This window comes from Chamaea fasciata, unplaced genomic scaffold (genome assembly GCF_029207755.1).
Source record: "Chamaea fasciata isolate MVZ Bird 193981 ecotype frontalis unplaced genomic scaffold, bChaFas1.0.hap1 SCAF_7, whole genome shotgun sequence".
Lineage (NCBI taxonomy): Eukaryota > Metazoa > Chordata > Aves > Passeriformes > Sylviidae > Chamaea > Chamaea fasciata.
The window spans coordinates 62,974,933-63,114,046 of NW_027094092.1; the positions used below are offsets into that span (position 1 = coordinate 62,974,933).

General features: G+C 56.7%; 2 protein-coding genes across 4 annotated transcripts; one reads left to right on the forward strand and one right to left on the reverse strand.

Moving 5' to 3' along the window:
• Nucleotides 1–19,842: 19,842 nt before the first annotated feature.
• Nucleotides 19,843–22,087, reverse strand: LOC136291909 (collagen alpha-1(I) chain-like). Its single transcript, XM_066186998.1, has 2 exons — nt 19,981–22,087; nt 19,843–19,865 (listed from the first exon to the last, which is right to left on the reverse strand). Exons 1-2 carry the CDS (start codon nt 22,085–22,087, stop codon nt 19,843–19,845), a joined length of 2,130 nt encoding a protein of 709 aa, XP_066043095.1.
• Nucleotides 20,741–66,328, forward strand: LRFN5 (leucine rich repeat and fibronectin type III domain containing 5). 3 transcript variants are annotated; one of them, XM_066189213.1, is made up of 4 exons: nt 20,741–20,839; nt 55,533–56,940; nt 57,947–58,647; nt 65,928–66,328. In XM_066189213.1, exons 2-4 carry the CDS (start codon nt 55,553–55,555, stop codon nt 66,035–66,037), a joined length of 2,199 nt encoding a protein of 732 aa, XP_066045310.1. In that variant the 5' UTR covers nt 20,741–20,839; nt 55,533–55,552; the 3' UTR covers nt 66,038–66,328. The 3 variants fall into 3 exon arrangements, with proteins under 3 accessions (XP_066045310.1, XP_066045308.1, XP_066045309.1); XM_066189211.1 differs by lacking the exon at nt 65,928–66,328 and having other exon boundaries at nt 57,947–59,455; XM_066189212.1 differs by lacking the exons at nt 20,741–20,839; nt 65,928–66,328 and adding an exon at nt 21,105–21,196 and having other exon boundaries at nt 57,947–59,455.
• The last annotated feature ends 72,786 nt before the right edge of the window (nt 66,329–139,114 follow it).

Here is a 139,114-nt window from a genome sequence, read left to right on the forward strand (position 1 = left end):
AGGCACAGCCTCACCTGGGGCACGGCCATCTCTCACCTGTCCCCAGGCACAGCCTCACCTGGGGCACGGCCATCTCTCACCTGTCCCCAGGCACAGCCTCACCTGGGGCACTGCCATCTCTCATTGTCCCCAGGCACAGCCTCACCTGGGGCACAGCCATCTCTCACCTGTCCCCAGGCACAGCCTCACCTGGGGCACGGCCATCTCTCATTGTCCCCAGGCACAGCCTCACCTGGGGCACAGCCATCTCTCACCTGTCCCCAGGCACAGCCTCACCTGGGGCACGGCCATCTCTCACCTGTCCCCAGGCACAGCCTCACCTGGGGCACGGCCATCTCTCACCTGTCCCCAGGCACAGCCTCACCTGGGGCACGGCCATCTCTCACCTGTCCCCAGGCACAGCCTCACCTGGGGCACTGCTGTTGCTCACCTGTCCCCAGGTACAACCCCAGGCTTTCTCCCGCCCTTTGGGAGCTCAGACCAGCCACAGCCCTGCAAGGTGTAGCTCAAACAGACACCTGCATTCCAGGCACCCGCAGATCTGGAGAGCTGGGAAGGAGGAGGTTTTCTCACAGTGATGAATCCGTGAATCCGTGTCCAGAGAGCTGTGGCACCACGTTCAGATGCAGGGGGAGACGCTGCCTCATTAGCATATCATTCTCTTTCTACTAATCAAGTCAGCATGAATAATTTGGATTATGATTGTGTTTGATTGTATTAGAGAATTATAGACTTGAAAAGCTCTTTTTTTTTCCGAGTCTGCAGAAGGCAGCAGCACCATCCCTGCACTATTTTTAGAGGATGTTGCAGAGAGCGTGCTCTGTGCCTGTCCTGTTTCACTGCCAGGATTGTACACCTGGAATTCCAAGGGAAAAAAGGAAACTGAGCAGCGTTAAAAGGAAGTTGTACACCCATCTATGTGCTGCCTGAGGAGGTGAAAGGCAGCTCCTGCCTCCATTCTGGACTGACTCTAGCGCTTCTAGGTGAACCCAGCAGTGCCACGATGGCTTTAAAGCTCATAGACAAAATGGCAATTTAAAAATCACTTAACTTGCCTGCACTTACCATACCCCAAAATGAAGGGGAGATGTTTTCTGCTCCAGTGATAAAGAGCAATTTACCTGTCATGCCTGAGGTTATAATTACAGGTGAAAGCTGGATCAAAGTGGGAAGTGAATTTCCCTGTAACATTAAACCCCAAGGATGGTCCTTTCAGGTCACAGAGCCTCTGAGGCCATCCCACAGCACAGCTCCAGCCCGCAGAAACATTTATGGGTGGCTGCTCTTTTCACGTGTGGTTTTCCAGAGGGGAGCTACCAGAGTAGTGAGAGCCCTACAAGCTGCTGGAGCAGCCACACCAAGCCCAAGCCCCGGCTGTGGGGCTGTGGACCCTCCCTGTGGGCTCAGCATCCCCACTGGGGCTCCCTGAGATCGGTGGCTGAGGAGCAAGTGTGTCAGGGAGCAGGCAGGAGCATGGGACAGGCGGTGGCACTGAGGAGTGCCCCAGGACCTGGCAGTGCTCTGTTCCATGCTGATGACCAAGCACTGCTCAAACCACACAGGGAAAAAGAGCTCTGGCTGCTCAGTGTTGTGATAAATCCCTTGGATGTGATATAAACCCACACCTGTGTGCTGCTGTGGGGATGCTGCAAAGGGAAGAGATCCTTCCCGCAGGGCTGTGCTCCACCCGCTGGTGCCCAGGGACAGACGGAGCCTCACCCCAGGCACTGCTGTGGCCCATGAAATGCAGCGGTGGATCCCCTGAGCACCATGAGCCCGTTTGCCCCCGCGGGGTTACTTGTGACCCTGCAAAGACCCTGCAGAATGCCCCTGGGTTACAGCAGGGGCAGCGGCTGCTCAGCTTTGTGGGTGAAAAAGAGACTGTGAACAAGTGAGACGTTACCTGGCGCTTCAGCTGAGTGCACATGCCTCTCCACACACACAGAAAAATCACATTTTTCTCCAGGGGATCCTAAGGAAGAGATTATAATAAGATTTTATGCATAGCCTGTTGTTCTGCGTGTTGACACCAACAATTCCAAGGCACACAGGGAAAGCAAAGGGAGATAAGATACAAAATGATTCTGTAACAGGCACTGAAGATTTTCTGGGGAAAGGATTTTTTTTTCCTTTGTTTGCTAAGCTTTCAAAAATAACACTGACATTAATACAAAAAGGAGCTTTTTATTTTCCCTGGAGGTTAACAGCCTGCGGTCTCCCATAGTGAGTTATCCTGTGGGCACTGCTCACACAGGCAGAGGAATTGCTTCTGGTCCAGCTATCAGCATCCAGCAAGGCAAAACCAGTATGGAGTTAATAACGGATTTAAGACCAAGCCATTATCAATATTCCATCACTCCATCAGGTCCATGGTGGGCAGCTCCCGGTGCTGGGCTGGGAGAGCCTGGGAGCCCTCCTGTGTGTGCCCAGGGCACTCTGGCTGGCCCCGGCCCCGCAGGATTAGCCACTCATGGGCTGCTCTTGGGCCCAGGGTTGGCAGACACACCCGGGCACCTGAACACAGGTGACAGGGCTGGTGGCAGTGGTGGCAGTGGTGGCATGACAAGAGCCCCTGAAGGGAGGAGGGGACAGAAGGCCCTGAGGGTGAGGGTTGGGATCCACTGCAGTAAAAGTGGCAGAGACAAGACCAGGATGTAAAAGCATCCATTGAGTCGTGATGCTGTCTTTGCCAGTCCATGTCCAGCTGGAACATCGTCTCTTACTCCAGTGACAGAGCAGTGAATGAGTAATTCCATTCCCTTGGCCCATCAAGGAGCTAACAGGACAAACTACCATCAAAATTGTACAATATATTAGAAATGTGTGCGAGCCTGCATTAACTGCGGCTGGAAAACCCCCCAAACCATTTCCGTGCAGTGTCCTGCAATGTGAAACGTGTGCCGGGTTGGGGCTGCCTCGAAGTGCCCCAGGGCTGGGGCCCACACCTGTATCTGATGGCATCACAGCCAAGGGAAAAACTCCAAGCTTTTCAGCTTTTGGCGAGGCTCCAGCTGATGGCTTTGTGCTGAATGAATAAATAAGTTTTACTCTCCTCTCCTACAGAAGGCAGATAAGAAGCCAAAAGACAAATAAGAAGCACAGCAGAACAGCAAACATATTTGCTTTAAGGAGGGGAAGGCACGGCTGAGTTTCTAGACCATGAAGCCACAGACTGCCTGAAATTAAATTAATTTAATGGCTTATACATCTCCTCTGTAGAGATGTGGGCACTGAAATGTGCACCCTCAGGCGAGGAGGGACGTCTGGCAGACACTCATGTCACCCCCTGGCACAGCAGAGATGCCATGAGTGTGTGTCAGGGACAGCTGGGAGAGGGATGGATGCTCCAGGCAGTGCCCTGGGTCTGCAGCCTCCAGCTCTGCCCTGCTGGCACCAGCCCCCCTGCCTGGGAGAGCCAGGGGAGCCACGGGGTGGGAGCCAAGGGGAGGGAGCCATGGGTGGGGGCCACACGTGGGGGCCAGGGTGTGGGGCCGAGGCTGCCCAGGCCTCCCGAGGGGCTCTGGGAGCAGCACAGCACCGACTGCCACAGCAGCAGCTCCCTCCTTCTCCCCACTCCAGCTCAGCCTCCAACCAAGGGCTCTGTGGTTTCATCACCAGGAAGGCTCTGCATTCCCTTTCTCCAAAATAGCCTTTTCTCATTTGGCCCAGCCGTAATTCATCTCCTGTCAGGTTTTTTTCCTCTTGCTGAAAGCAGGGCTCCTATTACCATTTCTCACATCCACTTCAGCCCAACGGTGTCTGTAAATAATGAATTTGCATAACGAGGAGGATTTGTGAAAACCAACCGCCCTCTGTGTCGGTGACCTTGTGACTTCAGGAATGCCAACGCGCAGGGATGCAGGGCAGTGCTGCAGGGGCAGCAGCGCTGGGAAGCTGCCCATTGGGTGTGTGAGCACCTCGCCCTGTGTGCCCTCCTGGCTTCTGGCTGCACTGTGAGACCCAAAATGTTCTCACAGAAGTGTGCTGGGCTCCCTCAGAAGTGATGGTGACAGTCACCTTGTCCAGTCACGGCAGCGCCAGTGGCACCACGCTGGGGACCCCATGGCAGCACCCAGCAAACCCACAGGGACAGAAGCAAACCCAGAACCAACCCGTCCTCTCCTTGCTGTTTGTTAATGATCCCCGTGCAGCTGCCTTCCAGGGCAAGGTTGGATTTTGGGGATGAGCCCAATGTCGGGCAGTAATGAACACCAATAGGGTACGAACACCGAGACCTCGTTGCTCTCTGTAACTCCCTGACAGGAGGCTGCAGCCGGGGGAGGTCTGGCTCTGCTCCCAGGGAACAAGACAAGAGGAAAAGGCCCCCAGCGCTGCCACCTCTCCCCGTGACACTGGTGTGGACGGAGGGACAGGTCTGGGCAGCACTGACACCACAGGAACAGCGGTGGGAACGTGAGAAACACCAGCAGGGACAGCTCTAGGAAGGAGGACAGCTGGCTCTGACAGCTTTGTTTCGTAACGTGAGAGTTTGAGTGTGACCACAAAAGTTAGAAGCCAGAAATAACAGCATGTAGTGATAGATGAAAGGCAGTAATAGAAAGTTTGCTGGCGTTTCCCTGTGAGGAAAATTCCCCTAATTCCTTGAACAATGATGGAATCCAACATGCTCACAGTTTAATTGGTATTTTTAAAGAATTAGGATTAAAAATTTGGATGAATGAGCAGAAAGGTAAAGAAAATTTTTCTGGTAAAAAACGTTCATCATTTCAAGCTCATTTTGGCTTGGAATAGGAGGAAGAAATTGCTTTTCACATCCTTTTCCAAAAGATCTAGCTTACTAAATTTCCGTATGAGTCCACCTCATCTTCGTTCTTAAATAATTCCAGAGGTGATGTGGAGAGCTGCAAACCCGATCTCATATAAAACCTCCTGAGATGATAAAACTTGGGCTGAAAACTCAAGTCAATGTGCGACTACAAGGTTTCTCTGAGCTTTGCTGAACATGTGGAGCTGCCAGCCAAAGACAGCCTTGTCCCTACAGGTTACACAGAACAGCCTACTCAGCTCACCAGTGGGAATCTCAAATATTTTGTAAAATAACAGGCTTTTTCAAACACCACTGCAAATTTCCCACTTAATTTTATAACATCAAACCTGCCCTCATTTTTCCCTCCTCAGTCTTCCATTTGCTCATGAGCTCATGGAGTCCCTGCTGATAGCAAGCTGTGATAAATTAAGTTTATCACTTAAGAAAAAATATATTTGAGTTATAACCGTTAACTCCAGCTGAAACAATTCTATGGATTCTCCTGAATGCAAAGGGATTCAGTCAGGACATCAGAGCTCTGTAACGACGTGATTTATATGTATAAACATTAAAGGCATCAGCTAATCAGAGAATTTAAACTGCCAGAAGCTCTGAGTGTGGCTCTGTGGCAGCACCCAGCACTCCCTGTCTGAGCCTGTCCGTGCTGGGAAGGTGGGACCTCCACCTTGGGATAAACCACCCCTGAGGTGCTGGGAGAAGAGCATGTGGGAGGTTTTCCCTGGGCCTGTCAGCCTTGCACTGCCTGAAGAAAGTTGCTTTGGGAAGTCCAAGGCCTTAGGGGAAGACTGGATTTCCAGACTGGGACAGTGGGGGCAGGACAACCTTTCCCTTCAGTGCAGGTGGTTCCAGGATGCTCTGGTGGCGTTACAGAAATACCTTGGATCTGTTGAGGGCAAATGGCCACGTACAAACAAGGTGTAGGATGGGTTGGACAAAGCTTGGAGCAACCAAGTGGAATGTGTCCCTGCCCATGGCAGGGGTGGGACAGGATGAGCCCCAAGGTCCTTTCCAGCACAAACCACTCCCGGTTCTGTGATCCATGACTTCATGTTCTCTTGGTGAAGGGCCCTGGTGCCAACACACCCCGTGGCACCCCTGGGGCAGCCCCTGCCAGGGCTCCGAGCGGGGCTGGGAACTTCTTTCACCTGGAGCAAACCACTGGCCCATGGGCCAGAGACTTCCTGAAGTGGGAAAACAAAATCCTTGAGTCAGAAAAACCTGGAGGCACCGGCCTGAGCTCAGTGTGGCTGCCAGAGGTTTGGGATGGCACATCCTTGGGGAGAGACACATCCTGGTTCTTGCGTGAACTCGAGAACCAGGTGCTGCTGTTGTTGATGCTAAAGGGTCACTGGAACCCAAAACTGGCTGAATAAATTTATCACCGAAAGAACAATCCTGGATTCTTATTTTAAGCAAAACCATTTCAGCCACTAATCACTGGAAACTGTTAGAATATTGTAGGATTGCAGGCTTTGATCTCTTTGCCAGTAAAGTGCTGTCAGCCAGCGTGCAGGTCTGTCATCTTTGCTTTTAGGTCTATCTCATTCCTGCACAACGTATTTTACATTAATTTTGTCACATTTTCTGCCAGACTGACGAATTTTCTGACTAGAGGATTTTATCTGCAAAGTCAGCCTGTGTTCTGCAGACCTGGTCTGTTGTTCCCAGCATGGGGCTCTAGTTCATGGCACAGTAACTGATTGCACAGAGTTTTAGGATCTGGGATTTGGAAGCACACTCTTTCCTGGCACAGACTGTGCTGGATAAATGGTTTTATAGACTTTTGGCTGGACCCAGTGGCTGTTTCTGTCTTCTGCTGTATCTCTCACGGTGGGAAACGAGATTATCTTTCATCTTGCAGCAATAATAGACTTCTAGTCCTGATAATCTCTATATCTAAGGTAAACCTGTAGATAGAGGTTATATTTTTAGTAGAACCACTGGCGTGGTAGGTGAGGTTTCAGATGTGCTCTTGTTTTTGATTTTGTCTGTTTTCCTCCAGCTGTATCAGGTGTTGAGGTGAAGGATCATATTCTCTGCCATAAATCTCCCTTGCTCATACCCTCAGCTCCTTGTGGTGCAGCAGCCACCCCACCCCGTGCGAGACGAGCAACATCACTTCTGCCCTTTGAGGGAAAACACGGCAGGCTTGGAGTCCCCACAAGCAGCAGCTTCAAAAGTAGTCTCACTAAGCTGCTTATGGAAAAGATAATTTGAAAAAAAATTCCCTATAAAATGAAAACGTCCCTTGGATTTCCATAGGAAAGGCTCAGGAGGGAGCTGCTCTCACACCTGGTGCTGCACTGAGCTGTGGGCGATGCAGGTAAGCCGGGCACACAGGAAGGATTGCGCTGGCTACCGACGTGCTTCGAGCTGCTTTTCACTGCCAACAAAATCATAAACCACCATAAATATAAAACATAAATATCAAATATTCAAGTATTTCTGTAAACATTTGCTCCTCCACCCGCCCCTCAGAGGAAGACTCCACTCCTGCCAGGAGATGTCAGAAGTCAGGGGAATGGGGAGAGCTGGGGTAGCCTTGGCTGCAATCCCGCTGGGAGGTTCAGGGGGTGTTCCAGCAGCCCAGCCTCAGCTCCTGCAGGAGCAGCACTGCCACAGCTGGCCGTGGGAGCTGGGAGCAGCGGCAGCTGGGGCCTGTGGGGTCTGCAGGGAGAGGGGAAAGCCTGGGGGGCTCAGGTGGGCGCCAGCACGGGTGTTCCTGGGCCAGGCCACGCCATCAGGGCCACGAGCATCACTGACAGAGAAAGGTGGCCATGGAAAATGGCTGGGGCAGTGCCTGTGGCACATCCCTGTGGCACATCCCTGTGGCACATCCCTGTGGCACAGCCCTGTTTCATATCCCTGTGGCACATCCCTGTGGCACATCCCTGGGGCACATCCCTGTGGCACAGCCCTGTGGCACAGCCCTGTTTCATATCCCTGTGGCACATCCCTGGGGCACATCCCTGGGGCACATCCCTGTGGCACAGCCCTGTTTCACATCCCTGTGGCACATCCCTGTGGCACAACCCTGGGGCACATCCCTGTGGCACAGCCCTGTGGCACAGCCCTGTGGCGTGTCCCCATGGCACATCCCCGTGTCCCATCCCTGCAGGATGTGTGACGTCCCTGCTGTGGCTGTGCAGAGGAACTGGCAGGAATTCCTGTGCCAGGAGGCTCAGGAGGGATCACTGCCCGTGGTGTCAGTGGGACCGGGGCCACCCTGAGCAGTGACAGGGCCATTCTGCTGGCCCTGCCCAGGTCCCAGGCTCTGCACGGGGGACCTCACGGACCCCTCACCTTTCAGAAACCATCACCTGTCCCATACAAACGCTGTTTAAGTTCCTGACTAATGAGTGACATAATTAATGACAGAGCGAACCTTTCTCCCACGCTACATCACACACACCTGGTAGGTTGTCACAGAAGCCATTCCTCACTGCAAACCTGCATTTTTGAGCCTCCCAGCCCAGTTTACAAGCCTCACTTCTGTGGGGTTTGGCTTGTTCAGGTGTCCCCTTCAGGTTTAATTTCTCTTTTTCCTGGTTTTTATGCATTTATTCATTCTGTACTAAATAGTGTTCATTATTTAGCACTGGGCCACCTGGCAGTGAGCTCTGCCTGGCTCTCTGGAGGTGCCTCATTTGTCTTGTGTTTGCCTTGAACACAAGTCATAAGCCACCAGGGTTGCTTGGAAATGCACCATTTTTCTGAAATAAAAATCACTCTGCGAACCAAAGACCCCAATAAAGTGTAAATTGTATGGGGTTTTCATGGCCAGGTTTCGGAAACGGGGAGAATTACAAGGGTGGCTCCCGTAGGAAGCTGCCAGAAACTTCCCCCTTTTCTGGTGGAGCCAACGCCAGTGGCTCCGAGAGGGATTCCCTGGTGGCTCCTGCAGCTGAGATCCACCCAGCTTCCTCACCCCATCCTGCTGCTCCCTCCCGTTCACCCCAATGGGTGTATTCCCAAACTCATCACTGAACAGGGTAACAGGCAACTTTTAGGGACGAAATTGCCATCTGGTGTGTGAAACAATGAGGGGAGAAGGCAAAGAGGAGAGAGCAGAGAGAGAAGTACAACCTCAGGGCTGGATCTCTTCTTTGTCAGCGCTAGGTTTTGGGAAAGGGGAATTGGAAAAAAAAAACACCCTTCATTTAAATTTTATTCAATGTCAACCTTCTCACCATCAAAGAACAGTAACAATACTGGCGGGTTGTTAAACAAACCACAAAATGCCCACAAACCTGCTCTGAGGAACTAATAGGGAATCTGGGGGTTCCAAGACATCACTTGAGAAAAATAAAAAGCCAGACTGTAACGGGATTTGGAGTGCCATTTTCTTCAGAAATGTTGTTTTATTTGCCACCACAAGATTCCCTTAGACATGTTTCCATCCTCATCATCTCAGCCATGGGAACTGAAATTTCCCCACTCATGAGAAGGGGCCAGTCACTGAGTTTGGCTTTGGGATTGAAATGCTGCCCCTGCTCAGACCCAAAGTCAGTCCCCGGCAGGCCAGTGCATGGATTGGTTTTGTAATGCAAACGAGAGCCTCCTAAGCCCTCCAAATGGAAGCCCTCCAGTCTTGTTACACAAGTCTTAAATTCATTATTAACAGTGTAGCCCTGCTAATTGTACGATTGTAATGTAGCGTTTGGTAATTGCTCACTATACAAACACTGTAAAGGCCCCAGAGAATGCATCTAATTACGGGCTTTTGACAGAAGGCGGGCGGAAAACCAGCCCACGCTGCTGAAGTGAGCGGCTCAGCTTCCTCAGCTTCCTCATCCTCACGGGGCATTGGCAGACGGAGCTACAGGGCGAGTGGATCCACTAGCCCGTGGCCACCAAAAGGGGAAACCTTCTCCACCCCCTTCTTCCACGTCCTGCTTCCCTTCTGGGTGTGCTGTCCAGCTTCTGCAGCAAAGGGCAGAAAGAGGTGCCAGGAGGCATCTCTTGTTCTCTGACCTTAGTGTGGGTGTAACTTCACAATTAATCCACGAATGGGCCTTGGCTTTTACTGATCCCATGGAAGCAGCGCTGAGCATTTTGGAGTGGTTGTACACGAATTAGCTGTGATGATTTAAGTTGATTTTCTTCCAGTAGCTGAACTGGGGTCGTGTTTGGGATCTGTGCTGGGTTGTGTTTGGGATCTGTGCTGGGTCGTGTTTGGGATCTGTGCTGGGTCGTGTTTGGGATCTGTGCTGGGTCGTGTTTGGGGTCTGTGCTGGGTCGTGTTTGGGATCTGTGCTGGGTCCCTGGGGATGTGTCAGTCCCTGCTGAGCAGCACCTGCACAGTGCCAGGGGCTGCCCTGCTCCTCACGCACCCCACAGCCAGGGGGGCACAGGAACTGGGGACACCCAGCTGGGCAGCTGGTCCTGATGGCCCAGGGATGTCCGTGAGCAGGAGGGACAGGGCTCACCACCCTCCTGGGGGTGCAGCAGGTGTGTGGCTCTTGGGGTCTGTGCCAGCTCACTGGCACCCCCGGAGCCCCTCACCTTCCCGGGCAGCTCCCACACAAAGGGAAAAACACCCGTTTCCCTCTGAGTTTCCGCATTTCTCAGCCTGTTCAGGTGACCAAACTCTTTTTGCAGCCGCAGTTTAGAAGCCCATGTGGTGTATTTCTCTGGGGAATGTTTTTTCCCCCAAGACCCCTAATGCCTGTAACCATTTGCTTTGACCTTTCCTTCCTTTCTTGACCTAACTGGCTGAGGGCCAGCCACCCCTTCCTGAGTGGGAGACTAGATAAAGACCCTGTGTTTCCTTGTTCTCTCTCTTGCCCTCGGAACCCTTTGAGAATAAACGCCTTGGAATAATCCTGGGGTAAGAGCCTCTTTTGGAACCTTTTGTCCTGTCCCTCTGAGATATCCCTCCAAAGCCTCTCAAGAAACTGAGCTAGTCCCAGGGGGGCTGCGGGGAGATATTTACAATTTACTGGCAGCACCAGTCCTCATCGCTCATGTCCTGTGTGAGCTGCCAGGACTGGCAGCCACGCGGCCTGGCAGGGCACAGCCTGAGGGTGGAAAGAGGGGAGTGTGGTCTGGGGGTGGCAGCAGATTCTCAGTAGCCCCTGATCCCCTCCTGTTAACCCACGGCCAATCCCAGCACGTCAGGGAATGTTACCCAGGGCCTGAGAAACAGGAAAAGCAGGAAAACATTCCTCTTTAGGAGCTGGACTTAAAACAAACAAACAAACCAACCCAATAACCCCCCCCAAAACCAAAAACAAACAAACAAACAAACCCCAAACAAACAAACAAAAAACCCCAAAACAAAACCCCCGCAGTGTTTGGAAGTTACAGTGGGAAACTGAAGATCAGAAGTAAAACACTTTTTTTTCGAGGACAGCAAGGCATTGGAGCAGCTTATCCAAGGGGCCAGTTGAGTGTTGCCTGCTGAAGTCGCTGCTCTTCAGCCCAGCCTGGGACCATCTCCTGAAGAACTCCAAGCAGCAGCAAACGCCAGGACGCTGCGGCTGTGGGTCTGTGCCCGTGGCACACCAGACTGGCAGCATCCCACCTCTCCTGAGGGAATGGAGCCCGCCCGCAGCACCGAGGATCGTGTCCTTGGGAGGGGACGGCGGCAGGAGCTGCGGAGAGCTCCCGTTAGCAGCAGGAGCGAGAGGGTAATTAGCAGTGACAGCTCCTGACCCGGGCGTCCCCGACCTCCCTGACTCCTGTAAAGGAAGTTATTAGTCAAATACTGCGCCTTGGTGGGAGACAATTACCGCTAATTACCGTGGAGTCACGGCATCCCGAGATTTTAAACACGGTGTGCACGGCTTGTGTGATTAGAGACCGCCAGGAGACCGTCTACGGGCTTTCCATGCGGCCCATTCCTGACAGGACGGCTCATGCCGAACAGGTGACTCCCCGTGGTGTTGAATCTGCACATAATGTTATTAAAATGAAGCAGGCTGGCAGACAGAGACACAGCAGACAGCCCAAGTCCTCCTCTTGCACCTCTCAAAAACCAGATTGGAAGGGGATACCTGGGACCTGGTGAGTGTCCCTGTGACTCCTGATCAAATTTTTGGCCGACGCAGCCCACAGCCCGCCAGCCTGGTGTGTGGTGGGAGCAGCATCACTGGGTCAGAGCAAGAGCCCCGCGGTGGCAGGAGGTGGCCAGCAGGAGCTAAAGGCCTGCAGTGCAGCCTCTCCTCCCCATCCCTGCAGCCAGCATCTCCACATGGCACCTGTCGGGAAGCTCAGTCCGAGTCTGCTGACTCCTGGGAATAGAACAGACCGTGCTGGGGGTGTAAAAGTCAGCTCACCCCAAAAGCCTTTGCAGTGGATCCCACAGCAGTGACTCTGCGGAGGTTTTCCGGCCTCCTCTTGTGCTGGAGGGGACGGTCCGTGACGGAGGAGGCGGAATGAACGCTCACCCCTGGACTGAGACCTTTGCTCACAGGTGTGTGATTCAGTTATGGCTTATGCAGTACGGAATCTCATATGGCTCGAGTGGTGAATTCACGCGAATCCCTCGGGCAAAGGGGATCAAACCCTTGGTTGTTGTGCTTGGTTGTTGTATCTCCTAATGAGCTCATTAAAAAGCCTAATTTACAGAGCATTTTATCCCGTACATTTGAGGGATCTGAACAACCACGACACCCCTCCTTTGGCTCTTCCTGCCAGCTGCCAGCTGTGAGGAAGTGTGACTGCAGCCAGGCAGGACAGCAGGAATGCCAGAGCAGGAGCTGCAGGGCAGCAGGGGCTACAGGGGAGCAAGGCTGCAGGGGAGCAGGGGCTGCAGGGGAGCAGGGCTGCAGGGGAGCAGGGGCTGCAGGGGAGCAGGGCTGCAGGGGAGCAGGGGCTGCAGGGGAGCAGGGCTGCAGGGGAGCAGGGGCTGCAGGGGAGCAGGGTTGCAGGGGAGCAGGGGCTGCAGGGCAGCAGGGGCTGCAGGGGCTGCAGGGGAGCAGGGGAGCAGGGGAGCAGGGCTGCAGGGGAGGAGAGCTGCAGGGCTGCAGGGGCTGCAGGGGAGCAGGGGAGCAGGGCTGCAGGGGAGCAGGGGAGCAGGGCTACAGGGGAGCAGGGCTGCAGGGGAGCAGGGGCTACAGGGGAGCAGGGCTGCAGGGGAGCAGGGCTGCAGGGGAGCAGGGGAGCAGGGCTACAGGGGAGCAGGGCTGCAGGGGAGCAGGGGCTACAGGGGAGCAGGGCTGCAGGGGAGCAGGGCTGCAGGGGAGCAGGGGAGCAGGGCTACAGGGGAGCAGGGCTGCAGGGGAGCAGGGGCTGCAGGGGAGCAGGGCTGCAGGGGAGGAGAGCTGCAGGGCTGCAGGGCAGCAGGGGCTGCAGGGCAGCAGGGGAGCAGGGGCTGCAGGGGAGCAGGGCTGCAGGGGAGCAGGGGCTGCAGGGGAGCAGGGGAGCAGGGGCTGCAGGGGAGCAGGGGCTGCAGGGGAGCAGGGCTGCAGGGGAGGAGAGCTGCAGGGCTGCAGGGGAGCAGGGGCTGCAGGGGAGCAGGGGCTGCAGGGGAGCAGGGGCTGCAGGGGAGCAGGGCTGCAGGGGAGGAGAGCTGCAGGGCTGCAGGGGAGCAGGGGCTGCAGGGGAGCAGGGGCTGCAGGGGAGCAGGGCTGCAGGGGAGGAGAGCTGCAGGGGAGGAGAGCTGCAGGGCTGCAGGGGAGCAGGGGCTGCAGGGGAGCAGGGGCTGCAGGAGAGCAGGGCTGCAGGGGAGGAGAGCTGCAGGGCTGCAGGGGAGCAGGGGCTGCAGGGCAGCAGGGGCTGTTGGCACAGCTGAGGTTTCCACCTGCTCGGAGAGGTGCAGCAGCAATGCCGAGCCTGCAGAATGAAAGGAGGGTGGGCACCAGGAGCAATGAGGGGATTTTTAGCATCTCTGTGTCTCTAGAAAGGGTTGAATCCAAGCCTGACTCAGGACCTCGAGCCTGGCGCGTGTTATGAGCACACACAAGGCCCTGGCAGCGAATGCCCAGGCCAGAGAGAAGAGCAGGTCCTGGGCTGGGAACTCTGTGTCGTGGTTAAACTGAGGAACCCAGCACTGGGAAATTGCAGAGTCTCTGCCTTATTAGATTATCTTGCTGCTCTTGCTTCCTCCTCTGTAGAGTTCTTTATTCAGAATTTGCTCAAATATTTTCCTTCAGAAGATTTAATATCTCAAAGTGCAAATATCCAAACCCTGTATCATTTTGCAATTTCATACTCTGTAGTTCTTTCATATGCATATCAATCATTTGCCATCCTTTTGAAGGATGCAGCTTGAGTAATGGTAGTGAAAGAAAACCCATTCAGTGTTGATTTTAATTGAACAAGCTCGGAAGCAGTGGGGATCCATGCCAGACGCCAGTTTGCTCTTTTTTCAAGAGTTATTACTAGAATTCTTTTGCCTCTGTGTCTTTTTTCTTTTTTTTCCCCCAATTAGCAGCTTCTCAAAAATATTAGTTATCTTATTATTTTCCCGGTTCTGCTTCTTTGGGATGCTTATGCATAATAACTGCTAAATTCACTTTCTCCTCCCGTTCCAATGGAATATTGTATTCCTTGTCTCTGCTGGAGCAACACTCCAGCCTGCATTCCAGAGTAATTTTTGCAGTGAAAATTAACTCATTTCGGGTGCAACCTTTTCGTTGTGGTTATGGCAGTGGTGAGCTCCTGTGTGCTCTAAACTGCAGCTGGAGAGACTGTAAAGATTATAAATAGAAGACTGCAAAGACTGTAAATAAAAGTTTATTCTTTCTCCTGTGTACAAATGAGGCGTAGGGCAGCTCTTCATTCTCCCACCATGTTGAGCTGAACATTAGGCCTCACATAATGCTGTTTGGGTATAAAAGAGCAGATGGAATATCCAGAAGAATAATAGTTTGAATTATGGGACACTCTTATCCATGCAAAATTTGGCTTAAGGAAAAGACTTAAATCAGCAACTGGTAGAACAACAAATTCCTGTCCATTATGGAAACGAGCCGTGGACATGGCTCTGACAGTGCTGAGGGAACTGGGGCAGGCTGGTGATGGACACTTGGCTGTTTTCTACTGAGAAGTCAGCTGAACAGAGAAGAAATAAATCGTGTAAGGAAGAAATGTGAATAAGGAAGAATTTTAAAAGACCAAGACCCAAAACTCCAACAAGAAGGGAGCACGTTATTAAAATTGCAGAAGCAAGGAGGAGGAGACAGGCAAAGGAGCCCCTCTTTGGGTTTAACCAGGCAGGGGAACGGGTGCTGAGCCCTCCTGGCACAGGATTAGGTGTCTGTGCTGAGTGTCAGATGATGCCCATCCCATCTGCACGACACCCAACACTTCTGGCTGCTGAAATCATGGAATCACAGCATCATCTAGATTGGAAAAACCCTCTGAGAGCATCGAGTCCAACCATTCTCCCAGGACTTTCAAGCTGTTTGACGACTGGAAGCTGCACTCAGGGAGGGCAATCATTGTTCTCCAATCCAGCAGGCTCAGTGTCACCTTCAGAAAGAAACGTGGAGCTGTTTTCCCCTAAACCAGCTCATCAGACCACTGCAGAGCAGCCCTGGGTCTTTCCCTGGCGTACAGGTTGGCTTTGCCTTCCGCGCCCCCTCAGAAACACAAGAATGTCTGTTTACAGAGACAGAAAGAGGGGGCTGCCCGTGGTGTCAGCAGCCCTCTCCTCCTGTGAGCTCTGCCCCAGCTCCATCCCACACTCAGCACTGCCTGCCAGCTGCACGGAGCCTCTGGCGGTCCCCAGCTGCTCCGGCCTCTGCCTGCCTTGGGAACACCAGCCCCAGCGCCTGGAGGTGACACTGACACCTGTCAGAAGGAAAAGGCCTTTTGCAGGTAACAGGTTTTTTTTGGACAGGCAGTTTCTCTAAATTATGGCTGGGCTTAGTCTCTATTTTTTATTCACAGCCCTGCAATACATCTGTTTTTTCCCATAATATTTCCTCCCTATTTCCAAATTAAACAATTAATTGAAGCTCCGGGCGAGCTCATGCCCCCGCCAGGGCACCATGGGGGTGAGAAAACTCGCTGTGTGGGGCACAAAGCTGGCTGAGGAGAGCCCTGAGCTCGTGTGCTGCCTCCAGGGCAGGAAGAGCCTGCCCACAAGGTTTCTTGTCAGCACAGCAAACTTTTCCCAGTTGTGCCTCCAGACTTTCCCAGACAAAACTGCGCCCGTGCAATGCGGAATTGTGGCAGGTGTGCTCATCCATGTTCATCCGCCAGCTTGTGTCTGACAATTAAAGCACTTTTTAAATAAGCCAGGTACCAACAGCTGGAAGCCTTCATATAATCATGCAAGAAATTAAATAAAAATATAATAAATCAGCACACTATTTTATTTCTTGAACAAATCTGTTAAAAGATTAAGCGAACAGATACTACAATTACTTTGCTCATGATTTTAAATCTAAGCTGTTTTTTGATTAAAAATGCACAAAAAAAGGGTGCACTCCAGCTATGAAGTATCTTGGTTTGGTTCCACCAGGTGTACTGAGTGTGTTTGAGGACGAGCCTGTCACCACCCCCGTGGTGGTTTGGGGTGTGAGGTGAGGCAGGGTCAGGCACTGTGGGGCTGGCACATGAGGGCCAGGGCACCAACACATGCTGGGGCTCCGCCACCCACCGACGCACCCCAGGGAGAAATGTCACACCAGTGCACCCCAAATAAAATCAGGAGTGCTGAGGGGCCCGTGTGCCCGGGCCAGGTCCAGCACGGCTTGTCCCGAGCCTCCCTGGCCAGTGAGGGTGACAGCTGGGGACACCAGCACAGCTGGGGAGCGTTGTCACCTCCGGCCTGGCAAAGGGGAGACCGAGGGCTCCGGCAGGAGCAGGATCGGGCCCTGCCGTGTTTTGTACAATGCAACAGCTCCCCCATCTTACAGACTAAAGAACTTAGACTGCAAAAACATCCCGGGAAATGAGGGCTGGGTTAACTCCACGTGCTCCCCTCGTTCTTCTGGAAGGAGAGGCTGGCGTGCGCTGGCACCTGAGGCGTTCTTGTCTCCGAGGTGCTCCAGGGAAGGGAAATCTACTTCACACAACGTGACATTTGACATTTCAGTGATTAGGGCAGTGAATTTTCTCCTCGGAAGGATGAATAAGCACTGCCGCTTCCAGAGGCTGTTTGATGAGTCCCCCGGTCTCTCTCAAGGAGTACCACGTCCCGCCTCTTGACGTGTTTGTCGCCGGGCTGTCGGGAGCCGCAGCGCCCGGGCGCCGCTCCCCTGCACTGCCGCCCGTCTCCTTTAGGGTGTACACGCCGCACGCGGTACAGCAGCCGCTGCCTGCCGGGGAAGGGCGCCCGTGCTGATGGAAACCTGCTCGGTGCAGTGACGTTATCCCGAGCAGCTCCTGCTCCCGTCCACGGCACAGCCAGCCGCACCGCGGGCACGGAGCCCCCTCCTCTGCCCCCGCGGTCCGGCGGCGGCTCCCGAGGATGCTGCGGGCCCCCGAGGATGCTGCGGGCCCTCGAGGATGCTCCGGATCCCCGAGGGTGCTCCGGGCTCCTGAGGGTGCTCCGGGCTCCTGAGCATGCTGCGAGCTCCTGAGGATGCTGCGGGCCCCCGAGGGTTCTGTGGACCCCTGAGGATGCTCCGGGCTCCCGAGGATGCTCCGGGCTCCTGAGGATGCTGCGGGCCCCCGAAGATGCTGCGGGCTCCCGAGGATGCTGTGGGCCGCCAAGGATGCTCCGGGCCCCTGAGGATGCTGCGAGCTCCTGAGGATGCTGCGGGCCCCCGGCTGGCTGAGCTGGCGCCCTGTCGTCAGCAGCTGCAGCACGGTGGCACCGTGCCTCGGCCCCAGTCCCTCCTTCCGGAGGTGGCTGAGGGTTAGAAAGTGCATAAAACAGCTCTCTGTGTTATTTAAACGAAGCACTTTCCTCAAGGTCTCATTATTTCGGCAAAAAAAGAGAAATGATGAAATGATTTTAAAATGGTACCTGTGAGGGGGAAAAGATTTCAAGTTAAGGAGTTCCCAGCTCTGTCAGGAAAAAAGCATTTTAACACGGTGAGAGCAAGGCTAAACCCCCAGCAAGGGCTTGTTCAGAAGGGTAATGGGGGAGGTGACTGAGCCCCAGCAGGGCTCAGCCCTGAGCCCCAGACGGTCCCCAAGGCCGGGTGAATCCTGGCCAGAGCGAGGTGGGAGCTCACCTGAGTGATCCTGAGCACCCCCAGTGCCAGGGCCATGCAGGACAGTGCCGTCCATGAGGTACTGCCAGGCACTGCGAACAACGATGGCAGGACACAGACCTGCCCCTCCCCAGGGCTTTGTCCCAAAACAGCCTGTCCCTGGCACTGGAGGGAGTGTTCAGGCACAGACACCCCCACGGAGTCACAGGGGGCAGCCAGGAACACCCCAGGAGAGGCCCCAGGGGAGGGGGGGACAAGAGGGAGGGAACAGTTTGAGGGCAAGAGCTGCACAGCACAGCAGCCACACAGCGTCACTTAGGCCTGTGTCCAGGATCAGACAAGCTTTCCACCCCAGCCATCAGCGAGGGAACCTCCCCAGCACACCCACGGCTCCCACACTCCTGGATGCCCCAGGAGTTTTCCCACTGGGTACATTAACTAGGCGGTGGTGTCATCTCAGTCCGGGAGGGATTTCAGGCTGACAAAGAAGATGCAGCAGCCCTTGCTCAAACACCCGAGGCCAGAGGGCACAGGACATTGCTTTAGCTGCAAGGCTGTGGAGCTCCTGGGCTGTGCTGTACTGGTACCAGTCCAGAGCGGTCCTGAACCAGCCCTCACAGGGTGTTTGTGCTGGATGGTGCAAACCAGTGCACCCCCCAGTACATACCAGGCTCCGAGCACAAGCTTCCACTGAGTTTCCACCGAGCTTCTCCATGTTCCTATGGCCGGGGAAGCCGTACCCCAAAGTTTGCCTCCGCTTCCAGTACCAGCCACACTGCTGGCATCACTGGCATGCCAGCCCCCCTGCTGCTGGGGCAGCAGAGAACTGACAGAGCAGCAAATGCTGAAGCCTGCAGCCCAAGACACCGGTGGATGCCAGCCAAGACCACGGATGTTTTCCCAGGGAGCATCTTATTGTCTCTCTCCTCTCTCCACAGGGGAGCACACTGTGAACGCCAGATCAGGGCTAAGCACGACACTGCCTCCAGCTCCAAAGGCAACCAGGGCTAGGACTGAGTGTGGGGCAGAGACTTCCCCGGCAAAACCAGCTAACATGAGTTTTCCTTTGCGGGAGAGAAGATTTAGACTCATTTCCTCCTGCCAGCCTCTCTCCCCCTGCAACAGCTCGAAGTAGCTCTGTGAAACAGCAGCTGGTACTTGGAGATAAACACTAACTCAGGCCCAGCCTGGCAGCCCAGCCCCGGACAGCTCCAGAGGCGGCCAGAAGGACGGAGGATGATGCAGCTCTGGCAGATGTGCTGCTTGTGAGACCAGGGTCACAGGCTGCTGTGGAGACCACTTCAAAGCTGTCAGGACAGCCCTGAGCTCAGGAATACTGATGTGTTCCCTCTTTGCACCCTTATCGAGGCGAAACGCTGCATCCCAAGGCACAAAAGACTTTGGCATGGCATCAGCAGAGAGGCGTGAGGACTGCCACTGCTTCTTCCCGTTCCTGGAATGGGGATCCTACCACGTGTGTCCCCAGCGAGAAGATGCCAGTGTGTCCCAGCAGCATCGCTCCCGCTGCCTCCAAGCGTGCCGAGCAGTCCATGGGTTTTCTCCTGCACCCTCAGCAGCAGTGGCCACGCGGGTGGTCCAGCTGCAGAGTCCCGGGGCAGCCCCGGAGGAGCCTGCAACTGCCGCCCATGGCGGGGAGGGTGTCGGGGGAGACGGGCCCACTGCCCAGTGCCGGTAGGGCACGTGCCTGCACATCCCTGCAGGTGCGGGGTCACAGGCCGCTGACGAGTTTGTTAATTAGCTCCTCTTCCAGGCTCTCCAGGCAGCGCTCCTCTTCTTCGGGTCCTGCAACATCCCCGGCGTATTCCCACAAAAGAGCACTAGAAAAGGGTGTCCGTGTTCCATAGCACGAAATGCACTCTCCTCCCTTTTAGAGATCCAGGAGACAGGTAACGATGCCGCAATCCCCAAAAACGCTCCAATTCACTGCCCCCACAGACGACCCAACCTTTCCTTCTCCTGCCAGGATCATCCCTGCTACAAGTCCAGTGTCGCAGTCCCTGTGCCCGGAGCGGCAGGGCGCCGGCAGGATGCGGGCAGCTGCGTGCCCGGAGGGTGGGCAGGAGCCCCGGCCGTGCCGGGCGGAGCGGAGCGGAGCCGCCGCCGCGCTCCCACCGCGCGTGGCCGCTCCGCGGGACGGTTCCGCCGGTGCATCCACCGGCTCGATCGTCAGCTCAAACTCCCGCGCACGGCCCGCAGCCGCGCCGCCCCCGCCCGCCGCCCGCTCCGGCCCCGGGGCCCCGGGCGGCGGCTGGGGAAGGGCCGTGGGGCGCCCCGAGGGCCGCGGCCGCTCTCGCCGCCCGTCGCCGCAGCCCGGCCCCGGCGCGGCGGGGCAGGCGGAGGCGTGTCCGTATCCGTGCCGGTGCCCGTGCCCGTGCCCGGTCCCGCCCGGCGGCGCGCAGCCCCGAGCCCGGCGCGGCGGGGGGCGGCCCGGGCGCACGTCTGCGCGGCGGCGGACGGGCGGCTGCGGCTCAGCCGTGCGTGCGGCGGGGCGGGGAGGGCCCGGCTGCTCCAGCCCGCCCCGGCGCGGCGCGGCGCGGGGGAGGCGGCGGCTGCTCCATGCGGCAGCGAGCGGCGCGGCTGCCCGCGGCCGGGGCCGGGGCCGGGGCCGGGCGGAGGCCGGCGGCGCGGAGGATGGGCGCAGCTGCCGCCGCCGCGGAGGGCCGAGCCGCGGGCGCCGCGCTCCCCGCTCTGCCCCGCCGCCGCCGCAGCGCCCGCCGCCGCGGCTGCTCCGCCTGAGCGCGCCCGGCGCGGAGCGGCGCGGAGCCGCATGGCCCTGCCGCCGGCCGCCCCGCGCTAGCGGCACCCGCACCCGGGAGGCGCCGGCCCGGCGGCGGGGCTGCCCGCGCCTCGGCCGCGTCCGTCTGTCCATCCGCCCGTCCGTCCGTCCGTCCGTCCGGTGCAGCGCCCGGCGCGCAGGATCCCGCAGCGGGGTGCGGAGCGGCAGCGCTTGGCGAGGATTAACCTGGCGCAGGTACGCGACAAGGTCAGCGGCGGCGGGAGCGGAACGGGGCGGGCCGCCCGGTGCGGGGCCATGCGGGCGGGCCGATGCGGGCGGGTTGTCCCGCGCCTCCCGCCCCCGCCGCGCGCGTGTGCATGTGCCGCCGCCCGCCCGAGCCGCCGCGTGGGGCCGTCCCCGGGCCGCCCTGCCCGCCCCGGCCGCGGGCAGCTCCGCCGCGGACCCGCGGTAGGATGCGGGTGGTGAGCGCCGGCTCGGGGCGGAGCGGCGGGCAGCCCGCCTGCCGCCAGCGCCCGCAGCCCGCCGGGGCCCGGCCGCGGCCGCACCCGCAGGGGACGCGCTCCGGCCGCCGCCCGTCCCCGGAGGCACCAGGTAACGCGAGGGGAGTCGCGCCCGGCACATCTGCATTGCACCGCGGTACCGGCCCAGGGGACGGGGAGGGGGGGGGGGGGGGCGGTGAGGGGCGGCCCGGCCGGTCCGGAACGTCCCGGTCAGGACGACCCCAGGGCGCGGCGGGGGGCGCCGGGACGACGCCCTTCCCGGGAGGGCGGCGGCCGCGGGGAGCGCGGAGCGGCGGGGCGGGTGCCCCGCGGACGGGCCGGGCCGGGCCGGGCCCGGCCGCGCTGCCGCCGCTGCCCGCGGGACGGCGCCGGCGACCGCCCGCGCCGGGCTGGGCTGGGCTGGCGGGGCCGGAGACGCCGCGGGGCCGGAGACGCTGCCAGGCTGCGATGCCGCGGCCGCCGCCCCCTCCGCGCCGCGGTGCCGCCGCCGCCGCCCGGTTACCCGGCACCGCTGGCGCTGCGGCGCTGCCCGGGCGGGCGGAGGCGCCGCCGTGCGCGGAGCCATCCCGGGGCGCTCCCCGGGCGGCTCGGGGGGTGCGGGGCTCTGCCAGAGGGCGCGGGAACCGCGCGGCTCCCCCCGCCCCACTCCTCCCGCCCCGTCCCACCGCCCCTGGTCGCCGCGCACACGCCGCTCTCCCCGCGGCTCTGTCCCTGGGGCCGCCGTGGTCCCCCGCGTCCCGGGATGCGGCTGCGCCCCGCTCTCCTCCGGCCCCTCCGCCCCCTCCGTGGCGAACACCGCTGTGTGCGGGAGAAGAAATGTAGGACAGGATGGACCTTCCCCGCCGGAAGGTTCCCGTTGGGGAGATGGCAGAGCCGCGGCGGAGAAGCCGGCGGAGCCTCGCAGCCATGTTGGTGTCGGAGCATCAGCCCTGGCGGCTCCGGGAGCCCGGCGGCGGCCGGCGGCGGGTGTGCGAACCGGCATGTCTGGGCCAGGTGTACCGGGGAAGCTTCTTCCCGGGCTGGTCCTTCCCAGCACAGACCGGGGAACACTGGCTCTGTGGTTCCTCTGCATCCTGGGACAGCAGCTCTTCCCCTCCTGCGCTTTCGCCTCCTCCCTCCCAGTCTGTTGCATCTCCGGGGCACTCATTATGTTGTGTGTGTGGAGCAGAGGGATGTGTTGGTCCCTGCTGCGGTCATGAACCCGGCCTCACCAGTCCTGGAGACCAGGGGTGGGACAGCGAGTGCCCCCAGCCAAGCCCAGCGCTGTGTGGCCGTGGGCTGAGTGCCGTGGGACTGGACAGGCTGGGAGCCCCTGCCCTTGGCCATCGCTGTCGTGCTGGTGATCCTCCCCACCCACACTTCCATTTCGCATGTTCCTGTGACACGTGGTGTCAGCTCGTTCCTTCTGAGCATCCTCGGGCGAGCGCTCGTGTCCAGGGCTGCCAGGCCAGCTCGGCCAGCACGCCGGCGAGGCCAAATCAATCCCTCCTGGAATTGAAGCCTGCTTGGTTGCAGCTGTGCTTCTGCAGATGGAGGGCTCTGGGCTGGCTCTGGCAGCAGCGATCCTGGCCATGGCTCTGTCCAGGAGCGTGGGGCAGCGCTGCCCAAATGGACTGCGTGTGCTGGGACCAGCCTGTCCTGGTGCGCAGGGCTGCATCCCAGCGTGCTGCCTGGAGCTGTGTGTGCTGCCACAAGGACTCCGAGCGGGCACCCTGGTCCTGTGCACAGGCCACACCTCGGAGCTGGCCCGGGGGCTCTGTGGCATTGCCAGTCGGTCCTGGCAGGTAGAGGTGTGCCAGGCCTGGCAGTTCCACTGCTGGTCTGGGAGTCAGGTTTGATTTTGCACAAGTCTCTTTGTACCAGAGACTGAGTGTTCTCAGTGCCCAACACCTTCCTAATCCACGTTGCTAAATATATACTGTACTCAAGGGATTATGCATTTGTTTAAATGCATAATAAATGTGTTTAAATGCGTAAGACTGGATCATAATGCACACCAGAGCTTGCCAGTTTGGCCTCCAGTTACGAGCCTCTCTAAGATATATCTCCTGGCATATTACCTCATCTTTCTGCTTTCAGAAAGAGCAGTTCCTGGTTTTATCATGGCAGGGCAGTCAGTGGAAGCAAATCCTGGATATCTCAGGTACCCAGTGCAAGTTAAAGCTGAACTAGTTTGCCTGTTCACCAAACACTTCCAGACACATGCAGCAGCTGAAGTGGGCTCCAGATTGTCCTGTGGCAGTGGGCTGAGTGCTCATGTCATCCTTACAGCCAAGAGAAGCTGTGCGCGACTGCAGCACTGCTCAGGACGGTGTCTCAGGGGCTTGGTTTGAGTTTTTCATGCAAGTCTGTTGTCTGGAGAGGCTCCCGTTGGCCATAGAAGGTGTGAGTGGGGCCAGAGGGAGGAGGATGAGAGGTGACTGCCCAGCCCGGGATCTGTGCTGGCTGGGAATGTGGGCAACCCAGAAGAGATGTGGCTGAGCAGCATGGCAAGAAAAAAAAACAGATCTTGCCCAATTTTTTGGGAGAGGTTAGAGGGGATGCAAAGGGAGGTGCATCAGGAAGGATGGCCTTGGCACACGGGGTAGGTGCAGCATCCCGAGGTGCCGGGGGGGGGGGCTTGTCCCTTTGCTGGGGCACGTGGAGACGGTTCCGAGGCTGCAGAGCTAATGGCTTTCCACTGCTGATCGATCCCGCCTGTGCTTTCAGATGTGGTGAGGGCTGGGTTTTAGAGAGCAATCTTTGCATATTCCCTGCACAAGCAGCTGGCCCAGCCCGCTCTAATGGCCCCGCTATTAGCGGGCTCAGAGCCGAGCCAGGCTGAAAAGGCTGTGTAAGTGCTGCTCAAGCGTTTTGGGCCAGGCCTATTCCATGCATTAGGGAAGATTTGTACTCCTTGGCCCAGACATCACTGAGTGTTGTCTATTTATACACATCTAAATATATCCTCTGCAGTCTTCAGACTTTTGTAGCTAGTAGTAAAATTATTTTTCAATATCATGCTATTAAAACATGCTTGCTGACACTATCCGATGAAGTTTGTGCTAGGAGAGGCTTATGTGTGTGTGTTTGTTTTAAATAAAAACTATCCTTCAGGTAGTTACCTAAAATGCTTTGGAAAAAAAAGCTTATTGTCTGTGTGGCCGGGTAGCAGGGAGAAATGTGGTTGAACAGAAGCAGCACTGGAGACATGCTCAAGCCTGGAAAACCAAATCCAAACCTTCTGCAAAGTATAAGGTTTTGTTGCTGAAGAGTGAACCATTCTTTCTAGAAATTTTTTATCAAATAATCATGCGCTTCACAGCAAAATGGAAACATTTGCTTCAAATTAGTCAGATTTACCTTCTGGTACTCTGGAGTTTGAAGATGTCATTCTGAAAACAGAATGACAAATGTTGAAGTAACGTAGGTAATGGAATTCCTCTGCAGTGCCCAGCTCCAGGCTCTGGAGGGTGTTCCCAGGGAGTCCTGCTGCAGGGTGGGTCTGTGTCCCTGTGTGCAGTGCTCTGGGATGGGGTTGGTCTTACTGGGGCTCCATCCCCGAGTCACCCATGGGCTGGGGGGCTGGCTGGTGGTGACAGTGACAGCTGGCTGAGTCCTGCAGCCTGCCATGGAATAGCGATGGCCATCGTTTTGGTCATGTGGCAGCCCTTCCTGTCGACTCCTGGAGAACTAAGAGGCTGCAGAGGAAGAGGGAGAAGGGAAAGGGGCTGGTGCTCACAGGGGAGCAGGTGAGATGAGGAGAGGAGAAGACAGGGCTCTGGGAGAAGGGAAAGGGGCTGGTGCTCACAGGGGAGCAGGTGAGATGAGGAGAGGAGAAGACAGGGCTCTGGGAGAAGGGAAAGGGGCTGGTGCTCACAGGGGAGCAGGTGAGATGAGGAGAGGAGAAGACAGGGCTCTGGGAGAAGGGAAAGGGGCTGGTGCTCACAGGGGAGCAGGTGAGATGAGGAGAGGAGAAGACAGGGCTCTGGGAGAAGGGAAAGGGGCTGGTGCTCACAGGGGAGCAGGTGAGATGAGGAGAGGAGAAGACAGGGCTCTGGGAGAAGGCCCTGCCCACAGCCCCTGGAGCCAAAGACAGTGCTGGTCCCCCGGGCCACCCCGGGTCCCTTGGCTGGGGCTCTGGGCTCCACAGTCCAGAGGTCTGTGCTGTGGTGACGTGGTGTGGTGACATGGTGTGGTGCCAGGGGCCGTGTCCTGCCCAGGATCGTGGGCACAGGTGCCTGGCCCTGCTTTATCTGCCTAAGGACACGTTACTCAGGTGCTGTGAGGGTGGCTGTGGTGTCCCAGGCTCCCTGCCCGTGTGCCCATCCCACCTGGCTCGCTGGCCACTAAGGCACAGGCTGGGCACACCGTGCCTGCTGCTGGGCTGGGCAGCAGCTTTTGTGTTTCTAGGGAATAAATGGCTCTACAAGTCATGCTGGTTTTGAGCAGGCTGGATAATGCAGAAGGTGCTTTGTCAAATGGCTGAGGCGGTGACGGGAGCCTTGGTTGGTGCCTCTAACTGTGTAGCACGTGGCCAGTGGGACCTGGCAGCGCTTGAGCCAGTTCCCAATGCTGCAGAGCTCCTGTCCGATGCTGTGGCATTGAGTTTGCTCTTGTAGATAAAGCTTCTCCCCAGGAACTGTCTCATGGCAAAACATTTCCATGAAAACATATGATTAGGTAGCTCTGCTTTAAAGTGGAATATCTTTTTTCCCTTGAAGTTTTTATTTAGGCTTCTCTGTCAAGATCACGTTGGAATTCTTCGGGATTGGAGACAGATAAAATTCTTCAGTTTTCGTTGCCTCAGCATTGTTTCATTGCCAGACAGCTGATATTCCCTGTGTATCTCTTTCCAATTATTTATACTTCCTGGTCTCTGTAGCTGGGGAATGGAGAAGCAGGAGCCCACCACAGTGAGCTATGACAGCTCTGCGACTCCTGCAGCAGGACTCCCCAGATGTAGGACAGCAAGTGTAGAGGGAAAACACAAACAAAGAGGAAAAGATGTGGTGGAGAAAGTCACACTGAGAGGAATCCCCAGGATGTGTTCTTAGTCCCCTGGTGCTGCTGGCCCTGGGATTGGGATGGGATTGGCTTGGCACCGGTGAGGAGTCATGCGGAGACGTTCTGCTGCACGTGGGTGACGTGCTGGTTCTTGGTGCTTAAGCCAGAGTTAAGAGTTTGCCTGGGATGTGAAGTGTCTGCCCTGGCACAGGAAAACAGCTGCTGTTGGCACAGGATGACAGGTTCCAGTGGCACAGGAAGGCAGGTGCCACTGTCACAGGATGCCAGGTGTCACTGGCACAGGAAGGCAGGTTCCAGTGGCACAGGAAGGCAGGTGTCATTGTCACAGGAAGGCAGGTGCCACTGTCACAGGAAGGCAGGTGCCACTGTCACAGGATGCCAGGTGTCACTGGCACAGGAAGGCAGGTTCCAGTGGCACAGGAAGGCAGGTGTCATTGTCACAGGAAGGCAGGTGCCACTGTCACAGGAAGGCAGGTGCCACTGTCACAGGAAGGCAGGTGCCACTGTCACAGGAAGGCAGGTGCCATCAGGCACAGGGAGGCAGGTGCCACTGTCACAGGAAGGCAGAGGAAGGCAGGTTCCACTGTCACAGGAAGGCACAGGAAGGCAGGTGCCACTGTCACATGATGGCAGGTAGCAGTGGCACAGGAAGGCAGGTGCCACTGTCACAGGAGGGCACAGGAAGGCAGGTGCCACTGTCACAGGAAGGCAGGTGCCATCAGGCACAGGCAGGCAGGTGCCACTGTCACAGGAAGGCAGAGGAAGGCAGGTTCCACTGTCACAGGAAGGCACAGGAAGGCAGGTGCCACTGTCACAGAAGGGCACAGGAAGGCAGGTGCCACTGTCACAGGAAGGCAGAGGAAGGCAGGTGCCACTGTCACAGGAAGGCAGGTGCCATCAGGCACAGGCAGGCAGGTGCCACTGTCACAGGAAGGCAGAGGAAGGCAGGTGCCACTGTCACAGGAGGGCAGAGGAAGGCAGGTGCCACTGTCACAGGAAGGCAGGTGCCACTGTCACAGGAAGGCAGGTGCCACTGTCACAGGAAGGCAGGTGCCATCGGCAGCAGTCCTGGGGCTCTGGGAGCTGCGTCGTTCCTGTTTTCTCCGACGCACTTTGAGAGCCTTGATGTAAAGCTCCCTGATGGGGCCCGTGGGAGCGGGTCTGAGTAAGGCGAGCGGGATTTGTCGCCTTGTCAGCCGTGAGTCAGTGGTGCTGCCGGCTGTGTGGCGTTTCACAGGAGCCCCTGCTGCCGCTGCCGTGGCGCGCGGGGCCGGTGTCGCTGCGCCGTGCGGGCCGTGGGCAGCTCTGGTGCCGCCATGGGCAGCTCTGGTGTCGCTGTGCCGTGGGCAGCTTTGCCGTGCTCGTGGCTGCTCCTGACACGTCAGCCTCGTGTCTCATCCCCGCCGGCGCCCAGCTGCAGTGACGCTGCTCTCAGGACCAGGCTCCAGCCTGCAGCTCCCCAGAAGTGACTGCTGCTCTCCTGCCTCCCAGCCTCAGCTTCGGCCGTGGCTGCCTTTGGGGATGGTCTGCTGTGTCACAGGTGTGCTGGGAGGGCTCTGCACACCAACGGGACCCTGCTGAGGAGAGGACCAAGGCCCTGAGTGCCACAGCTGAGCCTGGGCAGGCTGGCACAGGGAGCTGAGCATCTTCCAGCTGTAAATGTAAAGGCGTGAGGATAACAGCACTAGGTGTAAAGGAGCAGGATAACAGCGCAAGGCCCAGTCCAGGCTGCAGTGGTGTCTGCCAGTGCCCCGCAGTGGGGTGTCCCAGCAGGCACTGTGCAAGGGTCCTTGCCATGGCCCGTGGTGGGTTGGAGATGTGCTGCATGTGCCTCCAGGTGACGGCCTGACCTCATAATGTGGGTCTGGGAACATTCAGGCCCCAAATGCTGTGCTGAGGATCAGGGGTGGGGATGAAGGTGGGGGCAATCAGCCACCCTGGTGACATGTGGCTTCAGAGGCTCAGCCAGCAGAGCACCTGCGTGGGGTCTCCTTTGTGGGCCAGTTGTCACTTGCTGCCCTGGCGTGTTGGGCCACTTCAAACAGGTGTGTCCTTGTCCCCAGGTACATGGCAAGGATTGCATTGGTGACTGGAGGATGCAGCCTCCTCTCTAGTACTCCACGTTCCTTGCACAGAGCCCCCAGCTCACCTGCAGCTGGGTGCTGCAGGTGTCCCTCACACACCTCCCCTCTCTGCATTCCCACTGGGGCGAGCAGCGGGGGTCCCTCCATGGGGTCAGTGTTCTGATGTGTTTGGAATGAGAGGTCGCCTCCCCAAGGGCTGGCATTCCCGTTGTGTTCATTATCGCCCATTTCTGCTCTGAGCTGAACACACCTAACCTGTGTTATTTGGGAAGCGTTCTGCAAACATACAACTTCTGTGGATTGAAACAGTCCCCTGTCCTTCCCTGATCTAGGAGGAAAACATAATAACCACCATGGCAGAAGACATGGCGGGTCAGTGTCGCCCTGATTTGTTCAGCCTTCTGGTGTTTTACATTTCTGTACCGGAGTTCTCAGGCTTGTAATATAAACAAAGAATGATGTTTTGTAAATAATGCATTCTTTTCCAGGGAGAAGGACAAATTGATGGACTTCTAAGCTGACCAGTAGGATCAGAGGGGTGTTAACCTCGTCCCCCAATCCCTGATCAAACTCCAAAAACTATATAAGTCGAGATCCCGAAAATAAATTTTCTTCTTTCTGGTTCTCACAACTGATGAGTGAGTGTAGCTTTTTCGTATCTGTCTAGCAACAGGTCAGGATGGATGGTCGCAGCTGCTGTTGGTGCTGGATGAGGATTGTGTTGTTTTCTCAGGGAACAGATCAGGACAGTGGTTTTTAGATGAGCACTGTGCTGTGTGAGCGCCCTGTGCAGCTCTGCTGGGCACCATGGCCCCTCCTGGCTCTGCCAGGGCCTCCTGGTGTCACCAACAGGCACAAAGAGCTCAGCTGAATAAGCTTCGTTTCTTCTAAGGAGCGTTAAGGAAGCCAGTCAACGCACAGAGTGTGTGACTGCACTTGAATTCCATCTGGGAGGTTATAATAACAGTAACTAAAGAACAGTAGCGAGGGGTGAAATTGTGTGGCCAGTAGAATGCGCGACTTGGAACGCTGGGGAGAGGCTGGACTTGCTCCTTGCCCTCTGGGATTTGGGTGTAGGTGTGAATCAGGTATCCCCAGTGGCCAGTAATGCGTCCCTGGTTTGTGCTGGGGATGTGAGGAGGGGTGAGGGCTAAAGCAGGAGAGAGAAGGACAGCGGTGTTACAGCTGCCACGCACAGACCGGAGGAATCACTCCTACTCCAGGGGCACAGTGTGGTGTTCCTGTGAGGCCAGGCACAGAAAATCTGACCCAAGGATCTGGGAAGAGCACACACGTCTCTGGCTATGCGGGTGTCCCTGTGCAGCAGGGACAGCGCAGAGCGTGCGGGTCCCAGCCCCATGCTCTGTCCCCGCCTGCTGCTGGTGTGGCCAGCAGGGCTCTGTGCCCCCCAGTGTGGCCCGCATGTGTCTGTCCTTCTGTCCTTGCCCTCAGCACGGCCAGCAGTGCACGCTGGAGCAGCAGGGCCGGTGGTTGGGACGCTGGAGTGGATTTTGTGCAGCGGGGGCTGGGTCCTGAGCTGGCGCTGTGTGCAAGAGGCACACGGAGCAGGATCCCTGCCTCGGGCGCTGCACGGTTTGCTCCGCCGAGGCTTTTGAGGGGTGCCGAGTTTCCCTGGAGTGGTTTTGGTTCACACCTACAGCAGCAGGCTGTGTGAGGCGGCAGAAGGGCATTTCTAGGGTGAGGTGGGGGGTGAGGAGGAGCCGTGTCCTCTCCACGTGTGTCCGGGGGCTCGGTGGGGCCCTGGCTGCCGAATCAGGTGTGGATGGGGGCTGGAGGCACTGGTGGGGCCGCAGGGGCACTGGGTGGGGGTCACCCTGCACACCGGGGTGGGAGCAGCAGGAGGGAGGGGGCGGAAGGACGGGGTCTGGCTGCCAGCTCCTGCTGGTGGTGGCAGCTCCACAGCCCTCGGGAGCAGTGCTGGGAGCGCTGGTGGTGTGGAGCAGAGCAGAGCGTGGCTCAGCTCCCTTTGCAGCTCAGCCCAGAGCTGACTGCTGCCATATGACACTCCTTATCTCTCCGGCTCAGAAACGCAGCGCTCAGGGCATCCTGATGGATTTGTGACACTTCCCATGGGACTCTGTGCTCATAAACCAATTAAAGGATTACATCCTTGTAATGTGGAGAGTATTCTTTGTTTATTAAGTAATGCAGGTATAATTCAATTAGTGACAGGCTGACCTGCTGATGTCAGATGTGGATGCCAGTCAGGCTGGTCTCCAGCTCTGCCCCCCAGACTGGGGCAGCAGGAGCTGAGGGGAGCAGCTGCCCCTCCTATAGCCCCCCGTGCCTGACATGGAACTGAGAGAGGTTTTATGGCCTTTACCGACGTGTTTCCTTTACAGAGTCACAGAATCCCAGGACTGTTTGGGTCGGAAAGGACCTGACGGCTCATTCCACCTCTGCCCTGGCAGGGACACCTCCCACTGTCCCAGGCTGCTCCAAGCCCAATGCCCAGCCTGGCCCTGGGCACTGCCAGGGATCCAGGGGCAGCCACGGCTGCTCTGGACACTCTCACAGGGAAGAAGTTCTTCCATGGAAGTGAGATGGTTCATTATTATGGGATGGTTCCAGGCGGGGCTGGGTGTTCACTGTTTGCTGTGGCTCAGGAAGCCCCGTGTCACCAAACGGTGCCCAGAGCACGGCCCGCGCCCCCCGTGCTCCGTGTGGGTGGCTGTGGGTGGCTGCTGTCCCCTCCCTGTCCCCAGATCAGGCTCTGCTGTGGTCCTGGCTCCTGGAGCACCGTGCTCTGGTGTGGGCACCGCTGCAGGAGTGCCGTGGTGTGCAGGGCTGAAGAGTCTCTCCCTTTGGGGACGTCCTCAGCGCTTACTGTCCTGTCCACTGGGAAGTCCCTCTGCTCTGGGCTCTGTGGCAGCCAGGGAAGGCAGAGGGCTGCAAGTGTTTTTCCTTCTGGAAAAGGGAGTTCAGGGGCTCGTGGGTGACTCGTGGTGCCTTGGCATCAGAGCAGAGCACTGGCTGGGCACCTGTCTGCCGGGAAAGATGGGGAGAAGCAGAAGTGTAAAATACCCTGTACATCAGTAAGGCTGTGCAGGAATGACTCTGGAGCAGAACAGGACTGAATTCAGCAGATTTGGAGAAAAAATTAAAGTTCACATCTCAGTATGGGCTGGTTTGCTCCTAGGGGAGAGACAGTGCAATTCAGCCAACACACCAGCAGTGTGGCTGGGAAGAAGTGAGTGCAGAAGGTGTTTCCAGGCTGCCAGACCTTTCCAGAAAGACCTCTATGTTTCAGTCATGAGTAATAAATGCTGCTCAGAGGCCCACTCTGGTTTTCCGTGCCATCTCATGACAGAACTGCGCGTAGTTTGCAGCACAGATCAAGCAAAACTTTATGTGTTGAATGCAAATATAATGTGGAGAAGGAGGATCTGCACATGTGTGGGCTAAGAGAGGCACAAAGCAGCTCGTGTAGCCTGGCACTGCTGGAGGAACATGAGCACCTGACGGCAGCATTATCTCCGAGGGCCGCAGACTGACTTGTAAACTCTGGAATAAATTGCTCTTATTTTGTAGCATTTACTTGCTCAGCTGCACTTCACAGGGCTTTGCTTGTCTGGCAATTCCTGTTTGTCGGGGGAGAGCCTGGGCTGCCGGGGGCTGGCAGCCCGTGAGCTCTGAGCTGGGCAGAGGGTACAGCCCTGGCAGCGCCCCCTTCCCTGACAAAAAAGGAACAGGTAGAGGGGCCAGGAGCGTGGTCCTGGCAGTGGGCAGAGAGGCTGAGGGTGCTGCAGAGGGGAGCTGTCCTGGCCTCTCCCAGGGCAGGGCATTCCTGCCCTCGTGGGCAGGGCAGGGCAGGGCTGCCCAAAGCGCGGTGCCTGCTGCCCAGCCCGGTGCCCCTGGGGCTGCCTGGCCGACACGGGGACACCTCTCAGGTGCTGCTTCTGTCCGTGAACCTTGGGCAGCTCTGTGGCACCTTCCAAAGTGACGGGATTAGGATTGCTTTTCCTGGCAGACCAAGGTGGCAGCCCAGGATCTCCGTGCTCAGTCCCAGCCTGGCAGCTCTCCTGGCACGCTGCTGCTGACAGGGATCCTCTCTGCTGACGTGTGTCCTGTTCCTGCCCTGCTCCCCTGTGCCCTGCTGCTGCTCCCAGGCCATGGCACTGCAGCCTCAGCAGGCTTTGTGCCCTGGCACACCTGAGTCACGGCTGTGGGATGCAGTTGTGGTCCTTGGGAACATCAGCTCGTGTTGGTGCACCAACGCTGTTTCCCCTTGAGTTTAACTGCAGCTGTGGCGCTTGTGGGCACGCACAAACAGCCCTCACTGCCGTGCCCCCTGCTCCTGAGATAAGGATTGCAGGGTCTGAAGGAGTTCTTGGTCGTTGGAGGGGCTGGAGCTGGGAGGGTGCTGGTTACCAAGGAGTGAGGGGGAAGGAGACAATGGAGGGATGTCCACTCCCTGCACACGGAGACAGAAACAGCAACCTGCCACATCCCTGGTGAGCTAATGCTGAGGGCAAACGCTTGCAAGTGTTGGCTTCCTCTCTGCACAGTCTGTGGTGACCTGTGCTCCTGGAGGGCAGATCCCTGTGCTCCTGGAGGGCAGATCCCTGTGCTCCTGGGGGGCAGGATCCCTGTGCTCCTGGAGGGCAGGATCCCTGTGTTCCTGGGGGGCAGGATCCCTGTGCTCCTGGAGGGCAGATCCCTGTGCTCCTGGAGGGCAGATCCCTGTGCTCCTGGGGGGCAGGATCCCTGTGTTCCTGGAGGGCAGGATCCCTGTGCTCCTGGAGGGCAGATCCCTGTGCTCCTGGAGGGCAGATCCCTGTGCTCCTGGGGGGCAGATCCCTGTGCTCCTGGAGGGCAGATCCCTGTGCTCCTGGGGGGCAGATCCCTGTGTTCCTGGGGGGCAGATCCCTGTGCTCCTGGGGGGCTGTGGCGGCACAGGGCTGGGTGGCAGGTTCAGGATGGGCTGGTGCAGGTTCAGGGTGGGCTGGGGGCAGGTTCAGGGTGGGCTGGGCTGGGTGGCAGGTTCAGGATGGGCTGGGCTGGGTGGCAGGTTCAGGATGGGCTGGGCTGGGTGGCAGGTTCAGGATGGGCTGGGTGGCAGGTTCAGGATGGGCTGGGTGGCAGGTTCAGGATGGGCTGGGCTGGGTGGCAGGTTCAGGATGGGCTGGGCTGGGTGGCAGGTTCAGGATGGGCTGGGCTGGGTGGCAGGTTCAGGATGGGCTGGGTGGCAGGTTCAGGATGGGCTGGGTGGCAGGTTCAGGATGGGCTGGGTGGCAGGTTCAGGATGGGCTGGGCTGGGTGGCAGGTTCAGGATGGGCTGGGTGGCAGGTTCAGGATGGGTTGGGCTGGGTGGCAGGTTCAGGATGGGCTGGGTGGCAGGTTCAGGGTGGGCTGGGTGGCAGGTTCAGGATGGGCTGGGCTGGGTGGCAGGTTCAGGATGGGCTGGGTGGCAGGTTCAGGATGGGCTGGGTGGCAGGTTCAGGATGGGCTGGGTGGCAGGTTCAGGATGGGCTGGGTGGCAGGTTCAGGATGGGCTGGGCTGGGTGGCAGGTTCAGGATGGGCTGGGCTGGGTGGCAGGTTCAGGATGGGCTGGGCTGGGTGGCAGGTTCAGGATGGGCTGGGTGGCAGGTTCAGGATGGGCTGGGTGGCAGGTTCAGGATGGGCTGGGCTGGGTGGCAGGTTCAGGATGGGCTGGGCTGGGTGGCAGGTTCAGGATGGGCTGGGCTGGGTGGCAGGTTCAGGATGGGCTGGGTGGCAGGTTCAGGATGGGCTGGGTGGCAGGTTCAGGATGGGCTGGGTGGCAGGTTCAGGATGGGCTGGGCTGGGTGGCAGGTTCAGGATGGGCTGGGTGGCAGGTTCAGGATGGGTTGGGCTGGGTGGCAGGTTCAGGATGGGCTGGGTGGCAGGTTCAGGGTGGGCTGGGTGGCAGGTTCAGGATGGGCTGGGCTGGGTGGCAGGTTCAGGATGGGCTGGGTGGCAGGTTCAGGATGGGCTGGGTGGCAGGTTCAGGATGGGCTGGGTGGCAGGTTCAGGATGGGCTGGGTGGCAGGTTCAGGATGGGCTGGGCTGGGTGGCAGGTTCAGGATGGGCTGGGCTGGGTGGCAGGTTCAGGATGGGCTGGGCTGGGTGGCAGGTTCAGGATGGGCTGGGTGGCAGGTTCAGGATGGGCTGGGTGGCAGGTTCAGGATGGGCTGGGTGGCAGGTTCAGGATGGGCTGGGTGGCAGGTTCAGGATGGGCTGGGCTGGGTGGCAGGTTCAGGATGGGCTGGGTGGCAGGTTCAGGATGGGCTGGGTGGCAGGTTCAGGGTGGGCTGGGTGGCAGGTTCAGGATGGGCTGGGTGGCAGGTTCAGGATGGGCTGGGTGGTGCAGACTCCCAGCAGACGGGGAGGAAGGGGCATTTGTGGCCTGCACACACGTGCAGAGGTGCTGGGCCGCCTGCAGAGTGCGTGGGGCTGAGGGCAGGAGAAGGAGGGATGACTGCAGTGCTGTCAGACAGTGTGCCTCTGTGTCCCTGTCCTGCCCATGCCAGGCGTGGAATGAATCCTGCAGGAAACTCCCGATTGTTGCACTGATGCCAGGATCATTTTTTGCCTTTTCTTTCGTATACCTTTTATAAAACTTTTATGTATCCTTGGTATTCTTAACATGCGTTCTTGTAATTCCTTCAATCTGATTACTTAGCCCAGCCCTAGTATTCTGTTAGGCCAGGAGACCAAACATCCTAAAGGTCTGGCAGTAGGAGGCCAGAAAACCCTCCTGTGTCTTGGGGGAAACCAAGGTCCTCTCTAGAGCATATCCTGTAAACCAGAGGCTTGGCCCATCCGGGGGGAATTCCATGGGAGGGGGAATATCACCCATTCATCCAGGCCTCCCATTGGAGTGTCCTTGTTAGATGTGCTAATTTGTAAGGTCTGTAAATTGTCTGTGTGACCTATTGTGCGTGCATTGCAGCATGTTCCACCTTGGGAGACTGGTGCACCATAAGGATCCTTATTAAATACTGAGGTAAAAGCCCCTTGTGCCTTAACCGTATCTGGCTCTCAGGTTTTTATGACCAGGGAGAGGCGTCGGGACCAGGGTGTCTGATTGCCGCTGCAGAGGCGTCAGTGCCTGTGTCACACACAGCCCGTTTGTCACACTTCATCAGAGGGTTCCCAAGTGTGATGGCAGGGCACGGAGCTGGTGGCCGCCGCCGTCTGCTCTGGGTGTGGGCTGGTGTTTGTCAGCCTCCAGGCTCCCAAACAGGGTCACTTGGCTCTGCAAAAACTCTGTTTCGGTATAATTGCAGCTGCGCCCTGTGGGCGCACGTGCGCGGTGCCCAGGTGTGCTGAGGAAATGGAAAGGTGGCTCCTACACCCGGAGGGGGCCGTGGGGACAGCCGGATCCCATTCCAGTGGTGAGAAGGAAAGGCTGCAGGGGGTGGGGAGGTCCTGCTGCCGGAGACCCTGCTCTGGGGGATCTGGGGATTTGTTTGTTTTCTTCTGTGACAGTTTACTGACAGCACGTGGCACACTAGCGCGTTCCCTGATCCACGGGGGTGAAGCAGAGTGAGGCGTTGCCGTGTCCCTTCCCAGTGCTGTGGGCACTGTGTGCAGAACTGCTGGACAGAACCCGCTGTCCCCATGTCACCCCTCGGTGCCACAGCCAGCTGAGGAGCTGTCCTTGTGCCCCTGGACAGGCGGCTGGAGGTGCTGTCTCCCTTCCTGTCCCATTTCAGAGCGGGATCTTGTGTCTCTGGGGCCTCTCTCCTGAGACGAGAGCGTATCCCGGAGCATTGCTCCTCACAGCTCTGCTCTGCTGGCTCTGACACAACCTCTTGGTGCCCGTGTTCCTCCCAGCAGCTCCTGGGTGCTCTTGGTGGGGTTTTGGCCACCGTGGGCCTGCGGGTGTTGCTGCCGGGTGCCTCCTCTGGTCACGGCCATTCCGGGAGTGGCAGCGTCACGCCAGGGTGTTTTCCTTTGGCCCATTTACCCTTGCCTCAAGCAGCGTGGTCTAGTGGGAGGTGTCTGTGCCCGTGTCAGGGGACGGGACTGGGTGGTGCCCCCCAGCTCAGACCATTCTGGGGTTCCACGGTGTGAGAAAAGCCCCACAGGCCGTGTTCACTGGGGCTGCGTGAGGTCACTGTGCCCACAGAGGCCGTGGTGCTGGAGCTGCTGGCTGATGGAAGGACTTGGAAACAATTCAGTCCTGTGAGCAGGGTTGGAAGGGCTGCCCAGGGCATCATTCTGCTCTGCTCTGTTCCCTGGCCGGGACACTGAAGTAATTTAGTTTTCTCCAGCTCCCCCACCTCATTCCTAATTACAAAAGTGAGCAAGAGGACTGGACAGCAAAGGAGATGGGCAAGGGAGAGCTCGGATAGCAAAGCTGAGAGTGAAAAAAAAAGTTATGGATTCCTTAAAGTAAGATTTTTTTTTTCCACTGGAAGGCTTTTTTATTAAAAGAGATGCAATTGGCATCGGATCTTTGCAGCAGAAATTAAGTGCATGCAGAAGAACTGGTGTCTCTCAAGAACCTCCAGTACAGCAGGAAGGGCATGAAGCCTTTGCTTTTCTGTTGCTTTCTTTAATATAAGAAAACTTGAATTAAAGAAAGGGTGAAAATCTTTAAAATGCCAATCAGCAAGAACAGGACCGTTGAAATGCTGGCAAACGGCTGTGTGCTTGTCTGGCACTGCGGTCTGCTACAACGTCCCCTCACCCTGTGCCAGGGCCTGCCCCGTCCCCTCTGCTGCCCTGGAACCTGTCACCTGCCCTCCGTCCCTGGGGCCACTGCATCCAGATTTTAGCTGGGCTCAAGCCTCTGGGGGCTTCCCGAGCTGTAACCAATGAGCAGCTGCATCTGGGTCAGGAAATACGCAGGAAATTGTCAAGGTAATCTTCTCCACTAAAAAGTGCCGTTTTTTTGGGAATACAAAGTGCTCTTCTCAGAGCGTTTCCCATTTGATGACTTTTCCTTATGTTTGGGCCCAGTTTTGGCGTGGCCTGCCCGGGGTGGGGGGCTTGGTGTGTCCCTGGTGCTGGGCCACGCATGCTGAGCTGTGGGGACAGCTGCATGGTTCCCTTGTGCCACCAGCACTGAGGACACTGCTGCTGGTGCTCACCCCCGTCTGCTCGGGCTGTTTGGGCTCTCCAGAAATAAGTTTGAAGAAAAAAATGGAATCCTGATCCGTTCAGAGTGTGAAACAAAAGTTAACAAGCTCCCCGTGACGTCCCCTGCCGTCATCTCTGTGTTTGCCTCTCACTGTCTCTCATCTCCTTGTGCGAGTCCCAGGAATGGCTGAGCAGCAGGAGTGGCTGTGGGAGTGACTGGGAGCCGTGTTTGGGTCTTGCTCCCCGTGCTCGTGGCACCTGGGACCCTGTCCTGCCTTTTGGGGCTTGGCGCTCTCCCCTGTGTCCCCTTTCCTCCTGCTCAGTCCCTTCCTGCCAGGCCTGCTGGGGTCAGTGGGTGGGGTGTGACAGGGACACGTCACACAGACACGTTCCTGTGCCCTGGAGCTGAGATGAGGAGCAGTGGTGCTTTTTAAAAGAGGACACTGTGTGGGGGGCAAAGTTCCTCTCTGCTTTGATTTCTGGGCACTATTTGAAGGTAACTCAATCAGCTGCAGTAAAGTCACGCTGCTTTACTTGAGGTAAGAGTTTGAGGTTCCTTGTTTTCTTTCTGCAAACATCTCCCTACACAACGCTGCTCTGCCTCCTCTGGTGAGGGGAAAACTGTGAAATTTTCCTGATATTAATTAAGATAAGAGAGAATTATACCAAAATGTATTAAATGGGAAATAAATAAGTTGAAAACACGCCCGAACTCCAGATCACAGTCCCTGGCTGCTGGCACAGCGCTGGCAGCCCAGGCAGGGGCCTCTGTGGGGAGCAGGTGTGGGGGCACTTGGGATCCACCTGGACTGCCCTTGCCTTTGGAAGTCGTGGTGAGCAGGGAAGGCTCACACAGGGAGGGGATGCAGGAGGGTGGCTGTGCCGTGGCCACCACGAGCTGACGTGTGTCTGTGCTGGAGCTCCCGGAGTGCTGCTGTGCTGGCCCGGGGGCTGCAGGGCTCAGGAGCCTGCACAGCCATGCACAGCCCCTCTCTGCCCCTGCCCCCAGGTGTCCCTGTGAGTGACCAGCTCTGCCCGTGCACGTGCACCTGCCCAGGGCACAGAGCCCTGTGTGTGTCCAGGTGTGGCACCACGTGGGCTCCATCTCCTCGTGGCTGGGAGCTCTGGGTGTGAGGAGATGTCATGTGCTGTGTGCTGTGTGCTGGAAATGTGTGCCAGAGCTGTGTGCTGTGTGCCAGAGCTGTGTGCTGTGAGCAGGAAATGTGTGCCAGAGCTGTGTGCTGTGTGCTGTGTGCTGTGTGCTGGAGCTGTGTGCTGTGTGCTGAAAATGTGTGCCAGAGCTGTGTGCTGTGTGCTGGAGCTGTGTGCTGTGTGCTGAAAATGTGTGCCAGAGCTGCGTGCTGTAAGCTGGAGCTGTGTGCTCTGACCTGGTGCTGTGTACTGGAGCTGTGTGCTGTGTGCTGGAAATGTGTGCCAGAGCTGTGTGCTGTGTGCCAGAGCTGTGTGCTGGAGCTGTGTGCTGTGTACTGGAGCTGTGTGCTGTGTGCCAGAGCTGTGTGCTGTGTGCCAGAGCCATGTTCCAGTGCTCTGTGCCTGTGTTGTTCACCAGAGCTGTGTTCCAGAGCCATGTTCCAGTGCTCTGTGCCTGTGTTGTTCACCAGAGCTGTGTTCCAGAGCCGTGTTCCAGTGCTCTGTGCCTGTGTTGTTCACCAGAGCTGTGTTCCAGAGCCGTGTTCCAGTGCTCTGTGCCTGTGTTGTTCACCAGAGCTGTGTTCCAGAGCCGTGTTCCAGTGCTCTGTGCCTGTGTTGTTCACCAGAGCTGTGTTCCAGAGCCGTGTTCCAGTGCTCTGTGCCTGTGTTGTTCACCAGAGCTGTGTTCCAGAGCCGTGTTCCAGTGCTCTGTGCCTGTGTTGTTCACCAGAGCTGTGTTCCAGCGCTCTGTGCCAGAGCATTTCACCAGAGCTGTGTCCCAGGGCTGCCCCTGAGCTGCCCGGGGCTCCAGAGCCAGGCTCCCGTTCCTTGCCGTGGTGGTGCCGGGCAGGGAGGCGCAGGGGGTGACGGTACTGACCCTGCAGCTCCACTCCAGACCCGGCAGGGCTCGAGGAGCCGGTGTGTGTCGGAGCCGGCCGTGCCCAGGGATGAGCCCCACACGCTGAATTCCCTTTTGCTAAAGAGTGGAGGATTAGGTTGTTGTGAGTGGGTCCAGTGCAGCTTGCTGGGCAGTCCCAGCCAGTGCTGCTTACACCCGATGGGCCTCAGGAGCTGCCTCTGAAATTGGTTCAGAGCACAGCGCTGCTCCTGCCAGCCCTGCTGAGGTGGTCTGGTGTCCATGTGGGAAAAGGTTGCCAGGATCTCCCAAGGTCTCTGCCTTCTCCAGGCCGTGGCTGGAGTGCAGGACGAAGGCTCCCACAGCACGGTTGTGGGCATGTGGCACAATGGGCAGAGCCTGGCGTGGTCCTCAGCAGCTGCTGTGCAGCTCCTGCACAGCTGGCCCACAGCTGGGCTGCGGTGTGAGCAGAGGGGCTGCAGGTGTGCAGCCCTTGTGAGGCATTGCTCCAGCCTCGGGGCAGGCTCAGCCTCAGCTGTACAGCTGGATTTGGGGTGTGGGTGCCTGTCTCTTGGCATCCCTTTCTTGACTTCTGTGGAAATCTTGCCGAAGCAGCACGGTTGATCAAATTTTGAAGCAGCAATTAAAATCTAGATTTCTTTGCCAAAGCCTTAAGTATGTCTCTTATCTGAAACGCTCAGACACTTTGCTGAGTGAGGAACATTAGGAGCAAGAGACCCATTAAATTTTCTGGCACAGACGAAGGAGATAAATCCTGCAAACTGATGGGATCGCATGTGGCAGATCTGATGGTATCTGCTTCATGCCCTGAGATGTAGAGGAGGAAAATGACCTTTCAGAATGATTTCTCTGGGCTAGAAGTTTTGGAAGTGGCTGTCTTTTCTCTTTCCAGAAATCTGTGTAAAGTAGTTTTGATCTTGCCCAACTAAAGGGAAACCCGTTTTATTTGCTTATATTACTTTTTCTGTCCTACGAGATGTTTGCGCCGTCTTTTGGAAGCAGAGGAAAGGACACAGTGCCACCCTGTCAGTCCTTGCCAGAGCAGTTCACACCACCTCTGGTCATCGTGTTCACAACCTTTTCAGCAGTGTCATTCTGGTGTAGGTGAGGTCAGTGTCACGGTTCAGCTTCTCCTGGTGCCAGTGGTGCTGCCCTCCCCTAATCCATGGTCTGCAGGTTCAGGGGCTGTGGTTCATTGATGGGAACAGCCCCACTCAGCTCTGAGCTCTCTAGCCCAGGCTTCCATCCTAACGACCAGCAAACAGCACTGTCGGCACCGCCCTGGGGGCCCTGACAGCAGGGCTGGCTAATGTGAGGTGACAGGGGGTACAGAGGTGGCTAATTTACAGATGAAACAATGAGGCACTTGCTTGGTGGCAACAAATGCCTTCGCTTGTCTGAAGCTGTGGGTCAAAGCTGCTGCCGGGAGCCGGCGGTGCTGGGCTGAGGTGCTGGAGTTTCTGCCGAGTTTCTGCCCATCTCACCACCCTCACCACGCACGTTCCTGCCAGACCACTGAATTACAGAACCGTCAGGGCTGCAAGAGCTTTCCTAGAGCCTCAAGTCCCAGCTGTGCCCAGTCCCCACCCTGTCCCCAGCCCAGAGCACTGAGTGCCACGTCCAGCCATTCCTTGGACACCTCCAGGGATGGGCGCTGGGCTGCCCATTCCAGTGACTGACAACCCTTTCCAAGGAGAAATTCTTCCTATGTCCAAGGAGTTTAATTCTTTGCTCCACTGTCCAAACAGGTGTCTGCACACTGAGGGTCCTTTTTGTGCCTAAATGTCTGTCTTCTGAGATTGGTGGAAGTTTTCCCGTTAGAATGTTAAATATCCTTGAGTCAGGTACCAGTTGCAGGAGGAGGGCTACATTTGAGGTACAAACATGAGCCTGTTACAGGGCTGGACCTCACAAGGCAGAGTGGGAAATACATTGGGGTGATACGGAAGTTTTGTGTGATTGTTTCTGTTTGCCATTTGCAAAGGAGTAGCAAAATGCAAACTCATGGCAGCTGTTTTCTACTGCTACAGGAGCTAAGAGAAAGGTTAAAAAGGGACAGTTTTAGTAAGGCAGTTTAAAAGTGGCAGAGCTGGATAACTGGTACCCAGGAGTATTAAAATAATTGGCCAAGGAGCTCCCTAAGACAGTAATGGTTTATTTTTAACAAGTCCTGAAATGCTGAAGATGAACCAGAGGCATGGGAAAAGGCTAATGAAAATTGATAGAAGAATTAAATATGATTTGGTCTAGGGGGAATTGTGCCATCTGCTCCTCCCAGGCTGGATCCCTCTCCCACTGGCTCTGCTCTCCTCCTGCTCGCATCCCTCATTGTTTCCAGCACGGGCTCTTCCTGCAGGCCTGGTCATAGGAAGCAGTGAGCTCTCCTGTCCTTCCTGCTGCTGTTGGATGCGTTGCTGGGACAGCAGGGCCGTGCTCAGCCTCTCTCCCCCCGTCCTGGCACATTTGGTGGCTGGGCAGTGGTTCGGCTCATGCCATCGGGGGCTGGGTGACAGATGCTGACCCTGGACACGGGTTCCCTGGCACCCCCACAACCCACGGCCCGTGCCACCCGCCCCAGCCTCTGGTGTCCCCAGCCCGGGAGGTGGCAGCTGGACGCTGTGGGATGTGACCCAGCCCCTGACCAGTCCCAGCCCCTGAGCCCGGGGGCACCAGGGCCAGGTCAGGGTTCTGATTGTCACCCACCACCCTCATTCCAGAGCCAGGCTGTGCATTCCACAGACACTGGGGTTCTCCCGTCTCCATCCCGCCCAACACAGCTTTCCTTACGTGTTTCCTTGAACACAGAGGCCTCCTGTCATCTCCAGAGCAGGTCCTGGAGCCTTTGGCAGGATTGCTGTGTTTCCTCTCAGCGGTTTCGGAGAGAGCCGAGGTGAGCCGGCAGCACAGGCTCGTGTGGAATGTCCTGAGCGTGTGACAGAGATCAGCCAGGGGACTCTCTGCTGTGTGTTACCTTGTGCTAAATGTGCTCTTCCCTCTTTCTGAGAGGGCCAGCTCCCTGAGCGTGGGACCCAGCCGAGATGCAGTGAGTTGTGTTGTGCTGGGTGCCACTGAGGGGGCTGTGGGTCATCCCAGCCTGTGAGCCTGAGCTGGTGCTGTGCTGAGGGTCCCGACAGACCCCCCAAACACCCCTGCAGCTGACCATCTGTGCCCAAACATCCCTGCATCCCTGTGTCTGAGCACGCCCGTGTGTCTGAGCCCGTCCTGTCCCTGGCCACAGCCCCTGGGGCAGCGCCTGAGGTTCCCTGCCGCCTTCTCTTACCCCTGTCCTGCCCCGACTCCGCTGCTGATCCCAGTTTGCTGTCTGTCCTGCTGCCACAGCTCTGTAGCATTTCCTGCAGCTTATCATTACTTTCTTCTGTTCTCATTCCCTATATCAGGAAACCATAAATATGTATTTTAGAGCCGTCAGTTTTTTCGAGCGTGTGGAGTGCTGCCTCCTGAAAAATCCCAGCAGCAGATTTTGAGCCAAAGGGAAGATTGCAAAAATAGTTTCTCCCTTATGGCACATTGAAAGTTTCCCTTTTAGGCGAAATTGTCCAACCCTGACAGATGTATCTGAAGTTTTAAAAAATATGAGTCCCAGTATTTCACTTAAACTGTCATTCCTGGTAAAGGAAAATATTCCTTTTGGTATGGCCATTGATTTCCTTTGGATCTAAACACGGGCTGAGTGCGGGCTGTCGGGTTCCTGCTGCAGCTGTGTGGTCAGTGAGCTCCGTGTGTGTGCTGAGCAGCTGTTGCAGGCTGGCTCTGTGGTCAGACCCTGCCCTGAGCCCTGTCAGCTGGAGAGAGAGCCCAGAGCCCTGTCCCCTGGGCAGCCCCGGGCACCAGCTGCCTGTGCTGGGCCTGAGCCCCTTCAGCACGGACAGGGAGAACGGGCAGGGACAGAGGGAGGGAGGGAGGGAGGGAGGGGGGTTCTGCTCTGTGCTCCTCTTCTCTGGGGACTCTGTGACCCCCACTTGTTTCACAGCCTTCAGCTGAGAGGAGGCAGCTCCCTGTCCCTGCCTCCCTGTGTCCCCAGAGTCCCCGTGGTGCTCTGGCTAGGGGACACTGGGGGACACTGGGGGCACGTGGTGCTCTGGCTGTGACACTGCTGTGGGACACTGGGGACGCATGGTGCTCTGGCTGTGGCACTGCTGTGGGACACGGGGGGCACGTGGTGCTCTGGCTGTGGCACTGCTGTGGGACGCTGGGGACATGTGGTGCTCTGGCTGTGACACTGCTGTGGGACACTGGGGGCATGTGGTGCTCTGGCTGTGGCACTGCTGTGGGACGCTGGGGACATGTGGTGCTCTGGCTGTGACACTGCTGTGGGACGCTGGGGACACGTGGTGCTCTGGCTGTGACACTGCTGTGGGACGCTGGGGACACGTGGTGCTCTGGCTGTGGCACTGCTGTGGGACGCTGGGGACATGTGGTGCTCTGGCTGTGGGACACTGGGGCCGGAGCAGCAGCAGCAGCTTTGGGGTGCCCAGTGCCAGGGCAGTGGGTTCTGCTGGGGCTCCCTCTCTGGGGTGGTCTCGGGGTGGTCAATGTTTCACAGCACGCCAGGGGCCGTGCCAGGGGCCGTGCCAGGGGCTGTGCCATGGGCTGTGCCAGGGGCTGTGCCAGGGGCTGTGCCAGGGGCCGTGCCAGGGGCCGTGCCAGGGGCTGTGCCATGGGCTGTGCCAGGGGCTGTGCCATGGGCTGTGCCAGGGGCCGTGCCAGGGGCCGTGCCAGGGGCTGTGCCATGGGCTGTGCCAGGGGCTGTGCCATGGGCTGTGCCAGGGGCTGTGCCATGGGCTGTGCCATGGGCTGTGCCAGGGGCTGTGCCATGGGCTGTGCCATGGGCTGTGCCAGGGGCTGTGCCATGGGCCGTGCCAGGGGCCGTGCCATGGGCTGTGCCAGGGGCCGTGCCAGGGGCTGTGCCATGGGCTGTGCCAGGGGCTGTGCCAGGGGCCGTGCCAGGGGCTGTGCCATGGGCTGTGCCAGGGGCCGTGCCAGGGGCCGTGCCAGGGGCTGTGCCATGGGCCGTGCCATGGGCCGTGCCATGGGCTGTGCCAGGGGCTGTGCCATGGGCTGTGCCATGGGCCGTGCCATGGGCTGTGCCAGGGGCTGTGCCAAGGGCCGTGCCAGGGGCCGTGCCAGGGGCTGTGCCAGGGGCTGTGCCATGGGCTGTGCCAGGGGCCGTGCCAGGGGCTGTGCCAGGGGCTGTGCCATGGGCTGTGCCAGGGGCTGTGCCAGGGGCTGTGCCAGGGGCTGTGCCATGGGCTGTGCCAGGGGCTGTGCCAGGGGCTGTGCCATGGGCTGTGCCAGGGGCCGTGCCAGGGGCCGTGCCAGGGGCCGTGCCATGGGCTGTGCCAGGGGCTGTGCCAGGGGCTGTGCCATGGGCCGTGCCATGGGCTGTGCCAGGGGCTGTGCCATGGGCTGTGCCAGGGGCTGTGCCAAGGGCCGTGCCAGGGGCCGTGCCAGGGGCTGTGCCAAGGGCCGTGCCAGGGGCCGTGCCAGGGGCCGTGCAGTCAGTCAGTGCCTGTCCTGCCGGGCAGGATTGCCTGGGTTTCCAGACGAGATAACACGATGGATTAATGAGATAGTAAGTGCTAATAGCGATTGAAAAGAGATGTGCTTGCTCCCAAGTTTGGATTTATTACTACTACTTTCTGTATGGCCTATTAATTTTTGATGACTTTAGATAAATTGCATTCAGCTCGAAATAAATTAAAATAAGTGCATATAAATCATGTTCTATTCTTGGCTTCTGCAAAACAAATTTCCATTTCATCTCTTGTTGTCCTTCCTTTATTACATGTATCCTGCCGGCGCGTGTCACCCGTTATTGTGATGGAAATGTTTTATCTCCTTGAGATTTCCTGGGTTTGCCTTTGAAGTGTCAGGGCTGCTGTAGACACGGCACATCTTAGATCGTCTCAGTAGCTAATTTGGCCACATCTGTTTGATTTACCAGTTAACAAGACAGACCTAAATACTAAATAGGTGTTCCTCCATGAGAGTGATCTGTGGTTTGTACCTGGTACTCCTTGACATTAATTTAAACTTTGGAACTCAAAATCCAACTTGTTTTATGACTCACATCCTCAAGTGATGTTCAGGCGAGTGTAGAGACAACCCTAATAGATGCCTGGTTTTGGATTGTTTAATTTACTATACGTTTATGTAAGAGTACAGTGGCTGAGGAAAGAAGTGGCCTCCATTAATGCTGCGGTGGTTGCAGGATATTATTACGCAGATAATAAATGTCCATCTGGAGTAAATCACTGTTAGTTTACTTTTTGTGTAATTTGGTGGGCTGTGTGGCAGCAAGGCCGTGGAAGAAATAAGTTATTTTTACAGTGCTTGATAAAACCTGCAAACTGTTTGGAATAACGGTTATGGTTAGTCCCCTGTCCCGCTCCGGTGTGTGGTGCTGGCAGTGTCACCCTTCACAGCTCCCTCTGCTCCTGACCTCCCCCAGTTCAGCTGTGTGTGTTTGGTGGGCACGTCGGGTTTGGCCACAGTGCCTGGCCAGTGCTGGGTCCCCCTTCGCCCTCGTCCCTCTTCCAGTGCCCGCTGGGGAAGGAGAGTGTTGGTGCATTAGGAACGGTGGCATTTGTTGGCAAAGGAAACCTCAACAATGATTTTATTCACAGACTCACAGAATCCCAGAGTGGTTTGGTTGGGAGGAGGCCCTTAAAGTTCCTCTTGTTCCATGCCCCTGGCATGGGCAAGGACACTTTCCACTAGACCAGGTTGCTCCAAGTCCTGCCCAGTCTCACCTTGAACATTTCTGGGGACGAGGCATCAGTTACCTCATTTTTCCATTTTTCCATATCCATCCCAGCAGTAAGTTAGAAGTGGCCAGTGCTGGGTGTCCTGTACTGCTGCAGGTGATGTCAGGGATGGAGGGTTCCAGGGGGTTTGGGGTGTGTGGGAGCTTGTACATCCACCTGTGTGTCCTGTTCTGCTCACCATGTCTGGGCTCACTCTGCCGTGCCCTCCTTGCTGCCCTCAGCACCTCTGGCAGCCACACAGAGCTGTGTGCTGTGGTCAGCGCCGGCAGGGGAGGGAAGGCACCCCCAGGGACGTGAACAGGCTGCAGAGGCGGGAGTGGTGAAGCTCAGCAGGAGCACTGGTCACTGCCGTGTGAGCATGTAAGGTCCCGGCCCGGCTGTGCCCAGGGAATGGTTTGGCTGTGCCGCCCTCTGGGGCACCTGCTGCCCTTCCCACCCCCGGGGGTGCGTGGCAGGGGCAGCCCTGGCACTCACTAGGCACCAGTGGGCATCTCACACCACGGTGAAACTCCCAGATTTCCTCACTGCGTGACTGGGCAGCCTGTGGAGCGCTGCTGTGGGAGTGCTGGGGCAGGAGGAGCTGCAGGGAGGGCGTGCAGGTGAGAGGAGCCTGTGCCGGGACAGCAGGGGTGAGTGGCTGGCACAGCTGGCACAGCTGGCACAGCTGGTGTCCTGCAGCAGGTAGCCAGCAGTTTGGGTGTGCACCCTGAACCTGGGTGGACACCTGTGGGCCTGATATTTCTGGGCCTGAGAGATTTCTGCCTGCTAGCAGCTGCTGACTTTTTCCCAGGGAAAAAATTCTCAAGGAAGCTTATTCTCAAAACAATCTTGGCAAACAACTTTCCTTCCTCAAAACAATCCTGGCAAACAACTTTCCTTCCTCAAAACAATCCTGGCAAACAACTCTCCTTTCTCCAAACAATCTCTCTCCAGGTGGTGTTTTGCTGTTTCTCTGGTTTAACCCATGGGATCAGAGAGGTGTCGTTCCTATTCACCAGCCTTGTTCAGTCTGTATGGGAGCACCTTGTAAAAGGAAGTAAGAGTTAGACAACGCCTTTTTTCTGTGCTCTTTGCCTTCTGAAATATTTGGAGTCTTTCATCTTTCTCTTGTGTCCTACAGCGGCACACCGCTGCTGATGCTGGGGCATGGCTGTGCCCTGCCACCCCCGTGCCCTGGGTGTGCCTCTGCCTGGGCATGGGGGACTGCACCCGGGTCTGGGGACCCCGAGGAGCCTCTTCCCCAGCCCAGTGCTCGCCACGTGTCCCTCTGAGCCAGACCTGTGGCTGGAGGGTGTGGGGCAGGTCATGCAGGGCCACCGTGGCCACCTGACCTTCCTGTACCACCTGGGGATGTGTGGCTGTGGGATAGAGGGACAGGGGGGTGGCAGAGAAAATCCCTTCACATCCTTTCCTTGTGTTATGTTGGGATGTTGCAAAAACAGTTTTTAAAATGCCACAATACCCCAGTTCGATAAAAATGTTCTGGTAAGTTAAAAGCTGCCTTGTTTGAACGATTACTCACTTAGGCCTGCTCCTGTTGGGAAGCTGCACGGCTGATGCTGATGTTGGTGTCGGTGATTGGCATGTCTGTGTAATATCTGGTACAGGAACCCCTTAGGAGCAGGAAAGCTTTGTACGGAATCACAGAGTGGTTTGGGTTGGAGGGACCTGAAATGTCTTGGTGTTCTGACCCTAAAACACAGTGTGCGTGTCCCACTGTACCTGAGATGTTTTTGGTGACGTTCCCTGTGCAGAGCTCGGCCCTGGCTCCTGCACTGCACGGGGGCCGTGGGTGCAGGGCTGGTGGGGTCAGGGGGATGAGGTTGAAGCTGTCTGGGATGGCACTGGCAGCCCTAGGCTGGGCTTTGGGAGGGGGCCGCAGCTGGGCTGGGAGCTCTGGAGTGCAGGCTCTGGGGCTGTGCTGCTGTGTTCCCTGTGTTGCACGGCCCTGCAGGGCTGGAGGAAAGGAAAAGGATGGATTTCCAAACGCACATTTTACAGAGGGAAGTGGGGCAGCCTGTCCAGCTGTCTGTGCCCGTGGTGTCCCCAAGCCTGGCTGGCTGGCACGTGGACCAGCAGCCCTGGGTGGTCATCGGGGCACAGGGACAGCCATGGACGGCGGTGGGCAGTGCCAGCGTTGTGTGCTGCCCACACGGGGCTCAGAGGTGCCCTGGGAAGCTGCTGCTCACTGCTGCTGCACTGGGAGACGCGCTGCTGAGACCTTCTGCCCCGAGGAGCAGGGGGACACAATGGACAGAGCGCGGGGAGGCTCCTGGCTGTGCCTGCAGAGCCCCAGTGTCACACGGGCCGAGGTGGGAGTCAGGGCAGAGTCGTCCCTCAGACACCGGGGATGGTCTCTCCAGGGGTGTTTCTGTCCCGGGGTGTTTCTCAGGCGCTGCTCTGTTTTGGGCTTGGCTCAGTGCCCCTCTCCCCCGTCCTCGGGGGAGCAGCAGGAGGTGCCCCCAGCCCGGGGGCCGTGGCATCATCCGGCGTTTCCTCACGGCGCAGCTATTAATACCCACCCGAGCTGCAGTCGTGCTCCGCACTGCCGTTGACTCATCCCCCGGATCACTCTGGGCTCTTGTCTGTGCTACCAAAGCCTCCACGAGCTGCCTCCACCGAGCCCCACGCCGTGTGGGAGCCCCCCTGGCCCGGCTCAGCCCTTAATCCGGCCGCGGCAGGTGCGCTCAGGCCACGGGAGCAGGGCAGCCCTGTGCCGAGCCCCCACGTGCGGCTGCGGGGCTGTGCCAGCGGCGGGCGGGCACGGAGAGGGCTGGGGGTGTGCAGGAGGAACTTCGGGAGCGTGCAGGAGGAACTTTGGGAGCGTGCAGGAGGAACTTTGGGAGTGTGCAGGAGGAACTTTGGGAGTGTGCTGGGGGTGTGCAGGAGGAACGCTGGGAGTGTGCTGGGGGTGTGCAGGAGGAACTTCGGGAGCGTGCAGGAGGAACTTTGGGAGCGTGCAGGAGGAACTTTGGGAGTGTGCAGGAGGAACTTTGGGAGTGTGCTGGGGGTGTGCAGGAGGAACGCTGGGAGTGTGCTGGGAGTGTGCAGGAGGAACTTTTGGAGCGTGCAGGAGGAACTTTGGGAGTGTGCAGGAGGAACTTTGGTAGTGTGCTGGGGGTGTGCAGGAGGAACTTTGGGAGTGTGCAGGAGGAACTTTGGTAGTGTGCTGGGGGTGTGCAGGAGGAACTTTGGGAGTGTGCTGGGGGTGTGCAGGAGGAACTTTGGGAGTGTGCAGGAGGAACTTTGGGAGTGTGCTGGGAGTGTGCAGGAGGAACTTTGGGAGTGTGCAGGAGGAACTTTGGTAGTGTGCTGGGGGTGTGCAGGAGGAACTTTGGGAGTGTGCAGGAGGAACTTTGGGAGTGTGCTAGGAGTGTGCAGGAGGAACTTTGGGAGTGTGCTGAGGGTGTGCAGGAGGAACTTTGGGAGTGTGCTAGGAGTGTGCAGGAGGAACTTTGGGAGTGTGCTGGGAGTGTGCAGGAGGAACTTTGGGAGTGTGCTGAGGGTGTGCAGGAGGCACACTGGGGTGTGCTGGGGGTGTGCACGGGTCACACTGGGTTGTGCTGGGAGCGTGCAGCTGACACTGGACCCGAGTGCTCAGGGCAGCTCACTGGGACAGTGGGACTGGGTGTGTGGTGGATGGACACGGCGTGGGGCCTGGCCGGGAGCAGAACGGGAGGGAAAGCGATGCAGTCCCTGGGAATGCCGTGTCTCTGCTCCCCGGCTGTGCTGACCCCAGGGTCAGTGTCCCAGGGGAGCTGTCCTGAGCAGTGCTGGGGTGAGTGCTGGGCATTCCCCTGGGTGCAGCCATCCTCACCCTGCCCGTGCCTCCTGGGAAGGCTCTAGCATTCCCATGAACAGGCATGGCACAGGATGCTGTGTCAGCACAAGTGAAGGGACAATGCCTAGACTGTGCCCAGGCCTCTGCTGGAAACACTCCAGCTGTGACATGTGCACTGCTGCAGGAACCCCATGGGGTTTTAACCTTTCTGAGCACTTGGCATTGTTGAGTGTTGTCTGCTCCAGACAATGTGAAGCAATTCTAAAATAAAGTGCTTTTATAAAAGGATACTCTATTATTCTCCCTGATTTCTGAACTTTATGGGCATGTTTTTAAGCTGTGTATTGGAAGAGCAAGTGCTGAAGCTCTTTGTTGTGTAGAAGACAGGGGAGACCCAGCAAAAATCCAGAAACTGAGCTTTTGAGGAAGGAACATACATTATGTCAGGAGAGGCATCATCCCTGTGTGAGCTGGCAGCGCTGCCCCTGGCCTTCCCTTTAGGCCTGGGTCTCCCCTTGCTCCCGCTTCTAAGGGCTCTGAGGGGTTCGTGGCTCTTTGAAGCCCTTTGGCTAGGACCAGGATACAGGATGTACAGTCTTCTGGCTCCCTGTGGGGATTCGCCCGTCCAGTCCTACAGCAAGTGTCAGACATGGTGGCCTTGTGGTCCTGGCTGGTGCTCCTGGGTGGTGACCCTGGCCAGCTCAGCACAGCCCCCAAAACAAACTGCTGGATGAGTTCCTTCCATTCAAATGGGTTTTTTTCCTCAGGTACTTTGTTTCCAATTCAGTGAAACCATCTGACCTGTTTACAAACCAGTGACATTTGTGAAACTACAGTGCCTTGTTCTCCACTTGGCTGGTCCCAGCAGCTGGAATGCCACAGATCCCAGAGTCTCCTTTTCCATACCACATTCTGGCATGGCTGCAGGGTGCCTGTGGCGCCTGGTGCTGTGATTTCCCTGCCTCCATCCCCAGCAGATGAACATCATCGGCTTCCAGACGATTTTTTCCCCCATCACGAAACTGCATTTGCCAAGATGCTGAGAATCCTGACTTGTGTCTGGGTGGGAAGGGCAGTCAGGAGCTCTGCTGTGACCTCGGTGATGACAGATTGTGTCTGAGCCAGGCCCTGTGCTGGCTCCAGCACTCCTGGTGTGCACACTGGGCATCCCTGGCATGCTGAGCATGTGTAACACTGGCCCCCCAAACAGGAGCTGGGTGTGGTGGAAGTTTGCTGATTAATGGCTGTCTCACGGATTCTGCTGCTCCCATGTGCTGTGTGACCCACGATATGTGAACGGCCCTTTGGAGCACGGTGCACACTGGTGGGTGCTGCACTTCGTATCCCAAGAAGGAGGAGGCAAAACCCCCAGCATGCAGAGTGCTGGGCACAAGGGGCCATCACACACTGTAGCACTTCACTCCCGGATTCCTTGGGTCCATTCCAGGCAGGAATTTCAGATTCATTAGCATTCAGCTGACCCCTGTCTGTTGCTAGAAGAGGTGGGGAGTTACTCCCCATGCCTGCTGCTGCCCGGGTGCCAGGCTGTGCCTGCTGCTGCCCTGGCAGTGCTGGTGGGGCTCTGGCCATTGCCCAGCCCGTCACACCCTGCAGAGGCCTGTGGTGGAGTCTGCCCTTTGGAGGTGCTGGCCAGAGGGGCTCTTGGGGCTGTCACCCCCGACAGGAGCAGGTGGCTCCTCTGGGAGCAGTGGGAATCCTCCAGTGGGTCCCCCGGAGCCGTGTGTGGAGCTGGAGTGTGCCCAGCTGTCCCTACGCCCTGCCCGTGTGGGCTGGGTGCCACCTGAGCTCAGGGCCCTCCCCTGTGCAGGGCTGGCTGTCCCACAGCTGCCAGGGCTGGGGGGTCCCTGGCACCCACGCTGGGGGATGGATGGATGGAGATCTGTGCTCCATAGCTGTGCCAGAAGACCTGTGGGAAACACCTGGCAGGGGGAGGACCACGGGAGTGTCCCCGTTGTGTGGGAATGTCCCACTTGAGAGTGGCCAGGGGAGGGTGGGCAGGGGGCGACAGTGCTGGAGGGGTGCCAGTGAGCCCCAGCCCTGCCCCAGCACTGTCAGACCTGCCCCACACCTGAGAAATGGGGGCAGGAAAAGCCTTCCCTGCTCAGAGACAGGAGCAGCAGTGTGGGGACTCCAGCCAGTCCCCTGCAGCCCGTGGGGGAGCACTGGAGGGGCTCCCAGCCCTGGCAGGGTGCTGGGGCTCACAGTGACGCTGTTTTACACCACAATGACACAGACTCAGATTCAGGAGGCTGAAAATAACTCCTTTATTTTTGGGATGTGTCTCTTTTATACTATTTTACACCGACCAATTTGATTGGTGAAACAAAGTCAAAACCTCTTCATTACATTGGTTAAACCAGAGGGACCGCAAGGAGAAGTCCCTCCTAAAAAAAAAATAAATAACATAAGTACAGTTACAAAAACATTTTTCTTGTTTACAAAAAATTCCCTGAAAAAAGAATTTCAAAGGACCAAAACGCCTCAGGCATGGAGCCAGGGCCACACTCACAGCTTCCCTGCTCTTGGGGACACGGTTCCCACTCTGCGTGACCACAAGCCATGCAGCCCACAGCAACTCAAACTTAGGTTTTATAGACAGATGAGTAACTCGAAATGATCAAATGCAGCAACAGGATGGATGTAAAGAGTAGTGTATGTCAGAGGCTTTTTTTGTGAATCACAAATGTCACATGAAGAGCTTGACTGCCCTTGTCCTATTGCAGGCACCGAGCAGTAAATGAGCAGTGCTCACCTCCCCAGGAAGCTGGCGTTTGTTTTATGTATGAATGCAGTTTCCTTCCTGTTTTTTTATCCTTTAAACAAGTAATGAGGATGACATGTTGCTTTCATTAGTCAAAAAGGTGTTTTCTGTGACGAGCTCTAAGCCATGTCAGCGCTGCTCTCTGCAAATTATCTGTGTGGGGGATGAGGGATGCTGGGGAGGAGGGGACACATGTCCAGGCTGACTTGCAGCAGATGTGGTTTTTGATGGCTGTCCTCCTAAGCCACCAGGCCCTGCAGTTTGTCTGCTTGTCTAGAATGTCTCAGTGGTGGGGCACTGCCACGAGACTGCTGCACCCTGGGAGGAAATGCTCTGCTCTTTTCAGCAAGGAGGTGGAATGTTTGTGCTACCCCTGCAGCAAGGCATGATGCCCAGGCTGGGCAGGATGAGCTCTCCCTATCCCAGCACAGCCTGAGGCACCGGCTTCCTCATGCAGATCCAGGTGTGGCTTTGCTGTTTCCATCAGCTGAGGCATCCAGATGCCAAATCCTCACAGGTCTTTGCTCAGGGCTGGTGGGAGCTCAGCACTCTGACCCACCAGGACCTCTCCATGAGCACCCCGTGCTCCCCAGGGCCCAGTCCCTCCTAGCCCAGTGTCACTGGCAGAGGTGTGTGGGGCTGTCACTTCCCTGCCCATGTCACTGGGAGAGACACGGGGGAGGACTGTCCCTCAGCCCGAGTCACGGGACAGTGCTGGCCACTGCCTGGGCTTGGCCCATGTACTGCAGCCCTTGGAGCCCCGTGTTCACTGATGGTGTTGCTTCCAGCTCTGGCCATATGCTGGGCATTTGAAAACCCTTTTAGCATCCAAGAAAAACCCTGCTGGTAGGTGACTTTGTGGTAACCTTGTCATCCCAGCTGTTGTTTGAGTGGTAACATCTTGTAATGGTATTTCCAAACTTGTGAACTTGCTGATTCGGGTTCAAGCTCGTGTTAGTCTTGGGCAGCTCTGGCAGTGGGCTTGGCTGAATCCAGGCACGTGACTTTAGCCATGGCCGTGAATCTAAATTGGCAGCATTAAGTTAGCAAATTTAAAGGAGTGTGGTGTCCGCAGCCAAGGCTGTCCAGGACCCCCAGTGGCTGCAGACACCCTGAGCTGCTGAGCCCATTCCAATCTAATACTTACCAGATGTGCATTGAAGGAGCAAAGTCCCACCTGGAAAGGACAGGTGACAGTCCCTGGCCACGGAGTGCAGCTGCTGGGTTGGGAGGTGGCTGGTGGGTGACACCAGTGGGGTTTGGGGCTGCAGCAGGCAGTTTCCTCCAGTGCTTGGCATTGCTGTTCTCCTCCAGGTCCTTGTCACCTGCAGGGCCACCCTGATTTGCAGTGCTGTCGTGAAAGTGAGTCCACAGAACAAACCTGAGCGCTGCCATGGCCCTTTGCTGTCTGCCACGAGTCATGCCAGCAGGAATGGTGCTGGTTATACTGGTTATACTGGTTATACTGGTTATACTGGTTATACTGGGTCTGGGAGCAGCCCCCAGCACTGCCCACAGTAGCAGACTCTGCTTTGGACCGAAGCAGCAGGCTTTTATTTTTCCAGCGGGAACTCAAAAGTTGGAGTAGTCCTGAATACTTGCAGTCCCCAGAAGTGTCAGGAAGAAGTACGTGGATTGTGCTAAAAAGCAGAGTTTAGGGCTGGTATTTGCACTAATCTTTTTGTCGCCTCTGCTTGCATGGCACCACGGATTTGGTTTTGGTTATGGACAGACCGGACAACAGGAGCAGTAGTTGTTGTTCTAACATTAAATGTCTTTAAATATCAATGGTGATTCAACACTTCTGGTTCTGGCTAGCTGTGAAACTGTGTTTTAGCTGAGCTTCGTTAACGCATCTCTGGGATGGTAACGGGTCTGAGTAGTCTGATCCAAACGTGTATAACTGTGCAGTCCCAAAGGGAGCTGAGTGCTCAGTGGCAGCGTGGGGCCCCTCTGAGCACCACGGCTCCCAAAGGCACCAGTTCCCTCTCAGACACGTGGGCGCTTCTCCGTGGGACCCTGCTCCCACCTGTTCCACGGAGGAGCAGCCCCCAGCCCTCCCACCTGCCCGTGGAGCCTTGGGCACAGTCACTGATGGGTGATCCCACTGAGCTGGCGTGGGCACTGCTGCTGCCGGCCCCGTTCCCACTTGCCACGAGGAGCAGGGCCTGGCAGTGTGAGTGATAAAGCTGGCTGAACTGCTGGGCTTTCCAGGGGGAGCCGGGGAACTGTGATCAGCTAAAATTAGCCCAAGATCCGTTTTTATTTAGATCTCTGTTGTGGGGGCTTTCCTTGGGTTTTGTTCCTTTTTTTTGTTTTGTTTTGTTTTATTTGCATTTTTGGGGTTTGAATGACATAAAATTAGCTCCTTCTGAAGTTTATTCTGAAAACAGCATTAAGAGCTGAAATGTTCAGTGGAGATGGCTGTAAACCCATTGAGTTGCTGTGATCGCAAGGCCGCTGAGAATTTTGGCTTAGCGAGTGAAGCACAGGTGAACCACTCCTCATTCTCTGTACCTGGACATTTGTCACTGTGGCCAGCAGCCTGGGAGGCCAGGGGCTCTGCTGGGGTGTGACGGTGCGCTGGCAGCAGGATGGGCTCTGAGGGGCAGCAAGGGGCTTCCCAATGCCTTTGTCCTGGGTATGTGAGTGTTGGGGTGTGGATACCTGCACCGGCAAACACGCCTGGTTCTCAGCTGTGCTCCTGTACGGGCACTCCTCTGTCGGGATGGGGAATGAAGAAAATCCAGGTAACGGGGTGAGGGTGACTCGCTGCTGCCTCAACTTCAGTTCCGTGATTTAACCACGGACTGTCTGTCTTGGCTTTTTTATTTTGTCCGTCGTACCTCACAGAGACTAACTGCTGTTTGCTGTCCCTTGCAGGCTCTTGAATCAGTTCTACAATGGAAAAACTGCTTTTGTTTCTGCTGTTCATTGGCGTAGCGGTGCGAGCTCAGATCTGCCCCAAGCGCTGCGTCTGTCAGATCTTGTCTCCGAACCTCGCCACCCTCTGTGCCAAGAAAGGGCTCTTGTTTGTTCCTCCCAACATTGACAGGAGGACCGTGGAGCTGCGGCTGGCAGACAACTTTGTTACAAACATTAAACGGAAAGACTTTGCCAACATGACCAGCCTGGTGGACCTGACGCTGTCCCGGAATACAATCAGTTTTATCACACCTCACGCGTTTGCCGACCTGCGCAATTTGCGGGCTCTGCATTTGAACAGCAACCGATTGACTAAGATCACGAACGACATGTTCAGTGGGCTCTCCAATCTCCACCACTTGATACTGAACAATAACCAGCTGACTTTAATTTCTTCCACAGCTTTCGATGATGTTTTAGCTCTCGAGGAATTGGATTTGTCTTACAACAATCTGGAAACCATCCCTTGGGATGCCGTGGAGAAAATGGTCAGTTTGCACACTCTCAGTCTGGACCACAACATGATTGACCATATTCCTAAGGGGACCTTCTCCCACCTCCACAAGATGACCAGACTGGACGTCACCTCCAACAAACTGCAGAAGCTGCCGCCTGACCCGCTCTTCCAGCGCGCTCAGGTGCTGGCAACCTCAGGAATTATCAGCCCCTCGACGTTTGCGCTGAGCTTCGGTGGGAACCCCTTGCATTGCAACTGTGAGCTTTTGTGGCTGAGGCGCCTCTCCAGGGAGGACGACCTGGAGACCTGTGCCTCCCCGACGCTCCTGTCCGGCCGGTACTTCTGGTCCATCCCCGAGGAGGAGTTCCTGTGCGAGCCCCCGCTCATCACCCGGCACACCCACGAGCTGCGGGTGCTGGAGGGGCAGCGGGCAGCGCTGCGCTGCAAGGCCCGGGGGGACCCCGAGCCAGCCATCCATTGGATTTCACCCGAGGGCAAGCTGATCTCCAACGCCACCAGGTCCACGGTGTACGACAACGGGACGCTCGACATCCTCATCACCACGGTGAAGGACACGGGCTCCTTCACCTGCATCGCTTCCAACCCGGCAGGGGAGGCCACGCAGACGGTGGACCTGCACATCATCAAACTGCCCCACCTGCTCAACAGCACAAACCACATCCACGAGCCTGACCCGGGCTCCTCGGATATCTCCACGTCCACCAAGTCGGGCTCCAACGCGAGCAGTAGCAACGGGGATACTAAAGTCAGCCAGGATAAGAAGGTGGTTGTTGCGGAGGCGACCTCCTCCACGGCTCTGCTGAAATTCAATTTTCAGAGGAATATACCCGGGATACGTATGTTTCAAATCCAGTACAATGGTACTTACGATGACTCCCTTGTTTACAGGTAAGGCAGCCCCGGCCTGCCCGTGTGGGACCGTGCTGGGTGCTTGGTGCTGGTGTGGCCCCTGGCCTGGGCAGCCCCTCTGCTGGAGTTCCTGTGCCATGCCGTGCCGGCTGAATGGAGCCCAGCCCCGGCACCGCGTGCTGGGAGCCTCAGGAAGGACTCGTGCCATTCCTACTCACAAATGGGAAAATCACCTAGAACAGTATTATTTTTAGATAATCCAAATGGACCTCTAATCCTCTGAACTGATCTGAGAAAGGTTGCGAAGGTGGATGGATTAAATGGATCCTAATGTGCTCGGTTTTGTGGAAGCACAGGGAGGACGGTGTCTGTGACCATGTTCCTCACAGTGCTTTCTGCTGGTGCCTGTGCTGGGGAAGTGCAGAGGGGCTCTGTGCTGCCTGGTGTAGCTGTTGCACCCCTCAGCTCTGGCTTTGCTTGGTCATTGCCTGGTCATTTCTTCTGTGAATTTCTTTGTCCATTACTATGACAAGGGGTGCTGGCTGTAAGCTGAAAGAGGTTAGATGTAGATCAGGTAACTAAAAAAAATTCTTCCCCGTGAGGACAGTGAGACCCTGGCACAGATTCTTCAGAGAAGTCGTGGGTGCCCCATCCACTGAAGTGTCCGAGGCCAGGCTGGACAGGGCTCGGACCAACCTTGTGTAGTGGAAAGTGTTCCTGCCCTTTGCAGGAGAGTGAACTAGATGGTCTTTACATGTTGCTTCCAACCCAAGCCATTCTGTGATCCTGTGATTCCATGTTTTTGGTGTGGCTGTTGTGATGGGGGGCTCTGCCGTGCTGAGCCGTGCCAGGGGGCTGCAGTGAGTGCTGCTCCATCGCAGGGCAGGCAGGAGCTGCTGGGGGGATGGAGAGCAGCCCCACGGGGGTGTGGCAGAGGCAGGACGGACAGGCCGTGGTGGTGCCCGGCGTGGCCTGGGCTGCCCCACAGGGTGGGAAGGCGCCGGTGTGACCTCCAGGTTCATTCACTGGTTTCCTTCTCCCCCAGAATGATACCTCCCACGAGCAAAACCTTCCTGGTCAACAACCTGGCTGCGGGGACCATGTACGACCTGTGCGTCCTGGCCATCTACGACGACGGGATCACCTCGCTGACGGCCACCAGGGTGGTGGGCTGCACACAGTTCACCACCGAGCAGGACTACGTGCGCTGCCACTTCATGCAGTCCCAGTTCCTGGGCGGGACCATGATTATCATCATCGGCGGGATCATTGTGGCGTCCGTGCTCGTGTTCATCATCATCCTCATGATCCGCTACAAGGTGTGTAACAACAACGGGCAGCAGAAGGCCACCAAGGTCAGCAACGTGTACTCGCAGACCAACGGGGCTCAGCTGCAGGGCTGCGGCGGGGCGCTGTCGCAGTCCATGTCCAAGCAGGCTCTCGGGCACGAGGAGGGCGTCCAGTGCTGCAAGGCCGCCGCCGACGGCGCGACGCAGTCGCCGGACACCGGCTCCAGCCAGGACTCGGCCACCACTACCTCCGCTCTGCCTCCCACCTGGACTTCCAGCGCGTCCCTGTCGCAGAAGCAGAAGCGAAAGTCGGGGCCCAAGCCCGGCGGCGAGCCGCAGGCCGAGCCCGGGGGCGGCGCCGAGCCGCAGAACTCGAACAGAAATAACTCCACGGCCCTGCAGCCGGCCGAGGCGGGCCCCGGCGCCCACACGTACAAACGAGCACAAGCCAAGCCAAGTAAGTTCCTGACGCTGCCGGCAGACGCGTCCCGAGCCAAGCGGCGCCGGTCGCTGGGCGGGGAGCGGCTGGAGCCCCGCGGCGCCGGGCTGCGCTCCAAGCGGAGCATGTCCATGAACGGGATGCTGCTCCAGGCAGACTGCGCCGGGGCCCATAGCGGAAAAGCAACTTTCTCCAGTTCTGAGTGGATATTGGAAAGCACTGTGTGACCTGCTTTTTTTTTTCTTTTTTCTTTTTTTTTTTTTTTTTTTCTAATTTTGATTTCGACTTAAAGCACCAAACGTTGTGTGAAACTCCCTTTCCCAGGGAATTGGATTTGGATGTCCACTGCTGTCTCGCTGATTAATGGCTTGTTCCTGAGGGGTTCTGTATAAGCCACCCAGTGCACACGGGGGTTATTTAGTTTTCGTTTGGTTTTACTTAATATCAAAACCGAAGGCAACATTCAGAGATTAAAAAGAAAAAAAAAAAAAAAAAAAAGGAAAAAAAGATTAAGGGGCGAAAAAAAGCACGAAACAGCACCAGTGCCTTCCCTGCTCTAGGACTGGCTTCCTGGTTCTGCGGTAGCAGAAAACGAAAGAGAGAGTTTTCACAGAAAAAGCCTTTTATAAAGGAAATGCAATTTCCTCCAAGCTAACAAATAACCACTTCTGGATCAATCAGTAAAATGATATTTTTTAAACCGGTCAGACTGTACATTTCTTTTCCGTGACAATGGTGTTGCCTTTGTTTTCAGGCAAATGCTGTACAGGAGCAACAACGCTGTGTTGTTATGTTGTGTAAAATAAAATATTCACTCGGTACTCCAGCCGGCCTCGCGGTGACTGCCCCTCCGGAGCCGGGCTCGGGGCTCCACAGCTCCCACCCTGGGGCTGCCAGGAGCACGGGCAGGGCTGGCCGGGCACTGGGGGGCACCGGGGGCCCACGCTGCTGGGACGGTGCCTGAGCCACGGCCCCAGAGCACCCACGGGCCACGGAGCAGGACCTGTGCTGCAGCCTCTGGGGAGGGAGCGGGGCTGGGGCGCCTCGGGGGGCAGGGCAGGGCTGGGCAGGGTGGTCGGTGGGGCTGGCAGGGGGCTGGGGGGACAGGCAGGGGGCTGTGGGCAGACAGGGGGCTATCAGGGCAGGCAGGGGGCTGTGGGGGCAGGCAGGGGGCTGTGGGGGCAGGCAGGGGGCTGTGGGGGCAGTCAGGGGGCTGTGGGGGCAGTCAGGGGGCTGTGGGGGCAGGCAGGGGGCTGTGGGGGCAGGCAGGGGGCTGTGGGGGCAGTCAGGGGGCTGTGGGGGCAGACAGGGGGCTGTGGGGGCAGACAGGGGGCTGTGGGGGCAGGCAGGGGGCTCTCAGGGCAGTCAGGGGGCTATGGGGGCAGACAGGGGGCTGTGGGGGCAGGCAGGGGGCTGTGGGGGCAGTCAGGGGGCTGTGGGGGCAGGCAGGGGGCTGTGGGGGCAGTCAGGGGGCTGTGGGGGCAGGCAGGGGGCTGTGGGGGCAGTCAGGGGGCTGTCAGGGCAGGGAGGGGGCTATGGGGGCAGGCAGGGGGCTCTCAGGACAGTCAGGGGGCTGTGGGGGCAGGCAGGGGGCTATGGGGGCAGTCAGGGGGCTGTGGGGGCAGGCAGGGGGCTATGGGGGCAGGCAGGGGGCTGTGGGGGCAGACAGGGGGCTGTGGGGGCAGGCAGGGGGCTCTCAGGACAGTCAGGGGGCTGTGGGGGCAGGCAGGGGACTGTGGGGGCAGGCAGGGGGCTGTGGGGGCAGTCAGGGGGCTGTGGGGGCAGGCAGGGGGCTCTCAGGACAGTCAGGGGGCTGTGGGGGCAGGCAGGGGACTGTGGGGGCAGGCAGGGGGCTGTGGGGGCAGTCAGGGGGCTGTGGGGGCAGTCAGGGGGCTGTGGGGGCAGGCAGGGGGCTGTGGGGGCAGACAGGGGGCTGTGGGGGCAGGCAGGGGGCTGTGGGGGCAGTCAGGGGGCTGTGGGGGCAGGCAGGGGGCTCTCAGGACAGTCAGGGGGCTGTGGGGGCAGGCAGGGGACTGTGGGGGCAGGCAGGGGGCTGTGGGGGCAGTCAGGGGGCTGTGGGGGCAGTCAGGGGGCTGTGGGGGCAGGCAGGGGGCTGTGGGGGCAGTCAGGGGGCTGTGGGGGCAGTCAGGGGGCTGTGGGGGCAGGCAGGGGGCTGTGGGGGCAGTCAGGGGGCTGTGGGGGCAGTCAGGGGGCTATGGGGGCAGGCAGGGGGCTGTGGGGGCAGTCAGGGGGCTGTGGGGGCAGTCAGGGGGCTGTGGGGGCAGGCAGGGGGCTGTGGGGGCAGGCAGGGGGCTGTGGGGGCAGTCAGGGGGCTGTGGGGGCAGGCAGGGGGCTGGGGGGGCAGTCAGGGGGCTGTGGGGGCAGTCAGGGGGCTATGGGGGCAGGCAGGGGGCTCTCAGGGCAGGGAGGGGGCTGCAGCCACAGGGACGTGGCCATTGGGCACCTCAGTGGGGCTGGGCCGGCGGTGATGGTCCTCTCCTGCTGTCCTTGACTTTTGGGGCACATTTCCTCTGAACTGTACGGTTTGATCGAGTTGTTTTCAGTCCCTGCGTGCATTGAGGGGCCTGGAGGATGATGGTCTCACCCCTAAGCTGCTCTTAATTGCGGTGCCTGTGGGATGGAGTGGTTTTGGGCCGCTCTGTAGGGACAGAGCCCCGCAGCAGCAGGGGACAGCAGGTGCCAATTTCGTTGTGTGGATGGCAGCTGCTCTGCTCACTGTAAAGGGAAGCCTGCAGTTAATATTAATTAAACTCATATGGTCATCATATTCCAATTAGAGACAGCTTAACTCTGAATATCTGAGCGTTGTGCGTTCTCAGATGCCAAATAATAGGCTCCGGATGGGCTTTGTGGCCATGAAAGTGAGGGAACAGTCCAATTCTACACCCTGCGTGCTTCTTCTTGGGGGCGCCATAACTGAGGCAGGTGCCTGAGGCCAGCCTGGCCCCAGCCAGGGCAGCAGCCCCCGGGCAGCCGTGGGGGAACATCTGGGCGTGGGCCACAGCCCCTGGCACCCCGTCCCTGTCACCAGGGCTCTGGGGCTGGTGCTCTGGGGGATTTTATTGCCTGCCATGGGAGAGCAAAGCCAGTGAGGGTGGTGTGAAGGGCCTAAAGGGAAGAGGCTGCTTCTTTCTTAGAAACCCTTTCTGCTTCCCTCAGGAAATGCAGAGACCCAGCAGCAAAGCCTCAAAATGAGAAAACCCGCTTCCTGCTGGAAAAGTTTTTTAAAAAATACCACAGATCCCTCCTCAGATTGCTCTGGCAGCCCATAAGCAGTGCATGAGCAGAAGGGAGCTGTGAAATAAAGTGCTGTGAGGGACAGGGGTGGCCTGCCCGGGCTCTGGCAGTGTGTGACAAGGGCTTTGCTCAGCGTGGGTCAAACGTGGGCGTCTGAGCCCCGGCGAGGGGCTGTGCCGGCAGAGACGCCCTCTCCCCCGCGCTGGGGCACAGGGAGAGGTTCGCTGTGGGGTGGCTGGGTTTAATCCTGCACTTTAAAAACGTCAAATGAAAATGCTTTTCTGTGTTGTCTAGAACTGGACCTAAATCTCTGCGGTGTTCTGTGAAAGTGCTAAAATACTAACGGTGTCTTGTGGTTTGAGGAGGTTTATTTTTATATTTGTAATTTTTCACTCAAAGGAATAATTTTCTAAGCGCTGCAGCTGATGTTCTGTCCGTGGTGCCTCTGTGTCAAGCAGCTCCAGGGACCACCTGGCCCCGTGTTTGGTTTGGTTCTCTGCTGAGAGTGCAGGAAAGGGGATCTGGGCAGCCAGGGATTGCTCTGGTGCCGCTTTCTCCCCCTGGCTGAGAGGATCGTCCCTTGGGAATGCCCTGGGCATGGAATCACCTGTTCCCACTGCACTAACTCTGCCGTGGGACATTTTGTTTGATTCAGGCTTGATTCAAAGTGTGGGATGCCTCACGGAGGAGGAAGTTCTCTGTCCTTTGTGTTCTGCAGAAACCAGAGGTTGCCAACTGCGTGAGACAGAAAAGGTGCTGAGATGCTGCTGGATCAGAATAACTTCAGGTTATTTCCCCAGGCCGGAATAACTCCTCGCTGCAGGAGGTGCTGAACGGGGGCTGTGAGGAGCTGCGGCCCCAGCATCACCCCGGCTGTGGAGGGGTCTGCAGGGACACGGGCCCAGGGTGTCCCTCAGGCAACTGGGCTCTGTGTGCTCCTGCTCAGCTGGAGATGATCGGAGATCTTGGCCCTGAGAGGGTCTTTATTCACCGGTGCTGGCGGAGGAGAACCTCCTCCAGGAAGTTCGTGGCTCTTTCTGCAGTGGCTGGAGCACGAGTGTGTGCCCAGGCGCTCCCTGGGGACGGGACTCTGCTGGGGCTGGCTGTGCCCGCTGGAGGAGCTGGCTGTCATGTGGTGTCCCTGGGGCCTGAGCTGCCCTCCTGCTGTGTCCAGGCACGTCCTCACCGTGAATACATGGGAGTGCTTTGCTCTGCTGCCAACATGCCGTTGTGCCTGCAGCGTGTCCCTGTGTCCCCAGGTGTCCCCACGTGTCCCCAGCCCTCCCCGTGTGCCCACGTGGCTCCGCGGCCGTGCACAGGGGGCTGCAAAGCACAGCCAGGTGTCCTGTGTCCCACAGGGGACACGGCTCCTGGGCACACTGCCCCGCGGGGCGGGGCGCAGCTGCCTGCCCCAGAGCTCCAGCCCGGGCACCAGCTGCCCCCGTCCCTGCTGCGGGCACAGGGATGCCGCTGCCTCCTGGGGACCGTGGCAGCCCTGCTGGGCATTGCCCTGGGGGCGTCCCAGACCCGTGGGGTGACACGGGGCTGTGTGTGCCCTCTGGAACGTGCAGTAGGGCCCTTAGTGTGCCGTGGCAAGACTGCCTGAGGCCGTGGTGGGCACCCAGCACAGAGAGGGCACGCTGCTCCCTTGGGAAAGGCTTCACACCGGGGGAAATGGCTGCGGCTGCCACCGGGATCACTGCTCTTCCCACCGAGCAGGGCGGAGCAGAGCTGCAGCGGCGCTGCAGCCTGAGCAGTCCCACCGCAGAGTGGTCACAGCTGTCAGCGCTGTGAGCGCTCAGGGACGTGCACCTCGCTGTTCCACGGTGCTGCTGCCCGCCCAGGCTGCATCGTCGCTGCGCAGAGGCTGCACCAACAGCAGCCACCCGGCTGCTCGGTGCCTTCTCCTGGCAGTAATTTTAGTCTTGGTCGGAGTTCTGCTTTAAAAGCAGCAAACTGTGCCCAGCCTGCAGGGTCCTGCTTACGAGTAACAGGGTTCTCCCGTTTCCCCTCTGCAGATGTGTCCCTGTGTGCCTGGCTGTGTGTTGGGGTGTGTTGGGGTGTTTTGGGGTGTGCTGGGGTATGTTGGAGTGTGCTGGGGTGTGCTGGGGTGTGTTGGGGTGTGTGTTGGTGTGTTTTGGGGTGTTCTAGGGTGTGTTGGGGTGTGTTGGGGCGCTGGCCTGGGGCACAGCCTGTGCTGCCAGCTCACACCGTGCCGGGGTCATTGCCCACCACGGCCCCTGAGCCTCCCTGCAGGCCAGGCACCAGGTCTCGGCCCCTGTTCTGCGCTGCTGCACCCCCTGGGACTGTGGAGCTGTCCCTGGGGACATCAGGCACGGCCGAGGGGTCTGGCTGGTGCCAACCCAGCAGCAGCGTGTCCACCTTTGACTGCTGGCCGTGGGCAGGCAGCCAGGCAAGGCAGCTCTGCAAACAGCAGCCCCTGTGCCCTGTCCCTGAGTGCCCAGGCCTGGGGAGAGGCTGAGGTCCGGCGCAGGGACAGGTCTGTGGCGCCCAGGACAGCACCCACACCCCGCACCAGTGACACCTGCCCAGCGACAGGTGATCCTGCTGGGTTTGCTGACTGTGGGCTTCCAGTGCAATAGATTCATTCACGAGAGCCAATGAGAAGGTTCTGCTGGAGGGAAAGGGAAGCTTGGCTTGGAAGGAAGGAAACTTGAAAGGGAAAGAGCAGATGTGGCACGTGGCTGGCTGCAGACCCCACAACAGGGACTGCGTGTGTGTTAAAATGAACGGAATGAGCTGCAGGTTTTGTGGTGCTGTGTCACCTCAGGTCGTTTCAAGAACTGCACTTTAGAGGCATCTGGGTCAGGAAGCTGCAAGGTGAGCCCAGGCTGGTGCGCCTGGCCTGGTGTGAGCTGGTTTTCCTCCCGCACTGCCAGGCTGCTGCTCTGGAGGCACCCGCAGTGCTGTGTGTGAGCTGTGCCATCTCCTCTGCAGGGAAATTCCCACTGGGACGGGGAATGAGGAGAAGCAGTCAGGGGTGGAGCCCAGCCCCCTCGGTGGGCACACAGGGACCTCCACCTGGCTCAGCCTGGGCTCCCCGTGGCCAGTCTGGGCTGGGGCTGTGACCCACAGCAGCCCAAGGATGAGTTCAGTGGTGCCTGGTTGGTGTTTGCACGTGGCAGTGGCAGCCCTGCACTCCCCCAGGTGACGGGGCTGTGCTGGTGGGGCCAGTGCAGAGGGACCAGGTGGGGCTGCCCCATGGGCTGTGCCTGTGCCCGGGGTTGGTGTGGGGCAGGACAGTGACATGGCACGTCCTCATGGCAGTGCCTGCAGACCTGCTGTGTCTGCCCACTGCTGCTGTGCCCTGGTGTCCCCAGCTCTGCGTGCTCCCCTGGCACTGTGCAGAGCTGGAGGCCCTGCCGTGGGCAGAGGCTTGGCCTGTGCAAGGGCAGAAGCAAATCTAGAAAATGGAGAAGTCTCTGGCTCTGGAACTGTGGCCTTTGCTGGTTCTCTTGGGGGTTCTGGAGGTTGTTTTGTTAGCTGGATTTTCCCTGAAGCAGCAGCAGCAGCAGCAGCAGAAGTGCTGTGCCGGCACTCCTGATGGTGACAAGACTTGTGGCAGAGTGTGGCTGGGGACACTGGGTGCTGTTGTCCGAGTCTCCTGTCAGCTGCCATGCCCTGGTGCCCCAGCCCCTGCAGTGCTCATGGCACCAGGACAGGGGTGGCCGGGCCGAGGGCAGGGTCTGCTGCTGCCTCCTGCCCGGGCTGGCTCTGTGGCAGCCTCTGGGACCCTTGTGCAGTGCCCAGCTGGCCGTGCAGCAACTGTGGGGCCATCAGTGGGTGCTGTGTCCAGGCTGTGGGACCATCAGTGGGTGCTGTGCAGCAGCTGTGGGGCCATCAGTGGGTGCTGTGTCCAGGCTGTGGGACAATCAGTGGGTGCTGTGTCCAGGCTGGCCCCACGGCAGCTCCCGGGGCTCTCGCTGTGCTCCCTCCCACGTCAGCCCGGCGTTGGCCATGGGGAAAGGCTGGTGCTGCTGCTGCTCCCCTCACTGTGTCTGTTCTGTCTCTTTGTGCAGAAGCCGGGGCCTCCCTGCAGGACACCAGCCCTTCTGCACTCCCCGAAAACGTTTCCAGCGACGTTGTTCCTCGGCAGAAAACAATTCGGTTCCAACTCTGCGAGGACTGACTGTCGCACCGCTCGCCCTCCGAGTCCTTTACTTGAAGCTGCAGCCATCGAGGCCAGCTGCCTCCATAAACTGTCTTCCCCCCTCACAGGTGTCCCAGCTCCCAGCTGCCACTCCGAGCCCGAAATACCTGTTTTTTCTGGTGTCCAAGGTTTTTATAACTAAAGAATTACGGTGAAGAATCTGGTGGCAACAGCTGCGGTCCCAGGTCATGTTCCATGTCGCCAGTGGTGAGGTCACGAGCTGTAAACATGGTAGCTTCAATCACCTGAACAAATAAATGTTTTACTACAACGGCATGGGCATGTTGGTTGATCCAGGGGGTTGTGCCTGGCAGGTCGGTTGGCCCAGAGAATCCCTGTGCTGCCCAGGTCTGTGCCATGGAGGGACCCCTTGCTGCCCAGGTCTGTGCCATGGAGGGGCCCCTTGCTGCCCAGGTCTGTGCCATGGAGGGACCCCTTGCTGCCCAGGGTCTGTGCCATGGAGGGACCCCTTGCTGCCCAGGTCTGTGCCATGGAGGGACCCCTTGCTGCCCAGGGTCTGTGCCATGGAGGGGCCCCTTGCTGCCCAGGTCTGTGCCATGGAGGGGCCCCTTGCTGCCCGGGGTCCAGGTGCTCAGCCAGGCTGTCTGAGGGGGGGCTGGGCACTGCAGGGGGTGATGGTGGGCGATTGCTGTGCTCTGGGTGAGCAGTGAGCTGTGCCTGGCTGCAGCCCCAGCTCACAGCCACTGGTGCCACTGGCCCGGAGTGAACAGGCAGCCATGCCACCAGGGAGCTGCCGGCTTTGCCCCTTGGTGCTGGGCAGCGACACAGGCTGTGGGCAGAGGGAAAGCTCTGGGACACCGGGGTGCTGCCCCACAGAGCCCCGCTTCCCTGTGCCAGGAGGGCAGCCTGGGCTGTGCTGGGTGACAGCACCGTGTGGGTGACAGGCTGCTCCAGCACCGTGTGCCAGGAGTGCCATGGGGCAGGCACACACTGAGCACAGTGTGCCAGGAGTGCCATGGGGCCGGCAAACACTGAGCACAGTGTGCCAGGAGTGCCATGGGGCAGGCACACACTGAGCACAGTGTGCCAGGAGTGCCATGGGGCCGGCAAACACTGAGCACAGTGTGCCAGGAATGCCGTGGGGCAGGCAAACACTGAGCACAGTGTGCCAGGAGTGCCATGGGGCCGGCACACACTGAGCACAGTGTGCCAGGAGTGCCATGGGGTGGGCAAACACTGAGCACAGTGTGCCAGGAGTGCCATGGGGCAGGCACACACTGAGCACAGTGTGCCAGGAGTGCCATGGGGCAGGCACACACTGAGCACAGTGTGCCAGGAGTGCCATGGGGCCGGCAAACACTGAGCACAGTGTGCCAGGAGTGCCATGGGGCAGGCACACACTGAGCACAGTGTGCCAGGAGTGCCATGGGGCCGGCAAACACTGAGCACAGTGTGCCAGGAGTGCCATGGGGCAGGCACACACTGAGCACAGTGTGCCAGGAGTGCCATGGGGCAGCCACACACTGAGCACAGCGTGCCAGGAGTGCCATGGGGCAGGCAAACACTGAGCACAGTGTGCCAGGAGTGCCATGGAGCAGTGTCAGCCCTTACAGGATGCCCTAGAGTCGGGGGACATCTGGGGACTGGCCTGGGAGTCTCTGATGCTGCCGCAGCCCCTCGGTCCACATGGCCTCACCTTGCTCCTCTAACAAGACCAAAGCGTTTTTTTGGATTTTCTTTTTTTCTTTTCTCCCTTGTCAGCATTCCATCTGGCTCACAGATATAATTAGAGCTTCCTCAGAACCACAGTGAATCAGCCAGCCGTCACGTAACTTCAGGAGAACAGATGACAGCTGTGGCGTGTCTTGTCCCCAGGACTGGGGCTCTCCTGGGCCCGCTGCTGGCCCCCATCCTGCTGGGCTGGAGGTGGAGCTCAGCTGGGCTGAGTGACCTGCCCGTGGCTTGTCTGTACCAGCAGAGACACCAACACCTCCCCAGGACACAACAGCCCATGGAGGAGAGGCTGAGCTGAGCCAGGAATCCGTCAGGTCCCCTCCTATTCCTCCTGTGATGCTGCAGAGACAGGCTTCACCCCATGGCGCTGGCAAGGAGACCCCAGGCTTGGCACCCAGGGCTTGTGCCTGTGTGAAAACCTCTGATGTGGCCCCACAGAGCCTGGGCAGATGCTCCATGATGGATCCAGGGCACGGAATGCTGAGTGGGGCTGCAAGGGAGCAGCCAAGGCTTGGATCGGGAGGTGGATCGTGGCTCTGCTCCTCACCAAGCCTGAGCAGTAGTGCTCCTGGGGCTGCACACCGCCTGCATTTCATGTGCATTGAGCAGGTACTGCTCTTCCCTTCCCCTGCTGTGCAGGGCAAACGGGGCTTAAACCCTGGAAGAGACTGAGCCCCAGACAAACTGCTCCTCAGTGAAGTGTTCAGTGGGTGCTGAGCCCACAGGCCCTGCCCCTCTCTCTCTGCAGACTGGAGTGACTCCCCAGGGAAGTCCAGGACGACTTGGAGCAAGCAGGTGACACTGAAGTCTGCAAAGCACCTGGGCAGAGCAAATCCCTGGCCCAGGTGTGTGAGGGACAGGAATAGCAGGGGCTGCTGCTTCCTTCTGGCCTCCTGCATTCCACTCTGCAGCTGCCAGGACCTTTGTTACACCGGCGTGCTCCAAGTTCCAGCTGCACATCCACGCTTAGAATTTCTTTCCACATTACCATCACGTTATTCCCCCATTCAGCGGCTCCAATTTCAGGCTTCCATGCACATAGCAGAGCTGCTTTCCCCTTGCTGATTCCTTCCTGTATCCTTTTAATTAATTGTCCAGATAAGCTCCACGTGTCCATTTGATGTTAACTGGAAATTCGGCGTTCGTGGGGCAGGATCCACTGCAGCCGTGAGTCAGACTGGGGAAAAAACAACCCTTGGAAGACTCTGGAGCAGAGTGCTTTTGCTGCATGGTGCCGTGAGTGATCCTCTTGTTGGGCTGCCCTGCCCAGGATGGCATTTCACCCACCAAGGGTTTAGAGGAACATCAACAAGCAAAAGTGACCTCTTACGAGATCCAGAACTTGGAAACTTTCTGAAGGGTCATGCAAACCATCTCAGCTGCAAAAGCTGAAGGGAGCTCCGGCCCAGGAGCAGCACTTGTCCCCCGGTGGTCGGAGCAGTGTCCCATGGCGGCGGGGGCCAGGGTGAGCTCCCGGCCGGGTGGGCTCTGTGGTGCCTCAGGGGCTTCCCAGGGCCTGACCCTGTCGGCACTCACTGACTCACCGCTGGTGCTCATCACAGGCACTGGGGGGATTATTATGGGATCTGCTTCTCCTACTGAGTCACCAAAGGCCAGGAAATGTGTCCGTAGCTCTGAGGACGGTGCCCAAGGCCCAGGAGAGGCCATGGGATGCAGAGCACCCTGTCCCTGCAGCCTCCTGGGAGCTCAGCCGGCCTGCCACCCTGCTCTGGGCTCTGTGGGGTGACCAGGGGATGGTGGGGTGAGGAGTTATTCCCGTGCTGTTCAGGGCATCCTCAGTCAGAGCAGCCTGGACGTTGCAGCCCACCAGCGCTGTCACTGCAGCACTGCATGGCTCTTGCATCCTGCAAGGCACCAGAGGCAGCTGATGGCACTTTTCAGATTAAACCTTGTTTTCACAGAAATACACAGGATTATCATGGTCTAGTTCTGGTTTTGTTGGTTCTCTTTACTTCTTTTTTTAAGTAGGGGAAAATTAATTGAAGAAAAACTTTCTGTTTGGAGACAAGTGACACCCCAGAGCAGATTGAGGAGCGTCAGTCTGGAAGCAGGAACTCCAGATGGGGCTGGATTTGCAGTGGGGGTGTGAATCTCCTTTTCCTTACCTGATGCAAACAACACTCAAAATTAGCAGATGCTGCTGACAACTTCCTTGGTCTATTTCATTTGGGGTTTTGGTTGGCTGGGGTTTTTTGTTTGCTTATAATCTCATGGAAATGTTACAAAGCCCTGGACGCTCTTCCAGGCAGCACATCCCAGTTGTTCAGGTCCTGGGGCAGGGCAGAGGCAGCTCCTCCGGGCAGGGGCTGTGGTCCTGTGGGAGCTGTTTTCCAGGTCTTGCAGAGGCATTTTCATGGAAATGACAAACAGAGGTGGCAGCCAAGGGCAAGTGCAGTGCAGGGCACTGAAGGGGGACTCAGGGCTGGGAAAGATGCTCAGCTGGGCACATCCTGCTCAGTGGGCAGCAGCACACTCTGGGAGAAGTGGCCCCGAGCCCCTGTTGGCACAAGGAAGCTGGAGACACCCTGGAGGAGCCTCCCTTGGAGTGTCACTGTCACAGCCCCCGGGCCGGCCAGGGACAGGCACAGACAGGGGCAGGTGAGTCACCCCAGGTGTCCCCCGGCACAGGCACGTGAGGGGTCCTGAGGAGGGTGGTGCTGGGTCACCCTTTAAGGGATCGTGGTTTCCTGTATGTTTTTTCCATAAATTCTCTCGTGTGCACAGGGCTGGAGCAGGGCTGGTTTGGCCTTGGCACACGCCACAGGATGACATTGTCATCTCCTAAAGGGACTTTCCATCCTCTTTTCTGGGTGAAGCCGCTCCAGGAGTGGCAGCAGGGCGAACCCACACCGCTGAGAGGTGTTTGCTGGCTGAAAGGGGAGGCTGGGAGAGGGAAAGTTGCCGTGCCAGAGCCTGACTAGGGTGGCCTGACTTTGGGTGGGTGTGCAGCAGTTTTGGCTGTGTCGGGGGGGATGGCAGCTGGTGTTGGGGGTGGCTCTGCCATGTGCAGGGGCCCGCACAGGGAGGTGGGGATGTGTGTGTGTGTGTGAGCAGCCTCCAAGGGAACATCTTCCCTGAAACCAGAGAAAATTTAAAGTCAAGTATCTTTGCCTAGTGTTTTCGTAGAGTTGAAACCCCTTATAGGAGGTGAGGAGGGGGAAGGCAAAGCTTTAGAGAACGTTTATTTTGTAGTTACAATAAAGGCCATTCTTGAAAGCAGAAAGAGTCAGTTGTAGCTTTCCCAGAAGGATTCTTCCTGTAACCCACCAAAGCTGGGCTCAGGCTGACCTGAGGCTCAGCGGGTCACCAAACAGTGTCACGGGAGCAGAGGAGGGTGGGCAGCTGGGGACAGTGTGGCTCTGGGGGTGGTGACAGTCCTGGCTGGGTGCCCCACAGGGCTGGCCAGCAGTGTGCTGGGGGTTGGACTCGTTACACAGTGACTGAGGCTGACACGGGGCTGTGGAAGCACAGTGGGGAACAGAGCTGTGTGAACACGTGGTTACCTGTGCTGGACACACCTGTCTGGAGCTCTGTGGAGGCTCAGTACTGCTCCTTAAGCAGGGCTGAGGTCTGTTTGTGTGTTTTTGCTGATGCAGTAGATAAATGTGGTGCACAAGTGTCCTTTCTGTCCCCATTACCCCCTCACATGAACTGAACAAATAACAGGGTGAGCTTGGCTGAGAGGCTGCCGGTTGTGCTTTGGAGTGATGCAGCAGGGTACAAATTGCAAAGAGCGTCTTGACAGGTTGCAATAAGCTGAGCTTAAAAAAATTCCTTCAATATAGGAGAGCTGGGATTCTGTTTCTCATTTGGACACAGAGGAGGGTTATTAATCGTGCACTGACACTGCCAGAGGCACACGGCGTGCCCGGCTTGTGCCGCTGGAAGTACCTGCTCTGTGTCCAAATTCCCGGCGGCCTTGGGACTTGTTCCCCTCTCCCCAAGGCAAAGGCTGTCCTGGATAGTGCAGCGAGGAGGGTGCTGGGGTTTACAGGGGACTCCTGGGTCATCACTGATTGCAGCTGATGGCAAAGGTTGTGTTCACAGAATCACAGGAGGGTTTGGGTTGGAAGGGACCATCCCATTCCCACCCCTGCCATGGCAGGGACACCTCCCACTGTCCCAGGGACACCTCCCACTGTCCCAGGCTGCTCCAAATCCAATGTCCAACCTGGCCTTGGGCACTGCCAGGGATCCAGGGGTAGCCACAGCTGCTCTGGGCACCCTGTGCCAGGCCTCCATCGCCACCTTCACTGTAAAAAACTTACTTTTCTCTAATTCCTGTTGCTGTAGTTAACAGTGGATCATATGTTTCTTTCCAGCCTTTACTAACCAGAGAATTAAGATGCTCAAGTAAGATCCAGGACATGATGCCAGTGGAGAGATAAGGTTCTGTTTCTGCTGTCACGGTTCTGCTTCTGCTGCTGCTTTTGGGTTGCTGTGCTGGAAGCAGGAGCCTCGGGCAGGGTGCAGGGTGGGCTCAGGGTGACTGCAGGGTGGGTGCAGGGTGGGTGCAGGGTGAGTGCAGGGTGAGTGCAGGGTGGGTGCAGGGTGAGTGCAGGGTGAGTGCAGGGTGAGTGCAGGGTGGGTGCAGGGTGGGTGCAGGGTGGGTGCAGGGTGACTGCAGGGTGGGTGCAGGGTGGGTGCAGGGTGAGTGCAGGGTGAGTGCAGGGTGGGTGCAGGGTGGGTGCAGGGTGGGTGCAGGGTGAGTGCAGGGTGAGTGCAGGGTGAGTGCAGGGTGGGTGCAGGGTGGGTGCAGGGTGGGTGCAGGGTGAGTGCAGGGTGAGTGCAGGGTGAGTGCAGGGTGGGTGCAGGGTGAGTGCAGGGTGAGTGCAGGGTAGGTGCAGGGTGGGTGCAGGGTGAGTGCAGGGTGAGTGCAGGGTGAGTGCAGGGTGGGTGCAGGGTGAGTGCAGGGTGGGTGCAGGGTGGGCTCAGGGTGAGTGCAGGGTGGGTGCAGGGTGGGTGCAGGGTGAGTGCAGGGTGAGTGCAGGGTGGGCTCAGGGTGGGCTCAGGGTGAGTGCAGGGTGGGTGCAGGGTGGGTGCAGGGTGGGCTCAGGGTGAGTGCAGGGTGGGTGCAGGGTGAGTGCAGGGTGGGTGCAGGGTGGTCTCAGGGTGAGTGCAGGGTGGGTGCAGGGTGGGCTCAGGGTGAGTGCAGGGTGGGTGCAGGGTGGGCTCAGGGTGAGTGCAGGGTGGGTGCAGGGTGGGTGCAGGGTGAGTGCAGGGTGAGTGCAGGGTGGGTGCAGGGTGGGCTCAGGGTGGGCTCAGGGTGAGTGCAGGGTGGGCTCAGGGTGGGCTTAGGGTGAGTGCAGGGTGAGTGCAGGGTGGGTGCAGGAGCCCCGGGCAGGGTGGGCTCAGGAAGGGCTCAGGGTGGTTGCAGGGTGGGCTCAGGGTGAGTGCAGGGTGACTGCAGGGTGAGTGCAGGGTGGGTGCAGGGTGGGTGCAGGGTGAGTGCAGGGTGAGTGCAGGGTGAGTGCAGGGTGGGCTCAGGGTGAGTGCAGGGTGGGCTCAGGGTGAGTGCAGGGTGAGTGCAGGGTGGGTGCAGGGTGGGTGCAGGGTGGGTGCAGGGTGGGTGCAGGGTGAGTGCAGGGTGAGTGCAGGGTGAGTGCAGGGTGGGTGCAGGGTGGGTGCAGGGTGGGTGCAGGGTGGGTGCAGGGTGGTTGCAGGGTGGGTGCAGGGTGGGCTCAGGGTGAGTGCAGGGTGGGTGCAGGGTGGGTGCAGGGTGGGCTCAGGGTGAGTGCAGGGTGAGTGCAGGGTGGGTGCAGGAGCCCCGGGCAGGGTGGGCTCAGGGAGGGCTCAGGGTGGGTGCAGGAGCCCCGGGCAGGGTGCAGGAGCCCCGGGCAGGGTGCAGGGCGGGCGCAGGAGTGCTCCGTTCCCCGTCCCGCAGCGCTGGCTCCCCCCTCGGCCCCTGCCGTGCCTTTCCCGTCAGGCGGAACCCAGACCCGGGCAGAGGCAGCGGGAGCGGGCCGGGTCCGTGCCCGCGGTGTGCGGGAGGAGCGATGGTGCGGCTCGGCCCCCGCACGGGTGTTTATTTCGGTGCCGCAGGAACGCGTGGGCTGCTGGAGAGCGGCCAGCGCGGCTGGCAGAGCGCAGCCGGCTCGGGGACACGGCTCCGGCTGCGGATTGTGCCGGCCGGGAGCGGCCGAGCCCGCGGGATGCTCGCCTGCAGCCCCGCTCCGTGTCCCGCCGCTGCGGCCGGGGCGGGCGGGCAGCCGCGGGCAGGGCTGGGGAGAGACATTTCTGCTCCTGCCCCGAAACGTGACCCACAGCAGGGCCGAGCTGCTGTGGGCACAAGGCCCCGCCTGTGAGCCGCATCGGCTCCGGCGTGGAGAAGCACGGGCTGGCGGCTGGAGCCGTGCGCTGTGCCGGCCGCTGTGTCTGAGGGACAGGGCCCCGGGAAGGATTTAATATTTGCATTAGTATAAACCTAAATAAGATTTCAGGAGGGAGAGCTGTCCGATATGCTGATAGCCTTCAGATGGGTTTTGAAGGAAAAGGGAGTGCATGGGGTGTGACTGAAGAGGAAAGGAACCACCTCCCTGGTGTCTGGGAGGGAGGGAGGGAGGGAGGGAGGGAGGGAGGGAGGGAGGGAGGGAGAGGTGGATGGATGGAGAGATGGAGAGGTGGATGGATGGATGGATGGATGGATGGATGGATGGATGGATGGAGGGATGGATGGAGGGATGGATGGATGGAGGGATGGAGGGATGGATGGATGGATAGATAGACAGGGACACACATTCAGGGTTTGCAGAGCAAGTGGGCTGAAGGAGAGCCTGGGAACTGCCGAGGTGGGCAGCAGGGGCAGCTCACTCTGGGGCTCTGCTGTATGCTGAGGAAAGTTCTCTCAGGGCAGACTGCTGGGAATGGCACAGAACTTCTTCCGTTGAGGGGCTCCGAGGACATTCCTGTGATTCTGTGGTAAGAGAAAGTGCTTCCCTCTGAATTGAAGTCTTATAATTTTGGAAGGAAACCAAATGAACTGGGGGGGCTCTCACATACTCATAGCCTGTTGTACTTGCCTTTGCTCCCGAGCAGTTGTTTTGCCCAGCACACAGAAGGAGGAAGAAGTTGGTGGATGAAGCCTCTTGTCCCACTGTACCCCCTGCAAAGCTTCCTTGAGGAGGATCCTGGGGAAAAGAGCCCGAAATCACACTAGCAAGCCCTTTGGTGGAATTGTGTGGCAGAGGGAAGTTCAGCTGCCCGAGGAACGGGAGTTTTCTCTGTGTAACACAGATGAGCACAGAGAGACACACTTAGGGAGCGGTAACACAGGACCCCCCTGCCCGGGCATTCTCAGAGGTCTCCATCCCAAACCACTCCAAGGTTCTGTGTACCAGGGACACTCTGCCCTCTTCCCTTCACGTTTCATTCTTCCAGTTGCGAGATGTCACCTTGGGCTGGTTTAGAAGATGCTGACAGTGACTACAAGCACAAGGAAATCATCCCAGGAAACCCTTCAAGGGCTGGTTGTGGATCCTGGAGCCCCTTTGGCAACAGAATTAAACCTCAGTTACAATCGTGTGACATTACAAGCCTGTGACATTCTGCTGCTGGATTGTTGTCACCACACTGCTGGCCCCAGCTGCTGGGCTCCTGCAGCCTGGTGGCTCCTGGGCTCTGGGCTTTGTCCCTCTGAATGGAGATGGGTTTTTCCGGAGTGAATGAGCTGCCCTGGACTGTGCTGTTGTGGTGGCTCCACACAGACCGTGCCCAGGGAGCCACCTCTGCCCGCTGTGCTGGCTGTCCCTGTGCCAGGCTGGGATGTGCCCGCCGTGCTGGCTGTCCCCGTGCCAGGCTGGGATGTGCCCGCTGTGCTGGCTGTCCCTGTGCCAGGCTGGGATGTGCCCACGCCGCTGGGGAGGGACTTCCCTGCCTCAGTCCCTCTTGGTTCTGATGCCAATAACAACTGCAGAGCCAATCGACTCCTTCACAGGGTCTTGTGGGAACCTGCTCAAAAGGCATTTGCGATTCTTCAGGCACTTTCCTTCTGCTTCACTTCACCTTCCTACGTGCGTCCGTAGCGTGGAGCCAGGGCCGGAGACTGGGGATAAAATCCCTGTTTCCGTCCACGGCAGCCCCGGCCGTGGTGAGCGGATCCATGGGAGTGGTGGGTGCTGAGGGGGTGCTCAGCACGAGGGTTTGCTCCACTCAGCACATTTCACCGTGGGGCTGCCCAGGATTTCTCCCTCCTCCTCTCCCCTTGGCCAGTGCCTTAGGAAGGATCTTGGGCTTGTGGCATCTCCAGCCTGTGGGAAGAGCAGCCCAGCTCTGCCAGGACCTTGTGCTGGCAGGGTGGCCCCACGCCAGGACCGAGCCTCCTTCTGCCCTTCCTCCCCTCAGCTGGCTGCGATGGAGGGCGCCTTTGGAAAACCCCACAACGCCTTAAACAAAATCAAAAGCCACCACGTAATTTAAGAAAGGAGTGGAACAGAGCTGAGCAGAGGTTCCTGTGTTGGTAAATTATTTTATTTAGAGGAACAAGGGATGCAGTAAGAAATGGTTTTGGGTGTTTGCTTGGTTGCCTTTTTTATTTTTTTTTTTCCTGTTGATTTTCACCTTTGCATGGTGAAATAATAAAACCCATCCCCGCTCTGATCCAGGCAAACCTTTCCAGTTCCTAAGCATGCACTGATGCTTTGAAGAAGGAAAAAAAAAAAAAAAAAAAAAGGGAAGTGGGAAGGGAATCCGCAACACATTTCACACGGTTTTGCATTAAATCTTCATTATCTTTATCCCACCGGGTGCGTGTGATAGCACTTCATTTGCCAGCTGTGCACAGCTGGATGCTCCGGAGCACGGCAACGTCCCGAGGAACAGGGGTGGGCCGGCAGTGTCGGGGGGAGGCCGGCAGGGGTGCGGGGGTCTCGGTCACTCCCGGTGCCCTGCCGGGGTCCGGCCCCAGCCGTGAGGGGTGTACGGGGGTGGCCGGGGATGTCCAGGTGGGGGCCCGGCCCCGCCGCGCTGGATCCTGCCCTGGAGCATCCCTGGGGTCCCGCGGCTTCCCTCTGCCCGGGGAGAGGGGCGGCGGTGGGGACAGCGCCCACCCGCCCTGGGCACTGAGCTGCGGCTGCCCAGGTGTGCCCAGCTGTGCCCAGCTGTGCCCGGCCGTGCGCAGGTGTGCCCAGCTGTGCCCAGGTGTGCCCGGCCGTGCGCAGGTGTGCGCAGGTGTGCCCAGCTGTGCCCGGCCGTGCGCAGGTGTGCGCAGGTGTGCCCGGCCGTGCGCAGGTGTGCGCAGGTGTGCGCAGGTGTGCCCAGCTGTGCCCGGCTGTGCGCAGGTGTGCCCGGCTGTGCCCGGCTGTGCCCAGGTGTGCCCGGCTGTGCAGCCCCGGGGCAGGAGCGGCCTCTCCCGGGTACTGCTCATCAGCAGCTGGAGCCCCTCACACGGAACCCCCTTCCCTTCTCCCCGGCTGTCAGTCCGTGTCCGGAGCAATACAAACACCTGGGAGTTAACCCAGTGAGAGGGAGGAGCTGGTGTTTCCATCCGCTGCCCCAAATTATCTTCTGCGTAGCGTACGGGAGCGTAACTGACGTGGACACAGAAATCGTCATTAACAGCTCCTTTTCGTCTCATCTATTTGCTGTTGGTTTCTCCTCCCCTCCAAAACACAAAGTTTGTTTACTTTTCTCTATTATCTCCGTCTTCGCTTTAAATGTAGTGTCCTTTGTCTTTACCCCATTCAGAGTCAATGAAAACGGAAGGTTTGCATGCGAAAGAATGTGTATTTTAGCAGCGCGCTTAGAGCGCTGCTGTGTTTTGGTTGGTTTGGTTTCTTGGGGGGTGTTTTGATTCTCCTTTGCTTTGGGTTTTTGTTGTTTTTGTCGTGCGGGCTTTTTGTTTGTTTTGGTTTTGTTTTTTTTTTTTTTTAAGAATTTGCTTTTTCTCCTGACCCTTTTCTGTCTGGAACTTCTTGGATTCTCATACAATCCCCGCTGTTGTTCTTGCCAATACCAAACTAATGTCAAACGTATTTTTTTCCCATCTAAAGGTGTTAAGAAAACAAATCACCTCTGAAATGCTTTTTTCGTGTGTGGTTTTCCTTTGGTAGTTCCAGTAAGTGGTGTGAGGTGTTCCCCAGCACCTTTCCTGCTGAGAGGAGACTCAAACCTGGAAAAAAAAAAGGTGATGGACGGGAGAGACCGAGCCCTCTGGGTGCTGCATTTGTCACCTGCCCTGTGAGTGTCACTCTGGGCTCGGTGGGTCCCGGGGTGAGTGCGGGTGCCTGGACATCCCTGAGCAGCGAGACCCGGGCAGGGAATCCGACCCAACCCGCCTGGGGACAGCTGACTTGAGTTGCTGCTCCTTATTCCTGAGGAAGTCACCGGTTTATTTAAGTGTTCTAACGCAGGGACAAAGCGAGGCCATGACTGCTGGGCCTGCTATTCTGCGCGGCTTCAGCCTTTCCTGCTGCATTTGAGCCCAAGAACTGAATCTCAGGTTTCACCCGGCCCCAGTGTCGGGGCAGGTGGTGCAGAGGGAGCACCTGGGGCACCCTTGGCTGCGATGCTGCGGGAAAAGCAGCGCCTGGCTGAGCTGTGGCCGTGTCTGGGTTATCGACTGCTCTGCAGCCTCACGAGGGCTGGGATCAAATGTTCTGAGCTGCAAACAGCTTGTGATGGATTGCTTCAGTATTTTACTTTCAGTTCTGCTCAGACACTCTGCGCGGTCCTGCTGCTTGTTATGGATATTCTGCTGTAAAACACTGTGTTTTGCTGAAAATCCTGCATTCTTGGTTGTTTGCCCATAAACTTAGGCTGAAGAAGTTTCCTGACCTTGGAAGGGTGAAAAAAGAGGCAGGCAAATGCATCCATGTGATATTTGAGAAAGTCACAAATCCAAGCTGGAATGGGAAGTAATTTAGTCATCCCTTTGGAGTTGTTTTCTATAAGAAAATATGTACTGAGTGTCGAATTTGCATCCAGTTGCTTTGATATCAATGGTAGGAGACAGTATGAATTTCTTAAAAGACGGAATTTGAATTTACCCCGTGTTTGTGGGTAGCCCAGAGCCAGGCTGGCAGCCGGAGCTGGGATCGGAGCAGGTTCCTCTGGGCGGCTCTGAAGGCTCTGCCGGGGATGTGACAACTTGTTTTGCGCAGAGCGTGTCCTTTGAAAAGCTGCTGCCGAGACAGTTGGGCCAAAACCGTGAACACGTCGCATTTTGAAGGTTCTAAACCTGAGGGAACTCTTAATTATTCCGAGGCTGAGCTCAGGTGCGAGACACAAACAACCCTGCAGCAGCGAGTGCCCGGGGGAGGCAGGGTGAGCTCCTGCTCCATTCCGCCAGGCTGGGCTGGTTGTTCCATTGTTCTGCGCCACCGAGGGTGGGTAGATCCCAGCGGGCAGGACCCGCTGCCGGCCCGGGGCCATCCCTGCTGGGCTGTGCTGTCCCTGCCTGGTCCTGTGTCCCGGGATGTGCGGGGACGGGCACAGCCGTGCTCTGTCCCTGCCTGGTCCTGTGTCCCGGGATGTGCGGGGACGGGCACAGCCGTGCTCTGTCCCAGCCCGGCTCTGTGTGTGTTGGGATGTGGGGTGAGCAGCGGGGCCGTGCTCTGTCCCAGCCCGGCTCTGTGTGTTTGGGATGTGGGGTGAGCAGTGGGGCCGTGCTCTGTCCCTGCCCGGCTCTGTGTGTTTTGGATGTGGGGTGAGCAGCGGGGCCGTGCTCTGTCCCAACCCGGCTCTGTGTGTTTGGGATGTGGGGTGAGCAGTGGGGCCGTGCTCTGTCCCAGCCCGGCTCTGTGTGTTTGGGATGTGGGGTGAGCAGCGGGGCTGTGCTCTGTCCCAGCCCGGCTCTGTGTGTTTGGGATGTGGGGTGAGCAGCGGGGCCGTGCTCTGTCCCAGCCCGGCTCTGTGTGTTGGGATGTGGGGTGAGCAGCGGGGCTGTGCTCTGTCCCAGCCCGGCTCTGTGTGTGTTGGGATGTGGGGTGAGCAGCGGGGCCGTGCTCTGTCCCAGCCCGGCTCTGTGTGTGTTGGGATGTGGGGTGAGCAGCGGGGCCGTGCTCTGTCCCAGCCCGGCTCTGTGTGTTTTGGATGTGGGGTGAGCAGTGGGGCCGTGCTCTGTCCCAACCCGGCTCTGTGTGTTTGGGATGTGGGGTGAGCAGTGGGGCCGTGCTCTGTCCCAGCCCGGCTCTGTGTGTTTGGGATGTGGGGTGAGCAGTGGGGCCGTGCTCTGTCCCAGCCCGGCTCTGTGTGTGTTGGGATGTGGGGTGAGCAGCGGGGCTGTGCTCTGTCCCAGCCCGGCTCTGTGTGTGTTGGGATGTGGGGTGAGCAGCGGGGCCGTGCTCTGTCCCAGCCCAGCTCTGTGTGTGTTGGGATGTGGGGTGAGCAGCGGGGCCGTGCTCTGTCCCAGCCCAGCTCTGTGTGTGTTGGGATGTGGGGTGAGCAGCGGGGCCGTGCTCTGTCCCAGCCCGGCTCTGTGTGTTTGGGATGTGGGGTGAGCAGCAGGGCCGTGCTCTGTCCCTGCCCAGCTCTGTGTGTTTGGGATGTGGGGTGAGCAGCGGGGCCGTGCTCTGTCCCTGCCCGGCTCTGTGTGTTTGGGATGTGGGGTGAGCAGCGGGGCCGTGCTCTGTCCCAGCCCGGCTCTGTGTGTTTGGGATGTGGGGTGAGCAGCGGGGCCGTGCTCTGTCCCAGCCCGGCTCTGTGTGTGTTTGGGATGTGGGGTGAGCAGCGGGGCCGTGCTCTGTCCCTGCCCGGCTCTGTGTGTTGGGATGTGGGGTGAGCAGCGGGGCCGTGCTCTGTCCCAGCCCGGCTCTGTGTGTTGGGATGTGGGGTGAGCAGCGGGGCCGTGCTCTGTCCCTGCCCAGCTCTGTGTGTTTGGGATGTGGGGTGAGCAGCGGGGCCGTGCTCTGTCCCAGCCCAGCTGTGTGTGTGTTGGGATGTGGGGTGAGCAGCGGGGCCGTGCTCTGTCCCAGCCTGCACCCACTGCCAGGAGCAGACCCGGGGGAGCTCAAGGCTTCTGCCCTCACACCAGCAGCTCTCTGTGTGTCCTGTGGGAGCCGTGCCGTGTGGGGCCACTCCTGAGTCCAGCAAAGCCAGGGTGGGATGGTGGGCACGGCTCTGGGCCAGCTGCTGCCCTTGGCCTTTGCTCCCTAGGTGCCTCCTGCTCCCTGAGCACCTTCCCCAGTGTTTTTTCATGGCTCAGCTGGTTTTGACGTTTTCCTCACCAAACGAACTATGCAATGTCTCATTAGTTTTAATTTTGCTGTTGCTAAGAGAGCACTGTGGGCTCAGGAGGTCTCACCCCTGTGCCAGCTTTGAGCTGGGGGCACTGGGGCACAGCGCCTGCCACCGCCGTGCGTGGGCAGAACAAACTCCTGCTGCCAGGGTTTGCTTTGGCTCTAGTTAGCTTCCTTTAATGAGAGACTTGCTCATGCTAATGAGGAGCTGTGCTGAGGGGTGGGAGCCCTCTGTGACCCCCAGCTCACACAGTGTGACGTGCAGGAGGTGCCAGCACCCCCCGGCCCCGTGGGCCCCAGCTCCAGGAGCTCCTCCTTCCAGAAGCCCTGGGGAATTCACCTGGGGAGGCTTCAGCTGTGCTTTTAATGGCTTTTTAAATAATGGTTAGCTAGTTTGGAGTGTAAATGTTAGTGCTGCTGTAACTGGACTAATAATAACTGCTGCTCCTGTTTCAATGAGGCTGGTAAAACATTAATGGGAGCAGCAGCAAACCCGGCCCTGGCACTGGCTGCCTCTGCCCGCGACACCGCTCGGGGTGTAACAAATTAAGTGGATAGATTTTTATGGCAAGCCATAACACTTCCTCTGAGGTGTCTTGGGTTTCACTGGATGATTCCAGCTAATTGTCCTTGAGTTCATTATTGAGGAAACTCTGCTGTTATTTGAACTGATGAGGATTTTTAGGCAGGGAAAGTGACTGTTCAGTGGTGATACCCTGCCGGACACACTTATTGTAGATCCAGGCTTGCTGTATGGCACTCCCCCGTTGTTTCTGCTGCTGGGGGTGACAGTTGCCATTGCTGTCACCTGCTGGGGTGGGGCTGGTCTTTAACTGCTCTTGGATGATAAGTAACTCCACATGGCCCTGCGGGGGCCAGGAGAGCTCAGCAGGGACTATCCTGGCCCCAGCAATCTTTGGAAGGACAATTCAGCCCACAGCAGCTTTGGTTTGTAATCCACGCACCACCGTTCTCTGGAAGTATTTTGCAAACATGTGAAAGTAAGTTTATACTCATTGGAATAAACAAACAAAAACTGAAATTCGTTTCAGAGGCTGAGACAGCTGTACCGGGGGCACAGCTCTTTGAGATGGCACTTTTTTTTTTTTTTCCCCCTTCTTGTTGGCGTTTCGGTGAAGAAAGGATTTAAAATACAGCACATTTTAAGGGTATGAATAATCATGTTCGCTATCTGATTTACATCGGCTTAAGTAGAGACTAAGAGCTTAGAAAAGTCATTTGTCATTTGAGGGTGTTTTTGTGGAAGGTTTTTTGATTTGAAAACAAATGCAAAGCAGAGAACATGTAAGAAGCAGGCACAGCCACTGAGCTAATGTTTTGCAAATCCTTTAAAACTTTCCACCGCCACTGATGTAAAACCCGCGATCAGATTGCAGCAAGCTGACACGGATCAGTGCCCTCCTTGTCTGCCCAGAGCACAGGAGATGGCACAGGCAGCAGCAGAGCTCTGGTCCCAGGAGAAGGGAGGATAAATGAATTTATGGGGTGTCCTGTGGGAACCCGTGTTCCCGCTGCTGTGCTCTGGGACTGCCCGTGGGGCTGCTCACAGGGAGTGACTGATGAGGGATCAGGATGGGGAATGGGATAAAATAAAAGGGGCAGAAAGTGCAGCTCCCTGCCTGTGCCAAGGCCCTGCTTAAGCCTCAGTGTGGGGATTTTTCTGGTGCTGCTGGCGCCTTGCAGCTCTCGCCTCTGAGCCAACAAGGACTTTACTTGAGCCTCGAGTCCCTTTGTCCACCTTGGCTCACTGACAGAGCAGAGCACTGGCCCATCCTGGGTAAATTGACATCTCAGGGTGGGCAAAATCCTGTTTTGTTTTGGTTTTTTTTTTTGAAACGCCTCTGACTGCAGATCTGACACTTGTCACCAGGTTTACTCTGTGCTCAGCACAGAGGTGAGCCCTGGCCTCTGTCCTCCCAGAGCTCCCTGCTCATCTCTAGAAGGGCCCTTTGCTCTGACATGCAGGACTCCTGTTTCGCAGAAAATGAAGATGATCTCAGTTAATCAGAAGTTTTGCAGTTTGTTTTGAAGAGCAATAACTGGGCTCCATTTGATTTGGATGCCTGGCATTGCTGGTACCTCCTGTGCCAGTGTCTCGTTGCTGTATGAGGAAAAAAGCGTTTTCCTCTGTCTCTTGGAAAAGCTCTGGATTAATCTGTTGGCATAATGGCACAGGGGAGCAGCTGTCCTGCACAGACACACAAACAGGAGCATTTCTGGAAAATCCCCTGATTTATTGGGACCTTGGCACAGGGGAGTGCACGGGCTGGGTGGGAAATCCCTGCTGAGCCCCTGTGAGCCTGCCCCAGGCAGCCTTTGCCATGGAACAAAGGGCTCTGGCCCGGCTCAGGGGGTCTCTGTCAGGGTCTGGTGGGCCATGGGAGGGCGGCTGTGACCCACAGCAATGTCACTGTGCTGCTGTCCCGCGGAGTTCAGCTCTGCTCTGGGGCCCCTCTTGCTGCCCTGGCCCTGCAGCAGCTCCTGGAGGGAGGATGGTGAGGAGAAGGCTGGCACAGAACGTGGCTCTGCGGGTTGTTCCCACAGGGTTTGAGTTCCTGTGCGAGGCACATCAGGAGACAGCAGTGAGCCAGCCTGGCATACTCCAAGGGATGCCCTGTGCTTGTGTGGGAGTTTCTGCAGCCCTGCTCACTCCCTCATCGTCTGGAAGGCAACTGCTGAGGCTGGAGAGGGCCTGACCCCGGGCAGGGACCAAGGGCATTCCTGAAACAAACACTGCTGAGCGACCAGGCTGCAAACTCAGCAGACATGAAAGGAAATCAATAAACAGGCTGAGCTCTGCAGGGCAGAGCCGTTTCTGCCCGTGCAGATGGGCTGGGAGGCAGGAATGCTCTGTGTACCTACTGCCGGCCTCCTGAGCAGATGGTGTCCACCAAAACCTGCCTCTAGGTCAGGCAGAGCACTCCCTTCTGCACAGGCACAGCAGTTTCTCCCTTTGTCCCAGGCAGGGAAGGGAGGAGCAGTGCCTGGGCTGGGTGACACCAGCAGTGCCCGGGGCCAGGTGACACCAGCAGTGCCCGGGCCAGGTGACACCAGCAGTGCCTGGGATGGGTGACACCAGCAGTGCCCGGGGCCAGGTGACACCAGCAGTGCCTGGGCCGGGTGACACCAGCAGTGCCTGGGCTGGGTGACACCAGCAGTGCCAGGGATGGGTGACACCAGCAGTGCCCGGGGCCAGGTGACACCAGCAGTGCCTGGGGCCAGGTGACACCGGCAGTGCCTGGGATGGGTGACACCAGCAGTGCCCGGGCTGGGTGACACCAGCAGTGCCCGGGCCAGGTGACACCAGCAGTGCCCGGGATGGGTGACACCTGCAGTGCCTGGGCTGGGTGACACCAGCAGTGCCTGGGATGGGTGACACCAGCAGTGCCCGGGGCCAGGTGACACCAGCAGTGCCCGGGGCCAGGTGACACCGGCAGTGCCCGGGGCCAGGTGACACCGGCAGTGCCTGGGATGGGTGACACCAGCAGTGCCTGGGATGGGTGACACCAGCAGTGCCCGGGGCCAGGTGACACCAGCAGTGCCCGGGGCCAGGTGACACCAGCAGTGCCTGGGATGGGTGACACCAGCAGTGCCCGGGCCAGGTGACACCAGCAGTGCCCGGGCCGGGTGACACCAGCAGTGCCTGGGATGGGTGACACCAGCAGTGCCCGGGCTGGGTGACACCAGCAGTGCCCGGGCCAGGTGACACCAGCAGTGCCTGGGATGGGTGACACCAGCAGTGCCCGGGCCAGGTGACACCAGCAGTGCCTGGGATGGGTGACACCAGCAGTGCCCGGGCCAGGTGACACCAGCAGTGCCTGGGATGGGTGACACCAGCAGTGCCTGGGGCCAGGTGACACCAGCAGTGCCCGGGCCAGGTGACACCAGCAGTGCCTGGGATGGGTGACACCAGCAGTGCCCGGGGCCAGGTGACACCAGCAGTGCCCGGGCCAGGTGACACCTGCAGTGCCTGGGCCGGGTGACACCAGCAGTGCCCGGGATGGGTGACACCTGTAGTGCCCGGGCCAGGTGACACCAGCAGTGCCCGGGATGGGTGACACCTGCAGTGCCTGGGCCGGGTGACACCAGCAGTGCCCGGGATGGGTGACACCAGCAGTGCCCGGGGCCAGATGACACCAGCAGTGCCCGGGGCCAGGTGACACCTGTAGTGCCCGGGCCGGGTGACACCAGCAGTGCCCGGGATGGGTGACACCTGCAGTGCCTGGGCCGGGTGACACCAGCAGTGCCTGGGCCGGGTGACACCAGCAGTGCCAGGGCCGGGTGACACCAGCAGCGCCCGGGGCCAGGTGACACCAGCAGTGCCAGGGCTGGGTGGCACCAGCCACTCCTCACCACAGCCAGCAGCCGAGTTTGGGACCCCAAAGCACAGGGGCCCTTTGTTGGGTGGTTTGGCACGGGGGGCTGGAGATTCCTGCCCCGGGGATGACGCTCTCCTGCTCCCACAGCAGCACAAAGGGCCCCAAAGCTGCTGCTGAGCTGGATCACCTCCTCCCCAGCTGCAAGGGAAAAACCTCTGCTCAAGGCACCGAGCGCTGATCAAATGATACCAACCCACTTCAGAGGATTTGTTTGATCCTTTTCTAAGTGGCTTAGTCTCCTTTACACTGAATATACAAAATCTTTTCTTATATCCAATTAAGGTTTCTTCTAGGTCCAGGTGACACCTCAGTCCCTGTTCAAAGGCTCCTCTCCCTGCTGCAGGAGAGCTCAAGCTGGCGCTTGAAGGTGTGGGGAGGGGGGAATTTCCTTGCTTGTTTTTCTGGTCAATTGGTCAATGAAATAGCATTTCACAACAGCCACAGCCACAAAATAATTGGCTACACTGCACTTTCCTGGGTAAGTACCTGGGAACCAGTGTGGGAAAGATGCCTCCCGTGCTGGGGTGATGCTGCTTGTGCCTTGTGAGCCCCAGTGGGGGCACGCTGGCACTTGTGGGCTTTGTCTGCCAGTTGCCAGGGCCAAACTGGGTGTGGGAAGTTTGGGAATTGCCCTGGCAGGGCCTTCCATGGGATCCTGTCCCCTTGTTTCTATAGAGGGGTGATGCTGCTGCACCATCCTCGTGCAACCCTCACGTTCAGGCGCTATCCCACATCCCTGTGGGCTGTGGATCACCACGTGACCAGGGAATTGCATGTAAAACCCTCTTCAGAGGGATTTATTCCCTGTGAGGGGTGTCCCGATGTCTGAGTGACACAAAACCCGTCTGAGCTTCTCTTTCCTGCTGCGGCCCCGACACTGAGGAGCATGAGCTGAGCTGTCTCCTGCATCTCCAGTGGCTTCTGCTCATGTGGCCAGTCAATTATATTTCAGCAATGCCCACAAAGGCACTTTGTTTGCACAGGTGTCACTGAAGATTAAGTTTAGCATATGAAGTCTATTATTCAGAGCTCCTGCTTCCCCTGTTCCCAGGAAGAGACTTGGCTCAGTTGTCAGAGCCTTGGAGAGGTTTGCAGAGCTGGCAGCCAGAAATACAAACAGCTTCTAACAGCTCTTCTAATCCAGCAGAAATAAAGTCTAGAAAAGCCAGTCAGTGAGAGCTAAAACCTGACAAACTCAGGCAGGGCAGCACACACGACGGATGGATGGCTGGGATGTTATTTCTGTGGGGTTCAGAGCCGTTGGGACTCAGGTTTGAGGATGTGGTTTGGTGGTGAATGTGGTGGTGGTGGTGCTGTGTTGATGGCTGGACTTGGTGACCTTGGAGGCTTTTTTCCAAAATTAATGATTCTATTAGTGACCTTACGAAATGTCAGTAGAGGAATCTGAACTTCACTCTTCACTGTTCCCCTCTTTCCTTGGGCTTAGTGATCAACAACATCAGTATTGACAATTTCTCTGAATGATGGCCGAAATGTGCATCAGGAAAAACTGTTCAGTCACCACCCATCCATGACTGGTGAAATTCCTTGTGTGATAAATTATGTGGGAAATCTTCCCAATATCCCATCTAAATCTCTCTTTCGGCTTCAGAGCTATTTCCCCCTGTCCTGTCACTTGCTTGCCCTTGCAAAATGTCCCTCTCCACAGTTCCTGGAGAGGTTTTCCTTTTACAGCTTTTGGGCCAATCCTGCAGCCCCAGTGGTGCTGATGGGACTGTTCCGGTTTTGAGTGACATTTTGTGGAGCTGAATTCACGTTTTTCAGGGCTGCTGGTGGTGCAGCTGCTCTCAGGCATTACCTTCTCAGCTGTGCAGAGGTTAAGTGTACATTAACAACCACTTTCCTTGGGCACTCTCTCCACACTCACCTCTGAAGGAGCTTTTAAAAGAACTGGCTTTTCTGCAATGTGACCTTTTCAGCTGTGAAATTACCAAAGCAGCAGAGCCCTCATCACGCTTGCCTCTAAGACTTATTCGTTTTGCCCGTAAAATAACCCAAGCAACTCCTCACTTTCTGTCTTAAATCACTGCAGGGAGGTCCCTGGTTCCCTGGGGTTGTGGCTGCCAGCCCGATGGATCTGCGTGTGCGGTGTCTGTCCCCGGGGCTGCCCTTGGCTGGCAGCCCTGGCTGTGGGTGTGGCAGCGCAGTGGGCAGAGCTCACGCTCACTGCCCGTGGGTTATTTCTGGCAACTCACGGGGCAGTTCCGTTTCATTGGGTTTTTATTTTTCCCTACAGGAAATCCATAGTGAAACAGCAAAATCCCACTGCTGTGGAACTGAAATCTGCTTTACCTTGGGCTCGCTTCTGGGCTGTTCATTTTGTACCTCTGAGAAGTTTCCACCTGACACGACGTCAGCACTGCCCAGAGAGAGGCAGGCAGGATGCTCTCAATGTCCTTTAGCTTGTCATTCTAAATTTTTTGGTCAGGATTGTTTTTTTTTTTTTTTCTTTATTCCATGAAATGAGGGACTGATCCACAAGACTTTTGGGTGACCTGATCTTGTGGAATATCCACCCTCAGTGGCCACAGAATCAGGAGGGAATCTCAGCTCACCTACATCCTCTTTTTCTCTGCCCAGGTACCATCAGCTTCCTCCCACTCCTCCATGTTCCCGTGCAGCCCGGGCCCTGCTGACATCTCTAGGGAGCAAGTTTCCCTGGCTGCCAGGGATTTTCTGTCACCCCTACCCTGACTGCGGCTCTTGGCCTGAGCCCAGGCAGCTGCCATCCCAGATGTGTTACCCCAGAGGCCTGCGGCGCAGCCCTGCTCCTCCCCAGCTGAGCCTGCTGTCCCCCCTCCCAGGGGCTCTGAGCGCAGCCCTGTGCCCTGTGCGGATTTCACCTGGGCACTTCACCACCCACAGAGCCTCAGGAGCCCCGCGGGAGCCTGTGTGACCTGTGGGTGTGCAAGAAATATCTTTGTTGGGCAATAAGACAGAGAGAGAGCTGCGGCTGTGACAGCCAGGGCGGGGGCATGGCAGGACAGGGATGGGTGGTGCTGTGGGTCCTGTCCCTGCAGGTGACCGCGGCTGGGAGCTGAGCAGATGTGCAGGGCTCTGCTCCCCCAGCCTGGGGTGCGTTGTGTCGAGTCGTGGTTTGGTTTGGAAGTGGCCTTGCACACCCTCCTGTTCCACCCCCTTCCACTGCTCCAACCCCAGTGTCCAGCCTGGCCTCGGGCACTGCCAGGGATCCGGGGCAGCCACAGCTGCTCTGGGAACTCCAGCCCAGCCAGGAGTTCCCAACATCCCATCCCTCCCTGCCCTCTGTGCCCCTCGCCAAGGTATCCTTTGCTCCTTCTCCCTTCGGTGCGGGGCTGGGATCTGTTCTTCCCCATTCTCCTTTTGCTGCAGCTCTGGAGGTAATTAACACTTCTTTGGAGCACAGAGGCTGCTTGAAGTGTTCACCATCTGCTCTCACTTACCACATTAATCACAGTCCAAGGAACAAACTAGTTCTGAGTTGAGGTTTCCCGAGTAACTGAATTTCTCTGTTTTAGATGCTATTATTGATAAGTCTGAAGTTTTGCGAGATACCTTATGTTCCTGTCATTTCTTCAATGGAAGGAAGCAAATAAAGATAGTTCAAAACCCCCGAATCTGAAAACAAAACTTGGACTCTTCTGATTTTGCAGCAAAGCTCGGGAACGCAGGATGCTGCATTTCTGACAGTATTACAATTTAAACTTTCATGACCCAAACTGAAAACATACCTCTGGCAATATTTTAATATTGATAGGCAAAATTGTGATTCATCAACATCAAACTGTTTAATTCATTAGCCAACAACTTCTAGGCAGTGTGGGAATACATTTAAAAGAGAATGAGATGAGACCACACATTAATTATGCAGTCACTGCACAAATTGATAATTACATGTCACAAAGAGCTCCCTATGTATTAACACTTTAGAACCTGCTTCCTGACCTGATTGGTGAGATCTTTTGAGGTGCATGGATAGCATGTATTTTTAAATCAACTTTTCTCAAAAATGGTGGGCAGAACCAGAGATGAAAGACTGACGTAACTAACCCATGATTCTGGTGGAGGTGAAGTTCTGGAATCCTCTGATCCCCATATGTGTGTGATTCTCCTGCAGAGCTGTTGATAAGAATTGTCATAAACGGTTTTGAGCCATGAAATGATTTTATTGCCCTGTATAATGTTGGCCTTGACCACACGGACATGTGAATCCTTGTGTCCGTCCTTGGGACAGCGCTGCCTTCTGACAGTCAGGAGGAGGAACAGCAGCAGCTGTGGGATGTGCAGAAAGTGTGGGGGGCAATGTGTGGAGAGGGCTGGGACCCCTGGCTGGGAAATGCACCACGGTGCCAAGGTCTGGGCTCTCATCCAGGTGCTGCTGCAGCTCTTCCCCTTCGAACTGGACCCCTTGGAGTGAACACCCCGGGCTCTTCCAGGGCCTGTGCAGGAGCTGTGTGCTGCCACAGGGCTGGGCCAGGCTCTGCTGCTCCCAGCAGCGTGTGGGCTGGGGCTGGGGCTTGTCCGGGGCTGGGGTTTATCCAGTGCTGGGGCTTGTCCAGGGCTGGGGTTTGGGGTTTGTGCAGGGCTGGGGTTTGGGGTTTGTGCAGGGCTGGGGTTTGGGGTTTGTGCAGGGCTGGGGTTTGTGCAGTGCTGGGGTTTGGGGTTTGTGCAGGGCTGGGGTTTGTGCAGTGCTGGGGTTTGGGGTTTGTGCAGTGCTGGGGTTTGGGGTTTGTGCAGGGCTGGGGTTTGTGCAGTCCTGGGGCTCATCCAGTGCTTCTCTGCTGGTTGCCCAAGGGAAGCCCTCAGCAGTCACGAGAGCAGAGAGGATCCTGCAGAGCCTGCCACAGCCAGGTCCTCCACAGAGTGATGGAATGGTTGGCTTGGAAAGGACCTTAAAGCTCTTCTCGTTCTACCCATGGGCAGGGACACCTTCCACCAGAGCAGGTTTCTCCAGCCTGGCCTTGGGCACTTCCAGGGATCCAGGGGCAGCCACGGCTGCTCTGGGCACCTGTGCCAGGGCCTCCCTGCCCTCTCAGGGAAGGATTTATCCCCAGTACCCCACCTGACCCTGCCCTCCTGTCAGGCTGGTCCTCCTGGAGCCCTGTCCCTGCCCGGGGGTGGGCGCTGGCTGAGAACAGCCACGCTGGGCTCCCCTTGCTCTGGGCACAGCAGAGCAGCCCCCTGGGCACACAGGCCACGGCAGGGAATGGGAAACTCCTCCTGGTTTCCATCAGGCCCAGACCCCAGTGCTCAGAAGAGGGGAATATCCAGCAGCCTGGGTGTGCTGATGGGATTATCCAGAGAAAAACCCACAGACCTGCTCGCTGTGACCCTGAAGCAGAGACCTGTTTTCCTGGGAAGGAGCCACGGATGGCAAAACATCCTGGAATGGTGGGGAAATGCTGGCTGTCCCCAAGGCAGAAGCTGTAGATTTGCCTTTGCCATATTGCTGATGTTTAATGTTTAATTGCTCTGCAATGTGGCAAAGCATGAAAAAAAAATCTAAATTTGTCCCGGAGCTACGAAAGCTGCTGGAAGCTCTCAGAGCTGGAGCTTGAGCTGGAAGGCAGAATGAGCCACGTGAGAGCCTCAGCTGAGGCAGCCGCTGCTCGGGGGGCAGGACACAGGACTGGGCTGCAGGACCCCAGCAGGGCGGGAGCTTTGGGGAGCAGAACCCTTCGTGGGCTGGAGGGGAGAGAACCCAGCCCTGGATGGCCCACGGGCCCCTCACCTCCACCATCATCCCCTCGGAGCCACCAAGGGCGCCTGCCAGCCCGAGAGAAACCCCAGCTCAGTGGCTTTAAGACCAAAGATCCTCAGTTCCACCCTGCCTTGCCTGTGACATATTGGTTTAGGTGAGATTTCAGTCGGAGCCAAATGTTATACACATTTGGCTGGAGCAATTTTTTCAAGAATGTTTTCCTAAATTAGGGTTGATGGTGATAATGCTCCTACTTCTTGGCTCTTGCCTACTACTGGCTGAGATTTCATCTGCTAAGAACCATGTTTCTAAAAACTCGCAATCTGCTTTTGCAGCTACTTCACATGGAATGTGAAAACACTTTTTAACAACACTGCAGTCAGAAGCTTTTCTATTTCTATGGTGTAATTGACTTTGCATGTTAAATAATGGCGTTTCTTCTCTTCGGAAAAGAGAAGGTGCAATTTTATGAAACAGGTTCTTTTTTTTCCTCATATAATCCTTTCAGTCACTTGTATGGTTTTGAATCCATAGTACAAGGACTAGAAGAGATCTTTGCCCCCCAGATAGCCAAAGGGACGGGCAGGGATGACACGAGGGTGCCTCTAGCTCCCGGAATACTTTGCTTCCATTTGTGTTTTGCAGGTTGCTGTGTGGTTTCTACAAATTCTTTTTGTAAACTCATTCCTCAAGTGTTTCCAGCAAAGTGGTGAAAACATTTGCAAATGCCAGAAAATCTAGTATTTCTCTTTTAAATTAATGAAGACTCGTAATTTCTTTCACCAGGAAGGAAATTAGGGAATTTTTTCTTCATGCAAAGGGTTTCCAGGCGTTTGAAAGGGCTGCCCAGGGAGGTTTGGAGTTCCTGTGCCTGGAGGTGTCCAAGGAAGGGCTGGAGGGGACACTCAGAGCTCTGGGCTGGGGACAAGGTGGGCATCGAGCACAGCTGGGGCTTGATGGTCTGAAAGGGCTTTTCCACCCTGAATGATTCCATGACCAAGGATGTTGATTTGGATGTTTTAACCACACAAGTAACCCAGTGCAGGTATGGTGGTAAAACCCAGCTGGCCCTGACAGGAATCTGTGTGTGACTGTGGAGTGGCCAGAGTCACAGTCTGCAGATTTTCTGTTCCTTTTCCTATTCCAAGACACACAGACTGGTTTGTGACAGGAATCAGAGCTGCCAGTGCCTGTCTCACTAGGGACTGATGCTGGGTGGGTTTTGGTCTGCTATGCAAAGCACACCCCGAGCACCTTTCCAGGGGTTAATTCTCCGTCACCCCCTGGGCTCTGCTAATCACCGTGGTGTTCCTCAGGCGTGGTCCGTGCTGCGGGTGGTGTAAGAAGGAGAGATCCGGGGCTCCAGGCAGCTCTTTAAGGTGCTGTTTAGTTCACAGACTGAAGTCACAGCAGTCCTGGGTCGTGGGTGACAGGGCCAAGCCTAAAGCTGTCAGCATCAGCTTATAGGTGACACCCGGAGCCACTTTAGCTCTGGTCACAATGCATTTATAGTTTTCTTTACTGAGCAACTCAATACATCCAAACCAACCAGCGTCACACACAGCACCTTTACCATCCCCTCCAGCCTATCACAACCACTGCCATTACCAGATTGTGGTACAGTTTAAGCTGAAAGTTGTTTTTCTGTTTTCTTGCAGTGGAAAACTCTTGGACCTTTTTTCTACTTGGTAAAAAACATGTGTTTTGTTTGCTTATGGTGTCTTCTGCTTTTCTTGAGAGCTCTTTTGGCCTACTAAAATCATCTTTGTTTGTGGTCAACACATCCTTTGCTCCAGTCATAAAACCTCCTTCCAACTCAACTTTTCCCTTCTTAGTTGTCCATTAACAACTGGCTCAGCAAGCCTTAATTTAGACATCTTTTATTCTTCTGTATCAAAACTTGCTTCCATCTCTATTCCACTCTCAGGTTCCACATTCAGAGAGCCTTCTGCTAAGCATTCAGATCTGTGAAACTTTCCTGTTACACTTTCATCATTCCCAACAGGTGGGACTGACAGAGCCAGCCCTGTGTGCTCAGTCACAGCTGTAGGGTCAGGTTTGGGGGGTGGGACTGACAGAGCCAGCCCTGTGTGCTCAGTCACAGCTGTAGGGTCAGGTTTAGGATGGGACTGACAGAGCCAGCCCTGTGTGCTCAGTCACAGCTGTAGGGTCAGGTTTGGGGGGTGGGACTGACAGAGCCAGCCCTGTGTGCTCAGTCACAGCTGTAGGGTCAGGTTTGGGGTGGGACTGACAGAGCCAGCCCTGTGTGCTCAGTCACAGCTGTAGGGTCAGGTTTGGGGTGGGATTGACAGAGCCAGCCCTGTGTGCTCAGTCACAGCTGTAGGGTCAGGTTTGGGGTGGGACTGACAGAGCCAGCCCTGTGTGCTCAGTCACAGCTGTAGGGTCAGGTTTGGGTCTGTGGGACTCTTTGGGCCTGAGCACAGCCCCGAGGTGTCCCGTGCTGCTGGAGCCCTGGGCAGGGGGCGGGCAGGGGTCTCCAAGGAAGGGCAGGGGCTGACTTTGCCACCTCTGTGCCCTGAGGGAGAGCTGCTGGAGGTGAGGGAGGTATGTCCTGTCCCTGTGGTCCCTGTGCTGCCACCCACACCAGGGTGGCATCATCGGCCCGATCGGGGTGCCAGGATCTTTGGGGGCTGTGCTTTGTGGGGTCCCTGCCAGGGACAGGTGCTGCCCTGCACGTCTCAGCAGAGCAGGGGAGAGCAGAGCTTGGGCTCAGGGCTGCACTGGCTCCTGAAGAGAATCACACAGAATTTCACATAGAATCACTGGGTTGGAAGAGACCACCAAGATCATCGAGTCCAACCCAGCCCCGACACCTCAACTAAACCCTGGCACCCAGTGCCACACCCAGTCTTTTCTTAAACACACCCAGGGATGGTGACTCCACCACCTCCCCGGGCAGACCATTCCAATACTTTACCACCTTTCTGTAAAAAATTTCTCCCTGATATCCAGCCTGTATCTCCCCTGGCTCAGCTTGAGGCTGTGTCCTCTGGTTCTGTCAGTGCTGCCTGGAGAAAGAGACCAACCCCAGCTGAGCACAGCCACCTCTCAGGGAGTTGTAGGGAGTGACAAGGTCACCTCTGAGTCTCCTTTTCTCCAGGATAAACAACCCCAGCTCCCTCAGCCGTTCTCACAGGGCTTGAGCTGCTGGAGAGAGGAGTCGCTGCCAGCTCTGGATGAGAAGGGGAGCCAGGTGCCCACGAGGGGATGAAGGACAAAGGCTGAAGGTGTGTCTGCCCTGGGAGACGTGTGAACTCTGACACCACCAGCTCCTCACTGGGGGCGTGCCTGGGGCCTCTGCAGAGCCAGGATGGGCGCTGATGCCCTGGGGGTCACTCTCCGTGGGGAGGGAAGGGCTGGGACTGCCCAGCATCCCCTCCTGTCCTGCTGGGGCCTCGGGGCTTGGAGCACTTGTCAGGGCCATGGGACACCGGCCCCGTGCCAGGAGGTGACATCCCTGTTCAGCAGCACAGAATTAGGGCACTTACCCTCCTTATCCGAGTTCGTGGGAAGGGATTGACACTTTCGGCTAACCAGAGCATGTGCCAGGAAGTGTTCTTCTGTTTCATTATTGTGGAATTTCATTATGACCCCAACCTGAAATTCCTTGGCAAAGGGGCTCAGCACTGCCCAGGGAACAGCTGGGAATGCCAAGATGAGAAATCTGCATTTCTGGTCAGCTGTGAGGGTGCTCTTTACTGGTGATGGCAGCTCATGGGCTCACCAGGTCAGGGAACAGAGTCTGTCTGCATCAGACCCCAGGAACACACATTCCAAAAGGCACCTGGATGCTCAGAAAGGACATTTTTATCACACCAGGCGATTACGAGGGTGGCCCAAAGAGACAGAGTGAATGCAGAGGAAGAGCCCTGAGACAGACACCTCTGTCTCCTGCCCCCAGACTGCTGGTCACGGCCTGGAGAGGCTTTGGCTGTGACAGCCCAGGCAGAGCAATCATAATATATTTTGCTTGGAAAGGATAAAAGCGAATCAGCTCATCTGCAGTTTGCTGGCAGCGGGGAGGAAACTGCCTGGTACTCAGCTTGTGATTCTCCAGACTCTATGTAGATGTTTTGTGTAATTTTAGACATCCTAGCAATTGGCAGTGATTCATCCCAGCTCTGCTGCTGCCTTCCTCCCCACCACAACAGCTCCCCTGCAGCCATCATTCCTACCCTGACATCCCATCAGCACACCCTCATCACCAGCTCCTGGGACCCGGCTCTGTCCAGGGGCTAAACTCAGTGAGACCTTCCCGCTGGGGCTGGAGAAAGACCCAAATCTGGGGAGGAGGGCTCCACGTGCCCCTGCACGCCTGCAAGGCCACGAGCAGACAGGTCTTCATCCACTCACATCCTCTGCAGGAGGACAGAGGGAAAAATGGATGGGGCTGGCAAAGGTTTGGTGAGCTGGGAGGAGAGGCTGGGCTGGCTCCAGGCTGGCCACAGCTCAGGAGCTGAGGAACGAGACACAAAAGGGTGGGCAGAGCTCATTAATGGAGGAAAATGTCTGGTGTTCTGACACGGGGCACGAGAGGGGCCAAGGTCACAGCTCTGTGTTAATGGGTGCAATTGAGCACCCAGACTTCGGGTCACAGCTGGGCTGGCTTCTCCCGTGCACGCTTTGTGGGATTTGTTACTGACGTTTTTCCTCTCCTTTGGCTGGTCTTTCACAGCTCTTTGTGGGGGCAGAGGTGGGCAGAGGGCAGCCCTGGGGCAGCGAGGGTGTCCCCAGCACCCCAACTCTGCTGGGGGGGGACAGGAGGCCACCAGGGCCTGGCCTGGATGTCCCTCAGTGTCTGTGGTGGCTGCAGGGACTGGGGGGAGCAGGGACGGCGGGGTGTTCGTGTGTGAGGATCCTCGTGTTCTGTGTTCCTGCCTGGCCAGGGCTGTGCTCATGCCCTGAGATCTGGGTGATCTCCGGGAAATCACCTCACTGCCAGGTCTGGGGGATCCCTGGGAAATCACCTCACTGCCAGGTCTGGGGGATCCCTGGGAAATCACCTCACTGCCAGGTCTGGGGGATCCCTGGGGAAATGACCTTGCTGCAAGGTCTGGGTGATTCCCTGGGAATCACGGCATGGCAGGAATGTCCAGCTGGCTCAGGGCATGGCAGGAGTGTCCAGCTGGTTCAGGGCATGGCAGGAATGTCCAGCTGCCCCAGTGGGATCTGCAGCCGTTGCTGGTGTGGTGGCCGAGTCTGCTTCTCCCAGTTCACGACACACAAACTGTTCAGGTAAAGCAACATCTCAGTTCAGAATCCTTTGGTATAAAATCATAAAACCTGAAGCAATCAATTGTTTAACTCCTACAACTGCGCCCAAAAGCACGAATGCAGCATGTGGGGTGCTGGGGGGAGGCAGACCCTGCTTTGGCTGGGTGAGAGCAGAGGACACCTGCTGTAAAGGCCATGAAATTGTGCAACCCTTGGGGTAAGGGCCAGCTTTGCAGGGGTGCCCTGACTGGGGGATGCAGGATCCTCTCAATCCATTTCCTCTCCTTTGGGAGATCTAAAGTTCTATGTTTAAACCATGCCTTATTCCAGCTGTCATTTGCATAAAACCTAACCACCAGCCTCTATTTTTAGTGACGTTGGGATGCTCATCTTGGAAGGGAGGTGGAAGCAGTCTGACAGCTCCGGCTGAGCAGGGATCCCATCGCAGATGAGGTGTTTGGGTTTCCCACACACAGCCAAACCCTCACCTCCCTCCAGAGAAAATGCTTCTCCACTCACCCTCTGCAGGGAGAAGGGATTGAGCTTGCTCAGAGTTGTGTGAGGCTTCGTTCCACATCTTGGGGTGACAACGCTGGATTGCTCTTGACTTTACAACTGTCCGCCCAGGTTTACAGCGCAGGAGTGACGTGTGCTGTCTGTTCCAAAGGAAGACAGGTTGCGCAGGGTGAGGCAGCAGCAGAATTTACCTGCAGGTGGTCGAAGGCAGTTTTGACAGGAGGCGTTTGGGTTTAGGGTGAGATGATTTTGGTGTCCAGGTGCTTTTCCATGGGTGTATTCTGCTGATGTTCTGCCTGGATGAGCGAGAGGCAGGACATGAAGAACCAACCAGGGGCTGCCACGTCCCCCCAAACTGTGTGAGTGAGGACACCCCGGGTGCCAGGGGGACACGGTGGGACGTGGAGGTTAAACACCCCAAACCAAGCCTTCACTTATTTTGCTTCGGTTTTGGAAAGAGACAAGTAAGTCCCAGGGACACACTGAAAACCTGCTCTGAGCCAAGAAAATGTTTACAAATCCCAGTGCAACAACCAAATCGATAAATCCATACGCCCTGCTCTGGCTTATCACAGTCAGAAGGGCCACAAAGAGTTGGTGGTTGGTGGAGGTGTTTGTGGAGAAGATGGGATTTTTTTTGTTTATTTGTTTTCTTTTTTTACCTCTCAGGATTTCTCTCTGCATGGGGAAGCTATTTGTTTAAGAAGAAACGAAAACCCCACAAAATGCATTTTGGCAAGAGGAGGTTGCTACAGGGTTGCTTTTGTGAGCACTGTGGTGTCGGTACAGCCTGGAAAACAAAGCCCAGGAGTTGTGGATGACAGGGCAGGTGGGACTGCATTGCAGGTGTGGCAGAGAGGTCTGCAGGACTCCTGGGGACGTTGCTGCCCTGCCCTGTGCTAAAGGGCAGCCTGGACGTGTCTGGGGGGCTGCAGAGCTCGAGGCCTTGGGAGAGGAGTGAGTGTAGGAAAGCATCTCCCACCCCCACGTGAGGGTCTCTGCATAAGGAGAGAGCTCCAGTTTACCTCTGGACATTTTAGGAAGTTTACCCAGAACTTTCCACACCCTTCTGACAGGGATTGGCTCAGGGCCAAGCAATAAGTAACTGTTGAACCTTCTCGCTGTTCTTCAAATCCTGCACCTCTCCCTGTTGGCAGCAGGGCAGGTTTAGTACTTAGGAAGTATTTAGGAAGTTTACTACAACATTCAGTATTTAGGATGGAGCCCAAAGGAAGTAAAGGGATTTTGGGAGTGTTTCTAGCAGGGTGTCAGAGGTTTCTCAGACACCTGTGTGGGGCTTCTCTTTTGTTTTCTGTAACGTTTGTTATTTTCTTATTTTTCATTTATTAAACCCTTTACTTTAGAAAACACCTCTGAAGAGCAGTCTGGCTGAAATTAATTTAAATCCAATCTGCAAGGGCTGGACCCTCATGGACTGATACATTTACAGGAGGCTCAGAACACTCTGGGCAGGTGTTAACCTGTGTCAGCTGAGGCTGCAGAGGGGAGCAGGTCTGACCAGGTCACTCCCAGGTGTCCCCCCTGCCCTCTGCAGACACTCGGTGCCAGCGGGGATTCAGAGCTCCCTGTGACTCTTTCTTCCCTGGCCAGGTGCTCCCGCCCAGGCTGACCCCCAGATCCTCCCAGTCTGATCTCCTGTTTGCTAGGCTGACTTTTGGCCCGGCTTGGGTTGGTGTGTCAGGGGAGGCAGGAGCTGCAGGAGCAGAAATCATAAATGGTAACAGCTGGATGACGAAGTTGTCGCTCGAGGACAGCCAGTGAGCCAGCACCAGTGTGATGCTGGGAAGGTAAATGATGAAAAACTGGGCACTCCAGTTTGGATAAGTGACTAATTATAATTTCTAGATTTAATTATCAACAGTAAACTCTTAAATACTCACCGCAGACAAGTGAACCTCTGTGCCTTCCCTGTGTTTGATGTGCTAAGCATAAATATTCAGCTCAGTCTCTCAAGAAAACATGAGGTTTTACACAAGAACAACTCTCCCAGATGAGCAGGATTTATAGCTCCAAAATGGTCTGGTTTCATCATTTGTGAAAGCTTTAACCTTTCAAGCATTTCCAAACCTATTTTAGCATGCAGGGAGTAGTGATGCAGAGACATTAACATTAAAACTTTGTGTGTCTCCAGTGAATATTCTTACAACAAGAGGCATAACATATCTTTTTGCCTATTTCCTTTTCTAATATTTCAATGCTGTTTGCTTCCATAAAGAAAAAAAAAAAAAAATCTTATAAAATCAACAAATATTGCAAAGCTTTAGATCCCAATTAAGATGAGTAATTTAATGTGTAGATATTGGTGCGTGACAACTCTGTGCCTTGCCTGCCTGCTCACCAGCTCGAGCTGGAAACTTGAGGCAGAGTTGCTGGAGCATTTCACACTGCCTTGAAGGGCTTTTAAATGGATTTTCAGATTTGCTTTCAGTCTTCAGATGGTCCTGTTAATGCCTGGGAAAGCCAACCAACCGACCGACCAACCAACCAGCAGGAAGCAAGAGCAGATGGGATAAACCACGGCATCCTTGGTAACTCGATGTCACCTCCTCCATCACAAATCAGGTGTTCATCCCGGTTTCCATCCCCACAAGCTGCAGACACCCCAAATACTGAGCTCCCCCCCTCAAGTGCTCCCTGTCTGAGAGTCCTGGGGCTGTGGAGCATCTGCTGCCAGCCCCACCAGGGGAGCAGGGCCCAGGATCTCCTCCTGAGCTGTCTCTGCACTCCTGCAGGGGATGCTCAGAGCCTGCTCCCAGCCTGACCTGCACGTCCCAGGGCAGCCAGCCTGGGCTCAGTGCCTGGAAGGGTCACCTGCTGCTGTGGGCCTTCCCCTGGCACCGTGTGGGAAGGTGGCGGGGCAGGAGGAGACACACTAGAGCCCAGGTGATCCCAGGTCTGGGAAAGAAGGGGACTAAAGTGGATGGAAGGCTGACTTTTCCCTGAAGGTCCTTTGGTTTGCACAGCTGGGCTCTGCGGTTTGCTCCCCGTGCAGCAGGCTGGGGATCCACACACACATCACCTCTCTGACAGGTGGGACCTCGGCCAGTGGCTCTGGCTCCTGCCTTTAGCTGGTGTGCTCTTTGTGCAGGATTTCTGCGTGTGGAACCTTGAGAACAAATCTGGAGAAATCTCTCTCTGAAGATGTAAGTGACTGTAATGCCTGCCCTCAATAAAGAGGCGCCTCCCAAAGTCCTGGCCCTGGTGCTGCCATCTCAGCATAGCCTTTGGGCTGCCAGAGGCTCTGGGGGCTCACAGTGAGCACGGGGTTATTCATGCCTGCAATAGGCTGGGCAGCTCAAACTGCATTGCTCGCTTTTAAACCAACCTCTGCCCGGATTTGGGAAGGGAGGCCTGGTACAAAAACTGCTCAACCTCAGACATCTGCTGCACTGGGGAATTATCTGTGTGTGTCACTGTCCCCCTGATGGGGCCAGTGGCACCAGCACATACTGGCAGCCACGGGCAGGACAGATCCAGCACTGTGCAGGTTTGTCCCCTGCTGTCAACTAAACCCTCCCAGCTCCTCAGCAGTGTGGTGCTCCCGGGTCCCCTGGATGGCTGAGGTGCCTTTGCAGAGATGAAGGGCAGGCCTTGCTCATGAGTTTCAGTCTCAGATGGGTCAGCAGGAGTGAGCTCAGCAGGCACCTGCCCTGGGGAGGCAGGTGAGTTTGGGCCCGAGGACAGCCTGGCTTTTCCCACTGGAGTATCTGAAAATGCCTCCTAGCTTCCCTTTGCCCAGATCCGACACCCCTGGGCATGTCTCATCAGTGCTGGGGAGCAGCTGGGCTGGCTGGCTGGATCTCCTTTCCAGGCTGAGCCATCCCTGGTTCTGGGGCTGGCTCACCCTGTGCGGCGGGAGCAGAGTGGAGCAGAGCAGCAGTCTGAGCTTTGCACCCCGCAGTGCCCAAATTCCTCCTGGCCCTGGGAGCTGGGTGCCAAATGCCCCTTTGGGCTCCTGATCCCCACTGGAAAGTGTTTGTAAACCACTTTGGGGCGGTCTGAGACAGCAGCTCCCCTTCAGAGTGATTGCTGTGAGACCACAGACACAGTGTCATTGCTCTCAGCGTACTCTAGCTCTGTGGCAGTGCCCAGATTCCTCCTGGCCCTGGGAGCTGGGTGTCAAATGCCCCTTTGGGCTCCTGATCCCCACTGGAAAGTGTTTGTAAACCACTTTGGGGTGGTCTGAGACAGCAGCTTCCCTTCAGAGTGATTGCTGGACCAGTGTCGGGGGCTGAGACCAGGGACACAGTGTTACTGCTCTCAGTGCGTTCCAGCCCCGTGGCCAAAGCAGAGAGCAGTTTATTCCTGCTGGCACAGGGAGGAGGTTGCTCAGGCACTGACAGTCATTGTCACGCTCCAGAACCGTGGCAAGCGTGGGGGATGTAGCAGCTGCTCGATGGTTTTGGTGACGATTCTGACCTGGGGTCTGCCTCAAATATCAGCACAAAGAGAACAGTGGTGGGGTGTCCACCACAGCTCGGCACAGAGTGTCAGCCAGGACTGCGCTCTGAAAACGCAGCGAGGGAAATCTGCAGGAGAAAGTCACAGCAGGACACCTTACATTACCCCGGCTGCTGCTGAAGGTCAGCTGGGGACAGTCACGGGAGCGAGCCCGAGGAGATGTCAGCAGGGCCTCTGGAAGGAGGCTTGGCAGCCCCTGCCCTGCCCACGGAGCTGGCATGTGCCAGGGAGCTGCCAGCACCGCGGGTCCCGGTGCTGGGGCTGGGCTGTGATCCGGCGTCTCCATCAGCTGCTTCGAGACATCTTCATGTCCTTGCAGCAAAAATCAGCAGGACACCAGGGTCCTGGAGTGATATCAAATATTCAGCGCTGAAATAACTATTGCACTGACTCACTTAACTGGTGCAGGCGAGTGTCAGAGCTGCCCTCCATCAGCAGCAGAGTGCTTACAGTGATCTTTAAGGACAGCTGAAATAAACTGAATGGATAATAAACTCCTCACTGGCATGAGACACTGTGCAGAAGCAGCGTGAAACCTCTGCTGCAGTGGAATTCGGGAGGAAGGAGGCAGCTCTAGCAGGCATCCATTGGAGCTGCTCAGGATTCTGCAGCAGGAGAAATCAATGCTGCACGGCAGGGAAGGCTCCGGGGAAATGGGGCGTAGTGAGCACAGGAAGCAACACCTGTGGCACCTGTACCTGCTAATCACTGCACAAATTGGGCTGATTCCTCACCTTCCCTGCCTTCTGCTGACTGAAATCTTAATCCTTGCGCGCTGAATTGAGTAAAAATCCTGTCACTCTGTAACCCTTGCAGAATGGAAGGTTTTTCTTTGGACAGCTGCACCCTGACCTCTCTGGGCACCCTGTGCCAGGGCCTCACCTCCCTCACAGGGAAGAATTCCTTCCCACGTCCCGTCCAGCCCTTCCCTCTGTAAGTGGGAAGCCATTCTCCCTCATCTTGTCACTCCAGGCTCTTGTCCAAAGTCCCTCTCCAGCTCTCTTGTAGTGAACACTTATCATCTGATTTTTCTAACCCATTTGGAGGAGCAGTGTGTGCTGCCTCGCCCCGTGCTCTGCTTTGGTTCAGGGGGCTCTGGAGGAAATATTCTGGCCTGTTTTCAAGGAGATTGACTGAAAAAAAAAGGTAAGAAAAAGCAGGGACAAATGGAAAGTCCCTCAGCTTTGGGGGATGAATAGAATGGAATAGAATAGAACAGGAAATAATCACCTGAAAGGCAAGGCTGGTGAATGACTGGCTCAGTAGCAGCTCTTCAGAAAATTCACAGAATGACTAGGTTGGAAAAAACCTCCCAAAAACTTTTTTCCTAATACTCAACCTATAATCACCTGGAATATAACCTGAGTCATCTGGAAGCTCACATGACTTGCAAGAATTCCATGGAATGAGTGCGATAAAGCCAGTGTTTGGGCACCTGTGAGGAGAAAGACACGCTCCACGTTCCTCCCATAACACCCAAGCCTTACCTGACCAGGTGAAAAGCCACACCTGGGGTCACCTGATCCGACACTCTCCCATCCCTGGTGTTTGTCCTCATCGTCAGAGCTGTGGCGATCCTGCTCCACCGGATCCTGGGGGTCACCCCTGGGAAAGCAGAGGGCCATGCACCAGGCTCCTGTGGAAAGGCAAAGGCAACGTGGTGGCTGTCACCACCTGCCCATGTGGGGACACCCATCCCTGCTCAGGGAAAAGGGACAGTGCCACGTGGTGCCCACCTGTGCCCACAGGTGATGGAGAGCTCTGGGGGTAACCCCAGCTCACCCTCAGCGATCCAGGGCTGCAGCAGGGACCCAGGGCAGTGAGATGTGCCCAGACCCTGCCAGCCCTGGAGTATGTGCCCTGGACCTGCCACTCCGGGGGCCAGAGAGGACACAGGACAGGGAGGCAGACATTCCCATGGCTGGTCTGGAAACATCTGCCTGAGATCCTGATGGCTTCCCACGGCCAGAGGGCAGGGCTGGATGGGACACTGGGCAGGAATTGGTCCCTGGGAGGGTGGGCAGGCCCCGGCACAGGGTGCCCAGAGCAGCTGTGGCTGCCCCTGGACCCCTGGCAGTGCCCAAGGCCAGGCTGGACATCGGGGTTGGAGCAGCCTGGGATAGTGGGAGTGACCCTGGGACAGTGGGGAGTGTCCCTGGGACAGTGGGGGGTGTCCCTGGGACAGTGGGAGTGACCCTGGGACAGTGGGGGGTGTCCCGGGGACAGTGGGAGTGACCCTGGGACAGTGGGGGGTGTCCCTGGGACAGTGGGAGTGACCCTGGGACAGTGAGAGGTGACCCTGGGACAGTGGGGGGTGTCCCTGGGACAGTGGGAGGTGTCCCTGGGACAGTGGGGGGTGTCCCGGGGACAGTGGGAGTGACCCTGGGACAGTGAGAGGTGACCCTGGGACAGTGGGGGGTGTCCCTGGGACAGTGGGAGTGACCCTGGGACAGTGGGGGGTGACCCTGGGACAGTGGGAGGTGACCTTGGGACAGTGGGGGGTGTCCCGGGGACAGTGGGGGGTGTCCCTGCCATGGCAGGGGATGGATCCAGCTGCACTCTAAGATCCCCCCCCAGCCAAATCCCTCTGTGACTGTGTCACCCTGTGACCTCCAGCTGCCGCAGACCTTCCCCACACTGATGGCCCCTCGGCTCCTCACTGCTCCTGTTATCTCAGGGAGCATCAGAATTACCAACTGCAGCCTTTCCTGACCCTCCAAGCTGCCGACACCTCCCGAGGCACTTTGTGTGGAGAAAGCTGTGTTTGATTTTCTCTCCAGCCCATTTAATGGTGAAGGATCCCGAAACAGGTGGTATTCAAAGTGTTTAGATGCAAGAGGCATATGTTTTGCTGTCATAACATTTCGGCTCATTACATGGGGATGAAACTCAAGGAAGTTGATGTATTGCCTACAAAGGGAGCAGCAGCAGCAGCACGGAGTGGTGCAGTCCTGTGTGTCTGTGGCATGTGAGAGCCTCCCTGAATCTCTGAAAGTTCAACTGAGGCCGACAGAAGAATGATAATATTAATTATTTTGTTGAAAAAAACCCCCATTGTCTCCATGCTTTTTGTACCTTTTTACTGTTTTATAGCCTTAAGCATCTATTTACTGATTCTTTGTGCGTTACAAGGTTGAAAATATAATGTTCCTTTTCTCTTTGTTTACCTCAGATTTTTCAGTTTGTTTCCGCTCATGCTGCTGGTGGGGTTTTTTTGGGTTTTATTTTCCTGTGGCCCTGAGGCTCTTCAATACTTTAAATCACGTGTCACCTGGATTTACACATATATCACCTAGATTATCACATAAATCACTGAAGTCTTTTTGCAAAATTCAGCCGTATCTGCAAGGGGCAATAAATGGGTTCTCCATGGCCCACTGTGCACCTGGGCAGGCGGCCCTGGGACACCTGCCCGAGCCCCAGGTGTGCAGAGGTGATCTCACAGGTGTGCTGATGTGAGGGAGGGGCTGCAGGAGCCTGGGCAGGGCGGGCTGGGGTCCCTGGGGACTGGGGTGGCCCTGCAGGATGGTGAGGGTGGCTCTCCCTGAGCCCGGGGGGGTACTGCGGGCAAGAGGGGAGGCAAGAGGGTGACACAGAGCTGGGCACAACCAGGACACACAGCCCTGTGTGACACAGAGCCCTGATGTGACACAGAGCTGGGCACAGCCAGGACACACAGCCTGTGTGACACAGAGCCCTGATGTGACACAGAGCTGGGCACAGCCAGGACACACAGCCTGTGTGACACAGAGCCCTGATGTGACACAGAGCTGGGCACAGCCAGGACACACAGCCCTGTGTGACACAGAGCCCTGATGTGACACAGAGCTGGGCACAGCCAGGACACACAGCCCTGTGTGACACACAGCCCTGTGTGACACAGAGCTGGGCACAGCCAGGACAAACAGCCCTGTGTGACACAGAGCCCTGATGTGACACAGAGCTGGGCACAGCCAGGACACACAGCCTGTGTGACACAGAGCCCTGATGTGACACAGAGCTGGGCACAGCCAGGACACACAGCCCTGTGTGACACAGAGCTGGGCACAGCCAGGACACACAGCCTGTGTGACACAGAGCCCTGATGGGACACAGAGCTGGGCACAGCCAGGACACACAGCCCTGTGTGACACAGAGCCCTGATGTGACACAGAGCTGGGCACAGCCAGGACACACAGCCCTGTGTGACACAGAGCCCTGATGTGACACAGAGCCCAGCACAGCCAGGACACACAGCCCTGTGTGACACAGAGCCCTGATGTGACACAGAGCTGGGCACAGCCAGGACACACAGCCCTGTGTGACACAGAGCCCAGCACAGCCAGGACACACAGCCTGTGTGACACAGAGCTGGGCACAGCCAGGACACACAGCCCTGTGTGACACAGAGCCCGGCACAGCCAGGACACACAGCCTGTGTGACACAGAGCCCTGATGTGACACAGAGCCCAGCACAGCCAGGACACACAGCCTGTGTGACACAGAGCCCTGATGTGACACAGAGCCCGGCACAGCCAGGACACACAGCCTGTGTGACACAGAGCCCTGATGTGACACAGAGCTGGGCACAGCCAGGACACACAGCCCTGTGTGACACAGAGCTGGGCACAGCCAGGACACACAGCCTGTGTGACACAGAGCCCTGACGTGACACAGAGCCCAGCACAGCCAGGACACACAGCCTGTGTGACACAGAGCCCAGCACAGCCAGGACGCACAGCCCTGTGTGACACAGAGCCCAGCACAGCCAGGACACACAGCCCTGATGTGACACAGAGCCCAGCACAGCCAGGACACACAGCCTGTGTGACACAGAGCCCAGCACAGCCAGGACGCACAGCCTGGGCCCTGCAGGTGGCCTCTGTGCCGTCACTGGGTCACTCTCAGGCCCCAGAGGCAGCACAGAGGTGGCAGCAGAGGCTGGCACAGCCGTGCCCAGGGGCTCAGCCCTGTCACAGAGCTGACCCTGGGCTCGGGGTGGGTGTGCCCTGCTCTGCCCCTCTGCAGGGCATGCCTGGTGCCATTCACCTTCCACAGGAGGCACAGGCAGCCCATTCCACGACTCCTGGGCAGAGCAGGAGGTGTAGCCCCCGGGCAGGACGGCTGGGAGGGCAGCCAGTGATGCCGCTGCAGGCTGGGGTGTGGGTTTGGAGCCTGGCTGCGAGGTCAGAGCCTCTCTGGAGGCTGAGCACAGAGCAGTGGTGGTTTGAGGTTTGGTGAGTGCCGAAGCAGCTGCTGCTGAGGTGAGCAGCCTGACTGGCCCCAGCCCATCTGTGACACCCCGCGGAGCTGTCAGAGAACCCTGTCTGGGTGCTGCCTCTGCTGCCCGAGGAGCACAGCTGGAATGAAAGGCTTTCCAGGAAGGCTGCTGGGGACCCAGCTTTGCTGCCAGTGAAGTAATTATATTTTCATTACTCCAGGGCTGTCATAAGAAGAAATCCTGGTTATAGCAATTCTGCAGCCGTTTCACTGAGGCTCCAGTGGCCCAGCTCTGTGAAACAGGATTAATTAACTCTCTGCCAGCAGCGGCGAGCTGCCTGGTCCTGTCAGGGATGCTGTGCTCCACTGGGACACCGGGAGATGAGTAGTGACACACTCCTGCAGAAACTGTCCTTGGGTGGACCGCGTGATCCGTGTGGGTCTCATCCAGCTCAGCATGTTCTGAGATTTTGTTTCTAGGAAAACGAACAAAAAGTGAGGCAGACACCCACACCTCAAGCAAAACAAACAAACCTGAGAATTGGGCTCCTGCCATAGCTGTTGTTTATCAGGTCAGACCTTAATTACGGTACTTAGACGTGATTAACAGCTGTCTTGATTGCCGTGCCAGAAACAGATCCTGCTCTGCCGAGAGGCTCGTGTGCGCTGGGAGTGGGAGGGGAGCGGGCATGGAGGAGGGCACAGCACTGCCCCGTGCCTCCTGGCTGCCTGCTGAGCTGCTGCCCAGAGCTCTGGTGTGCTTGACACCGGCACAAAGCCCCCCCGGACCCTCGCTGGTAGCCAGGGTAGGGCAGAAGCGGCGTCCATCCTTCTGTGCTGCAGGACAGGAGGCTGACGGGTCATTCCCTGCCCAAAGGGTTTCCCAACAAGTAAGCAAAAAATCCAAGCAGAAAACCCCTGAGCTCACATTGTCACTCCAGAGGATTGCCAAAAATCCAAGCAGAAAACTCCTGACCTCGCAGTGTAATCCCAGAGGATTGCCAGCTGGGAATTGGGCAATCAGGGTCCTGCAGAAAACCACAAAGCCACTGAGGGTCCTGCCACCCCGCACCCACATCAGGCAGCACTGTGAGCATGAGAAGGCCTGCTGTGGGCAGGAGGGAGGAAGGAAAGGAGATTTTCTGCTCTCCAGGCTTCCCATGCTGCACTTGCATTTCTCCTGGCCGAGTTTCTGCTCAGCACTGCTGGGAAGCAAAGGGCAGCAGTGCTCGTTTCCTTCCAGGGGCAGGGAGGGGAAGCATACCACAAAATCCAGAGCTTTCAGTTGTACTGCGAACAAAGCCCACTCAACAGTCTGGGCAGCCGCATCCCGCGGGCAGTGCTTGGCCGGGATGTGGGAGACTCCTGTCCAAACCTGGCCCGTGAGCCAAGCTCAGCCTCACCATGGCCTTGCCCTGCGGGACCCTGGAGCAGGGGAGAGTTACTTGGGGAGGGAAGAAAAAAAAAAGCATGTCATGAAAACGAAGTACTTTTTCTTGGAAAACACTTTGTTGCCAGGAATTTTCACTTCCCAAAACATCCCAGACCACCAAGAGACCTCCTCTATCCAACCAGTACCCCAGCACTGATTCTGAAAGGAGGGGGTTCTGCTTTTCCCGGTGGAATACTGTCAGAACTCCAAATGATGCTGTGTGGGCTGTCAGTGGGCAGGCTGGAGAGCAGCCCCTGTGCCTGCCGCGGTCCGTGGTGTGTGTGAGCCCAAGGGAGAGCTCGGGCTGTGCCCAGGGCTGTGCCTGGTTCCTGGCCGGGGCAGGAGGTGGCTGCTCACAGGGCAGAGGGATCTGCTGGAGGGCTCAGGGATGGGCTGGGGCAGTGCCACGCTCACCTGGCTGCTGCACAGGGCAGGTGGAGCTGCTGGAGGGCTCAGGGATGGGCTGGGGCAGTGCCACGCTCACCTGGCTGCTGCAAAGGGCAGGTGGAGCTGCTGGAGGGCTCAGGGATGGGCTGGGGCAGTGCCACGCTCACCTGGCTGCTGCAAAGGGCAGAGGGAGCTGCCGGCCCCGGGCAGAGGAGGCTCAGGGATGGGCTGGGGCTGCCTGGGGCTGTGCCACGCTCACCTGGCTGCTGTGGGCACCCTCGGGTGGGTGCTGGGCTCCCAGCGAGTTCGGCTGACTCCTGTCAGCTGTGCTGCAGAATGCAGGGAATAGGGGCTGTGCCAGGAGTTTTGCAGCGTGGTCAGCTAGGAAAATACCGGTGTGAGTGTGAGTGTGAGTGTGAGTGTGAGCTGCAGGACATTTCCTCGGGCAGTTGGCTGTTGCTGGCTCCCCCCGAGCTGGGATCACCAGCCCAGGGGCTGCCCTGCATCCCTGTGGGCTCCCCACCACCACAGTTTGTCCAGGCAAACCCCCCACGGGGCAGCAAGGGCTTGAAACACTCCTGATGCTGAACACATCTGCCACTGGCACCAGGAGTAAAGCGCATATTGCAGTCTAGGTTTATTCTTTATTATTAATAATAACAATAATTTAAAAACATAGGTACTTTTTTCCTACAGACTCACACCATTTGAGACTCTGACCCCATTTCTTACTTGTTCCTCTCTCCTGTGTTTTAAACCAGCAGCTTTGGGCTCTGGAGCCCCTCGTGTGCCTTTGGGGTGGCTCCAGCGGTGCCCCCACTCCCTGGCCCCTCGCCAGCCCCTCCTCGGGCAGAGTGGGCTGCTGGAGACCACCAGTGGCAGGAGGTTTTGTGCTGCTCTCAGCAAACGGGTGCTCCCAGGAGCCGCCAGGTGCAGGCACAGGCTGAGCATCCAAATGAGCTGCTGCTCAGCCTGTGCTGGTCCCTTTGCTCCCTCCCTCCCTCCCCTCGTGTCAAGGCAGCTGTGTGATCACCTTGGTTCATCGGGAACCATTCTCATTAACCCACAGCCTCTCCTCCTCGTTTCCCACCGGCAGGAGCTGGATTTGGGTCAGGAAGGGGCCAGTGGCTCTCTCTGTGGTGTGTCCCTCACCCCGTGGGTAGATACCTGCAATGCTCTGTGTTGGGAAGAGCAGTTGTCTCATCTTGACACTCCCTGTTGCTCTTCCCAGAGTCAGGATTAAGTCCCCTAATAACCATGCTATTCCTCATTCTCAACTAAAGCACAATAATTTGGTGTCTCCTTGGCTTGTAACTGCTCAGAGTCACTGTCTGGGCTTTATCCACAGATTAAGGGATTTGCATGTTACAGAGCCAGGGGGGACTGGTGATACTTTCCTCACCACAGAGGCCCCACGAGGTCCTTGAGCACACTCCTGCCTGACTTAGAGAACTGCTGAGCAGCAGCAAAACCAGCAGAATCACTCTCATCCTGATTCCAGAGTTCCTGGGCCCAGATCCTGAGTGCCTGCTGTGGAGCAGAAGCCTGTCCAGCCCTTGGCAGCAGTGCCTCAGCTCCCAGCCACAGCTGGGCTGCCCTCCCTGGGGCCTCCACACCAGCACCTGTGCACTCCCCGTCCCTGGAAGGGCTCAAGGGCAGGCTGGATGGGGCTTGGAGAAACCTGGACTAGTGGAAAGTGTCCCTGCCCAGGGCAGGGGGTGGAAAGGGATGAGCTTTAAGGTCCCTGACAACCCAAACCACTCTGGGATTCTGTGGTTCTATGAAAATTCCTCTTTCCCCACATTTTGGCTTCCTTGGGACGTGTCCCCTGGACCATCTCATCTCCCCTTCTCTGTCCCAGCAGCAGTTGTGCCCGTGACACTGTTTGCTGGCTCTCCCAGCACTCCCATTCCTGCAGAGCCCCCCCAGGCTCCTTTCCCCTCCCGAGGCTGGCCCAGCTGGTGGGTGCTGCTGGAGTTTCCTTGAGCGCCCTGTGAGACTATTAAATTGGAATCTTGTCCGAAAGGAAGGTAATTATTCTGTCAAACCAGCCCTGGCTGTGTCTTATTCTTGTGGCTGTCTCTTGATCACCTTCCAGAGCAGCTGCTCTGCCGCATTTCTGCAGTTTTGGGCTGACAGGTCTGTGATGATTGGGGCCACCCCTGCCCTGTGTGCTCTGTGCTGCATCACTGATACACTCCCTGTGCTCTCACCTGGGACACACATCCACGGCCGGATGTGGAGTCCGCTCCTCAAAACCCTCTGAACGTTACATTTTATATCTCTGTAGATCTTTTCCCATGCTACATGCAACATTGCTGGGTTTAGACAAATGTCACCTAAAGCGATTGATGATAATTCTTGTGAGAGACATTTGGCATTTTTGCCAGATCTGACCTGAGTTTCCCAGAGAGAGAGACCAGCTGACATGGAGGAGCACCACGAGCCACTGTACACCTGATCCACCTCTTTAGCCGAGGGACAGTGAGATATTTAATACATCTGTCTGTGAAACGCAGGCCAGGGAGCAGCCGGGTTTGTGCTGCTGGGACATTGATGGGTTTGACCTCAGCTGCTTCACCCCCTGCACAGCCTTAACCTCTGCTTAACGCTGCCTTTGTCGATCAGACCCGACTAGAGTTGGGCTTTGCAGGAGTTAATTGCTTTTCCCAGTGCTGGGGTGGCTATCGCTGTGATCTAATGGAAAAGTGAACTTAATTAGGCCCGTTCCGTGGAGATAAGGAGGTCTTTCCTTTCCACCTGTAGTGTTCGTGGCTCTATGAAGTGTGGATGTGAGTCTTTGCTAACCTTGTGCTGCCCCCAGCCCGTGTTCCCCCAGCTGTGCCCAGCTGTGCTGTTTGCGGGGCAGCCTCGCTGCTGGCTCTGCTCCCAGGTGTGCCAGTAACCTTCGGTGTTTGCTGCTGGGAATTTGGAGCCCCAGCACGTCCAGGCAGCCAGCTCTGCTCCTGACACACGCCAGGGACGGTTCCATGCTCTAAGTCACGCTCCCGGCAATTCGCTGAAGGAACAGAGGGGGCCCAGGAGTTAATTACAAACTTACCAAACGGCAAAAACACTCCAGTTGTGTTAGCTTTATGTGAATCTTGCTAAGAATTAGCAGGAAATATCTTCAAGAAATCAAATGTTTTGACAAGAATGTCTCTAAGCACTCTCACCTAAAGATAAAAATCAGTATTTATTTCAGTGTTTATATCTGCACAGGTAAATACTGCTCCCAAACCTGTCACTACAGGCCCATCTGACTAAGCAGATGTAGGTGCCAGTTTCTGGCGTGTAGGATTTCCACCTGAGCCTGACAAGTTTAGGAAAACCAGGCTGCAATATTCCTTTGAAGTCCTGGCCCGCCCTGCGGTGCTTCAGGAGTTATTCAGAGGAGAGATGGGGCTGCAAGCACCGGGTCACTCCTGGATGCAGCGCAGGGAGGCAGGAGGCCCCCGGAATTTCCCAGCTGCTAATTAAATCCCAGGGGATTTAGAGAAAATTCTGCAGGGCAGAAAAGATGAAAGAGAAACCCAAATGAAGAGCTTCAGCATGTGTTCGAGAAACCCTTTCAAAAGGAGATTTAAATTTAAAAAGTGTCTGTAAACAGCCTTTGTGCTGAAGGATTCACGAGGTCAAAGAGCACAATTACCTCGATTGCCCGTTTTAGCTCTAGGAAAGGTCAGTTCTCTCCTACTTTGAAGGCCCGGGGGTGGGGGGAGCACAGGCTCCCTGGGAAGGAGGAATTCCTGCAGCGCCGGTACCCGAACACTCCTCCCCCCTGTCCGGGTTTGCTGTTCACTGCTCCTGCCGAAGCGGGACTGAGAAAGGTGAACTTTACTCCGATGTTACAGAAAGCAGCAGTGGCTCCCAGCCAGCCCGGAGAGGAGCAGTGTTTGGAGCAGGAGTGAGGCTGGGAGGTGTGCGGGACAAAGGCCGGGAGGTGAGCGGGACAAAGCCCTGGGGATGTGCGGGACAAAGGCCGGGAGGTGTGTGGGACAAAGGCCGGGAGGTGTGCGGGACAAAGCCCTGGGGATGTGCGGGACAAAGCCCGGGAGATGTGCGGGACAAAGCCCTGGGGATGTGCGGGACAAAGGCCGGGGGATGTGCGGGACAAAGCCCTGGGGATGTGCGGGACAAAGCCCGGGGGATGTGCGGGACAAAGGCCGGGAGGTGTGTGGGACAAAGCCCTGGGGATGTGTGGGATAAAGGCCAGGAGGTGTGCGGAACAAAGCCCGGGGGATGTGCGGGACAAAGGCCAGGAGGTGTGCGGGACAAAGCCCGGGGGATGTGCGGGACAAAGGCCGGGAGGTGTGCGGGACAAAGGCCGGGGGATGTGCGGGACAAAGGCAGGGAGGTGTGCGGGACAAAGCCGGGGGGATGTGCGGGACAAAGCCCGGGAGATGTGCGGGACAAAGCCCGGGGGATGTGCGGGACAAAGCCCGGGAGATGTGCGGGACAAAGCCCGGGGGATGTGCGGGACAAAGCCCGGGAGATGTGCGGGACAAAGCCCGGGGGATGTGCGGGACAAAGCCCGGGAGATGTGCGGGACAAAGCCCGGGGGATGTGCGGGACAAAGGCCGGGAGGTGTGTGGGACAAAGGCCGGGGGATGTGCGGGACAAAGGCCGGGAGGTGTGTGGGACAAAGGCCGGGGGATGTGCGGGACAAAGGCCAGGAGGTGTGCGGGACAAAGGCCGGGGGATGTGCGGGACAAAGGCCGGGAGATGTGTGGGACAAAGGCCGGGGGATGTGCGGGACAAAGCCCGGGAGATGTGCGGGACAAAGCCCGGGAGATGTGCGGGACAAAGGCCGGGAGGTGTGTGGGACAAAGGCCGGGGGATGTGCGGGACAAAGGCCGGGGGATGTGCGGGACAAAGCCCGGGAGATGTGCGGGACAAAGCCCGGGGGATGTGCGGGACAAAGCCCGGGAGATGTGCGGGACAAAGCCCGGGGGATGTGCGGGACAAAGGCCGGGAGGTGTGTGGGACAAAGGCCGGGGGATGTGCGGGACAAAGGCCAGGAGGTGTGCGGGACAAAGGCCGGGGGATGTGCGGGACAAAGGCAGGGAGGTGTGCGGGACAAAGGCCGGGGGATGTGCGGGACAAAGGCCGGGAGATGTGCGGGACAAAGTCCGGGGGAAGTGTGGGACAAAGGCCGGGAGGTGTGTGGGACAAAGGCCGGGGGATGTGCGGGACAAAGGCAGGGAGGTGTGTGGGACAAAGCCGGGGGGATGTGTGCCAATTCCTGCCGTCATTCCATCGGGCCGTGCCGCACACCGGAGCTGCCGCAGAGCCCGGGCGGTTCGGGAGCTGCTGCTGCTGCCTCCAAAGAAGGGTGTGAGCTCTTGCTCCGTTCTCCATATCCCTAAAAGCAATCTCAGGACCGCTGTGAACCCGCAGCCATCCCGGAGTAATGCAGATCCTAAAGAGCAGTTACAGAAACCTCTTCTGGCTGTTAATTAATTATTAACCTATTAACGCTGTGCCATTGCAGGAATGATGCATTTGTTTCTCTGAACCTCCCTGCAGCACCTCACCCTCCTGGAATCAGCCATCTCCTTCCTCACACTGCTCAGAAATGTTATTTATTGTTCAGGTGTGTCCAGCTTGCCTGTTGTGAGACCCCCCTGCCCTGCCTGTCCCCCGCCTGTTCTCCTGGCCCTGCCCCTGGAATCCCAGACTCGGGCTGGGAAGGGACCTTAAATCCCACCCAGTGCCACCCCTGCCATGGCAGGGACACCTCCCGCGGTCCCTGGGACACCTCCCACTGTCCCAGGCTGCTCCAAGCCCAATGTCCAGCCTGGCCTTGGGCACTGCCAGGGATCCAGGGGCTGCTCTGGGCACCCTGTGCCGGGGCCTGCCCACCCTCCCAGGGAACAATTCCTGCCCCGTATCCCGTCCAGCCCCGTCCCCTTCTAGCCCGTTCCTGTTTCCAAGACCCTGCCCGGGCTGTCCCTGCCTCCCTGCCCCCATCACCCTGAGTTGTGTGGCCGGTGTGAGCTCAGGGCCACTGTCCCCAGTGCCAGTCTGTCTGCAACAACCAACCCCCCCTGGGCTGCTGCCGGGGGAAGCCTCCCGTTCGGAGAGGCAAAGTGACAGTGAAGCCACACTCGCTGCCTAACTGAGGTTATAAAGTACACACAGCCCTCAATGCAAAGGTAAGGATGATGATTCGCTGTTTAAAGTGCCTTTTTCTCCTGTGTTTCGAAGGCAACCAACAGTGAAAAAGTACCCAGAAGGCAGGAGAATAAATTGATATTTAAGACCTTCACGTTGAAAAGCAAAAGTTACTCTGTTGCAGGTGATGTTTTTATTCATCATTAGTGGGCTGCTTGTATTTACTACAAAGTGTAAACGCAGAAGAATAGTTAGAGTCAGCACCGGGTAAAACCCCTGCCCTCCTGCTTTTACTGAGGCTTCCTTACACATGTTCAGTTCAGGGTTATATGATTTATAAATGACATTACATATGACAAATTAAAAATAAATTAGGGTATTCCTTCTCATTAATTTTTTACTGAAATGTTCAGTATATTTATACTTTGCTTGCACAATTATTAGGACGGTTTCTGAAGTGAATACCAAACAGGCAGGCAGCGATAAAGAGCTGAGCACACCGGAGCACTTGGAATGAAAGTCTCTGGGGGGACCTGAGAGCCCCTTCAGGGCTTAAAGGGGCTCCAGGAGAGCTGGAGAGGGACTGGGGGCAAGGATGGAGGGGCAGGACACAGGGAATGGCTTCCCACGGCCAGAGCAGGGCTGGATGGGAGATTGAGAATTGGGAATTCCTGGCTGGGCTGGAATTCCCAGAGCAGCTGTGGCTGCCCCTGGATTCCTGGCAGTGCCCAAGGCCAGGCTGGACATTGGGCTTGGAGCAGCCTGGGACGGTGGGAGGTGTCCCTGGGACAGTGGGAGGTGTCCCTGCCATGGCAGGGGTGGAACGAGGTGATCTTGAAGGTCCTTTCCAACCCAAGCCGTTCTTGGCTTCTCTGGTTTCCCAGATGTCAGACAGGGCAGGCAGGTCCCACAGGGCAGCTGCCCACAACCAGCACAGGGATGGGATCCCAGGAGCCGCTCCTGCTCGCTGGCCGCCCAGGCTGGCACAGACACGTGCAGGTTGCAGAGTCCTCTCACAGTGACACTGCAGCCTCGGGGCTCCAATTATCACATGGGCTCTTAATGAAGGGAAAAATCCATGCCCTGTGCAGCCAGGACGCTGCATCCCCTGGCCCCCAGTGCAGCAGCACCCTGGAATAGAAATCCACTGCCCCGAGCAGGAAAAGCCCCAGGCCAGCCAGGCTTGTCTCAGAGCCAGAGACTTCAATGGAAATGAGTCACATTGCCCTTTGTTTACTGATTCCCACTCCTGTTCCTCCTCTCACTTTGATGGGGAAGAGACTTTAAATCAATTTAAGTGGAGCTATCTGAGGGTTGATAGAATATGAGGCTATGGAAAGTGGCTGATAAAGTGCATCTCAGTGTGTAACTGCTGTGTGCCCGGCGTATCTCTGAATGTCAGAGGCCGTGGCAGAGCTCTGGATCTCTCCCTCCGTAGCGTGGAGTAAAAATGCCTTCAGTCCTTGGGGCCCGCAATCCCATCTCCTCCTGCAAGGCCACGTGTAGCTCAGGGCAATCCTTCTCCTGTCTCTCCGGAGATGGGCCCATTACCGCCGTGCTTCAGCAAGTGTTTATGGTGAAAAAGAGCGCGTGTAAAACTGAAAGGTTAAAAAATAGCCACAGGGTTTCATCTCCTTGTAAAGGTGAAGATCATGGATGTTTTACCTCTGGCTTGTACTTTGTTTAAGGACAAGGCTGCATGGGTGAGGTTATAAAGCGTGAAAAGGCATTTCTAAGAAACACTGATTTACAAAGTGATGGCACAATGTGTAAGTGAGCAAACAATCCTGCACGGCTTATTGCGTGGCGTGGCTGTTAAGAGGAGGAGAAAATGTGGAACAATCTGTGTAATCTATGAAAAGAATATGACGGAATCTTTCACATGGAAATAATAAGAGCAAAATGGCACATTTACATTTTATTTGCAGATTTTTCTTTATAAGATTAATAGGCAATTGGTGAATTATTGCAACTATAACATTTAATAGGAATCCTTACAATCAATAAAAAGTGAGGACAAAAAGCCACTGCTGCTGTAGAGCAAGTCAGAATATCGCTGTAATTTGTCCCGGAAGCCTGAGGACAAGATTTTAATTCCCTGCCCAAGGAGGGTTGGCGTTGGTCCAGCAGTTTGCTCGTGGCCGGGGGGGGGCCCAGTGCAGGACCTTGGCTCCTGGAGCAGGGACAGAGCCCCGGTGGCACCGTGGGGTGGGTGCAGGAGCCTCCAAAACAGCTCTGCTGGGGCTGCCTGATCCTCACCAAAACCGCCGGGAAATGGGTGAGCAGCACAGGCACCTCTGCAGGAGGAGCTGGGCCAGCCCCGCTCTGTCCGTACCCAAGGGCACGGAGGAGGAGCAGGGCGATTTCACTCCTTGATTTGCTGTAATAGCCTCCAAATACTGCCCGAGACCAGGAGGAGATGAAGAACTGAAGGCGGTGAGGAGACAACCCGAGGCAACAACATTCCTCTGCCTGCCGAGAGATGTGCTGCACATCAGCAGCCCTGCGGCAGCGCCCTGGGCTCAGCTGTGCCCCCAGGTCCCCACCTCCTACGCCGGGAGTCCCAAGGGCTCTGCCGTGCCACCCACAGCCTCCCACCCTGCAGGGGAGCAGGGAGGGAAAGCCGCTGCAGGAGTGGAAACTGCGCTCAGTCATCCCCAGAGTGGGAGCTGAGCTGGGGCTGCCCGTGGGCACGTCTCCGGATCTGTGCAGGAGCAGTAGGTGTGGGGGGATTCGCAGCCGCGGCTGGAAAAAGGAGAAGAAAGCAGAAAGTCCTCGCAGGAACACTCGGAATCTCTTTCGAGGAACGTGTGTGGGCTCAGGCAGCTGGGGCGGTGTTTGCAGCAGCACCTCCGCGCTGGGGCTCCTGGGGCAGGGAGCGCTGAACCCTCTGTGCTGGACTTCATTTCATCACTAGGAAATAGCAGGAACGTTGCACTGGAAGTGCCAAAGATCAGCCACCAACCCCCTTTGGAGCATGACAGATCAGAAGGGGGATTTCCTCCCCTTATTTGTGGGATCACTAGAGGAGGAAGCCGTGCACTCCCACCCCAGATGGGCCCATCAAAGCCCCAAAGTCCCTGGCTGTAAATCTTGGTGTGTGAGCTGAGCCCACAGCTGTGGCCACAGGGCTCAGGGCAGCGTGACATGGTGGAGTGAAGGCTCTGGAGGAACCCCAGCTGATGATTTAGCAAGTGGCACTCCCAGAGGGGCTGAGGAGGACTTTATGGTGCTTCTGACAAACCACAAAGCTTTGTTTACCTGGGGAAATGTTTACTTTACTTTTGCTGTCATTGTTTGATCTGCGGCGCCAGGGTTGAGGGGCTGGGTTCGTGGGAGCAGCACCCCGAGGCTGTGCTGGGGCTCTCAGTGCTGGGCTCTGCTTCCATGGAGGGTTCCTCTACCCCAAGAGCTTTCCTCTAACCCAGCTGCAAGCCCTTAGGTCACTGGTTCAGATACAGAAGTCCTGATGTCTCCTGAGACACAATTCCTTGCTGGATATACAGCTTGTATCATCAATTAAGTGATTTCCTTGTTTAGATCTTGTTGTGAAATGTCCTCAAGCGTGAAATGGCTTTTCCTGGGGAAAGATTTGTGTCCGATTAAAGACACCAGGATTCTCAGTGGGCAACGAATTAACTCGGAAGGCTTTTTGGGGGGGTGGGGCCCTGGTGCCTCCAGAAGGAACTGTCCTTGGTCAAGAGCAGCTCAGGCTAACTCACACCTGTGAGGGTGGGGCGCTGCACAGGGCAGCAGCCGGGCAGGGCTGGAGCAGCTCCAGTCCCCTCTGCAGGGAAAGCAGGCAGTGGTGGGAGGAAGGGAAGGCCTGGGAGCAGGGCAGGGGTGCTGGTGGCTCCCCTGGACTGCAGGAGGGTGGCAGAGGCTGGAGAAGGGCGGTGGGGGAGCCCAGGGGCTGTGCCTGCAGGGACAGGAGGGAAAGGCCTGGCCGCGTGTGGGGACACCTCTGTGCCCATGGGGACACCTCTGTGCCCCTGCCCCCCCAGGCCCCTCTGCCACTGTCCTGGGTTGTAGTGTAGGATGTGCACCAAGTATTCCATCACCATCTTCATGAGCTGTTGAATCCAGGTGGGGCAGTGTTTTCCCAGGCCCCCTCCCTCTGGGCTATCTTCTCTGCCCAGGAGGAAGAACCAAGCATTCCCACCTGGACATAATCTGGGGTTTGGGACAGTACAAGGGGCCCTTACCCACTGGATTCCCGGAGGACCCAAGCTACCAGACCTTTCTACAGGATCACTGCTTCAGGAAGACCACCTCATCTGGACTGCTTCCATCACCCTGCTCAGGCTGCATTCTGACTCTGCCAGTGGTCTTTTGTATTACTGCATTTGTTTTATTTTACCTTTTTTTCCTTTCTTCCTATTAAATTGTATTTCTGACTTGGAGCCTCTCACTTGCTTTGCTTTCAAACCACTACAGCCACCCTTCCCAGCCCTGCCTGTGGCTGTCCCCGCGCCCAGTGCTGCTGCAGGTGCCAAAACCCAGCCAGCAGTGTGTGTTTGCAGCCCAGGGCACCGTGCCCTCCAGCCTCACTGCAGGCCTGGGGCAGCAGAGGTAGGTCCATGTGGGTTTGGTCAGGGGCTCTCAGGAGCCCCCGGGGCAGCAGTGACAGGGCAGTGCACTGCTCTGTGTGCGTGGGGCACTGCTCCATCCCCACACTGGGCACGGCACCAGGGACAGCTTCCAGAGAGGGACACGTGGTGCTCCTGTCCCCATGTCCCTGTGCCCGAGGCAGGTACCAGGGATTGCTTCCAGAGAAAGGGCCTGTCAGCAGCACTGATGTCACTGCTGTGTCCCTGTGCCCTGCCTGGTCCTAATTGGTTTCACAGGTGCCTCTCACAAAATTACCTGTTACCGGCACAGGGAGTAAAAATGGGCAGAACTTTTGCAGCTGGAAGGAGGGTGAAGGATTGCCAGCTCCCCAGTGCTGCACACTCACCCAGAGGATCTGTGCATTTCCTGCCCATTTACAACAATTATCCTTGCTGTAACCTACACTTTTCACGACTGGAAAGTGCATTTTCTGCCTCCTGCCCTGGGATGGAAGAGGCAGTGAGCTTTCATTCTAAAATGGAATGATTTCTCAGTGTGGCCTTGGCACACGTGGCTGATGTGTGTGTGTGTGTTGGACAGACGGCCTGCACCCATTTCCAGCCTCCCCACTGGGGTCACCTCTTCCCTCTGAGCTGGGAAGGGGAGATCCTGCCACTGGGACAGCCCTGCTGGTGTTGGCACAGAGGATGAGGAGCTTGGTAAGGTGGACAGGCAGGACCTCGATCCCGGGACAGCCTGGGAACAGACCCATCCATGCCCTGGGACAGCCTGGGGACAGACCCATTCTCGGCACAGGGACAGCCTGGGGACAGAGCCATCCCTGGCACAGGGAAGCTTGGAGACAGAGCCATCCATGCCCTGGGACAGCCTGGGGACAGACCCATCCGTGGCACAGGGACAGTCTGGGAGCTGCTGAGCATTTCCCTGCTGCTGAGAACAGCCTCCCCTTGTCCTGGAGTGACGTGTCCTTGGGTGTGAGGGTGTGGGCAATGGTCTCTTGGAAGGGGCAAGGGGAGGAAGAAAAGAAAAGCAAAGTGACACTGCAGTTCTGAGCCCTGAGCCGCTCTGCAAAGGGAAATGGAGAGCAGGATGAGCATTCCCGGGCTGGTAATGGCACTCCCTCGGAGAGGAGTCTCCAGCAGAGCAGAAAGAATGGTGGGGAGAGACCCTCAGTCGAGGAGACTGATGTGCTAATTTTCAATCAGTGCCACAGGCTGTCAGCACAACGGCACTTGTTTCCTTCAAAATCATCAGCAGGACAATTACAGAATTTAACACAACCTTACAAATGTTTGGGTGACGCTCCGATTGCAAGGAATCAGGAAATTTTTATTTGTTTATTTGTTTGGTTTCTTATTTATCACCGCACTACCTCTCTCTCCCTTTGAGTCAGGGGAGCCAGATGGCAGCACTTAGAGAAAGTCAACAGCGGCACTTTGGGGAAATAAAGTGTGTTCATTTAGAAATAAATAAATAATCCGGGCAGTCCATTAACCAGAGCTCAAGGCAAACAGCCTTAATGGTTTTCTTAGTTAAAAGGAAAAGACCATTCCGGAGTCCTGGCAGACTCTGGGACACACCTGCTGGGGACACACGGTTGGCACCCCATTTCCCTGCCTCTGAGGGCACCCAGAACACCACGGGAGTGACCTGAGCCCCTGTGGGTGTGCAGGGAGGCGTGCCCTGGGCCCCAGCTAACACCAGTGGGGAGATGGTGTGGCTGAGACAGAGGGGGAAGACAGTGGTGGAAATTAATTAAACAAATAATTGGGGGCCTACATTCTTGCGTACGTGAACAGCGTTCCCCAGATCCATATAGAACCCCGAGGTACATGCATGGAGACCAAAATCCTGGATGTTTGGCCGAGGTGAAAGCTCTGCTCACAAAGGGTACGATCCTTCTCCTCTCGGGGCACAAAGTGTTTTGTTTGGCAGGCCCCACACTGCTGGGAGCAAACCCTGGCAGGGAAGGAGGAGAAGACCCCGCTGGGCCCAGCTGTGACAGCTGTTGTGTTTTCTGGAGCCCATTTGTGCGTGAGCAGAGGATGGGGACGCTCTCCCTGCAGGCACAGCTCTGTGGGGTCACCTGCCTCCCCTGACCCACCAGAATCCCTCAGGATTTCACCTGGCTCTGCACCACACACCCTGCAAACCTCAGTGTCCCTGGGTACCAGGAGAGGAGGTTCACTGCTCATGGCCAGTGCTGCTCTGTGCTGCTGATGCTTGCCTACACGGAGCCGTTTTCCCAGCACATGAAAGACAGGATGAGGGGCTGAGCAGGAAAACGAACAGGGGAGGTTTCAGGGAGTTAAACTCATTAAACTTGAAAACAATGCTACCCATGATAATAAACGCTTTGGAAAAGCCAGATGGTTTGGTTTGAAGGAGATGTCAAAAAACTCCAGTCTGAAAGCCCAAGTGAAGGAAGTTTTCTCTATGCAGGGAATTTGTCAGAAATCTTGATTTTTTTGTCGATGCAGTTCACTCCCCCGTCCTTTATTTTCTGTGGCAATGATTTCACTCCCATTCAAAATGAAAACTGCTGAGCTGGAAGCCCCTGGTGACCCAGAGGCTGTTGCCTTCTCCCAGCTGGGCGCTCTGGGGATGTGTGTGTTGCCAGGGCTGCTGTGGCTGTGTCATGGAGTGACGGTTCCACCCACGAACCTCCACTCCTGGGGCTCTGAGCAGGATCCCAGGGAGGGCAGGGCTGTGTCTGCGGGACAGGGGCAGCAAGAGAAGGAGCAATAGTGGCGGGGATCTCTGTGGATTCACTCTCAGATGTTTTCCTGAAATCACATCCTGCCTCGAGCTCCTCAGAAACCTCCTCCTCCCACTGCCAGTGGATGTGTTTTCTGTTCTGCCCAATGACTTTTAATGTATCATTGAACTTTCTTTTCTAACGAATGTCATGTGGTTTGAATATTTCACTGTCTCCCATCTTCCTCTGAACACTTGTATAGATTTTGCTCTTGTTTCTGCTGAGAGCTCTGATTTCCCATGGATAATGTCTCTTCTGATTCTCCTTTATATTTTCATTTCATGCCACTGTGACAATCAAGTGCTTTTGCTGTTAATATGAACCTGTCATTAGACTTTCCCAAGACTGATTAATTAATAACTGAGCTGGCTAGATGGATTAAATAAATTGAGCACCACCACCCTGCCAAAGCCAGAACTCCCAATGAACTTCACGGGAATTCCAAAGGTGATCATTTCCACTTGTATGTTTTTGCTTCCAGCCATGCCCCAGGTGTGACTCTGAAGGAACCATGGCAGAGCTCCTCAGGAGAGAATTCCAGACTGTCAGTGGAGAGTCAACAGGTTCTCCAGAAAAAAAACCCAGAAAGAAATCCTCTGTGGGGGTTCGAGCAAACCCAGCACGAGGCTCCTCTGAGCTTTACTCTCCCTGAGCAGAGCTGGCTGTCCTGGGAAGGGCAGGTGCTGCCCTGCAAGGGTGGTCACCCCCAGCCTGGTTCCTGTGACGTGCTGGGGTCAGCACGGGCAGCTTCAGGCTCCGTGTTCCTGCTGAGCTGTGGTCTCCAAAGGGACAACAACAAGGAAACAGCTCTTGGAGGGTTTTCTGAGCTGGATCAGCTCCATAGTGTCAGAAAAGCCCTTTTTCTGACCCAGAGACTGGCTCCTGAGAGGTGTTTTAAAGACTTTTGTTCCATTTTCAGTCTCATGTGAAGGGTGAGACAGTGCAGTGTTATAATTCACACCATCACAATCAGGAGCCAAACTATTTCCTAATTACAATCCATTATTAGCATTTTTTGGCCTGTCAGCTTTTGCCACACAATGCTGTTAATGCTTCTAACACCAATCACTTGTTATTTTACCCCACGTGGCCTTGCTACAACACACCTTTCACAGGTCTGTTTCTCCAAAGTATGTGGTCTGTTTGCAGGGCCATCCTTTGAAACTTGTTTCCAGCTCCATTTCTCTCTCAGCAACGTCTGTCCTGTCCCATGGCCTTTCTCAGTCAGGATATTTTATCTCAGAGTTTGCACACAGATACCCTGGACCATGTGAGCCTTCTGCCAGGCTTTGGGAATTCCCTACCAATCCAGTTCCCACGTCTCTCCCTCTCTCTTGAAGGGGAAAAACTTCTTTGATGGCCTTGTTCACCACTTGCTGCACACAGTGAAGTGCACAAGGCACTGTCACTACAACTGCCGGGAACAAGGTGGGCCTGGGAGCTCGTCGGCATCCAGGAGAATGAGGAACTGGGGTTCCCTCAGGAGAATGAATCATTTGGGTTCCCTCAGGAGAATGAATCTTTTGGGTTCCCTCAGGAGAATGAAGAACTGGGGTTCCCTTAGGAGAATGAATCTTTTGGGTTCCCTCAGGAGAATGAAGAACTGGGGTTCCCTCAGGAGAATGAATCTTTTGGGTTCCCTCAGGAGAATGAAGAACTGGGGTTCCCTCAGGAGAATGAATCTTTTGGGTTCCCTCAGGAGAATGAAGAACTGGGGTTCCCTCAGGAGAATGAATCTTTTGGGTTCCCTCAGGAGAACGAAGAACTGGGGTTCCCTCAGTGACCCTGCACTCCCAGGCTCGGGTTAACACCTTCCCTGCCCAGCCTGATGTGCCTGCAGCTCCTTCACCACACGTTTAACATCAGCTCAGGGACCTGACAGAAAGATGTTGGGCTGGAGAGCTCAGCCACGCTTCCCAGCTGTCTCAGTTGGCCCAATGGAGAATGTCACCTCGTCCTACACACCTGCACCTCTCCTGGCCCCGGCCCCTGAGGGCAGGAGGAAGGACACTGTGAGGACATCTGAAACCAGAACACTTCCCAAAGGAGCTCCGTGTCCTCGGATTTTCGTGGCTCAGTGAGGAACAAGCAACAGGCCAAGGGACAACAACCTCAGGTTGTACCAGGGAGGTTTTGGTTGGAAACCAGGGAAAATCTGCTCAGGGGAAGAGTTGTCCAGCCCTGTCCCAGCTGCCCGGGGCAGGGCTGGAGCCCCCATCCCTGGAAGGGTTTAAGAGACACTTGGGGACAGGGGTTAGTGGTGGCCCTGGCAGTGCTGGGGCATGGCCTTAAAAGGTCTTTTCCAACCTAAATATTTCTGTGGTTTTGTGATTCAACCCCGCCCACACCGCCCCTGCCATTGCCAGCAGCTGTCACCCACACTCTGCTCCTGGGAAGCATCGGAGGCAGGGAAGACATCCAGCACTTCTCTCTCACACACATAAAAATATTTCTTCCTCTTCCAATAGCAAAATTAAAGAAAATCGAGTTTCTGTGAAAACCTCACAAAGAGAACGATGAAAATCACAGAAAACTCATTAGAAAACACATTAGAAAACAAATCCTATCCAGCCTCATCTGCATTTAACATTTTAAACTTGGTATTTTTAATATGCTTAAGGGCACAGTTCATTTAGATTTAAGGTAAACACTTTGCTAAATATCAAACATTAATAGAATTTTTGTAAAAATATTGGTTTGGTGCTACTCGCAGAGAATGTTTTTATAGATAGAGGTGCAAGCCTTGATATGCATAATTACTCTGCAGAAAGTTTTAAATTATGAAGAGACTGAAAAAAAACCGCATCAAGTTAAATAATTCTATGTAAAATAAAATTAAAGGAATGAATGGTTCATTATCTCTTTTAAAAGCTTTTCTTTTTTCCTCCAGGAATGGACATTTTTGATCTTATCTGCACCCTGGTAGGAAAGAAGTGCTCCTGCTCTTGCCCATGACACGCGGCTCCTCTCCCAGCTGCACAAATCCCGGTGAGGGAGGGCTGGAAGGGGGTGTTGGTGAGGCCAGGGTTGGATTTCAGGAGTGTGAGAGTGTGTGTGTGCGCACGCTGCTCCCCTGCAAGCCAGCCTCAAACCTCCTGAGATCACACACAACACCCCAGCCCACTCTGCCATATCCCTGCTATAAATGGGAGCCAGCTCGTCCCTGCAAGCTCCTTCCTTCTCCTCCCAAACAGAACAGACATGACTGGAGGGGAAAAAACCCCCAAGACAACCAGTGAGTGCAGGGAGGAGTGTGAGGGGTGCTGGGGTCAGGAGACGCCTCCTGCACGCCTGGCCATCATTCACTGCCTGACTCAGCCGCTGACATTCAAGTTTACAGCCAGGAGAGCATCAGTGCTGCAGGCAGGAAGCTGGAGAAATGCTCAAAGAACCATCTCAGGAGGAGAGTTTAGGAAATAATCTTGTGCAATTAGGAAAAAATAAAAAAATCTTCCAAGCGGCAATGAAAGTTGCCCGTGGAAAATCAGAGTTTTCTTCCCTTTCACAGCAGAAGAGGAAGCTGGAAGCGTTGGGGTTGGGGTCACTGAAGTGCCTTTGATATTTGCCCTGCTCTCAGTGGGACCCTGGGCTGCAGACCCCAAAGTTCCCTCCTCCCTCCACTGTCCCCACGCTGTGGCTGTGTGTCTGTCCATCCCAGCAGGGCAGGGACAGGACCCCAGCAGGGATCACCTTTCCCAGGAGCAGCTGGATCACCTTTCCCAGGAGCAGCTGGGCAGGGATGCATGTCACACACCCAGCAAGTGTTTTCTATACAGGGAAAAGTTTAGGACTCACCCCTTCAGGTAAAGAACTCAGAAACTTCGATACTCTCCTGGCAGTGATTGTCTCAGGGGCGAGAGAGAAGCATCTACTGGATCTTGTCACTGCTCTTCAAACCCTGTATCCCTCTCTATTGGCTGCAAGCCAGACTGTCCCTCCTAGAACATTCAGTATTTAGGGAAGAGCATGAAGGAAGGAGAGGCATTTTGGAGTGTTTCTAGCAGGGTGTCAGAGGTTTTCTCGGACACCTGTGCGCGGCTTTTCTTTTGTTTTCTGTAAAGTTTGTCATTTTGTTTTTTTTCCTTATTAAACCTTTTGCTTTACAAAAAAACCTCTGAAGAGCAGTCTCACTGAAATTAACTTCAGCCACTTCTCTGCAAAGGCTGAACCCTCAGAGACCGATACGTTAGCACGTGGTTTATTAGACTCTGGCCACATGGTAACCTTTATCACAGCTGGGCAGGGTGCTGGGCCATCCATCCCATCCCATCCCATCCCATCCCATCCCATCCCATCCCATCCCATCCCATCCCATCCCATCCCATCCCATCCCATCCCATCCATCCCATCCCACCCATCCCACCCATCCCATCCCATCCCATCCCATCCCATCCCATCCCATCCCATCCCATCCCATCCCATCCCATCCCATCCCATCCCATCCCATCCCATCCATCCCATCCCACCCATCCCACCCATCCCATCCCATCCCATCCCATCCCATCCCATCCCATCCCATCCCATCCCATCCCATCCCATCCCATCCCATCCCACCCATCCCATCCCATCCCATCCCATCCCATCCCATCCCATCCCATCCCATCCCATCCCATCCCATCCCATCCCATCCCATCCCACCCATCCATCCCATCCATCCCCTGCCTTGGCCAGGGAGGGGTGGCCCAGATCATCCCGGAGCTCCCTCCCAGCCTGGGACTCTGTTTCTCTGGTTTCTAGAAGAGCAGACACTCCAGTTACAATTTCATGGTCTGTTTCTTCTGCAGTGACAAGGAGAGAACTTTTTAGGGAGCTGAAGATTTCAATCCCTCAAAACCCAGAGATTACTTTGAAATAAAAAAACCAAGAGAGTCTCTTGCTTCTGTCACAATATACAGTAAAATTTCAGCTTCTTTCTCTCACCCTGCAAGCTCTGCTGTATTTGCTGTTACTGTAGTCGATCATGTGGACAGTGATCAGTCTGACAAGCCTTAGCATTTCTTTGGGGAAAAGGCGGCTTCAATAATCAGTCCTCTGCAGATTTTAGTGTCCTCTGTACTCCAATTACCCCACCTGCCTTTTTAGGGGCCCTTCTCCTGGACAGTCCATTTCCTGCCCTGGGGTCTGTCCCTACCCCCTGCCCACGTGGGGACAGAAATCACAAATCTCTCACCTGGCTTTTGCCCAGCCCCATCTGACAACCCTCTGGCATGTTCCATCTAGCCAAGAAAACTTGCTTTACTGAAAAGTTTTAAATCTCTTCTTGCAGGGACCTTTTAAGATGAACTAAATAATTGTGCTTTGCCTACACTTCTGCCAGCTTATCCGTAAAAATCTGCCATGTGCATGTTATCTCTCCGTGTTTTCTTTCTGCTTTGCACCTGGCCCTTCTGCAGAGCTGCACAGGAGGGAATCCTCCACCCCAGGAGCTGCTGGGAGGACACACAGCCCGGGGCTGCTGCACCCCTGGGATGCAATTCCCAGTCCTCCTCCGGCTCGGCTCTGCAGCTGTGGATGGATTGAAGGGAAAATTTGGTGTGTGGAGACAAACGCAGCCAGGGAAGCTGAGGGCAAGGGGCACACTGGACACCCTGGAGCTCTGGGCTGTGCCAGTGGGGTTTGCTGCTGCAGCTCCTGCCTGCAGGAACACTTCCGCAGGTGTTGCTTTGAGCCACGCTGGTGACGAGATTCCCTTTGTTCAGCTCCTTTCTCCTGGTTTGTGTTGAGGGCAGTGCTGTCCTGCATGGGCTGGAGGGTCCTCCTGGCTCCTCTGCGCACCCCTGCCTCGCCAGGGCCAGGCCAGGGGATCTGCCCCCAGCTCCCAGTGAGCTCCCACCCCAGTGGGATTTCCTGCTGCGGGGGTGGGCTGGGAGTCCTGTCTGTGTCACCATCTTTATTGCATTTAACTAATTACTGCTGCTGCTCCTGAGCCCAGCACACCCTGCACTGATCTGTCCACGGGGTGGCACAAGGGCAGCTTTGGGTCAGAGCCTGCTGTGCCAGGGCTGTGCCAGGGCTGTGCTCAGTGCTGTGGGCAGCTTTGGGTCACAGCCTGCTCTCCCAGGGCTGTGCTGGATCCTGGTGGCAGGTTTGGGTCACAGCCTGCTCTCCCAGGGCTGTGCCAGTGCCGTGCCGGGTCATGCCAGTGCTGCTGCTCACGGGGGATGTCCCTGGAGCTCGGTGCAGCCCTCACAGGCTCTCCTCTTGCAGAGCTCTCTTCCAGCTCCCACGTCTCTGCAAACACAAAGTTCTCTTTTGCAGTGAGCTCTGCAGTGCTGAATCCTGGATCTAGCAGGGATCTGGGAGGGGGCTGCAGGTCTGAGGTGTTGCAGTGGTGCTGCAGGTCTGAGGTGTTGCGGTGGTGCTGCAGGTCTGAGGTGTTGCAGTGGTGCTGCAGGTCTGAGGTGTTGCAGTGGTGCTGCAGGTCTGAGGTGTTGCAGTGGAGCTGCAGGGCTGCAGCATTGCCCCACATTTTGGGAAGCCCCGGAGTCTCTGTTCCATCCTGCCCCTTTTAGCCCAGTGCCAGGACAAGCCCTTCTGCTGCCATCCCAGATGTCACCTGCCCATGTCCCCTGTGCCAGGGCCTTTTGCTGGGGCTGTCCCACACCCCTGTGCTGTTCCTTTATCCCTGTGCTGTCCCGCACCCCTGTGCTGCTGTCCCACATCCCCTGGGTTGTCCCTTTATCCTTGTACTGCCCCTTTATCCCCGTGCTGTCCTGGGCTGTCCCACACCCCTGTGTTGTCCCTTTATCCCTGTGCTGTCCCACCGTCCCACACCCCTGTGCTGTCCCCCATCCTGTCCTGCCCCATGTCCCCATGCTGTCCCCCATCCTGTCCTGCCCCATGTCCCCGTGCTGTCCCCCATCCTGTCCTGCCCCATGTCCCCGTGCTGTCCCTTTATCCCTGTCCTGCCCCATGTCCCCGTGCTGTCCCCCATCCTGTCCTGCCCCATGTCCCCGTGCTGTCCCTTTATCCCTGTCCTGCCCCATGTCCCCGTGCTGTCCCCCTCTGGCCGTGGATGTCCGCCTGGGGCACTGCTGCCCGGGAGACCTGGGCTCCTTCCCGGGGCTCCTGGGGAGTTTTGTGCTTCATTTACACTCCTGTTACACCTCTGCCTTTCCCCGCTGCCTTTCCATCATCAGTCTGACCAGTTTTCCAGTGATCCTTTGGAGTCTGAGGCTATTAAGTGTTGATCCATCAATGCTTCATCCATATCTGTAAAATCTGCTTTAGGTATTGACTGTCCCTGGGTTACTTGGTGCTTATCTCAGTAAATCCTTCACTTGTGCCATGGAAATAAAAAAAACCTTTGATATTGATATGAAAATACTTTTGTTTAGAAGACAATTGCGATTTACAGCTCAAACAGGCTTTCTAGGTTCCTATTTAAATTTATGACTCCTTTCTAGAAGTGCCTTCTGGGGACATTTCTGTCTCTTTCAGTGCATCTTCATGCTCTGAATACATAATTTAGTACCAGATCCTTCTCAACGATATCCCCCCAGCAGCTGGGGGATTGAAGATGCTTGCAAAGATTTGAACTTGAAATGTTTAACTGTCATTAATTTGCAGATTACAGCCAGAGAGCTTTGTAGATTGTAATGTGTGATGCAATTACACTCTGCTAATGTAATATATCTAATTTTTGGAATAGATGATTTGTTTTCGCATTTCCAGTGCTCAAAGAGAAAGAGATTTATAATCCAAAATGCTAACTCAGGTGGGATAATTTACTGCTGCGGTTACGGTGGGAACATCCTCTGCCCAGACTTTCCTGTTTGCTGGATTCCACTTGGTTAAGCAGAGAGAACGAGTCGCTGTGCTCTGTGTTAACAAGGTATTTTATTATTAGGAGGCACAGTCCTATCTCGGCCTGCAGGAGCACTTTAATGTCACAGCCGGGTTTGCCTTGGAAGGGACCTGAAAGACCACTCAGTTCCAGCCTCTGCCAAGGCAAGCACTGCGCCAACCTCTCTGGTACAGACAGCAAATACTGCCACTGCCATCAGCTTGGGTAAAGTAAACCACGCAAAATCATCTGTTAGACGTCTTGTGGTTTACAGCCCTTCTTCAAACTCTCATATGTGGCTGCACTAAGAACTCCAAGGGTAACCAGTGGTGCCAGAGAGCCCCACACCAGTCCTGGCTGGGGTCTGAGGTGCTGCAGGGGCTCCTGGCTGGGGTCTGAGGTGCTGCAGGGGCTCCTGGCTGGGGTCTGAGGTGCTGCAGGGGCTCCTGGCTGGGGTCTGTGGCTCTCCAGGGGCTCCTGGCTGGGGTCTGTGGCTCTCCAGGGGCTCCTGGCTGGGGTCTGTGGCTCTCCAGGGGCTCCTGGCTGGGGTCTGTGGCTCTCCAGGGGCTCCTGGCTGGGGTCTGTGGCTCTCCAGGGGCTCCTGGCTGGGGTCTGTGGCTCTCCAGGGGCTCCTGGCTGGGGTCTGTGGCTCTCCAGGGGCTCCTGGCTGGGGTCTGTGGCTCTCCAGGGGCTCCTGGCTGGGGTCTGTGGCTCTCCAGGGGCTCCTGGCTGGGGTCTGTGGCTCTCCAGGAGTTCCTGGCTGGGGTCTGTGGCTCTCCAGGGGCTCCTGGCTGGGGTCTGTGGCTCTCCAGGGGCTCCTGGCTGGGGTCTGTGGCTCTCCAGGAGTTCCTGGCTGGGGTCTGTGGGTGCTGCAGGAGTTCCTCACCCACTGAGCAGATGCAGGTGGGGAATCACGGGCCCTGGTCTGTTGGATTGCTCCCTGTCCTTGGAGGTGTTGGCTCAGACAGGACAAAGGCCTGGCTGGGAGGTGACTCCCTGGTTGTGGCTGTGAGGGGACCTTGCCACGAGCTGCCAGGGGAGCCCTGCCAAGGACCCATGACTGTAACTGAGAGAAGCACCAGAGCTGAGAAGTCAGCAACGCACCGTGTCTGAGAGCCTTTACCCTAAAACACTTGTCTCCTTTCCAGAGGGGCTGCCTCTCGCACCGGCGGTGCCTGGGCAAAGGGAGCGGTGTCAGCTGCTCCCCAGAGACACGGGGAGTCCTCCAAGCGCCCAGGGAGCCTCAGCCCTTCCTTCTCCTCCCGGGAGCCTTAGCTCTGCGGGGCGCAGACACAGCTCAATATTCCGCATTCAGGTCTACCGCGGATTTGCATAAGAACTTCAGAGATAATTCAATAAATGCTGTCACAACCTCAGAAACACTTGTTGAGGTTTAATGGGACAGAACAATAATTTTATCTGCTGCTCACCGTAATAAATGTTCTGGCAGTGTATTTATTTTTAGTGGAAGGAATTAATTTTGTAATTATTAGCGTTGGGTTCTCTTGGAATCTCTGAATGTGTTATTACCTGCTCTCTTTGTGCCTTTTGGCATCGCTGTGTGCCAGGTAGTTCTGGGCTTTGTCTGTTGCTCCTGTTAAATCGGGTCTGACCCCGCGCTGGGAATCAATGCTCTGTCACAGGAGGGTTAATGGCTCTGTCTGTCCCTCCCCGTGGCGGCTGGGGAGGATTCCCTGGCACAGCGGCCTGGGGTGGGGCTGCAGCTGTGACACGGCTCTGCATGGCCATGTCCTGGCGGTGCCACAGCCCCGAGGGAGGGATGGACACTTCAGTGGTGCTGCTTTTGTCCTGGAGCACGGGATGGTGTCCCTGGTGTCACACAGGGATGGCGTCCCTGCTGTCACACAGGGATGGGGTCCCTGGTGTCACACAGGAATGGTGTCCCTGGTGTCACACAGGGATGGTGTCCCTGGTGCTGTCACACAGGGATGGTGTCCCTGGTGTCACACAGGGATGGGGTCCCTGGTGTCACACAGGAATGGGGTCCCTGGTGTCACACAGGGATGGTGTCCCTGGTGCTGTCACACAGGGATGGTGTCCCTGGTGTCACACAGGGATGGGGTCCCTGGTGTCACACAGGAATGGGGTCCCTGGTGTCACACAGGGATGGTGTCCCTGGTGTCACACAAGGATGGGGTCCCTGGTGTCACACAGGGATGGTGTCCCTGGTGTCACACAGGGATGGGGTCCCTGGTGTCACACCGAGATGGTGTCCCTGGTGCTGTCACACAGGGATGGGGTCCCTGCTGTCACACAGGGATGGTGTCCCTGGTGCTGTCACACAGGGATGGTGTCCCTGGTGTCACACAGGGATGGGGTCCCTGGTGTCACACAGGAATGGGGTCCCTGGTGTCACACAGGGATGGTGTCCCTGGTGTCACACAAGGATGGGGTCCCTGGTGTCACACAGGGATGGTGTCCCTGGTGTCACACAGGGATGGGGTCCCTGGTGTCACACCGAGATGGTGTCCCTGGTGCTGTCACACAGGGATGGGGTCCCTGCTGTCACACAGGGATGGTGTCCCTGGTGCTGTCACACAGGGATGGTGTCCCTGGTGTCACACAGGGATGGGGTCCCTGGTGTCACACAGGAATGGGGTCCCTGGTGTCACACAGGGATGGTGTCCCTGGTGTCACACAAGGATGGGGTCCCTGGTGTCACACAGGGATGGTGTCCCTGGTGTCTCACCTGGATGGTGTCCCTGCTGTCACACCGGGATGGTGTCCCTGGTGTCACACCGAGATGGTGTCCCTGGTGCTGTCACACAGGGATGGTGTCCCTGGTGGTGTCACACAGGGATGGTGTCCCTGGTGTCACACAGGAATGGTGTCCCTGGTGCTGTCACACCAGGATGGTGTCCCTGGTGTCACACAAGGATGGGGTCCCTGGTGTCACACAGGGATGGTGTCCCTGGTGCTGTCACACCAGGATGGTGTCCCTGGTGTCACACAGGGATGGTGTTCCTGTCCCAGTCCCATGGCAGGGTGTCCCCAGTGCTCTCTCAGCTGCTGGCAGTGCTCCATGGGCAGAGGGCTGCTGTGTTCGATGCTCCAGATGTGAAAATCCCATGGGCTGATGGGCACGGCCCTCACCTGGACGTGCAGCTGGTGCCTGCTTTGGAAACAGCTCAGCACTGGGGCAGAGGAGATCCCCGGTGACCGGCTCAGGGCCCCACAGACGTGTGCCTGACTCAGCAGAGACACTGCACTGGGGGGACAGTGGACACTCTTCCCAGGATGTGGAACCACCAGGGGTTTGGGACTGCCCAGGGGAGAGGTTTGGGCACAGCAGCACTGGCTGGGGGCACTGACCCCGGTGTACAGCAAGGTCTCCTGTTGCACTGGTGCATCCCAACAGGACCTGCTGGAGACAGCTCAAAACATTCCTGGAGAAAACAGGAGGAAAAGAGATGAGCTTTCCTCACAGCAGCTCAGGGGGCTGCAGGGCTGACATAAAATCATGGAATGTCCTGAGCTGGGAGGGACCCACAGGGATCATCCCAACCCCTGTCCCTGCCCAGAGCCCCAACAATCCCACCCTGGGCATCCCTGGCAGCGCTGTCCAAAGGCTCCTGGAGCTCTGGCAGCCTCGGGGCCGTGCCCATTCCCTGGGGAGCTTTTCCAGGGCTTATTCCACCCTCTGGGGGAAGAACCTTTCCCTGATCTCCAGCCTGACCCTCCCTGGCCCAGCTCCAGCCATTTGGGGCAGGTATTTTCAGAAAGGAACTTGGGGAAAGGAGCAGTCCCTGCCTGCTGGGCCTGGCAGGGCTGGCCCTCCCTGCGCCCTGCCTGTGTCACTGTCACTGTCACTGTCACTGGGCTGCAGCTCCACGGCTGCTGCTCCACGGCACTCACCAGGTGCAGGTGACAGTGGTCACTGCATTATTGGTATTGTCACTGTGTGTGGGACTGAATCTGACAGAGCAGACGATCTTCTTATTCATCACCCCATCTCCAATATTCTGGGATCACGGCATCTCAGAGATTATCTTCCCACTTATCACGTCCTTGCCGTAACTTCACTGTGGCTGTGGCTAACGACACTTGTTAATGAGGACCAATAATGTTCAAATATAATTGGATAAATACTTTAACAACGACATTTAAGTATTATTAATCAGTATACAACAGCAAACAATATTTCAAATGCATTCACCGCTACTGCTAATGGCCTCAAACCCAAAAGCTGATTTTTCCTTGCTGTGAGGGTTTCACCATTCCCAGTTGCAGCGGAAGGAGCCACACTGCTGGGGAGGCTCTTCCCTCTGCGAGCCCCGTTCTGTTATTGGTCTGTTATGGTTGTTGTTGTTTCCACCAAACCACCCCGGGAGGTAAATCACAGCCAGCCCTGGGTGTTGGATCTAAAGGCTGTGTGAACAAACAGCCCCTGGCTCTGGTGCACATTCCTCAGTGCCAGCGACTCCTCGCCCTCTGAACCATTATAACATCTAACATCACTTCGCCTTTTGGAATGGAAAACCTTGATCTGCTTGGTCAGGAGTCATTATCAATCAGTATTATATTTTCACATTATCTTCTTTTCTTATCCCTGTTTAGCAGAGAAACTGTTTCTGAGGATGGCAGGTCTTCCCAGGGATTTTCTGGGATGAATCCAGCCAACCCAGGGGACAGGAGCCATTTGCAGAGTGCAGAGAGGAAGGGGAGGCAGCTGCCCAGGCAGAGGGGTTGCAAAATCCTCCCTGCCAAAGCCTGCACTGCACAGTAACAATATGTCAAATAAAGAGAGATTTAAATAAAAATAAGAGGTCCAGTGAGAACAGTTTAGAAAATATAATTTTCACACAGGTTCCTTGTTTTATGACAGAATTTTGAAGTCTACTAGAAGGTTTCTTTTGGTGGCAGGACCTGAGGTCCCCCCCTGCTGCTTTCCCTGGATCTGAATCAGCCCCAGACAGAGGACAAAAGGCCAGCTCGTGTTTTCCCCAAATCACACAGTCTATTTGTTTTCTTCCATCTCTTTTCTACTAAATCTTTTTTCCTTCTTCCTCTCCACCTGCTTTTTTCTCCCTTTTCCCCACTCCCTTCTCCCCCGCTGGGTCAGAGGCCCCCATGCACAGGCTGGGATGTCCCTGCTGCTCTGTGGTGCCTTCCCTGGTGTGACACCCTTGGGTCTCCCCGGGGCTGCAGAGCAGGGCAGGGCACCCCTGGGAGCAGCACAGGACACCTGGAGCCCTTTGCTGGGGGAATTTGGTCCTGCAGGGACAGTCCTGGCATCCACGTGTCCCCTGGTGAGGCCACACCTCGAGTGCTGTGTCCAGTTCTGTCCCCTCAGTTCAGGAAGGACACTGAGTGCTGTGTCCAGCTCTGGTGTCTCAGTTTAGGATGGACACTGAGTGCTGTGTCCAGCTCTGGTGTCTCAGTTTAGGATGGACACTGAGTGCTGTGTCCAGCTCTGGTGTCTCAGTTTAGGATGGACACTGAGTGCTGTGTCCAGCTCTGGGATCTCAGTTTAGGATGGACACTGAGTGCTGTGTCCAGCTCTGGGATCTCAGTTTAGGAAGGACACTGAGTGCTGTGTCCAGCTCTGGTGTCTCAGTTTAGGATGGACACTGAGTGCTGTGTCCAGCTCTGGGATCTCAGTTTAGGATGGACACTGAGTGCTGTGTCCAGCTCTGGTGTCTCAGTTTAGGATGGACACTGAGTGCTGTGTCCAGCTCTGGGATCTCAGTTTAGGATGGACACTGAGTGCTGTGTCCAGCTCTGGGATCTCAGTTTAGGATGGACACTGAGTGCTGTGTCCAGCTCTGGTGTCTCAGTTTAGGATGGACACTGAGTGCTGTGTCCAGCTCTGGTGTCTCAGTTTAGGATGGACACTGAGTGCTGTGTCCAGCTCTGGTGTCTCAGTTTAGGATGGACACTGAGTGCTGTGTCCAGCTCTGGGATCTCAGTTTAGGAAGGACACTGAGTGCTGTGTCCAGCTCTGGTGTCTCAGTTTAGGATGGACACTGAGTGCTGTGTCCAGCTCTGGGATCTCAGTTTAGGATGGACACTGAGTGCTGTGTCCAGCTCTGGTGTCTCAGTTTAGGATGGACACTGAGTGCTGTGTCCAGCTCTGGTGTCTCAGTTTAGGATGGACACTGAGTGCTGTGTCCAGCTCTGGGATCTCAGTTTAGGATGGACACTGAGTGCTGTGTCCAGCTCTGGTGTCTCAGTTTAGGATGGACACTGAGTGCTGTGTCCAGCTCTGGGATCTCAGTTTAGGATGGACACTGAGTGCTGTGTCCAGCTCTGGTGTCTCAGTTTAGGATGGACACTGAGTGCTGTGTCCAGCTCTGGTGTCTCAGTTTAGGATGGACACTGAGTGCTGTGTCCAGTTCTGGTGTCTCAGTTTAGGATGGACACTGAGTGCTGTGTCCAGCTCTGGGATCTCAGTTTAGGATGGACACTGAGTGCTGTGTCCAGCTCTGGTGTCTCAGTTTAGGAAGGACGTTGAGATGCTCAAGCACGTCCAGAGGAGGCCACGAGGCTGGTGAGGGGCTTGGAGAACAAACCCTGTGAGGAACAGCTGAGGGAGCTGGGGTTGTTTATCCTGGAGAAAAGGAGACTCAGAGGTGACCCTGTCACTCTCCACAACTCCCTGAGAGGTGGCTGTGCTCAGCTGGGGTTGGTCTCTTTCTCCAGGCAGCACTGACAGAACGAGAGGACACAGCCTCAGGCTGCGCCAAGGGAGATACAGGCTGGGTATTAGGAAAAAGTTTTTACAGAAACAATAATAAAGTACTGGAATGGTCTGCCTGGGGAGGCGGTGGAGTCACCATCCCTGGATGTGTTTAAAACAAGACTGGATGTGGCACTCCAGGGTTTAGTTGAGGTGTCAGGGCTGGTGTGGACTCGATGATCTTGAAGGTCTCTTCCAACCTGTGATTCTGTGATTCTCTGTGCCCTCCCTTCCCAAGGAGCATCCTGCCCCGTCTCCAGCACGGAGGAATCTGTGAGGACAGCCCAGAAGTGCCTGCAGCCCCTGCAGCACCTGCCAGCAGCGTGAATGACCCTCCCCAGGCACCGGCTGGCCGGACACGCAGAGCTGAGTGCAGGTGATCTCCTCCTCACAGCCCCGTGAGACCAGAGAGCATTTAGAGCACAGCCCAGTGAGTGCACAGAGCAGTGAGACAGCTGCAGAGCCAGCTGTGCCAGCTGCTCTCCTGCTGCTGACACACACAGTCACTGATGTCTGCAGAAAGCCTCCGGGCTCGCTGCATCCAGCGGTGCCCTCCCTTCCCGGCAGGAATCCTACCCCAGCAGCTTTTAGCCATGGTTTGGCCTGTTCTGCTCTCCCTCCTGCCTTCCCCGTGGATCTCCTGCCTGCCTGCAGCGTGAGGAAGCTGCAGCCTGCTCTGTGCAGCCCCATTTCCATCCTCTCCTGCCCCAGACAGGGCACTGGTTTGGGATGGACACGCTCCAAACCCACCCGGGCAGGGCCAGGGCCAGCCCTGTCCCCTCAGCACCTGCCAGGGGTGAGCCAGCAGCCCCTGTGCCCTGGCATGGGGACCCGCCGGGGGCACAGAGGTGGGGGTGACAGTGCTGTGCCTGTCCCCGGCAGGCTCTGAGACCACCCAGCCCCACGGCCCCACAGCCTCACAGCCCTGGCTGCAGCACACCAGCCCGTCTGCCACGGTGCTCCATCCAAGACCCTCTCCCCAGCTCAGAGCACATGCCTCCATCATGGAAATATTCGCCCCGGATGATCCAATATTTAAAAAAGAGCCCTGAGTCCTCTGGAGCTGTGCCTGACTCCAGAGCTGCACTGCCTGGCCGTGTCTGGGACCCCCGCTGGGCAAAGCCCCTCTGAGGTTAAAGCACCCAAAGGTGCAAAGTTAAAGTACTAAAGGTGCAAAGTTAAAATACCCAAAGGTGCAAAGTTAAAATACCCCAAAGGTGCAAAGTTAAAATACCCAAAGGTGCAAAGTTAAAGCACCCTAAAAGGTATAAAGTACCCAAAGGTGCAAAGTTAAAATACCCAAAGGGGAAAAGTTAAAATACCCCAAAGGTTCAAGGTTAAAATACCCAAAGGTGCAAAGTTAAAGCACCCCAAAAGGTGTAAAGTACCCAAAGGTGCAATGTTAAAGTACCCAAAGGTGCAAAGTTAAAGTACCCAAAGGTGCAAAGTTAAAGTGCTCAAAGGTGCAAAGTTAAAGTGCCCAAAGGTGCAAAGTTAAAGTCCCAAAGGTGCAAAGTTAAAGCACCCAAAGGTGCAAAGTTAAAGTACCCAGAGGTGCAAAGTTAAAGTATCCCAAAAGGTGTAAAGTACCCAAAGGTGCAAAGTTAAAGTCCCAAAGGTGCAAAGTTAAAGCACCCAGAGGTGCAATGTTAAAGTACCCAAAGGTGCAAAGTTAAAGTACCCAAAGGTGCAAAGTTAAAGCACCCAGAGGTGCAAAGTTAAAGCACCCAAAGGTGCAAAGTTAAAGTGCTCAAAGGTGCAAAGTTAAAGTGCCCAAAGGTGCAAAGTTAAAGTCCCAAAGGTGCAAAGTTAAAGCACCCAAAGGTGCAAAGTTAAAGTACCCAGAGGTGCAAAGTTAAAGTATCCCAAAAGGTGTAAAGTACCCAAAGGTGCAAAGTTAAAGTCCCAAAGGTGCAATGTTAAAGTACCCAAAGGTGCAAAGTTAAAGTACCCAAAGGTGCAAAGTTAAAGTGCTCAAAGGTGCAAAGTTAAAGTGCCCAAAGGTGCAAAGTTAAAGTACCCAAAGGTGCAAAGTTAAAGCACCCAGAGGTGCAAAGTTAAAGCACCCAAAGGTGCAAAGTTAAAGTACCCAGAGGTGCAAAGTTAAAGTATCCCAAAAGGTGTAAAGTACCCAAAGGTGCAAAGTTAAAGTCCCAAAGGTGCAAAGTTAAAGCACCCAGAGGTGCAATGTTAAAGTACCCAAAGGTGCAAAGTTAAAGTACCCAAAGGTGCAAAGTTAAAGCACCCAGAGGTGCAATGTTAAAGTACCCAAAGGTGCAAAGTTAAAGTACCCAAAGGTGCAAAGTTAAAGCACCCAGAGGTGCAAAGTTAAAGCACCCAAAGGTGCAAAGTTAAAGTGCTCAAAGGTGCAAAGTTAAAGTGCCCAAAGGTGCAAAGTTAAAGTCCCAAAGGTGCAAAGTTAAAGCACCCAAAGGTGCAAAGTTAAAGTACCCAGAGGTGCAAAGTTAAAGTATCCCAAAAGGTGTAAAGTACCCAAAGGTGCAAAGTTAAAGTCCCAAAGGTGCAATGTTAAAGTACCCAAAGGTGCAAAGTTAAAGTACCCAAAGGTGCAAAGTTAAAGTGCTCAAAGGTGCAAAGTTAAAGTGCCCAAAGGTGCAAAGTTAAAGTACCCAAAGGTGCAAAGTTAAAGCACCCAGAGGTGCAAAGTTAAAGCACCCAAAGGTGCAAAGTTAAAGTACCCAGAGGTGCAAAGTTAAAGTATCCCAAAAGGTGTAAAGTACCCAAAGGTGCAAAGTTAAAGTACCCAAAGGTGCGAAGTTAAAGCACCCAAAGGTGCAAAGTTAAAGCACCCAAAGGTGCAAAGGTGAGCAGTTGGTGTGCCAGCGCAGGCCTTTACTCTTTCCTCAGTGCCTCCTACTGAGG

Coding starts and splice junctions, on each gene's coding strand:
- LOC136291909 (XM_066186998.1), bottom strand. CDS start 22,087: ATGCCGGTTCGCACACCCGCCGCCGGCCGCCGCCGGGCTCCCGGAGCC. Junction 19,866..19,980: donor CCGCGGAGCGGCCACGCGCG/GTGGGAGCGCGG, acceptor CTCCGGGCACAG/GGACTGCGACACTGGACTTG.
- LRFN5 (XM_066189211.1), top strand. CDS start 55,553: ATGGAAAAACTGCTTTTGTTTCTGCTGTTCATTGGCGTAGCGGTGCGA. Junction 56,941..57,946: donor GATGACTCCCTTGTTTACAG/GTAAGGCAGCCC, acceptor CTTCTCCCCCAG/AATGATACCTCCCACGAGCA.